The following is a 126,336-nucleotide window of genomic DNA, read 5'->3' as shown; positions in this document are numbered from 1 at the left end:
AGTTAAGACAGTTTAACAATGACACTAACTTTAATTGTTACCTTGTGCTCTAATTAAAAGAAATCAAACTAATAGAATCATCAGTAGAGATTTTTGAACGATCCTGTGAATAATTCACACGAGTGTGAAGTAAAATCCCTCTGAGCCCTGAGTGCTGCAGTCTGCCGTCCTGCTGAGGAGGTCACGGTGTCACTGAGCTGTCAGGTCCCCGATCTGAAGTGGACCTGGTTTAGGGTTTTAGGGTCGTCACTGGACAACAGTTTAAGACAATTTGTCCAAACAGGTGAAATGATGTCGACTCACAGACAGACTGATTGTCATTTGTTTTAAGGTTTGTTTGAAGTGAACATCTGTTTTTTTTTCTGCTCTAGGTGTTGTCTCAGTTTCTTTGAAATGAATCACAGTTTTATTTTATGAATATACTGTAGATAACGTGTGTTTTACACTGTTCCTGGGAAATTTGCATCTATTAGTACAAATATAAATGACAACTTCACACTTAGTTTGATGACAATTTAACCAAACTCCAAATAACTTGACAATAATAAATTTTAATCTTTAAACCTTAAACCCTAAAGGACTGAAATTCACCTGTTGGTAATTTTATAGTTATTTGATGAAGATTTAAATTATTTTGTATCATTGTTAAAAAAGATAAAACCATTGCTTTACCTATGATATGAAATTAGGAGTTTGTGTTGTTTTAAAGCCAGTGAATATGTGACACTCCTTTAAGTTTGAAGAACTTTTTTTTTTTTTTTTTTGACATCTTCTGTGTTTATTTGCTGTGTTGTAAATGTGTTTTTCACAGCTTCAGAGGTACAGAGTGGAGGTGTGGGACAGACCAGCTCAGATCGCAGACTCCTCGCAGCTTAATGGGAAGGCGCTGCGTTAAATTTAGCAGCTCGTGAAATCTAAGACGAGTGCCCTTCTACTGGAAGCTGGTATTATTTTGGAATTTCCCCCAACTTTCACACCCCCCTCCCCCCTTGGTTCTGTAGGGAACACTCAGAAGAACCAGGAGGACATGAGCCTGATGGCAGCAGATTTAAATGCTCCAATGAAAGCGTCACTGTTAACTTGATTTTACATTGTTCCACAGTAAAACATTGCATGTGCAGATGTACAAGAACAAGTTCACACGATAAAAACATATTTACTGTGCAGCATTTCAGCAAAAATGTCACAACTCTAAACCGAACCCAAGAGGCGTGCTGCAAATCTCCCGCAGTTTGTTCATGGTGTGCTTGACCTGTGAGGTGTTAATGTTGAAGTCATCAGCAGCAGCTCAGTTAAAAGACACAAAATCATCACAAAGAGACACAAACAGGGACACTTTCAGTCTGAGGGTCCTATAGGAGAGGTGGGGGCCTCTTACCTGTCTGTGCCCATTTTCTCATCATCCATCTGTGGTTATTTTAAATGAGTGTTTCACATCAGTATGGAGAGGATACAGCGGTGGTGGCATTGTTATAGTTATTTCTAATTTTTCTTGTCATGACAGTGAACAAAAACAAACCGAAGGACTTTGTTCTTTTTTTAAATTTCACTGTTTATATTTGCCTTCATTTTGATTATGTCCTCACTGCCCCCTTCTTTAGGAGAGAGGAACCCATTTCACACTGACGCATTTTAATGTTATATAATTAGCACCATTACAGAAGTGTGGGATATAAGAAATCCACCAAAACCCTGCCACAGCTGTATTGCAGAGTTGTGGCCTTCAATACACTTCTAGCTTATTCTGCTCAAATGGAAAAAATCCTTACCTCCTTCCCATAAACGTTGGGTGATGGACTTGATGATTCATCTTAAAGTAGAACAACTCGTAACAAGCTCAGGGCTCTATCGAAAGGTTTAAAAAGAAGAGAGACTCCAAGTTAAGTGGGCAACTACAAATGACCCTTTTTATTAGTTTTGATGTATTTTTATCTATTGGTGTTTATTTATTATTCTGTTTTATTTGTCTATTATTATATTTGTTTTTATTTTTATTCTCCTTCATTCATTTATAAGTATTTGATTATTTTTAGTTTAAGGGATTTTATCATTATGTTGTAATATGTTGAAAATGCAATAAAGATATTCAAATATATATATATATATATATATATATATATATATATATATATATATATATATATATATATGTGTGTGTGTGTGTGTGTGTGTGTGTGTGTGTGTATGTAGTTCTTTTAAATGTTTATATTTCTTCGATATGTCCTATATGTCTAATTAACTTAAATATTCACTTCAAATATTCCAACTTGGATCAAAACAGTGTTTTATTGTTATGTTTTTAATTCTGTGGCTCGGAGTCAACATGCAGCTTTTTTATTTTTAGTTGATGTTGCTTTTTAAAGAAAGAGCTGAGGTCAGGTCAGGTCACTTCCAGGCCTCCGTGCCACCAGCTTTAATATCTCAGTGAAATCTCTCATTATTTTCTCTTTCACCAGTCCTGCTGAAAAAATTAAGCATATTTCTGAAGTTTACTTTCTTTATTCCACTAAAGCAGTTGTTATAAGAGACTGAAGCTGTCATGAGTTAAACAAAGTTAAACAACAAATACTTTGTTAACACAGAAAAAACTACAATTGCAGCAGTGCAGGTACTCACATGGTTTTGTCATGGGCTTATGGGAAATGATTGTTTGTTAAAGGCTGCCAAAAAACAAATCTTGGATAGACAACAATATTAAAAACTCTTGTTCTTATCTAAACACATGACGCACTGCTGAGAAATCCAGATTTTTAGTTACTAGCAGCTTCGTGACACATGTCAGAGGAAACTTCAATAGAAAAACAAGTATCCACTGCTCCGTCATGTCCTGGTGTTTATTGCTGTTTATTGCTGTGATGTGTCCTGACGCTGTTACACAGACAGTCTGAGTCACTCAGAAATGTCTTTGTTTTTGTCATTCTTGTTGTTAATGACGGCCTCAACACTCCTCCCTAATTTCTCAAAATCCTAATCACACATGTATGAGTGTAATGCATGAGAACCACGTCCTTCACACTCCTCCTCCTCCTCCTCCTCCTCCTCTTCCTCCTACCCCACCAACTTCCATCAGCATTGCACTTACTTTGATACCAGACCAGGTTCAGTGTTTACTGTCTGCACACCAGTGACCTCGGACTCAACTAAATATTAATTTCGACGAATTCAGTGGAGACAAAACTGCTGCAAACATCACTGTGAACCACTGTGAGATTATCATGATGGATATAAGAAATTCCTACTGAGAGGATTCATAGATTAAATATCATTTTTGAAATGCTGCCGTTGTTGTGTCACAGAATGTGGTTTTAAGATATTTAATAGGCGGGGATGTAGCTGTTTAAACTTCAGATCTGTGGTCAATTTGTCAAAATGGAGCCTATTTAAAAATCTCCTCTGATGTTCTCGGAGATGTGAGGTCCCGCTGGAGGGACAGTCATGTTTCATTAACTAGATGACCAGACAGGTGCTGCCTCTGACGTCTCTGTGGTGGTTAAACATGAGATATAATAGGTTTTAGGTTCATGTATCAGGCAATCTTTGGTCTCAGAGTCGAAATCTGTTGCATCCGGAGCACAATATTGTAGAAACTTGCGATACTTGCAATCAAAACTAACAGTTAAGCAATATTTTTAATCAAGGGACAACTGATGAAACCTGGGTTCTTATGGAGTGTGTGTGTGCTCTTACTTGCTGCAGGTTGGTGGTGCCGTGTCATACTAGCAGCAGCTGGTGGATACGGGGCCTGTGGGTACATGGACAGGTGCAGCATGTACAGATCCTGGACTGAACACATCAGAAACGTGCCCTGCAGCGACACTGATGGGGAAAGTTTCTGTTTGTGTAACTTTTCTCCTGTGGCTCTGCAGGAGGAAGAATCCTGGCACTGAAAGCACTGAGGGCTCCACCTCCTCCACCTCCTCCATCTCCTCTGGTTTGGGGGATAGGCATCATTTCCTCCACCATGTCCTGCAAACCGTGACTTTATGTGACTTTTTTTTTTTCCTTTTCTCCACACTCAACAAACACAAACTGCTTCCTCCTTAACAATGAACTTCCACTTCCCATCACTGGCTCTTTTACAGGCACACACTGTGAATATCTAATGAAATGAAATATATTTTCATGAAAATGAATGCAGGCAATTTGCTGCATCATGTATAATTTTCCTGTAAATATCAGTTACCACCATCAGTGATGGTGAAGGTGAAAAAGAAGACTGTGCAGAACGATCATAATGATCGTGCTGCGTCCTCCTGTTCTCAAGTTCTCTGAACTCCGAAGTACAGGAGTCCGACCGTGGGGGGGGGGCTGAGAAAGGCCAAAGGCAAATGTCAAACATGTCTGAGCTAATCTATCAGTGCTCAGTATCAGGTAAGAGAACATGAAGCTGATGTAACATCACTTAACACAAAGCTTATGTAAAATTAGCCTGAGATAAGCTACTGGTGCTAAAACATTAGCTCACAGGATTCAAAACATACAGCCTGAGATCAGCTGCACAATAAAACTGATTTTCATCCTCTCTCCATGTAGCCCGCTTCTTTTTGATTTGAAAACAGGCAGAAGTTGGGAAACAGATAAAAAATCTCTTTTATTGTTAAGCAGACAGAATCATTTTTTCATCCAGATGTTTAGAAGACATGACAGGTGTTTGTAAATGACCTCCTGCGTCTTTCAAACATGACCAGATAATTGTATTTTAAAGAGGATTTAGTTTAGTGGAACTAAAGGCACAAACTGAGGTTAGTACAACGTCTGTAGAAGCAGCTCAGAGAGGAAAATAATCTGCAGTTCTTTAATCAAATCTAACATTTAAAACAATGAAAACTGACCATTGAATGTCACTGTAATAAACAGAGATTCTGCAATTTCACTCCATTCATGCCAGTCATTTACAGGCATCAGCAGAAATCCCATTTTAAAACAGAGGTTAGGAATAAAACCTGGTCAGGTCTGTAGCTCTGCTGAAGCATCAGTCATTTCCCAGCCGGCTGTGTGAACGTATCATCTGTCCTCCGTCCAGATTTCCTCTTTTTTCTGAGTTTGGCTGAAGCTCTTAATCCAAGTTCCGTCTGCTCTGTGCTACAGCAAGTGTTTCATGTTTCATAAGGACCCCCACTGTCCCGCCAGGGACTGATGCTGGATCAGTTTATAGTGTCGAGAACCAGGAAAAGACATTTTCAATAGGCTGTTAATGGGAGGGGTTGTGTTGGATTTGATTTGTATTTACAGTATGTGAATAATAAAATGTGGTTTCACAACAAGATTTTATCATTATTTTATTACCATATCTTAATTATAATTTAAGCTGAACCTGATTATTTTTGAAATTGATTATTCTCATTATTTTCTTGATAGATCCATAAACCATCATCTAATCGTAGCATTTCCAGAATCTTCTTTAGTTTTTTTTCTTGGCTATGATAGGATGAGATTGTAATTCAGAGGGTATTTACTAGACAGAGTATTTATAATTTGGAAGAACAGCCTGTATTCAAACCCAAACCGGGGGGGGGGGGGGCCCTTCAGGTGGCAGCGTCCTTTAGCCAGAAAACCTTTTCTAAGATATCGACCTTATGAAAAAAGGAAGACATTGAAGCGAGTGATTCAGTCTCAGGATACAGTTCATCTTCAGGACACTGGTTTTTCATAATGATAGAAACAATGTCGACAACCTTTCTGTATCTACAAAGCAAGGGTCCAAATTCTTTTCAGTCATGTTACTGATGAATATCAAGATACCTCAGACCTTCAGGAGGCCACTGGAACAACCCTGTGTGAGGTCAGTGTGAGGGCCTCTGACTTACACCCAGTTAGCCTGGAAAATGATTCAGTATTATTCAAAAGTGCTGGGACAGATTTACACCACATCCAGGTGTAAAGCAAGAACTTACTGTGTAGAGTGACTAGATCTATTTCCCTGAATATTTGGGTTCTTACAAATACTTACTAGATGTTCAAGCTTGGAAAAAGGGACCTCTACCAAGAAATAGGGTGAAATGAGACCATTTGTTTGCCCCTGAAGCATCCAGGTCTTTATGAAGGATTTCTATTCTATTCTCTGATTTCTATCCATCTCATAAATGTTTGGCCAAACTCAAAGCCCAAAAGCTTTGAGAATGTGTCCCACACAAACCACAAAATATTAATAAGGTGTCTCACATGAACAGAAGAATCTTATTTTTTTTACAGCAGCAAAAAAAGAACTTGGGTGTAAATATTTGGTTTTTCTACTTGATTACTCACTGATTTGACTGATTTTGCTGTGACTGTATCAGCAGATTAACCAACTGCTCGGTTCAGCTCCTGTGTTTGGTTGAAGTCTGTCTTTGTCAGTTTCTGCTGTTGTTTTTCTTTCGAGTGAAAAACAAACAGACAGTAAATCTTCGGTTCGCTCACCTGTCGGCGACGTCATCATCAAAGCTCAAACGAGGAAACCATGAAACCTCAATCTGAGCTGATCCGCTGCGAGCGGACACGTTGGGACACGCAGAGCAGGCTGCTGGACCTGGATGTGGATTCCAGATGGATCAGGGCTCAGGGGGACTCTCCAAACACAAACACACTAAACACCCCCCCTCTGTTTTATGACACCTGTCCATGACTTTTGCCTTGTGATGTGTTCAGACAAAATTTGAAGGGTCCTGAAAATTCTGGGAAATTTTCCTATAATTTTTTAAAATATTTTTCCCCTATTTACCGCATTCATCTGCTCTATTATATTTCTTTGTAGAAATCATTAAAACTTCTTTACATGCAGGTGTAATGCTGCCAGGATCATTTGTTAAATTACTGTATTTATTCATTTATACATTACAATATTTTCCTTGGTTACCGTTGCTGATGCTGTTCAGTTCTACAAACCTGTAAAAACCTGTATATTCAGCTCAGCTGCTGTTGATACCAGCTCCACTTCCACAAGTCACTTACAAATCAAACTGCAGCCTTTACACCGAGGAAGACCGACTTCTGCTGAAGAGACTGACCGGGCTCTTCGGAGCTTTCTGGATTCATTAATCTACCACAGCAGATTGAGAGCTTGTTAAACTTTTAGCCTGCGGATATTACTCCTGATTCATGCTACCTGCAGACTTTGAAGAGCTCCCCTGCTGCAGTGTAGTTAAGTTAAACAACTTTTACCGCCTGTTAGTGTTGGAGAGAGTCTGAAAGTGTGCAGTGTGTAAAAGGTTTTGGTTCTGGTGAAAAATAACCTTCTTGTGCTCCTTTACAGTTGTTCATTTCTCTTAAAGGCGAAATTCATTTCATTAAATGCTTTGGAAATTTGATGATTCCGTGCATCTCCCTGACAGATGAGTGGAGGTGCGGTTGGACAGGTGTACGTCTCTCTGATCAGGCTGAGTGACGCTGCTACTGTCTGACTGTGAGTTACTACTTCCTGTTGTGTGGAGAGGTGGTTGACCTCTGGACACGCTGTGATGGGCACGACTAACTGCTCTAATAGGATGTAAATGGCATGCTGGGACGCACACACACACACACACACAGCTACACACAGATTGGTTAACCATGCAGTGCCTCTCCCTTTCACTCCCTGTAGTGCTTCCTCTGTTGATGTGGCTGTCACCTAATACTGTATCTGCAAACTGTCTGTTATCAGTCTAACATTGCATAGTCAGTCTTAGATGGCTGTTCGTTGGAGAAGCTCAGGGCTTGGAAATACATGAAACTCTCCTGGTTTAATCATCAGCTTAAAGAGGAAAATCGGGTTCTCGGATAAAGAGTCAAATATTCAAATACTCCTGTGTCTGTAAAAAAGTTGGCTACGACCCTGAACGTTCATTTCAGGTAGAAAACATCCAGTCACAGCAGAAGTTAATCGATACACTTCTCAGAAAACTGATAAAATCTCAGTTTCGCTCAGCACCATCTGAGCTGCAGTGAACACTGTCTTTACAGCTGCAACAGGAGCGAGGGCACTCAGCTACTCATAATGAGCGAGGGGCAATTTCAGCAAAAACCTAAATGAAGTTAACTTAATCCAGCCATCCATTTATCTTATCTTATCATGTATCTTAGTCCAGGTTGCTTTAGTTTAATTGATTGGATTATTAGGAATTTGTATTGTTTACTGCTGATAAGTGCTTTCAAATGCAATTTCATTCATTTCAATTTCAATAATTCTAGGCCATATCATCTGTAATGGTTTTTTGTTGCAGGTCATTCTATGTGGTATTAAACAGTGTTCAGAAGTCGTACGTTTAACCTGCAGAAACCCTGCAAACACTGATATGAGGACAAGTCATATTAGATTGAATGCCAGTCAGTAAACAGGGGAACAAAACTGTGATACAATATAGTGCAAATCACTCTGTGGTAAGTGGCTGCAGCATCTTAGTGCTCACACTTTGTACATGTGAGTCATGTTCCCGTTTGTACACAGGAAACACCACCACACTAAATGTCACTGTAATCCTGCTTTAAATGCTGCAGCTGTATTATAAATGTACAATTTTAAATGCACTGTAGCTGTCACATAATGAGTGTAACTGATCTGAACCCTGGCTCTGATTACTCATGTGTGACTCCTCACTGCTCTGTTTTAAAGGAGATTTTCTACAAAACTATCTTTTCTCAGTCACTGTTCCTGGAAGTTCTCTTGGTTTTCCCCTCTGTTGTGAAACACACAGGAGTTATGAATCACCAGTGAGAAGAGAAGTGATGAGAAATTCACATAAATGTATTGAACTTGGTTCCACAGTTCTTCTCATTCTGTTTTTTTATGTATTTATTTATTTCTGTAATGATCAGCTCTGAGCTGCTCCTCTTCAGTAAACTTCCTCCTTCCCATCCTTCCTCAACCCCCAGTCACTGCCACTTCCTAAACTAAACATATGACTGTAGAGGACTATAGACTCACAGACAGAGGTCACTTTTAAAAGCCAAGAAAAAACAGTGTTAGTATCTGTTTCACCACTGAAACAAGCTGCAGAAAAGAGGAAAAAAAGGTGCAGTGAAGGTAAACAGGAGACGCAATGGATATTTTATATGCATGAACCAAATCATGCAAAAACTTTAAAAACGTAAAGTAGATTACAGGCTCAGCTGAAAGATGTTGCTATGATTTCAGTTTGGTGGGTGAAAATCCTCAGGTGCCACTGTTAAAACAAATAAATCGATAAATAATAAATAATAATGCTCTTCTTCTGATATTTTTTGGCGGTATGCAAACAGCTTTTTGGGGCATTACTGCCACCTTCTGGTGCATGATGGTTAACAACCTTCACTTTCATTAGTTACACACGGAGACGTTCAGTTCACCATTCACCATAAGCATCAGCACGTCCAGTGAACGCTGTCTGTCTGTCAAACGTTCTGCTTTCTGTCTGTTATGTTGCATTTCTCCATCTCGCCCTTTGTAAAGCAGCTGAAATTTCTCTGCACATGTATCACAAAAGGTGATTTCAGCAGAATATGAGTGGTGGAGAGAATCACATTCACTCAGGTAACTCCTCAGATTTTGCACATCAGTCTGTTTACAGGTGTTGGGGATGTGCTGCTGCAGAAAGGAGTAAAGCCTTCGGTGTCCCCAGGGAGACGTAGGAGCTTTGAAGCATTGTGGGTAATGTGCACCAGGTTTTGACAAGAAAGAAGAACAAAAAAGATAATATCTGGTTTGAAACTTTTTTTAAACTGTCCATTGTGTCCAGTGTGTAAATATGAACATATTGTATAATATGATGCATTTTAAAAGATTAAACTATCCAACATAAAAGATTTAGAGTTCCACATAAACAGTTACAACATTAACATGCTCCTCACATGTTAACACATTAATCGATAATAATCCAGTAATATAGAATATATGATTTTTGAAACTCTGATTTACAGTTTAACCTTTTAAAATACACCATCGCACCTATGAGGCCTTGGCTTTGGCTGCGCTGCTATAATGAATAAATGACAATAACAAACAAAACCAGACAAGTTAAATACAGTGAGGTGTGTGTTTAGGTGCTTTGTACTGGACTTTTCACACAATCTCAACAAATTATACATTATCCATACAAGCTCTAACTCTCCGGATTCTGTCTGTGCAAAGCACTGTGGGATCCCCATAACACTGCAACAGCTGTTGACACAGATTTGTTTCAGACTTGTGGTTTTAATTCATTTTTCCAAAAAATAAAATAGATGAATTAAACAAAAAACCTCAATTACTCCAAAGTTTGTGCCTCTGTAAGTTGGTTCAGTGTCTCTTCTGCTCATTCTGACTTTGTGGTTATAATTTAAAGATTTATGACTGAAATTAAAGTGGCTGAAGAACAGTAACCGTTTTATCTTTCCTACATTATTTTCAGGCTTGTGGAGTCTGTTAAGGAGGTAGAACAATCAGCCCCCCCCCCCCCCCCCCCCCCCCCCCCCCTTTCCAAGCTTCACTGTGTTTTGGTCTTGAGAACAGATCAGGTCTTCACTCCTTTCAGGGGTCAAAGGTTAAATCAATTCAACCTGCTCTCTCTATCTGCTCCTGCTATGACAAAGCCATCAGGTCACTTCCTGTAGAGGGGACAAATGTCCAGCTCTCCCTTTCTGTCCCTGGATGTCACCTGACAGTCGGGGTCTGGCCTTGTCGTCAGCTGTTTTTTCAGTCCTCCTCCTCCTCCTCCTCCTCCTGGTGGATGTAAATCAGAGCGAGGCTGCCGTCCTGTTCAAAGACACGCTGGCAAAAGGAACAGTGATTGAAGTGGTGATGGCGCTGATGTGTTTTATGAGCTTCTGACCTGAACAGGAAGGAAGTGGCTGAAAAATGGACTCATCAGTACGTCACTGTCAAAGTCTGTATCTCCATCATCCTGAACTGGTCTTCTACAAAAAAACAAAACTTAAACTTAACTTCACATTAAGTGGACATACCTGAAAAAAATGGATTCAGGCTGTCTCAGTGTTTTCTGTCTCTTCATGTGATCCCAGACTGACTGATGATGCTGAGATCAGGACTCTGAACATATCAGTAAAATGTTCACTGTCTTTGTTATTAGTTTTCTTTTTACACTGTTTTATGATTCTGTTGTGGTAAAGACTCTGGTCTGGTTAAATACAGAGAAAGTTCACAGTGACTTCAGAAAAACGTCTTTTTTTTGCATTGAACCTAAACCAACATATTTCTCTAACTTTAACCAAACCAGACAGGACTCTGTTTTCTTTTACCTGATGCCTATTTAGCCTTTTTCAATCTGTTACTACTATGTCATTATTATTTATTAATTCTTTTATTTTATATTCTTCTCTGACTCAATTTGAAGCCACAGCGTCCAGTCTGCATCTGAGGGATTATACTACACATACCACCAACCACCCTTTACCTCCTCATATTAACCACAAATAAAGCATAAATAACATTTTTACAAAACACAGAGAAGCAGCAACATCTGGAATAAGCTTCCAGATGTCTGCTCCAACCTTTGCATTATATTAAATTTGAGATTTTATTCATATCTTACACTGTAATTCATTTATTTATCCATCTCCTTATTCAGTTTTATTTCATTTAAGCTTTTTGTCTTCATTTATTTATTTCTTTTTAGATAATATTTATTGTACATGTCCTTATATTGCTTTGCTTTTCCTTTATATCTTCTCATGATGCTTTTTATGTAAAACACTCTGAATTCCCTTGTTGGTTTTAAATGTATTGTTTCTGTGATTTCAAGCTGACACAGTTTCTCAACACTTGTTGAGTTGTGTCGTCCATCACAGTGAACATCAAGCCTCAGTTAATTATTGTCAAAGTTACATTATATTTGTCTGGTGATGCATTTGAATGATGAGACAAGTCTGCAATAAATTACAGTAAATTTGACAAATCAGTGCAGACCCGATGTTCACTGTGATGAATTCCAAAGTCGAGCAAGTCTCAAGAATCTGCTGAGAGTTTTTTCCTAAAAGTTAGTCGTGAACATTAAAGACAAACCAACCAGCAACATCTGTCAGGTGGTGCAGAAACTCTCACTCTGTCTGTAGGTTGCATCAGGTTCTTGTTCTGAGTCTCCAGCTCCTGGTTGTAGAAAGTGTTTCAGAGCTGTAAGATTGTTGGTCACAGAATTAATACAAACATGCAGCTCTTATGGTGGGGGTTCGGAGTTGGAGGGTGCAGCTGTTGTAGCAGGATTACCAGGGCAAGCCGATCCCTCACAACCCCCCACCCCCACCACCACCCTCACAGCCACAACACAACACAACACAACCCCTCCTATCCCCTCTATGGACATCAGAGGTACCTGTAATCTCTAACTGTGAAATCTGAAGGTTTAAAATGTGTTTCTGTCTCATTAAGTGCGACTCTATGGTGCGTTCAGGAGCACTTCAGCTGAATTATATAAGTTGATAATTAAAGTTGAACTTGAGATCAGATAAGTGCTTTATTCTTTTTTAATGAACATTTCTGGATTGTGCACAGATTATCACACAGGTAAAATGCCCCACACCCCTCATACTGAAAAGCATGACTCTGACTGAAAGAGCCACTTTGTGGTTGCTTGGTATCATTGTTGTCATTCTGTGTTTAGTTATACTCACTTTGTGTCTATTTGTAATTGTTTTGTGTTTGTTTTTAGTCATCGTGCTTCTCTTTTTGGTCACTTTGCATCTTCTTTAAAATGTTTTTTGTCTCTGTGTGGTTGTTTTACAGTCATTTTGTGTCAAGTCAAACTGATTTTGTGTCTTTTTGTCTTGTTTTGTGTTGCTTTTTGGTTCCTGTTTGGTGGTTTGAGTCTCTTTGAGATAGTTCTGTCTTCCTAATCTTTTAACTGACACAGAGGCCCTGGTCCAGGACCCCTGATACCCTTAGGACCCTGGGCCTGTGCCTGGTAGGCTCTCCAGTAATTCCTCCACAGCTGCCATGTTGTAGAGAACAAAAACAGACCATGACTTCATCTAGAAGGCAACAGTCAGCAGTGAACTGCAGCTGCATCAACATGATACTAATTTCACTCACTGTGGCTGAACACAGAAGCTTCAGCCAGGTTTCTTCACTGCTGCAGATTGTTTTTACATGTAACTCAGCAGTGACATCAGTGAGCGTTTCAGGCTGTGATCCAGCTGACAAGACGTCAGCAGCCACACCAGCATCCAACCTCCAGCCTGATCAGATGATCACTATTTGCCCTTCCCCGTTCCTCAGCGTAGGCTTACAGGAGAGCTGAACCAGCCTCCTCAGGATGATCAGGTTCAAGCAAAGGCCACATACGCACCAGCCAGGTTTCCATCTAAACCTAGCGTGAATTTTCACCAGATTCGGTGCAGCAGGTGGAGCTGATTCTCCAGTCATGTGCCATCAAACGGTCCCAGAAGAAGAGGGTGTCATTTAAACGTCAGCTGAACAAAAACAATGTAGAAAACGTGACATTAATGTTTGTTAGAGTCTCCTCATCGCTCCACACACCTGATGTTTTCATGTCATCACTCACATGCTCCGTGTCCATCTGAATTTATTGATTAAGTCTGTTTCCATTTCACTTTGTCATATTTTGCATTTATCGATTACTTCAACTTCCTTAATATTTAAACACAAATGTGGCATTTTATTTGGAATTTGTCAATGGAGCAATAAAAGCTATTAAATGATAATTGCAGAGCTTAGCTGAAATATTTTTACAATGAAAACTGAGAGATTATAATAAGGTTTCATTATTCATCATACACCACCATCACTCATAGTCAGACCACATTCACTGGTCATATCTTACGTTTAACAGTGATATAACTGTGGGAATATTGTGGAACAAAATGCCAACAGTACCAATGCAGAAACACTTATGTCCATGAATCTTTCCTCTTTGAAGATTGAAACTTGATCCAGATTAACAAATCAATCTTTAAACTGTTTTCTAAGAACCAAATTAGCTGGAGGAGAATTCACAGGATTACTTTAGCCTGATAACTCCCCGTCAGCCCGAGTTAGTTAAGCCACATGTGAACAACAGGCCTTGGGTTCTGTGCTGGGACAGAATCGGATATGAGGGTGACTGCCCAGCTTACATGTCTGCTATAAACTGTTAGTCCCTGGATTTTGTGGGTTCAGGGCTCAGTGTCATTTTCCCGCCTGCCCGTGCCAACATGCTGCAGCATGTAATCAGCCGTGTGTCGAGACCAGCCAGCAGGTATGGAGTCTGAGCCGGCTTTACTGCCCTTACTTCCTCTCAGTATCCATCTTCACACGTCTGGTTTAGCAGTTGATTGATACGGGACACTGGGTCTCTGAAATTAAAGAAGTAATAGCAACATGGTCTGAGCAGTGACACCAAACTGTCTCACATCTGCTGTGGAGTCTGACTCGAAACGACGAAGACTGGAGCCAGAATAAAGACTTCACCATGTTTCAGTGTTGACGTGTAAACACAGAGAGAGCTTCTACATGACAAATATCTACAAGTATTGAAGTGAAAATTACATTATCTGATACAAGATTTCAATACCAAACCTTTCAGGGTTTTACAAAGCTAAACTGCTGAGACCATCAGAAACCAGTGTATTTGTCCTAAAGCCCATAGTGAGCAGCTTATTTTTCTCACAACAGTGGGTTGGAAACAACGAAATAACACACAAAAACATTTACTGTAACATTACTCCCAATGACTGGCTAGAAAAACTAAGAACTTTGTAAATAAAATTTAAAGGTCCCATATTTTACACTTTTCTGTTTTATGATCCATAAGAAGATATTTGTGGTTTGAAGAACCAAAAACCAACTCAGTGTAGTTTTACATCTGAACCTCTCCTCTGATTGGCTGACTGTTTTCTGAATGATCCAATAAAAATATAGCAGATTTCAGGTAAACACTCAGAGAAGCTAATTCCCGCAAATCTGGGTGGTGGGTCCAGGTGGTCGGGGCTTCGGGTATGGCTGAGCGCGTGGTTGTGACATAACAAAGTTGCAGAAGTCCTGACGGTTGGTTTTAAGGCTCAGTTTCTGAATACAGGCTGTGTGCATTTCTCTGTGGACTGAGGCTTTGATACTTTCACAGTATTAATGTAGAACCTAAACCTGCTTTATAATCACAAAGGACATGAGAATCTCACTGTATACAACATGGGACCTTTAAGGCTTTGTAAAACCTTCCAAATCCTCTTTTTTTTGTTTGCTTGTTTGTTTTTTGAGGAAACAAAAAAAAAAAAAATGTCATCTTTGTCTGACCTGCAGATAAACTTTAGTTGGCCACTAGGGGGCAAGAGAAGATGCTGACAATGAGCACAGTGCTGTAATAATAAGCAGGGACAACGTCGTGCACTCTGTCCTGTCATCTCATAAACAGAACAAACAAAGTTTAGTTTTTCCAAAGGACATATTTATTGAAAATGCAAATGTACATTTGTATGATACAAATCCTCTTTAACTCGTCTATCCAGGTGGGTCTGTTTGATATGAATGAACACATAAAAAATTTAATCCACAGAGAAACATACAGCTATAACACACCACCTTATATAGTCTTTGCCTCAGTGTTCAGTCGTCGGGAATAAAACCAGATCGAAGTTCTGGACCCAGTTTGGTTTGTTTGTTCTGCACTTGGGCCGAAATCTCCTCTTTTCGTCCACAAAGTCAGAACAGCTGTGCTCTATCAAACTCCAATAAATAAATAAAGTGCTCCACATACAGCTGGATTGAGATCAGTTGATACACCTCACTAGCACTGATTATTCAAAATATATGTGTAATCAGTAGATATACAGTTTATTGTTTTCTTACTAAAAGTCAAATATCTAAGAATTTGATATTGAAAATCATTTTTAAAAGTTAGGAAATTGAGTTATTTACAAAAACAAGTCACAACAGGAGGAAGTCTGGTCAAATAGGAAAGGATGACAGTGGTGGACTGAACAGAGGTTCCCTCTGAGCGCAGTCACACCTCAGGGCTCGAGTGTCTGCAGCCATAGAAAACTTTTTAAAAATGCATTTTCAACATGTTTGTTAGTCTGTAGCCTGTGCAGCAGAGGAGTGCTCTGTGAAGACGAGCAGAGGAATGAGTTCACACTGAACAGTTCTCCTCCCTGCAGGCTGACAGGGAGGTGGCGGTGCAGCAGCAGATCTGTGCAGCGTAACGTTTGAACACTGTGCTTCAAATCGTCTGTGGTCCAACAACAGACTTTTAAGATGGAGCAAACACAGAACATCTGCAAAATTATTTACCTGTGTGTTCATGAATCATTTTGACATCAAGTAATCATCAGTACTATTGAGACACAACAGAGTAACTTCAGTAAACGGGCTCTCTAAACTCTCTATTTCACAATTTAGGTCAGAAAGAAGAGGACACTCTTCTGCCTTAGAGCTAAAATAGTTTGAGTTTCTCGGGACAGCAGACGAGAAAAAAAGCTGCTTATGTGATAAAATACAAAGAACAAAGTCTAATGACTTCCTTTTGCTCTTATAATTTAATTTACAAATATAGGCATGAAGTTTCGCTCATGGATGGTTGACAGTCAATTTCTTTGATCAAGTAAGATCAATTCCATGACATTTATTATTGGCAGTTTTCTTAGGGAATCAATATTCTGACAAAAATGCCAAGAGATAAATTATCATAATCATTTTGCAGCTGCTGTAAAAATACTCACATACTTGTAAAATAAGAGTAAAGAAAAAGTTACCATGAAAAGTGAACATGCTTCTGTACTGCAGATCATAAACTGAGCCCAATACAGTGTTGGTGCCGTTACCTCTCACCGAAACAGCTGAAGTGAAAGTGTTGAAGTTAAAAGATCTTTTGTCGTCAACACCTTTAGTTTGTCGTAGAATAAAACAAGGAAGCTGTGAAAATAGCAGCTTTCTTGTTTTTTTTCTACAAAGATCCTCTAAAATAACCTAGACAAAAAGACCCAGAGGCACAGTTTGTACACAGGCAAGGCAGGCAACTGCTTGTGGCCCAAGGCTGTTAGGGGCCCCAGAGGGCTGTCAAACTTTACTTCACAGCAGTGTCTCAAAATGTGGCTCCCTACCCCTTAAACAACCTATGGACTATGCGCAATGACATCTCAGTAGGAAGCCCCCCTCAAAGGGCCCCATCTCATTCCCTGGATGATTTGCAATAACATCTCAAAAGCAGTGTTGGCAGCTGTTTTTAGTAAAGCCACACATACATATAAGATAAAAAAAATCAAAAGATAGTTCAATTAAAAGTAAAATTATTTTGAAATTGAAATTTAATTATGTTTTTATTAAGAAAGTTATTAATTGTGTTTTTATTGTTCTAAAATCTATAGTTTGTAAATTCTACTAAAGTGAACATTTGGTATTAAAACTTTTCTTAGATTCCGTGCGTTTTTATTGTATTTATAAAATAATTATGATAAATGCTGATTAGAACAACCACATCTTTTTTTTGCCCTGGGCCCCAACAGACTCTAGAATCACTGCTGTGGGTACCCACTCAGAAGTGTTGATAAATAAGTGAACTGCAGTGATACTTCAAGCAGACTTTGATGAGTCATTCAGACTGTTTAAAGGCAGAAAAGTCCTCATTGTGTTGTTTGGTGTCGTGTTCACCACCAGAGAAAGAAAAGACAGCAGCTGTCTGGCTGGTGGAGGAGGAGAGAAACTGGACAGATGGGAAATGTGGTTCTTTTGGTTGAGAAACGTGAGTATTATTAGCATCACTGGTGTGAATAATAATCAATGGTATATGTTACGTATACCAACAAGATGATTTACTGATGTTAAAATGATACACAAACGATTTTAATACTAACACTGCTGTTGATAAATAATTGAGTAATATTGAATCTTGCAGCCTCAAACATTTTCTCTGGTAAATCTAAATCCTCATAAATGATAAATAAAATCATGTGGTGTCATTAGTCAGCTTGTCACCGTCAGTACGTGCTGCCAGCAGAGGCACCAGAACGACTTCCTGTGAGATCATTTCGGCCCTTACACATCCTACGTCAATCATGCAGTCCTCATCATACTTGTGTGTGTGTGTGTGTGTGTGTGTGTGTGTGTGTGTGTGTGTGTGTGTTCAGGACCACTGGCAGGAGCAGTCAGTGGGTTCCTGGATGGTGTAGCTGACCCAGGTGGCGTTGCTGCTGCAGTAGAGCTGCACCGAGCGCCGCTGCAGCCCCGTCTCCCTGCAGCACTTGCAGAAGCGAGCGTACGTGTTGATGTTGTAGTTGTAGATGCTAGCGGACGGACACTTCCCGTCACATGACACGATGTTCACCTGCAGGACACAGAGGGTCAGTGCAAAAGGACCAGTGGAGTATACTACTTCTATAGTTGATAAAACGTCATTTTGATGTCCCTGTACACTTTTCCTCTACATATTGTTTTTGTATTATTGTCAAGTCTCCACATCCTGACAACGGACAGGAAACATACCGGCCTGTTGCTGCGGCAGTCGTTCTTCCTGATCGTCATCCTCACCGTCACTTTCTGACACGACTTTCCGTCTTCTTTGCCTGTTCACACGACAACAGATCAAAACAAATCAGCTGAAATATCCAGAAAAAAAATCTGATCTGTGCACAGACACAGCAAACACCAGGAAAGAGAAGAGGATGATAGAGAGGAACACAGAGGCTGTCGATCATGCACAAGCTGTGAAGATGTTTTAGTGGATGGACGAGACGGAAGAAACTTTATAGTTAGAAAGTAACAAAGGAGGAAGGTTCCCAGTGGGAGAAAATACAAACAAAGCTTCATTCAAATGAGACAAAACAAATAGAACCACATCATACATTTATCATTCACATGAAATGAAACAAAACAACAGGGTGTGTAAACATGCTCCATTAACACACAGGGACACACAGTGATGCATCAGTGCAGCTGCCATATTGGTGATGAGGAAGCTGTACCTCTGTCTCTCAGGGCAGGTTTATAATTATCAGAACTCACTGAATCTTCACCTGAGTTTCCAGCAGTTTGGTTTGTTATAAATGCCAAACATGTGGGCTTTCATACCTAAATACTTGAAATAGTAATAATAACGTAATAATATTTCTATGATATAGTTGTAATGTGACTCTATGCTACATAGTTTCTAAGCAGCTTAACTCATTATAAGGACAGTCACTTGACCTTATGTTACACTAAAATAATGAGAACTTCTATTCAATATGTAGAATATTGTACAATAACTTCTCACCTGTGAAACGTTTATTCTCAACTGTCTGGTTTTGTCATTTCTTTCATTAGAACAGTAGAATAGAAACAGTCAGAACCTCGGTGTAGTCAGTATGGCAGCAGCAGAGACGCCTCTCACAAGCAGGAAGTAAAATATATGTGTATTTATCTACGCGAGTCATTGGGCATAAAAAACAAATAAACAGACACCAGAGCATAAACTCAAAGCTGCTATGTGGGGCACTTATCCATTTTCCTGTTTATACGTTTACTTAAGTTACATTTTCAGTGCAGTACTTTTACTTGTATCAGAGTATTTTCACAGTGTGGTATTAGTACTTTTACTCAAGTAAAGTATTTGAATACTTCCACTCATATACTAAGGCCTGTGGTGTAAGCATGGTGTATCAGAGCGTAGAACGTATTTTGAAAATTCTTTTGTGAAATGTTGGAATAATTGTTAAGTTTCTCCCTGAGAGTCACAGTTTGAAATTTCTTCTTAAGTTTTTGAACTTTGACTTTTTGTCATAGGAGGACATATTTCCCGACACACCTTCAGAACTGATTTGGTTTCATTTTGATTCAAACTTTGTAAGCCTTCGGCTCTCAACGAAGGCGGACGCATCTTCCCCCTCTCTCCTCTCCCTTTTTTCCCTGCTTTGCTTCTCACGTCTCGTCCTGTCTTGTCTAAACCTTGGAAGCCTCTCTCCTGCTCATGGAATTGGTCAACTGGTCTCTCAACGCAATTGACAGGATCTTCTCAGGATCTTCTGTCTGCCCTGGCAGAACGTACGCCGCTGGCAACATGAGGGACTCCTGGGAGCAGTGGAGGGTCGTGTGCCTGGCGATTCTTTCCGTTGAGGACATCGAAGATCTCTATATATTCGGAACTGTGATATCAGGCTTTCTGCTGATTGGATTAGGCATTGCCCTGGTGTATCGGAAAATTCGGAAGACGGTGACAGCAGTCCAAATCCCCACACTGCCCAACATAATTGATGGAGTGAGTAAAGCTGTAAGCACTCAGACTGTGATTGTGAACCGCAACTTGGGAACCACCTTGGAAGGAGCTATTAATGCTCAGACTGTGGTCATAAATCGCAATATGGGCCACATCTTGGAGAAGCTTTCAGCTTTGCAAAGGAAAATGGATGAAGATGACCAGAATGGACAAACAGAGTAAGCTGTGTCTATTGAAATACGACTGCTCGCCCTAACCCAAACATTCATAATCTAATCTGCGTTCCGGCCCCCTGCTGGAACAACTCCCCCACGAGATCGCTGCAGTGAGACGCTTCTACTCCTAGCCCTCCCTCCCTTCCTCCACGGACACCTGTCGATTGTTGACTCCGTCCGGGACCTGATCAAGGATGTCTCCATGGCAACTTGCTGTGTTATCGCGATGACACCCTGCAAACTGAGGCACTGATTGTGAACTAGACGAAGCGACTCTCCAGGCTTATGCACACACACACATTCACGGACACTTCTCACATGTACATATGCAACTCACCCCAACCCCCAACCCCATCCCACGCCTTCGCCGCTTCCATTGTGTTGTAAAATGTGTTTATATATGCTTATGTTGCCGAGGTTGCCCCCCCCCCACTAGGAGTATAGTTTGGGTTCTGTTTTTTTTTTTTTTTCTCCTCTCCTCTCCACTTGTTTCTCCCCATTTCCTCCCCCCACCTTTTTTAATGGCGCCGCGGACGGCTGCCTCGGTGTTTTGGTGCGCTCATTGCATCAATCACCAGGAAAAATTCCTTGTACGTGAAAACATACTTGGCAATAAAACTGATTCTGATTCTAAATGCTCCGACTGTCAGTCACCAAACACTGTCTACACAGAAAATGTCTCTGACTGTTACTGCAATGCTCAAAATAACTCCTCCCATGTCATCGTGCTGATGAGTCTGTGAGTGAGCCTGTGTGAACCCACTGTGACGTCACCCACTGGTTTGACTCACTGTAGCCACGGCCTAATACGTACCCTGCTGAGACCATAAACAAAAAGTTAACTGAGGTAATAAATCAGTGAGAAGTAGATGTTTTCACATAGACTTCAATACAATCAGACCAGTGCCCCCTGGTGCTCATTAGACAGAATGCAGCTTTAAGGCTCTTCAGCATTGGCTTCACTTTTCAGACCTGGAGTCTACGTTCATCTTTATAAACAGTCCATGGTGCTGATAAAATGCCTCACACAGTAGCTTCAGTTCTCCACACAGCTCCCCCGGGGGGTGGAGCAGCGCTGCAGCTGTGGTGCAGCAGCATGCAGATCCTCTACAGCAGCTACATGATGGGGGAAAAGCCCCCCCCCCCGACACCAGCCCACATCAGTATCTACTGACACATGCAGACGTCTAAGCCCAACTACTGGGCCACTACCAACAGCACATTGTTGACAATCAACAATGCACTGCCCAGACAGTGCTAAATGGGGAAAGAGTTTAGCTGTCATGTACATGTACATGATCCACAGGGAGGGGAGGGCTGGGGTAAATACATGTCTCTGTCCTCTCAAGTGTGGCATCATTCGTTGGCCGATAGGAAGGATCCTGCCTCCTTTGAGGGAGTTTAACAGCTTCATGAAGTGAGAAGAATGTAACATACAAATATAGATTTCACTCTGTGGCCTGTTCTGGTTTTCAGTAAATTTAAATTTGACTGAGACCTGAAATGAGACAGCAGTTGAGAGGACTGTTGTACAGAGGGGAGGGGGGGTTGTAGTCAGACTTTGGGATTTCCTGTGTGTTTTGTCCTTATTGTTTTGGAGGGAGTACATTGTTGAATATCAACAATGGCACTGATAAGCCTTGTTGTTCTGGTACCTCGTTCACAGTTTGTGTTAACTGCGGGAGTCAAGGGGCTAACGGGGAAAGGGAACAGAGGGAATCCAGTACCTGGTGGGATTGGTACATGATGGTAAGCTGCAGCACACAAACCACAAACCCACTCATACGTCACTGGATGCTTTTCAGCGAGAGCTACGTCAGTCATTCGGCGCTTTGAAAAGGTTATCTGTCGCCACGGTTTCCGACTGATGAGGCAGAATTCACTGAAAAGCACACTGACTCTGATCTGAGTCAACAGCAGACAAATGTCATGGAAAACAACAGCTGGGATCCCACATGAGTCACTTCAGACAATATGGTTGAAGACTTTGGACAAACTGAAGGGCAAACATGCTGGAAACATGTTGAGCGGCAGGAGAAGGCGCTCTTCAGTGTCGGCTGCAGCCTACAGCTCTACACTAACTACCAGACTGCTGCTACGCTCAGGTCAGATACTCACAGGTTTTGCAGCATCCGTCCATGAAACTTACGACAGTTCCACCAATCTGAGTGCAGATGAGAGTCAAAATGTTAAGATAGTTTAGACTGAAAATTCTCTTCACGTTCTAAACTCTGCCCATCTTCTACATGTTGCTCTGTTTGAATAAATCTCACAGACCTGAACCTTGAACTTGTCTTGTTATTTTTTTCCAGGTATTTACTCTCTATCCTTGGTTTTCTCCTCATTATGTTTCAAACATGTCATAAATATAGTTTTGCCTGTTTTTATATTTAAACCATTACATGCGCTTTCCTTCCTTCTTTCCTTCTTTTTTTTTAAATTCCTGTGTCCAGGAGTGAATAAAAAATGCAGTGAATTAACATGTAGAAGTATGTGACAAAGTTCAGGGTGACCAACTCTTCATTTTTTTAAGCTATAAACATGTTTGTATATTGTCTACATAATGACTATAATAAGCAGAAACAGAATCATACATTATAAAAAACTCATTGCTCTGCCTCTGAAATATGATGTGTGCAAATTTAGTTACTGTGAAAACCCTGGAAGAGAATAATGATTTAAAAGTCATTTTTATTTGACCTTTATGAATTAATTCAGTTAAATGTGTGACTTTGGTCAAGAGTGTGTGTGTGTGTGTGTGTGTGTTGCTGCATGCTGACCTTCACACACTCTGTTTCGTTGAAGGGGGGGCAGCTGAAGGAGTAGGAGATGAGTGTGGGTCCGGACAGAGTGTCTGTGCAGTCGAACTTCATGCAGTTGGAGACCCAGGATTTCCCCGGCTGAAAACACACCAGCAACATCAACATCTGTGCAACAGCTGCTGTGCACTAATCTGGTTCACCAACAAGGAACAAAACAGTTCAGGGATTGAAAAGAAATGTTGATCAAAGATCATCTTAAATACTAACAGCATTAGATCCCTCACATTTAACAAACCTGTAAAAATCAGCTGCTGATTTGTGTTAGAATAAATAAAGAAAACCCCAGAAACACTGGTCAGGACATGGCATCAGGATACTCTACAAAGTTTACACCATACAGTTAACCTCGGATCACAACGACCTCCTACCTTATAGAGAGCTGTTGTCCCGTTCTCATGTTCATAGAGGCAGGAAATATTCTTACAAACACCACAACACGTCGACTGGTCTTTGGGAGGGATGTAGATCTGATTCTGAAACACCCACAAACTTTCAAGATTAGTTTTGTTAAACTGTGAAAAAAACTGAAAAGAGGAAAAGACAGAAACTGCAGGAAAAAGAGAAAGAGAAGAGGTAACATGGACTTTAGTTAGATTTGTACAGTATGTGTGTGTGTTTGAGTTGTGAGAGTGTTATGAGAGTTAGTGTTAGGAGTCATGGATGTACACAGGCATTTCTGCAGGGTTCAAATTAAATTTATGACTTTTAAAGACATTTTTAATACCACATAAAATAAAATTTATTACTTGTTTCCTGCCCAAGTGTGAAAAATATCACTGAAAACCAGCAGGAAATTCAGATTTATTTACCACAAGTTAATAGCATTTCAAACACACTTATGTCAACTGTATATAAAAATAATAATAATTATCTTGGTGACAATAAATCTATATTCTGTCATCCAGGAAGAGTTTTTCTTATATTGTTTTGTCTCAACTCACATGAACAGTGACTTTCTCTGGTGATTGACAAATCCTTTCAGCTGTATTTACTAGTGATCAATCAATCAACCACCACCACCAGGTTGAATGGTAAAATCTTTATTGTCTGGACAGTAGGTGGTTCTACCTGTGTGCCTGGAGGGTTTGGCGTCTGTGGCTCTTTTCTAAATCCGTGCTTATGAAAAAAGAAAAGCAAGAAGGACGAAAAGAGGAAGAATCAGGTCAAGATGGAGACAAAGAACTAGAACAAGAAAGCGTTGGCGTGTACTGATCCCTTAGTGACTATGTTACTGGTGTGTGTGTGTGTTGTGGTCTTACTGGTTGGCAGTGGGCGGAGCAGTTGATGCTGGACGTGCGCAGCAGGTGGAAGCCGCTCGCCGGGTCGAGGCTGCGGCTGCACTGTCTGCTGTGACACAAGCCGTCGTCTCCGTGCTCCACCAGAGTCTGACCCGGCCGCAGCACGCCGCGCTCGCCAAACACACACACCGCCTCGCGCACTGAACACACACACGGAGGAGAGGTCAGAGGTCACAGCACAAGGGGCTGGAGCAACTGTACTTTTTAAAGGACTTCATGTTGGTTTATGTTTAAAATCTTTTGTTGTTAATGATTTATACCGAATGCATCATTTTGACTCTTTTTCTGGTTGTGTGCCTTTTAACTGTGAAGCACTTTATGTTTTGTAAGATAAACTAAAACGTGCAGCAGCAGCTCCAGGACACAGAGCCTTTCTTGAATTTGAAGCAGCTTCCCTCCCTCCCTCTCTCCCTCCCCAGCAGCGCTCACCACACTTGTATCTTTTGCAGGCACACTGGTTCTGTGGGTCGGACAGGAAGGCCCGGTCCAGCTGGGCGGCCTCTCCCTGCAGAACACAAACAGAACCAGACCTGAGTCACAGAAACTCAGAGAAACACACAGAGAAACATGAACTAAACTAGTGGTATCTTCAAAATGTCAAAGCTTGTTGTCAGCCTTTACATTTTTTATTATATGTAGTTGTTTTATAAATGTGTTTTCACAGCTGATGCACAATGAAACATGAAAATCAGCAAAAAGGTTTTACATTATAAAAACTCACAGACAGTGAGTTCTACAAACATATACACCACATAAAATACAACATGAGATGTCCGAACAGAAAGACTGAGTTTTAAAAGTCGAGACGTACCAGGCCACATTTTGGGGAAGCAATCTTCTCACAGGAACACTCTGACAACAGAAAACATAGACGATCACATTTTAGCTTTATCTTTTAGACAGATTGATAGAGACAGCAGTATCATCATAAAAAAAATGTGCCGATTTAAAACCTATTTAAATCTTCTCCATGCAAAAAAAGGATGTGGATCTCATACTAACTAAATTTGAATCTGTTTAAAAATGTTGCAGACCAATGAAATACAGACTCTGTAGTACAGGTTTGTCCAACATGACCTGAACACATCTTGAACTGTCACTAGTCGTACCACATGTCTGGTTGGGGCAGCAGCGACCTGGACCAGACACCGACACCACGGACATCCCAACAGGACAACTGATCTGAGGACACCGGTAGGGCTCACACACTGTACACACACACACACAAATGCATGTATGTATTCAGAGCTGTTTTATTATTATTGAGAACAGAGGATGTAAGTTTGTGTCAGCCGGACGGAAGTGTTTTTCTGCGTTAAGTCGTTAAAGTGTGTGTGTGCTCTGACCACAGTGGTAGGCGGGGCAGCAGCGGTCGGTGGTGTTGCCGTCGACTGTCAGCACCTCACCGTCCTGGCAGAGAGGAGGCGTCTCCAGACAGGAGGAGCACACTGCAGGAAACACACACTTCATTCATCACACTGGTGACTTTGAGTTAACTGATGATTCACCGACGGCTGAATGTGACACAGGAAACACAGAAGTGTGTGAACTGACTGCAGATATGGGCCAGGCAGCAGCTGCCGTCAGCTCTGGTGGCGATCAGAGTCTGGTCCTCTCTGCAGGTGGGAACGTCCGACTCACAGAGCTCAGGATCGCACTCTGTAACACACAGACACTGATTCATGCAAAAGTTCCCCATTTTGGGACAGTCACTATTTCACTGAGCGTCAGGTAAAAAATCTGCCAGCTACTGGCTCCTCTGAAAATCAATAATTAGCATATTGGCCTGAATATAAGACAACGACGATTGAAACACAATTCCCTATTTTCCTTTCCCTCTTTTTTAAGACAGTAAACACTTTGTCCTTCATCCTGTTGGGAACGTTTCCCTGAACTACCGTTAATCCAAGGAGAAGAGATGCTGCATTCATGATACGTCAGAAAGTCGGAAATTACAAGTTCCGTGACAGAAAAAATTATTTGAACAAATGAACAGATCAGATTTCTTTGCTCAGAAACTCGTCCAGAAATTCAGGTCCTCGATTTACCTGAAGTGAAGTCACAACAACCACAAACATGTCGTCCTCCGTCGTGACTGATAAGGACAGTAATATTAATTATTACTCATTATTACTTATTATTATTAATTATTACTTATTTTATTAATTATTATAATAAAACTATTTAATTACTTTTAACAGGTAATTTATTACTGAATGTTAGATTTACAGTCTGACTACATTAGTGAAGTTGATGTTTGTAATTGATATTAATCCATTATTCTACTCGATCTTCACTGATATTAACATGAATGTCTGGTGATGATGTTACCGTGGGCGTCCATACTGTTTTCCAAGTTGATCATGTGAACACATTTTTTTCGTAATGTTCCTCTCAGAAGTTTCTGAGTTTACTGTTGTCATAAATGCAGCTGAGTCCTCATCACTGAAGCTTTTTCTCTTGTTTGACTTAAACATGAAATACACGACTATGTAGAAACACATCAGTGGACTAACCTCAAACTTTCAGGGTTGACTGTCTCTGAAAGTCTACACTATAAACGGACTGAAAACACTGACTAACTCAGCAATATTAAGGCTCCAAAACAACCCATAACTCCTGATACTTGCTCTGCTAAAAGTTAATATCTATGGGGTGACCTGATAGCCAAGTGGCTGAAGAGGCAGGGCATACTCTTTCCTGCATGTCATGCCCCTACTCTCTGTCCCATTTCTGGTCACTCTCCACTGTTCTCTAAATAAAGACTCACAAATGCCAAAAAAATAACTTCAAAAAAATAATAACAACAACTGATTAGACAGTTATGTGTTATTATTGATTGAATAAAAGATCCCCGACTTTTTCAAACATCATTTCCAGTTTAATTTAACAAAGACAGTGACCAGCGTCTCAGTGTGCAGAGATGTAAACTCACCACACACATAGTCCGGACAGCAGGAGTCCTGTCTGTAGTACGACACCAGCTTCTCCCCATATTTACACTCAGGAGGGAGCAGGTCACACAGGCTCTGGTTACACACTGCAGAGTCACAAATTACATTATCACATCATAATTTTTCACTTCATAAAACACATGAAGACTTGTTGATGCAGATATTTCAAACTGCTCAGGAACCCTCGCGGCCTCACCGCAGACTTTCTGTGGGCAGCAGCTGCTGTCGTCAGCCAGGCTGATGATCACCTCCCCTGCTCGGCGGCACATGGGCACCGCCACGTTGGAGCAGTTGTACTCCACGGGCACAATGGTGTCGTTGTCACAGCGGTACATGCAGCAGGCGTCCTTCGAGGCTTTCCACACCTCACCGTGTGCACGAGGAACGCCAGAGCTGTCGGTGCAGGCTGCAAACACACAACACGCACAAACAGACATGATGCCTTCTCATTGGTTCAAGCTGCATTATTATATAGGGCTTGTACAATTTCAAAATAAGTTTTTAATTCTGCAACACTAGTTTGTGACTTTCGCTTAACTTCTCAATAAAACATTGTGTTAAAAAAGAATAAAAATAGTTAATAGCTGATGAGTTGAATAATTAACGTTTGTAATTTTCAGATTTCCTCAACAATCTCATCCCATCATGATCTAATGCTGTGACTTCCGGTTCCACACCCCCCTGCTCTGTTGTTTGGGCTGTAAAACTGGGGTCTTACCACACTTCTCAGGTGAGATGCAGAGGGCGGAGTACGGCCGGTGGAGGAGCATTCCCTCGGGACACACACAGCCCTCGGTCAGGCCTGAACACTGGTCTGGGTCAGAGTCAAAGTCGTGGTTGGGACAGGACTGAGACGTGCAGGCCGGCAGACAGGCCTGATACCGCAGAGCGTCAGGACACAGGAAGGCTGCCGGAAGAGATGCAAACATGTCGGTGCCTCAAACACATTACTTTACTTTAGAATTTAAAAGATAATGTTACAACTTACCACTGTAAGTACATATTTTGTCATATTAAAAAGAAACTACAATGCATTTAAGTCTGTGCTCATCCACACTGGTACTCAGTTAGGTCAAGTTTCACTCCATGTTTAATAACAACATGTACATTGGGAGGGAGATGTCAATCAAACATCAGAAGAGGGTTCACAGAGTCTTTAATTCTGCTTAAAGCTTTATCTGGTGATTTTGTGTTTTCAGTATTTAGTGATATGACACTTTATAAGTGCTGTCAGCCTCTATTTACATCTCCAGCAGTTTTAAAATACATCGTACATTTGGGTATCAAATAGGGATTTTTCACAGCAGACATTTTAACATGTCAATAGAGGGAAAGCAGGTGAGCCACAGTTTGCAACACAATGGTAAAGGTAGACCAGACCATCTCATTTCAGTTTGGCCTTCACAGTTTACAACGGCTACGAAGGGCCACGCCTTCAATGACCACGTCCTCCGCAGGATGCCATCTATGAAGACAGCTACTGTCACACTGTCATCACCTGTGTTTTTCCTGACCACTGTACACTTTCCTAATTCGGGACAGTGATTAAGGCCGGCAGCAACCTTTACACACAGAGCCATCATTTATCCTGTGCAGTTTGGTTCTGGATTTCACTGCCAGCCTAAGTTTGAATTTCCAGTCATGATAAGAGTTTTGGGCGAGCAGTCTGGAGCTCACAGAGCAGCTGTTTGAATGTTTTACTGACAGTTAGAAACTTACGGCAGTAATCTGGACTCCTCCACTCGATGCAGATATTAAACTTGTGACAGGAAGCCACATAGGCAGCCAAAGCCACACAATGGTTATTGACGTACTCTGCATCTCGTACCCAAACCTCACAAAATGTGCTGGGTGGGACCTGAAAACAAAGAACCATTAGGATAAAATTCATTCAGATACACTCATTATAATAATTATTATTATCACATATAAATGACTATTGTAAGTAAGTGATTCTTTAGAATCTGTGCTCTGCTCTTCTTACGTCTACACATTATTCAGGTGGATGTTATTTAGATTATTTTGTCACGTTACATCTTTTTGCTAGTTTGTATTTTCTAATTTGAGACAGAAATGACGACAGATAAATCAGTAGGATCTTGATAATGGGTTCATATCACATTTAGGTATTTCATGTTTTTTTTATTTTCATCCTGCTGAGAAATAAAACCTGAACCGCAGCTTTACTGGGTTTCAGACAGAGCCTGGGACAGGAACCTGGAGACTAGATCACAGATGGTTTAACGTACAAAGGCGTGGCAGGGGGCGAAGGTGGGGTTCTGCAGCATGAGCAGGCAGCTGGAGCAGTCGCTGGTGGAGCAGTTGAGCTCACGGCGGCGGCTGTGGCTGATGTAGCTGGTGGTGTTGGGAACCTGCCAGCTGTCGATGAAAAGAGCCGGATCCTCGCTAACGCCCACTGTGGTGCCATCGGCTAAAGTCAAGTCGTTGGTTGGGTCTCCGTCACAGAAACCTAATGGGGTCACGAAAACACTAAATTTACTTCATGACATATGAGTCCCTGAATGTGACACATGCATCTTGCTGCTGTAGCTGCTTCATCAGGGTTTCTGCTGTGTTCACTGAATTAGATTTAAGACTTTTTAAAAACTTTATAAAACCATTTAACACCTTTTTCATGGTCATACCAGTCGAGGAATGACAGAAATTATATCACATTCTTGTCAGTGCTTCCCAGTTGTAGAATAATAATAATTTCTAGTAATAAAAATAACCAATTAATGTGTAAAGGTGCTCCCATGTATTTAAAACCTGTTTTAAGATCCAATCTCTTTTCTTTAGCTTTTCTCTTAAAAGTCATCATGAAGACTTGACGCTCACACTCTGTTTTATGCTGTTGTGTTTATTAAGCTTTTATTAATTTACTCATATCCTCTCATATGTCTGTGTTTTTATTTGACTGTTATCATCAATCAAATAATCCCAATATTTAATCTCCCTATACAGCACTTTGGTCAGTGTTTGTTGTTTTTGAATGTGCTCTATGAATAAACTGACTTAACAATGAAATATAGTTTTTAAAACCTTCTAGGACCTTTTATTGAGAAAACTGAACCCAACTCAGTGGTTTCTAAGACTTTTCAAGACCTGCAGGTCCCCTGTTCAGATCAGTGAAGTTTAACTGTCATCACATTTTGAGGCTTTGCCCAATAAAGCTTCTATTGTCGACCGTCCCCATGGAGCACACCTGTCAGCATGACTTTGGTTGGACCTGGTGTCCATATTCCAGTTCTCGCTGAGCTTTTTGAACCAATCGCAAAAAATCCGTCCAAAAGAGGAAACATTTATCTTTCACATAACTGACAAAACTTACAAATAATTGACAGTAACATCATAAAATTCTGGTGTCATCACCCCAGTAAGAGGAAACTGTGCATAATGTTGATACAGCCTGAGAACTAAAGATATTTTTTCTCCTGCAGGAGTGAAACTACTCTTACCACAAAGGCCCTTGGTTGGAAGCTTGTTGCTGGAGCTGTCGGTGTCCATCACCATCATGCCGGTGCTGTGGTACCACTGCAGCTTGAGACCAGCAGGGCTGCGGATCAGGTACATGTTGCCCGTGTCGTAGATCTCAAAGCCGTACTTCTTGAATCGAGGCTTGGCGTACCGTGAATTGACGTAGAGCTGGAGGAAAACGCAAAGAGCATGAAGTCACACGGGAGCTTTTATGTGCTCATCTGACACATAACAAAGAAAAAATCAGGACAAGAAGGGAGCGCTTCTCACCCTCCTCTGCAGCCTGTTGATGATGATGTGGTTGGATTTGTGGGTGATGTTGAGCGCCACCAGACAAAGGTTTGTGAAATTCCAGAGGAACTTGAGAAATGAGAGGAAAATCAGGTAGAAATTGATCAAATCAAATCGAATCAAATCAGTGACTTCTGTTCCCATCGCTGGAAGGACACCTGATAAGTGCAATATCAACTTACCGGTGACTCAGAGTCGGCAGGACACTCCTGAACCAGGACACTGACGGTCTCGTTGGGCAGCTGCGTTACTATGTATGAGGCAGCCTTGTAGATGGCAACGCTGTTCCCATCAAACGTGATTACGTTCAGGTCCGGAAACATTGAGCAGCGACCTGGAACATCAGGGAAAGATGACAGTGAAAGCAGATAAAAGACAATGATCTGCAACTTAGCTTGGTTGCTATCCAAAATGTATTATGTTGATAAATAATTATATCGTAATTATATCACTGCATTTTATGTTTAAGGTGTAAATGATGCTGCCACTACTGCCACTTTTATTTGTTAAATGCTAAGGTACAGGGTCCAGTAAGCAAAGCAGTGAAAGAGTGCCAGAGTACAAAAATGATACTATGAAAATTATTGCATAAGGTGGGAAATATCACAGTATTCAATATTATTGAATATCAGCCCAAACCTATCTGCAACAACCATTGTACAAACACAACGAGAAGATTGTAAACTCATAGATGGAACTTGTTTTTTTTTTTGTTTTTTTAATGTCTGTGTTTTCCTCACATGGACAGTCCCACTGGGGGCAGCACTTGTCTCCGTTGACCAGGATAGCAAAGCCGAGCAGGCCACAGTTCGGGGGTTCAGAGGTGAAGGGACAGCTCTGGGATTTGTTGAACAGGATGAGCTGGTTGTTGACGCAGATGTACTTTGTGCACTCATCAATGATCTTTGCATACGGAGGCTGGACGGAAACAAAATCAAAAAAACTGAAAACCAGGAGTTACACAACAAAAAGGAAACACAGGGATATTTGTAAACAGGAAAGAAAATTTATATTTAGTGTGAAAGGGGCTGATTCAGCTCAAAATAGACATAAACTGTCTAATGAATGTGGAGATTCTTTCTAGACCTCAGGAAAAATATCTGTGATAAAATAATCTAAACTCCAGGATTTCCACTTTTCCTGAGCTTTCAACCATATTCCATGTCCTACTTCAGACACATGGTCATATGCAGTGTCCGTTTGAAGTGGATACTCTGGAAAAATGTTGAAAATGTGTTGACTGTACCTCTGTATAATATTGATAATTGTATCTATTTAAATCAGGAAAAGAAGATGAACCTGAACACTGGCTGCTGCTGTAAACAGTTGTTTGATTAAAGCAGTAGCTGATGCTCTTATTTTGAACTTTAGCTTTCAAAATATTCCTTCATGGATTTTTTTGGTCCACACATAAACAGATAGAAACCAGAAACTTCTAGTAATATGTTTAAATTCTGTGACTGAAAGATTGACGTATAATAACTCACTGTGCACATCCTTGCAGTGGACACAGCCATGGACGTTGTGCTCTCCGCTGGACGTGTGGTCGTTTCCGCTGGTGTGCGAGGAGACGCTGGTGCAGGAGGTGTTGTTGCACCTGGACTGGTGCGATCCACTTTGTCCGGCTCAGGAGTTTGGACTGTGGTGGCAGCTGGGCCTGAAGTCGTAGCGGGAGTCGGTATACCAGGCTCCTGGGTGGAGATGAGGGTCTTAGGTGGAGGTGTTGCTGGTTGGGATGTAGATGGTGACACGTCAGTTTCTTTGGTGGTCATGGTTTTCTCTGTGGTGGTTGTCATGGGGACAGCTGTAGATGCTGTGACCGTTGTAAGAGTAGGAACAGGCACTGGGGCGGTCGTGGTGGTCAGGATGGGAGCTGCTGCGGGTGTTTTGTCACGTTCAGTCGTGCTCGCCGTAGTGACTGACTCAGGAGATGTTGCGACGGTTGCAGATGGCACTCCTGATGTGGTTGTTGCACCGGGGCTTGGTGTGACAGCCGGCGGGCCAGGAGTGGTTGATCTGGTGGTTATTGTTGAGGGCCTTGCTGCTATGGTAACCCTTGCGGTGAATGGCCTGACGGTTGACCTCTCAGTCACTGTGATTCTTGTTGTCACAGGAACTCTGGGAGTCGTCCTGGGGGTGCTTGTCCGTGTCATGGTTGTTGTTGCTGTGGTGGGTGTAGCTCTGGTGGTGGACACCAGCTGGGTGGTGACTTTGTCCAGGAAAGTCGTTGTCCTTGGAGCAGCTGAAGTGGTTGTGTGCAGCGGAGACGGAGATGGAGGCGGAGTGGTTGTAGCTCTTGTTGTCACCTCCACTCGGCCTGTCACTGGGTGTGTCGTCTCTGTAATCGGCAGCGTGACGGGCGTGCTGGTAACAACACCTGGTGGAGCTGTTGTGGAGGACGTGGTGAGGGGTGTCTCAGGAGTACCAGGTGGCGGGGGTGTATCCAGTTTCCTGGTTGTAGTGGCTGCAGTTTGTGCTGTTGAGATTTCAGGAGAGGTTGTAGTTAGGGTAGTGGTGGCTGTGGCAGCAGCTGACGTTGCCGAGGTGACAACCAGCTTTGTTGTTGTCGCTGGAGGATGAGGTACTTCAGTAGTTTTAGTGGAAGTGACCACGTGGATGACGGTTGTGACAGAAGTGACCTCTGGTGTGGTCTTCACAGTGGGGCTGTAGGCTGGGGTGGATGAGGTCTCCTGATGGGTGGGGCGCCATGCCTCAGAGGTCCGTGTGGTGGACACAGGATGGGTGACCCTCTCTGTTGTTGGTGATAGTGATACAGTGGTGGTTTCTGTAGGAGACACTGTCAGCACAATTGGTTTTGTGGTGACAGGAGGACCTGTGGACACGGTGGAGGTTTCTGGTACCTCTGAAGGTCTCGGAGCTGTGGTCTGAGTGGTTCTCTCTGTGGTTGGGACGGCTGCAGACCAGGAGGTTCTCTCAGTATGGGCTGTGGAGGTGGACACAGGAGGAGTCGTTGTGCCTGTAATCTTCTGATCAGCTGTTGTTGTGGGAGCTACAGGTTTTTCAGACACAGTAGTTTCCACTTTCTTTGTTGTTGTCCTCCAGTCTGTAGCAGCTGAGGTGGGAGCAGATGGTGCAGCTGTAGTCGGGGCTACATGGAGTGCGGTTGGCGTTGGTAACTCAGGAGCTGCTGCAGCTGTAGTGGAGGTTGTCAGTTCAGTATGAGTGGTGTACTGAATCTTCTCTGTGGTAACAGGTGGTGTTGTTGTCTCTGGACTTCTGTGTGGTGTTGTTTTACTGGTGGTGAAAGGTGCAACAGGTGTGACTGACTCTGTGGTCTTTGCTGAAGTGGTTGTGGGCAAAGACACACTTCCTGTTTCGAGAGGGGGCGAGGTTGGGAGAGGTGAAGCGGTTGTGAGCGCTGTGCTCAGTAAACCAGGAGGGATGGGTGCAGTTGTTGTTGGGGGTCTCTCTGCTGTTGCAGTCTTTGTACTGGTGTCTGTGTACGCAGTGGTGGCTGTACTGGGAGCAGTCGTTCTGTCTGTAACTACAGACGTCTCTGAGATTGGAGCAGGACCCGGACTAGACGCTGTTACAGTCGGAGTAACTGCTGCTGAATGCGTTGTAGCCTCTGTGGTCTCTTTGGTTGGGTGTACGACAACAGAAGGAGGGGCACTGATGGTGGTTGGCCACACGATGGAGGTGGTGGTCGGTGCTGCGGGTGTACTTGGCAGCAGGAAGTCAGTGGGCTTGGTGGAGGAGGTGAGCCAGAACAGAGCCGTGATGGCAAAAGGTGTGCTGCTGGTCCTAAATGTGCTGGGGCTGAAGGGGCTGGTGGTGGAGCTCAGAGCCGGGGTTGTCCATGCTGTTGTACCTGTCACAGTGGTGGGAGGGGCCTCGGTTACTCTGACGGTAGACAGTGGCTCCACCACCTCTGGCCTGACAGCAGGGGGCGCTGTTGGGGAGGATGGGGGTCCTGCTGTTCTGGAAAGTTCAGGAGCTGCAGAAGGAGAGGTGGGGACTGGTCGGATTGGCTCATCAGGAGCAGGTGGAGCTTTAGTGGAGGTGGTCTGTGTGCTGGCGGCAGGAGCAGTGGTGGTGATTTTAGTGGTAGGACCAGTGTGTGGAGGAGTGGAGGGTTTGGTGGAGGCTGTGGTCTTTAGAGGGGTGGTGGAGGCAGCGGTGGTGGTGGTGGCTGCAGAGGTGACGGGTGAAGAGATCACCTGAGCGGTGGAGGGTGTTACAGGCGGAACAACAATTGGAGCCTTAATGCCTGAAACCAAACAAGACAAAGTGTGAAATGACCATTCAGAAAGGTGATATATGACATTTACAATCATATGTCCCTTATGTCCCTGTATCAAGAGTGATGATATATGTCATTTATAGATATATAAAAATTTTAAATAAAATTTTAATAAAAACCATCGCAGATTATTTTGCCATCTACTTTCAAAACACTCCCTCACTATGTAAGAAATCAGTTCAATAACAGAAGGAAGAAGTCACACTCACAGTCTTCAACATAGACACACCGGCGGGTGACCTCATCCAGGACCATGTGGGGGGGGCAGACAGGAAGGCAGCCCTCCACTCTGCACAGAGAGCAACACATATCTTAAAAAACCCCAGAGCTGACTGTACAATAAAGAACATTACTCTCAGCTTATGGATGATAATGGTTATGATTAAATCAGAGTTTGTGAGATTTGAACGCAGGTCGCTTAAACATCAGTTCTACACTAAATCTGAGACCAGGCCTCTGAGGGAAAAACACAAATACTAATGATATGGTTCATGGAATATTTCTGTTTGCATAAATCTCACTTATCCTGCACAAATTTATGGTAAAATGTCTAAAAGTTATCAAACTTTGAAGAAAACATCATCCAGCACTAATTATTAGACAAACATCCTTGAGAACAATATCTAATAATATCTAATATCTAGTGATCCAGCAGAGACTAACTGTCAACAAACTGCTGGAGCTGTTAGAGTTAAGGAAAAGGTCAAAGGTCTCACTGTGGGATGGTGGCGCAGGCCTCAGCTGACGGGTCGCTGCAGGTCTTGAAGCAGGGGCTGACGCAGGAGTCGTACCTCCACTGACACTGAGGACCTGGTGGTGCTTCTGGGTTGGGCCCTGACGAAAACAAAATTGGCATTTTTGAACAATTAACATATTAGGATGAAAGAAAAAGAAGATACTCAAAGATGCATCACGCTGACATTAAAAAAAGATGATTAATTGTTAAATATCTCATTGATATATAAAGAAATATATATATAATTCTTTAAATGAATATGTGTATATAAATATATATAAAACTGTTGAAGAATTTTACCTTCAGTAGCTTTACAGTTTGCAAAAACACTTTTATCACACATGTCATTATCACTTCTGTTTGTTCCAGTGCTTCATTAATGTTCTACCATGATCACTTTGACAGTTAAACTCATTATGTTTGTACTAAATTACTAATGGAGCCATCTGTGGTTGCTGCAGGGTCAAAACGGTTCCAACATACTTTAAAGTCTCAGTTTAACTGCTGATACACGACTGATATGAAACATCAATCCGCAGGAGAAGTCGTAGAAGAAAAGTAGATCACATTACTAATCTGGACCAGCTGAAAAGGATCCAGAAATGTTTTCACAGCCCAGTAATGTGATGAACTTAGAAAGCCATTAATGTCTGTCTAACGTTCACTGCCGTCAGCAGGAAATCCAATCTGCTATTGACCGCTGCGCCTTTTCCATTAGCTAAAACAAATGCTGAAGTATTTTTAGCATCAGCGATTAGTCTGGCTGCTCTCTGAGCTGAACACGAGGCAAAGGAAAGACTAGTCTTGACCTTTGACACCAGAGAGAAGAGATGAACTGAACTCTGAGAAAAGCTCAAACCCCAACAGGATAATTTGTAAACACACCTTTTACTGACAGTGTCTCTGACCCTCATCAGTAAAACTTTGTCAATCAAACATTGTGTTGACAGGGAAGCAGAGAGAAACACAGCTGAACTGACCAAAGACAAAACAAGTGGAGGCAAGTGGAGGCTCATGATTATGACTTCTGTGCATCATAATAACAACTTCTTGTAATGACAGAAATGTATCACATCAGTTCTAGAAAAAGACATTTTATTTTACCAGTCCTGTATTTTTCAGCTAATGTCCTGGAAACGTTCCTCATGATTTCCTAAAGGTCAGCTGGTAATTGCCAGGATATAGTCCTTCACAGTTTTCTACTAATTATAATTGTGGGAAATTGTGTAAGTGTTACAGTTATTAAGTAAATGCTTGTTAGATTAGAGTTTATAGAAAAACAAACTAGTAAAAAACAGCTCAGAAACTGATGTCAGAATCCATCAGAGTAGTTCAACAGAGGGGAGAAATGATCAGCTGATCGCAGCAGGTTAATTACTGGAGAGCTCCAGTGCATCAGATCAATGTGTTGATCTCATTAAGCTCAGGGCTGTGAATCAGTGTTGACTCATTATTTGAGTCAAGTAGTTTGTGAGAAGGTCAGTATGTTTTTCAAGAAGAATCAATCAGTAATTAACATTTCATATTTTCTGCTGCTCAGCTCATTTTCAGGTTGTGAAAATTAATTATCGATCACGTTGAACTCAAACTTGACGTGTAGTTATTCTTAACTATAGTTTATTGCAAATGGTGAAAGTTAAACTTAATGACACTCCAACCCTGATGTTCGGCGGTGTGATGTGTTCGCCTCAGTGCTGCCGACCTGTCAGGCTGAACAGCGTGGCCTTGCGGAAACTGCTGGTGTGTCTGTATTTGAGCAGGTGGAGACGAAGCAGCGTGGCGTGTAGGAAAAAGCCGGGTTTAGCATGGGACTCCAGCGAGTCGTAGCCGGGGATCCAGGTGTTCTTGTGGAGGATGAAGGTGGCTCCGTCCCAGAATGCCTTGCTCTCCTTCCACTTGGCCAGCCTCACCTGGCCGCTGAGGCTCGCGTACAGGAAGTAGTTTGGTCTGTCGGCCGCCTCGAAGGAAACCCGTGATGTGTCTGTGTGGACAGAAATGAAAATGATTCATCAGAGCGCCAGGAAGCAGGCGAGCGAACACAGGAGGAAACACTGAGAAGAAACACAAGGATTATGGGTTTGATATTATTAAATATGAACATACGATAAATAGACTGTGCTTAAATGTTTCTGTTCAACCTCAACACTTTGCAGTGCCTCATATTCACTCATGCACACACACACTCACATCAATGGTAGCAGGGCTGAAGCAATGGGGTTCAATGTCCTGTGTGTTAGCAAATATTACACATGAATGCATTTCATAATGAAATGGAAAATTGTGTATATATATATATATATATATATATATGTGTGTGTGTGTGTGTGTGTGTGTGTGTGTGTGTGTATATATATATAGTATGTAATGGAACAAAATGTGGCTGAGAAGGATCCAGAGTGCAGCAGTATCTCAGTGAACAGTGAGAGCAGCTCGTTTCAGTCTTGGCTCTCTGACCAGCCTGTAGCTCAGGTTGCTATATTAGCATTTTGTCAGTTGAATCTCTGAACCTCTCTGCCACTGGAAGTCAATGGAGAGCCATCAACTCCATCAGTGTTTTCACTGAGACACTCAAATCAGTCCAAACACTGTGGAACGCAGAGGCAACAGAGGAAGAGGAGAACGCCGGCAGAAAGGAGAGAGAGTTTCTCCCTGAGACTCAGATTTACAGATTAGCTGGAGGAGGCAGAGCAGCCAGGAGACGGGATGAAAATAGGACAAGTGGATGACACTGCTGCTCAGGATTCCTGAGCTCACCTGGACATCAACTCCAAGAACTACTCAATAACCAAACAGTAAGGTATAAAAATGTCAGTTAACCTTTCTCTCTGTAAGCACTGTGGTTAATGGAGTCATGTCAATCATTTTAAACAGAGACTATCCTTATGATAGAACAAACAAAAATTGATGGGTGGGTGTTCAGCACAAAGTGTGTGACTTAGAAACCAGAGGTCACAGTTCTCGTTTTGTCTCCTAACAACAGTGAACACTGGATCATCCTTAACCGTCTTTATTTGCCTCAACTTAACCACAGAGATGGAAGTATTTTCTCATTACAGTGAGAGGATGTGTGGTTTAATAATCCAACAGAAATACAGTCGAGTTGCTGGGAGGCCAAGATACTTTTATCTCTTACTCTCAGCAGCCCCCAGGAAAACAAATCACTGTGGTATCTACACACTGATCAAACTTTCCCAAACTCCACTACACAAGTTTCCTTTCATGCACTGATACTGCATCTACTGTATCCTGCATTAGTGAAGCGGACACTTCTTTTTTTCTACAGTGACACTAAACGACTGTAAAATAAAACTATAAAACCTCTCAACTAATCACAAGGTTCCCACACTCGCTTAGACATCAAATTCAATGATGTTTCCATGATTTTCAAGGTCAACTTAATCAACTTAATGTCAACCTTCTTCAAAGGATTCTTAAGAGGAAAAAAAAAAGATCAACAAGAAATAAACGTAATGATAACAAGATCATAAGGTGGCAATTTCTGCTTTTGGAAAACATTAAACTCCTTTGCCTCTACGTTTGGTAAATGGGTAAGAAATATTCTTCAGACATTTAAAGTCTAAAAAAATGACATATTTGAAGGCAAAATAATATCAATTAGATTTGAGCTGCCTCAGATTTCTAATCCCGATCTTGTCAAGAAGAAGTTCTTCTTTCTTTTTTGGTCGCTATAGCAACATATAACAGATCTCCACCACAATGTTGTCTTCTTCAGTGTCTGTAGTCCCAGAGAGAGAAATCATATCTATGAATTTAGATTCTGGTCTGCATCTAAAAATCAAGAACTTTTAAGGTCATTCATTAGAATGTGAAAGCTGCAAAACAACATAAATTAAATCTTTTCCAAAGCAAAAGTGAAGGAGAAGAGAGAGGAGGGAGAGTGCTGTGCAGAGGAAATGAATATACTAAATAATTGATGAATAATCCCAGAGTCCGTTTTTGTAGTGAAAAGAGCCCTGTGCTGTAAACAAAGTTGAACCCTACAGTGTGCAGAAAGTTAACTCACCATGTGGTCGGGCTCTGCTGAGGCCTGGCGTCATCATGAACTGTGACAGGATGCCGGTGGCAGTGGTGAGGTTGACCTGCTGCAGGAACACTGAGCCGCTGGACCTGCTGGCTGCCAACACTGTGGTCTGATCCCTGAAGGTGATGAGTCTGAAGGGGCCTTTACCCAGAACTACAGACAGGAGACCACATTAGTGTTAAAGCAGTTTTAGCTCATAGACAACAAACCACAGACACTTTATATCTGTCATCATAAGCAGAAGAAAATGAATGGATGGATTAGCCAATTAAATAAATTAAATCTGAAAATAATTTAAGTTAAGAAGAACATTACACTCTAATAAATACTGCAAATGTTGATTAATTACAGATGATCAAGTCTGAATGTTGTTGTGTTTTGGTCTAGTAGCTTCTTCTAGTTCAGTGGAAACACTATCATACCTTTGTTGTAGAATTCACAATCATACGCTGCAGAGAAGAGAAGGCAGTTAATAACAATAATATCAATAAAAAAAACATTGCAATGAACTTCGTAATCAACACAACTCTCTTTTATTTAATAGGGCACATCATAGTTTTTAAAGTTATTGATTTATTATTGTTTCACCTTTTATGAAAACTGATTTCTACAGTCTCTTCAGGTGCAGAGAAATAATGGAGGTTACTTACGGCACAATGAGGGCGAGCGCCAGTCGACAGGAACGCCCTGGTGGCAGCAGCGCTGGGCGTACGCCGCCACGCTCGTGCAGAAACACTCACAGTCACCTCCTCTGTTGCAGGCACACGTGTCTGCCAGGCAGTTCATGTAGAACCAGGTGACGTCCACCTGAACATGAAAACAAAACGCAAGGATGAGTAGGACTTGGATAGAGTTTGCCAGATTATGAACAGATGAGATGGAAAATGAGATGGAAAGTCGTTTATTGACTGTAAAAGACACTTAGATGGTAACGAGAAGTTTGACGTGAGTGTCAGAGCAACATGACAGACCCATCCTGCAGTACAGTTACTCACCACTGGGTGGCAGGCCTGGAAGACCTCACTGAGCAGGACGGCACACTGCCGCTTTGCAAAAGGCTCCCTGAGTGGACTGAGGCTGCAGGGGTGTCTGATATCTGGACTGTTCACACACTGAACACACACACACACACACACACACACACACACAGGCACAGTGGTGTTAAATGACATGTTTTTATTAGAGGTTGAGTAGTAAAGACTGAAAAGTTTAATTTACTGTGATAAGATTTCTGTGTCCCTCACTGTCTGTTTTTCGCAATTTAAGTGAAGAAGAAAAAACCAACAACAACACAGCATGGTTTCAAAAGTGCTATATAAATATAAAGTTTTTCTTATTCATAATCACTGCCATTAGGAATCTCATAATCTAAAATGTCTCCAAGAGTTAACGCTATATTCTCCCAAAACACGGTCATTTTTTTCAACTTAACAGAAAATAGCATTTAATCTGCTGCTGGGTACATATTTCTTTATTTTTAATGTCATATTTGATAAAAACGTCATTTTTTGTGATAAAAATGTTTGTAAGTTAAATTAAGAGTGAAGAGAATTAAGAGATGATCAGATAAAAACAACAGTGAACGTGCTGGAACAGGCAGCTGACATTTTTTAGTTTAGTTTAATATTTTTAGTTGTTTTTAGTTGAAAGATTTTAACAGATGATGATCCAGGTGACACTCACCTCTGCAGCAGTCCAGCTGTTTCCAAACTCCTGTGGTGTTGGGGAATCAATGTTGTCGGGCGTCCGCATCTCGTTGACCGTCTTCAGGTCGAAGTTTCCACACAGCCCACTCAGCTTCCCCTGAACACAACACCAACATCTCTCTTCATATCATAATCTCTTTGCTTTCATATCCTCTTTACCATCATGGTGAACCTCACTGTCTGTCGGTCTTAATCTGTTCAGACTGTGTGAATGAACAGAGCTGATGTGTGTTGTTACAGTACAGCCTCTGACCACCAGCAGCAGCACTGGGCTCACTGGTTTTGTGAATGCTTCTATGACTTCAACGTTCAGGTTTTCTCTGATAGCCACAGCAAATATTTTACAAAACAATCTCAAGGTCCACTTACTTCCTTCTTCCCTACCTTTCAATCACATCACATGGTCTTCATTAGAAGATGGACTTTGCCAGCTCAGATGAGAAGTCGTAAAAGTGCTCATAATGCAAAGTTTGAACATCATAGAGTTTCATGATAACTCAGCATAATCTATCTGCTGATGACAGCCATGTGATACAGTTGAAAGCTCTCAAACAAGTAAGAAGAGCTTGTGAACTGGCGTTTCCAAAGTCAAGCATGAACTATCAAGTTCAACTTCAAATATATTTATCCTCTTCAGGGAGGAGAAGGGCAGACAACAGGGCAGCAGGGCTGATGGTAAATGTAGTCTTAAAATGAAGAAGTACATTTTTAACTGTATATAAATTATCTTTGCCAAAAAAAACACCAGAAAATAAAAACAATAATCTTCTGTTTTTTGTGTTTGTCTTCACACCAAATGCAACCTAACAACACACCCCTACATGCTCTAGAGACAAAGTCACAGAGCCAGCTTCCTACCTGCCAGCGAGGTCCGACCTGGATGTGGACTGTGGTCTTACGGTCCCAGAGGACAGTGACGTCTTCCTCTGGGAAGTGAATCACTGTGACGTATCCTGCTGGCCAGATGAACATCCTCTGCTTCCTGTCGATCACACTGGATGGATTCTACATGAGGAAGTTGAATTTTACAGAAATATTGTCAAAGGTTATTCTAATGGTGACTTAAATATGATAATAAACTCCATATTTCATGCTTATTTCATATAAGTTTATGAGATTATATGACAAGTATGCTGCTGGAAATCAGTATCATTCTTTAAATCTAGAAACTTTATTGACAATGTCTCTTACTGGTTTCCCAGTGTCGTCATCGAATGCTACAAAGGATCTTCCGATGTTGATCAGCAGCGATTTCCTGCAGATGACTCCGCTGTCGAAACAGTCGACGTTCTCAGCTGAGACACTGAGCATCACATCCACGCTGCTCTGTGGAGGAGAGAAAACACGGTCACAGCAAATATATACTGTAAACGACAGCAGTGCTTGTAAAAGAGTAAGAAAAGAGTGAAAGTCTGTTTTAATTAAGGGTTTTACCACCTGCCTTTATGTTTTTTGACTGCATGAACCGACCAGTGTCTAAGATTTAGCGACATCTAGTGGTGAGGTTGCAGACTGCAACTAACAGAATACCGCTCCCTTGTTGCATCGCCGAAACATGGCGGTGCAACATGGCAGGCAGAGTACCTGCTCCCTATTTAGATATAAAGGGCTCATTCTGAGCTGATTAAAACACAATGATTCTTCATTTCAGGTGAATGTAATGAAAACATAATTATGAATATTCCATTTCTGCCAATAGACTCCCCTAAATCCTCCACACTGGTCCTTTAATACCAGAATAATTTTCTGACCTGTCCTGAGTATTTATATATGTATAAGAGTATTTTTCAATAAAAACTGACACATCCCCCCAAAACACCCAAAAAACAAAACTGTAATCCTTAAGTGTACAGGTGAACAGTTAATTGGTTCAAATATGCAAAACCACAGTTTTGGTTCTTTAACCATATATAAATACTTTCAATACCTTTACAAGATAGACTTTGCATGCACCAACATAGTCAAACAGCAGGCCATCAAACGTCCTGTAGTGGCGATCACCGTAAGCCGTGCACATGGATGGACACGGACGAAACACACACTGGAACGTCCCGTGCTGGCAAACACTACAAAGACAGCAAAGCTCGAGTGATTCAGCATCAACTTGTTCCCACTTAGTGCAAGGACATTTTTTTCACATCTAATGGCCTCCTTTTGTCCCAAGCCTCAGGTTTACAGCAGGCAGAAAAGTGGCCAGTGAACTGTCAAAGGCTGAATCACTGCTCATTGCGCTATTAGGCTGTCATCTACATCTACTTCTCTGGCTATGGCTTGAAGAAGAATTGGAAGGATGGGAGAATGACTGAGATCACTGGGAGAGTGTTTCCTTTCACCAGCCATGAACAGTCTGAAGCAGAGGGAATCAAAGAGTCATACAAGGGCCCGCTCTGTTTTCCAGACCTTTTTTATGTCCTGTGATAGCAGAGAATTATGGATATCAGGTGGCCACTTTTGCTGCTCTGACAATCTCAGGTCTCATCGCTTTCAGGCAAGGATCTGACTTTGAAAAATTAGTAACACCGTTGGAGATTTGTCTTAATTCTGACAGATACTGTTGGCAGATGATTGGTGAGAGAAATACAAATTAGTACACCATGGAAAAATGGATGGAGACCCACTGCAGGAAGGAAGGAAAATTGAAGCGTAAGGATCATGTGTAAACAACAGACATGTTTCAATGAACAAAGTTGTGTAATACATTTGATTTTATATGTGCCTTTGTCGCCACAAATGGATGAACGTACCACTGATGGCAGGGGGAGGAGACTCTGTCGCCCGGGTAATACTCCTTTCCTTTCCACAGACAGGGGCAAGCTGCAGGTTCAAAGCACTCATCTCCATGTTTCAGCAAGCTGAGAGCAAACAGACAAATCTGGTTCAGAGTAAAAATGTTTTACAGCTCCGTATTTACTGATGCAGGAAATCAAGCTTGAATGTTGTGGTTTGAGATCAACACATTCTGATAATGCACAAATAAGCTTTAACAGGTTAAATCCTGAAACTGTAATGCCTTAACCTTACAGGATGCATGGGGTCCACAATGTATCCTATTCAAACATCCAAGAGCAAGAATTTAATTCAGTTTGTTCTGTTTGTCTACTGAGAATGGGAACATTTACCAATTTATGGTGCCGATATGCCTAAAAATACATCATTGCAGTAACAAGAGAATTATGGTGTTGATCTGTTTGTGGTGACAATGTGATCCAACCAATGAAATAGGCAAAAACACTGCGTACAGGATGAGAGTTTCAGTTTTTCCTCCTATGGAAACTACTTAAAAATCAAAAAGGAGCTAAACAAAGCAGAGTCACACTGTATTTTCAGAACAGCAGAATGAAGAAGAGATGCATAGACATTGTGACTTCCTAGAGCGTCTCGTGCAACATGTTCACATGTCATCCATGTAACCATGTTTCTGTCACCATAGGAGAAGGAGGTTGAGGTGTGTGAGTATTAAGGCTGTATTTACTATCACAAGAGACTGAAAATTGTCCATCACTATGTCCCAGAGCTCATCTTCAAATTGTTTGTTTTATCTAACCAAAGGAAAAAAACTGTAAATCCTCGTATTAAAGAAGCTGGAACCAGAGAATGACATTTGTGCTTAATAACTGATTTAAATAATTATATTGATCATGAAAATTCCTGCTGATTATTTTTGATTGATTAACAAATGATCAACTAACTGTTTAAGGGGATATATGTAAGTTTGCTCTGCTGCTGAACATGGTTTCTTGCTGGGAGCGGGTGGTGGGAATTGTCGCTTGCTAAGAGCTTCAGCCATTGTTGCATTTACAATCCAAGAGGTTATAACACCCTGAGTAAAGAGCTCTACCTCCTCAGGGCAGAACGGACACTATCGTGACTCCCTGTCTTAAAGTGAAGAGACAGGTTGGCTGGGCCGGGGCTAGCTGGTTAGCATGCTAACTTTGGGCAAAACGAGAGGGTTGTTTTCCACCACTGGAGACAGCTTTCGGTGAGTAAAGGGATGAAGTTTGAACCTGACAAGACTTTACCGTAGAGAAAGTGATATGAGTCATTTCAGGGTTGTTTTTTTAGGGACTGACAAACAAAATCATTTAAGCACAGGGACATCTTTAAACGAACTTCCCACCGACGGACCAACGGTATCCAATACATGTGTAAAGCCAAGCAGAGAAAGAATAGATGAGGTGTTGATTCAAATCATTAACAGGCCCATGATGGAGCCTCATATCTCACAACACTCTAATGCAAAGCTGTGGCCATTATTCAAGAACTATGGTCGAACAGGATGCTATCAAGTTATAACATAATCATCATTTGGAGCTCCTGTGTTCATCTCTAACCCCGATATGAGGCCTGACCTTTGCCAAGAGAATGACAGAGGCAGAGCCAAAGCAGGTTAGCTTCCAGAGCAGAGCGATGCCAGGAAATGAGAGAGAATTTCAAGGGTGGGCAACTGTGGATGAAAAGCGGTAACACTTGTTGGCTACATGAGAAAACCAGACAATTAGGATTCTCAGAGATAGAGAGAGAAACACTCTTTGTCTGGGTCCCTCCATTTTCTTTCCACTCTGCGAGACGAAGCTGATAAGTATCTTGTAATATCCAGGGTTGAGCTATATCCACTGGCGAGGCTGCAGACAATGAAGTGAAATACTGAATGGTCCCGCCGCAAACCTCAGGTTCATCTGAGTAGAGTTACACCCCAGATAAAACGGTGTTAACAGCTTCCTTTATCCCCACGCCAAGCTGTCGTATCAATTACTGTGATCAAAGATTGTAAAAATCATTCTTTTTCCCAACCTATGTGCACATTATGAATAAATCCCCGTAAATACGGCTCTCGTTTTGAATTAAATTTTATCGGACAATGTAAGAGTGACTGAGGTCGATGTAGCTGCATAGTGTTGGCGGCTGGCAGCTGGCGGCGCGGTGGGTTGAATGCAGTCTGTGATGCATCTGGTGCTGTGCCAGGTTATGCAGACCTGCTGGAGATCACAGGTTTAATTACAGTACGCAAGGTAACAAAAGTGGAGGGTGTCATGTTACTGTCACTAGTCTTTAGTGTTTGGCTCATTGGTGATGGTCTGATGAGGCTTTGATTTTGTTATGAACATCAGACCAAACAAATCATTTCCATGTGCTGCTGATTAGGCCAATGAGATAAGTTGTTGAGGGACAGTTTTTAAATTTTCCATGTTGCATGTGCTCCCCATTTCTGCCAAAGAAATCTTGTGGTTCACCTTTTTGTATCACTGATTGGCCTCATCATTTTTAAAGTATTGGTTGTTCTTGGTCGTTACAGATGCAGTAGTAATACAGTGGTTACAGAGATGTGACGGCACCTCTGCTTGACCAATCATGATCATTATTTATGCTCTTTGTGTAGGTTTGTCTCAGTTCTGAAATACAACAAATAAAAACACTCAGTTCTCCCAGGTTTTGTTGTATCACTCAAATCCCAAAATGTTTCCAGAGCTGACTGTTGAGTCATGTCACCTTCTTCACCTCCCAAACTGTATCTGTTGTAACTCAGAGCTTTGAGATTATATTGTGTGTGTCCTTGTTCTGCATTGTATCACTCTATTTGTTTGTAATGTCCCAAATCCCCTCCAGAGGAGTCTACAACCAGGCAGGCAACAGGTTTTTACAGTCATATGTACAAACTGTAACCAAAACCAAATTCCAAAATGCTGCATGGTTCTGCTTTGCACCTGAAGGTCCAGGTTCATACGAGTTCAGCTGGGCTAATTGACACAGAATGAGGAATGAATGAATGGTCTACATTTTGATCATAAACAAAGTGTGCCATTGTGAATGAAAACACAATGGGTTCTTCTGTCAGCAACTCAGCTAATTATTTCCCATTAGAGGTTTTAAGTCCTGCTGCAGATGAATACCTTGCACTTGACTTTGAATTAGGATTTTTTTTTGTTTGTTTTCATGGTAATCATCTAAGTGTTGTATTAATACGGCAGAGGGGCAGCTGCTTATCATCTGCTGTCAGTCTGTTCTGTCTGGGCCACCTGAAGACGTGGTGCTGAAGTGGTTGCAGGCCGACAAATACGAGTGGAAAGGAAGATGGTTCTTGGTGCCAAAGACGTAAAAATAAGAATGACTGTAGGAGACTATAACGAAGTACATATTTAGTACAAATTTGATGTACTTGTACTTCAGTTGAGTATTTGAATTTTTTGCTGCTTTATACTGGTACTCTACTAGAACTCAAGGGAAATACTGTACATGGTGTGTGAGAGGAATTTCACCATTGAATGCTGTGGCAGGAATCTTTACACAACATAAAATATGTGATAATAACTTGGTTCTGCAAATTGTTGCGTAATAGGTTTTCTTTCCTATTATTCATATGCTCCCCCAGGGACCTTTGTTGCACATCACACTCCTCTCTCTCTGACTGACAGCTGTGCTACAGAGACATGCAAAGAGGTCCAGCAATTTTTTACACATTTTCAGTGTTTTAATCTAAGTTTTGATGTCCATAAGAAGATGTAATAGATGTTGTTTTACATCTCCATGCTTCTCTCTGGAGCTCTAGCAAGAACAGGACATTTTCTGTCCATCTCTGAGCCTTTCCTCTGATTGGCCAACTTTGCTGAGTATAACACAACCAGGTGTTGCCACAGGCAACGGATCGTAGCTTTGTACTGTAGTTTGGTAAAACTCATCGGTAAATGCAAATGCAGATGGTCAATCAGCGCTGAAATGAGCTGAACAGATGGTCAAATTCAGAATAAAATGCTCCAACTGGAACTGGCGTGGAGCTGCTGAAGCCTTGGGTCTGGTTCCGGTGCAAACTCCTGGATCATTTGGTGGCATCGGGGTGAGCATCCATGGTGTTGAAGCATCCATGTCCAATGCAGGAGTAGTTCCCCCGTCTCCAGCTCAATCTCCAATGAGCGTCAAGGACAGGGGAGCATGCATGGCCGGCCGCTGGGACAGCAAGAGTGGAGTCTGGCGAATGGATTACCAGCAGAAGGAGCATTCTACCATTCCGCTGCCACCGGACCATGTGGGGTTTTTAATGTGACTGAGACGAGAGACTGCGTTGTTAAGGCGAGTGCATGGCAGGAACGTTTACCGGCGACGGCATGATGGTCTTTGGGGAAAATTAAGGTGGAAATATGCTCTGCCTGGGCAGCAGCTACGGAGACAAAGCTGTCAAGCACCTTATCCTTTTTGTCAGAGCTCTGACTCCAGGTGGAGGTTATCATCCCTTAAATGTGAGTAAGCAAGTTTACAGTCAACAGCCACAATAATCACTGATTTTCAGTCCAAGTATAACAACAGGATAAAACAGGAAACTTAAAACAGGATGCTAAAAGTAATCCAGAGTTATAATCCAGGTTATCTTCTGCTTGTCACTGACTGAACATTAAATACTTATAATAAACCATAATATACCTCCTTTCCTGTATTTGTCTTTCCATAAGTTTTTAATTTCCTTTGAAAAGGTTTTTATTCTTTTAATTTGCCTTTCAAAGTCATTTATGCTGTTTTTCTTTCCTTTTTTAAAGGTCTTGATGCATTATTCTCTTGGAGTTGAACTGAATTAATGCTCTTTGAACTGACTTCCTGTTATGTCACAGATTTATCTGTCAGGGTGTAATGACTATTCTGCATCACTTGCTGCTTGTGTCGTACATAACATACTCAAAGCATTTCAGCAAGGACTGACATAGACAAAGTCCACCTTAAGATCATTGCTCATTCACTTTCATTCAAACAGTGCTGTCTATTCTGAGCCTGATTTCTTACATCTGATTCATACTAAGAGTGAAACTGAACTAAAAGCTGAAAAACAAACCTCTATAAATCACATCATGACTCCTGGCTGATGTCACAGTTAACCTTTAAATCGTCTCCCCATCATTAATGCTGCTGTCATCGGGGAGGGTCCAGCCTGAATGAGATCTCTTTGTGTCCATGTTTACCACAAAATTAGTTCATAAACTGTAATTAAACACCCCGTACTGTGACTGGCATTCTGGATGTCACATTTAGAGTTTGCTGGGTTCTTGTCCCCGTAAAGGTCATCGTGCTTTAAGTGGAGGACGGGATTAAATGAATCACACCCGTGAGGTCCGCAGAGGTGACGCAGGGTTCGGATGATGATGAGGCGTCTCTGTACCTGACTGACCTTTTCTCTGTCTCACTGTGCTTCATGATGTTAGACGATATACTGCACTAACCTGGTGCTATTTATAGACCAGGACTGACAAGAGGAAAGGGGAACTTCAGTCAGGATACACCACTTTTTTTATTTAACTGGATGAATATCATATTCACCTTTATACATTACGACTTTAATTAAAGATATAGCGTCAGTATTTCGTTAACAGGCCATAAAATTAAAATATAACTGTTTAAACCTCCCAGCTTTTCACTGTGGCTATGAAAGATAACAGAGACTACAACCTACAGGCAAACTGGACTTCTTCTCGCTTTTATATGTTTACATTTGCATTTTTACATCAGGGTTAAAAATATCAGTATTGGTCATATTGTCTTATTAATAGACCTGTCAATCAATTTGCAAATCATGGCAACTTCCTGACTTGTGTTTTAATTTCATGTGAGTCTTTTGTTTGCATTTAGATTGAGTACCTGTGTAACCAAATGCCTTTTAAGGTGGATTATTTGATTTTATTATATTATTATTTTATGGGTTCTAAAGATAATATATGTATATTGTATCTTCAACTGTTTAGTTCATTATATTCATATCAAATCATAATATACTATGTAAGTTATTTTTATATATACATAAGATTCTTTCCCTTTTTAGCCACTTAGTTTCACATTTTATCTTGTTGTTTGTTTATTTTCTTCTGAAAGTTCTGCAAGAGAAGGGTTAAGAATAAGAAATTCATTCATAATGTACTGTATTAAGTCTGTATTAGTGACCAAGCTATAGAACAGAAGTCTACTGTTATCTCTCCTGGTCACCTCAGTCAGCTATAAAATCTATACATTGTCATACAGTGTCATAAACTGGGACATGTTTAAACTGACCCCTGCCTGTTCATATTGTAATCAGGATAACTCCTGGTTGATGTTGCAGAATGAAACCACTTAACCCTCTTTTCAGGCCAACAGCCAGAGGGGATTACAGGGATCGGGTGACTGTAATCTACTCCGCGATGTCTGTCCACCTCATCTGTGGGTTTTACTGACTTCTGTCCCCCAGAGATGATCTGGAGTCTGTTTAAAAATATGTCTGTTAGCTGACATGTTTTTCAGAGGAAAACTCCAATTCTGACGCTGAACAGATCAAAAACACAAAAGCCTGAGGAAGCTGAACTTCCACCTTTCATTTTCTGTACACAATATCCAGCTCTCTCTATCTCTAACTCTACAGCTAACATAAGAATCGGACCAGCTGTAAACTGTCCACACATGTGACTGTTGAATGTGTTGAATGTGGTGGTGCCCAGATTCAGCAGATAGGGGGAAATTTTTGTGCCCTCCTCCAGCCTCGGAGGATTATTCCTGGTTTGTGCGCAGTCCCACCTCCTCCTCACCTGAGCTTCAGTGACACTCACAGTTTAGGACTTCACCAAACTACACACATTTCTTAACCTTTACTCATTAAATAAAAAGTCATGCTCTTTCAGCGCATCAACTTAAATCACCTTGATAACCAACAGCGAGCCACGACAACTACAGTCTGCTCTTTGTGGCCCATCAGCAGAGGAGCATTTGCAGATTCAGTACCATGTTAAGTGAGGTGTGAGACCCTTTGAGTTTCTGTAACAACATTCTTCAAACCTGCAGACCTCCAGCCTCTAAGTCCGGTCACAAACAAGTCAACAGCCAACATGTCAGCCCCTGAAAAAGTCGACCTCGAGGCCAGTCAGCGTCGAGGAGGGCTGCACCATGCACAGAAAATGTGTGCACTGTGTGATACATTTGCAGGTTATCACTACAGTGATATGTTATGTTATTAATGATAGAAACTGATGGCTGTATCAGAACAGGAGGGTATTTTCAGAGTAGTAAAAGCAACAGCCAGATTTTAATTTCAAGTCAATTTCATGTTCACTTTTTTAATAACATTATAGTGGAGGTATGTTTGGTAGTGCACTGAAAATTATTTATTATTATTTGCCAGTGATGCATCATTTTTTACATTTCAGTGCACAGCGATGAACTTCTATACTCAACTATTCAGTGATTGACAAAATAACTATAAGACGTCACTCACCCTGGAGGGCAGGTACATCCAGCCACGCAGGGCTCATGTGTTGAGCAGGTGAGGTTGAGCAGGTAGGATTCACAGGTGCGCTCACAGGCCACGCCCCTTCCCGGCAGGAGGCCGTCCTCCCCCTCTGAGCAGTTCTGGTAAAGCTGACCTGCTGGACACAACCTGTCTGCAAGAAGTGAAGGAGGAATCAAGAGTTAGCAAGATGCTACACAGAAGACCTCTCAGTCTTGAGCGTCTTTGAGAAACAATGAATGATCCAGTAATCTGCTGCTTTGTTGTCACTGTTTAAAACAAACACTCCATCCATCCCCATTCTTTCAGTCCTCTTCGGTTTAGCGTTCAACAAATCTTCCCACTGATTTTAAGCTTCATAAAAAACAAGAGGGAATTAAAATCATTTTGGAGTGAGTGACCTACCACTGTCTGTTGTCTGAGACACCAGTTTACCATCCAGACAGAGCCTGCAGGGGAAACAGACCGGCCTTACACGATGAAGGTAAATACAGACATTACATCGACAGCTGATTTAAGAAAATACATGAAATTAAACACAACTTTGTCTAAGAGACAACTCCAGTGTAATTCTATTTTCTGCTGTTTTCCAGTATTGTAATTAGGTTTTCTTTACACTGGCAGCAGACAGTCAATTCTGACATGTTCAGTGACCCCCCTGAACTTTTATCTAGCGTCTGCACTGGGACAAAAATTTAACTTCTGCACAATAAATATCAGGGGTAATTTCCTAAAATTTGCAAAACAGGTTCATACTCCCCAGAGGATTTTCAGTTTGGAAACTGTTTGACTTCCAGGATATTTACACTGGTGACAGGACTAACTTCATGTTTTTAGCTTCACTATAGGTAAAGCTTTGAATAAAGCAAAAGTAGGTAACACTGTACCTTCCAGCTAATTTCCTAGAAACTTTCCTCATAATTTCCCCAAAATTAGGTGGCATTTAGCTTTTACAAGACCTATTAAGCACCAATTCATTATGTTCAAGTTTTTAAGAAAAATGGGAAATGAAGAATCAAAATTAAGAACAAGATTTATTGTTACTCTTTAAAGTTTGTAGGAAATTAGATTGAAAACACTGTTACTCAAAAGTGTGTGTTTTTTGTTTTTTTTAAGTGTGTTTAATTTTAAACTCAAGTTTCAGAAAACTTTATGTGTTTCTCTCCTGATACCAGTGAGTGTTCTGGTTGTAGTTTCTCTTCCACAATAATTCTGCTGTTTCTAACTTTGAACTGAATTGTATAAAGTCATTCAAAAAAGTCTTTAATCATCATTATTAAATAGCATTAAGAGATGGAAAATGAAAAATGTTAAAATTGGCCTTGAAGCTGTACAAGTGTTTTGAGGGTTAAGACTGAAACCGGCAGGAGGATCTTACTGAACACCTGCTGACGTCATGATCACATCTCCCGCCTCGTAATCTGCTCCAAGGAAACTGCAGGGACACTCACTCCTGAAAACACACAACGGGAAACAAAAGCAAAACACACACAAATCCAAGTCAGATTACTGATCCAGTTATGTGAGAATATCAATATAAATGTGACAGAGGCAACAGCTGTTTGTCCAACCATCTTTAGAAACTTTACATCCAAACTTACACATCAGGTTTTGGGTGACGTTAACCAGGTGCTGCTCAGTTTGTTTGTTATTGTGTAAAGAGTTATGTTAAGAGGGCGTTGTGTTACCTTCAGCAGAGTGCTGCAGGTAAGCTGATAGGGGACAGACAAGCAGGCTTTAAAATCAGTGCACCAGGTATCAAATCCATAACCAAACCTCCTTAAAAAAATCTATTGTTTAGACAAAATTCTTATTATAAAAAAGTTTTAAAATTACAGTGCATCGATGTTGTGGTAAACTGTGTTTAGAGGTGGCTGAAAGTCTTTGTAACATATAGGCGAGCGGCACACATCAGCCTCTGTACTACAAATTCTTTCTCACTGGTTATCAGATATCTGTGTCGTCCCCAGCTCGAGTGGGAATGAAAGGGGGGTTTCACGGTGAATTCCTTGATGTAACTCTATCACATGGTAAGTAAGGCACCGCGCTGCACTAGGATGTAAAAACCTGGGACATTTAAGAGGAATTAAGCTGCATGTCTTCTAGGGCAGAGCAGGCTGAAAGGGAGAGCACAATTACTGAGGTGCTCCGGCTCTATAACGTCTGCAGGAAAGATACTGCGCCGTCCACTTAAAGGCTGACCTAAACTTCAGAGCAGATACAAATATCACTTTGAGAGGATTTATTTGGGGGAGTGACTCCAGCCAGTTTGCCATTTAACAGGATTCACAGGCTTCCACAGCCCTGCGGCAGGCAGAGCTGGAGCTGCTCCGATACACAGCAGAGACACCTGGACACTGGTTCCCTCCTGCCTTCTGAACTTAACACCACACTGACGGCTTGGTTGTAGCAAGGATATCGTCTGAATACAGTAAAAGAATATCTTAATCTGATACAAGAGCATGTGTTACAGTGATAATCACTGTGTCTCTCTCCTTGTGTTGCTATGTTGTGTAAATAGAGGCTGACTTTTCTTGATTGGCTTCTGCTTGGAGACCCCGCCTCCTCAACCTTACCTGTGCACACAGGTGTGTGTTCGATGGTTGTAGAAGGAGCCCGGAGGGCAGATGCAGCCCTCCTCACACTCCTCGCCACAGTGCTGTGGGACGGAGAGGGAAGAGCAACGGCGCTGGCAGGACGACACGCAGGTGCCATACTGCATGGTGGCGGGACAGGTGACCGCTGCAGGGAGAGACAATGTCAACGGGAAGATTCAGATTCAGATTTAAACATTACCTCAAAGTCTCACAGTGTCATCTGGCATTTGAACTCCTCTGTCCAAAAAACATCATCTTTAGTGTCTTTATTAGGTTAAACAGCAGCGCAGAGATTTTTCCTGATAAACTGATTCATTGGTGAAACATTAACATTTAAACAACCTAACAGAAATGTGGCAAAATGTTTGTTTCAAGTCCACAACTTTATCGAAGAAAGAAACATCTCACAAACATATCCCTCCCACTAACATGTACAACTCACAACCTCTGTTCTGTCACATTAACATATCTGCATCACTGTCATTGTCTTATCTGTAAATTCTGTCTTATGTAACTGAGCTGCAAAAATTAAGGGAAAAATAATAAAAATCTTTATTATTGTGCTGCTGATTTGCAAAAATATCTCTGTGAGGGTTAAAAGCTAGTTCACATTCGTTTGATAGCTTCATCACACCGATTTGCAGCCTATTCGCTAAATAATCATCTTAAATAAAGCTTGGTAATTAACTTATGTCTGTTACAACAGTCCACATGTGAAGAGACACAGAGTGAACTGTCTGCACTTTGCTCAAATGGAGCCTTGGTACCACAAAGTATCCTAAATTGACAGTTCAGGTGATATCAACTTTCAAATTGAGTTGAAAATATGATCTCTGATTTTGCTAAAGCTTCTTATGAAAGTCGACTGTGAACATAGACAGTGAGCTTAGATTTATTTTTGATCACAAAAAGAAAACAAAGAAAAGCATCGTGGCATTTGGGCGGCCAATCAGATTTCAACGAAGGTCCACTTTTGCAATTTAGAGGTGAATCCTGAGACAAAACACCAAACTTCCTTCGATGAGCTGAGTACTCACCACAGTCGGGTATCTGCGACCGAAAGTCGATGATGACAGAGAATCTGCGGCAGTGGCGAGCATAGTGAGCCAGAGCAGAGCAGAGGCAGGGTGTCCCGCACTTACAGGTATCTGAGCGACACTGCTGGTGGAAAGGTGTCGGACTGAGGTACTCGTGACAGGCGGAGAACAGATCCTGGTTCAGTACGTCACACATCTCGGAGGCGTAGGTCACTGAGCAGGAAAACGAGCAGGTCAACATCACATTACAGGCAAAGCTCTGTCCAACAACCAGGCTGGTATAGATCCTCCATTAAATATCAGTTTCTGATTAGTATCAGTAGAGAGCTTTACTGTTTAATATTAGTCTAAATGATGTTTGAAAAATATATTAATATAAAATCAGATTAGCTGTCGAGCAATGATTCTGTCTCTTCAGCTGCTTCAAAAATCTGATGAAACCAACACATAAAGCAACAAGAAGTTCACTGTGAAGCAGCTGCAGATTAGAGACGAGCTCAGTTTTCATCTAAAAAAAAGCTCGTACTGCACATTGTTCAAGTATTGGCCCTGTAAATAAATGGTCTGTATTTGTTAGGACAGTTATTAAGATCATTTCCTAATTGTTTCTATTTCTTCAATAACAAAATGAATGATCCAAACACTAAAAAGTGTTAAACTGTGGAAAATACAAATTCAGACCAATAGGATTTATTCATTTTCAGGCTCAGTTTGAGCAAACAGAGCTTTAAATTTAAATCTTTGTCTCACACCCTGCAGTCATAATTGAGATGGTTTTCCGTTTCTGCCTGATGTTAATATCCTGGATATTTGGATTATGTTGGGGATATAACTGGAGTGATATTCATAGACACTGAGCCTGAGCATAAAATATGAAACTGTGAATATCTGTCTGTTAACTCACAGTCAAACCCACAGGAACTGCTGAAACAGACAGAGTTAAAGGAGGAGGCGGAACTGACCGGCCTGCTGGTGTGTGTCACAGGGGTCCAGCTGAGGTGTGCTCAGGCTGGGGGAACAGGCTGATGAGACTCTCCAGGTGTTTCCAAACAGCTGAGGAGTGCTCTCTATCATCCCTGATGGAGATCTGCAGGAAGACCGGAGCACAGATTACGACCAGCCTATAACTACAACAACACTTTCAACACTCGTAACTGCACAGTTGCAGTTACTAGTCTATTATTTCACTTCCAGATGCTACTTTTTAAATATTTTTATTTTTAGATAGAACAAATAGCTGGCCAGAATTATTACAAGCAGTCAAACGTATCCAAACAACACAACTCTGGTACCATCCTGTTAACAATGGGGGAATCATAAGTGTGGCAAACTACAAATTCATGACATTTTCAAACTCAATTCTCCAACCAAGTGATTGCAGAAAAATCTTAGTCTACTGATTCTAACAGAATTGAATCAGACTTGTGGCTGTGGCCTTATATTTCCTCTTCATGCCAAAAGAACAACATTGGTTCAGTATCTCTTATCCTCATTCTGGCTTTTTGGTTGCACAATTTCAAGAGCTACCTTTCAAAAGGAGACCAGGGCTATGACTGTAATCAAAGGCTTTTTATTTTGGCTTCATTCATTTTGAGCTTGTGCATGAAAATGGGGGCAACAGGTTAAGACTGGAGTCATACTTGAGTTGCACTTGATCAAATGAATTTACAGAAAGCAACTCTCTGTCAAAGTGAACGCAGAGACAGATCAGCGCAGCCACAGATTTAAAGACATGAAGTCATATTTTAAGGTTTGAAGGGAAAACTGGAGTCCCACTGTTGACCCAGCTTCACACCACAACCATTTCACTTTGAAATAAGAACAGCAGAGGAAAGCAACTACCTCTGTTTCTGACTGACTCTCCTGTTTTTTGTGGTTCTTAAATGTGCCAAGTTTTAATTATCACTACTAAAAAAACTGTTAATCCATAAAATCTCACTACTGCAGCTTTAAAGCAAGTAAAACCAGAACAAAACTTCAAAAACAAAAAGCAAAAAACAAAAAGCAGAGGTCAGTGCTTCGCTCCACAGATGAAGACAAAATATAAACCACAGGATCCTGAACGTTGTCATTTTAACTGTGTCTTCAGGCAAAGTGATTTCCAATTTTCTCTCTAATAGCAAACGCCTCAGTCACTAACTGTGATGTATATCCATTTACAGCTGTTAGACAACATCCGCCCTTTATGGTCGGCCATTACGATACGGTACAGTGGAGCCCCTATTCGGCTAACAGTAAATTCCTTGTTGAAGTGGCGTGTCCAGTTGGGTGCTCATCTGGCTCGCCTAATAGAGCCGATCAGAGAGCGAGGCTTTTGATGCTGAGCCGCCCGACCAGTGTGCATTACAGAGAGAGAGAGCACTACACCATCACCTGCCTCTCTGCCCCTGTAACAGGATTCTGCTCTCTCTCTGGAAGGGGTGGGGTTAACGGAGGGCACGGGAGGGGTTAAAGGTCAGTCGGCACACACTTACAGGAAGTCATCTTGAATGTTGCCGTTGAAGGTGCCGCACAGCCCCACCGTGTCGTCCTTCCACAGCTCGTCGGCCTGCAGGTAGAGACGAAACTCCCTCCAGCTGTACTGCACACGCAGGCCGAACGCCGTCCTCACCTGGAGGAACATGGACGACAGCTCCTGGATGTGGAAGATGTCTGCAGGAGGAGGAGATGAGGTCATGGTAGAGGAGGTTTCGCTAATATAAGCATGTGTCCATTTGCAAAACTACTACACTGTTTACATTCATATTCACAAGTTATCAGTTTTCTTCTTCCCTGCTTTTTCTGACACATTAGTGCGTCTGTTGGCACATTACTGCCACCTGTTGATCAGTGGAACGTCAACAGGACTAGGTTTGTTTGACTGTTTATTGATCACTGTCAGCCATATTAGAGCTGTGTTACATCATGCTAATACAAACCAAACCTCTCCTGCTGTTGCTGCTTCACATTAAAAGCTTTCCACTGGTTTTTGTCGTGAATAATTTATAGGAAATGAAATGTGTTTATCACAGAGTTAGCACTGCTTCATTACCACTGCGACTCTTCAATAAAAATAGGTCTAATCAAAGAGATATGGACAGATTTTGTTTCTTTTGATTATTATTATTATTTTTTATAAGCACTTTTGCAGTTGTGCATGAAAGGGTCTATATAAATAAAGACTGATTAATTGATTGACCGATTGGCTGATTAATTGATCAAATTTAATTCAATTCAATTCAGTTTTATTTGTACAGCGCTAAATCATTATATACATTATCTCAAGGCACTCTACAGGGTCAGGTCGAGACCTTACTTACGCAAATGGAGTCAGGGATGCAAACTAGTTTGTAACAGAGCATAAGTTATTGTTGTTTTTATTCCCTATGGAACCAGAATATCAGATCATTCTCACACAGTTCTACACAAAACATACAAAAGGCTGTCGACTGAATATGGGCATATTCTGAGTGCCGCCGTCATTAAAACACTTATGTGAAAATGGAGCAATACTCAGAGGGAAGGCATTTTGTGCAACACAATGCAGTTACGTATTGGGAAAATTTCTGTTCAGCAGCACAACTGTCACTCAATCCGTGTCTGCCGTGACCCACAGAGGGCTGAAAGAGGCCAGGTGCTGGATGTGAACAATGCTGGGAGGTGATAGGAGATGAGGAGGTTACCGTCAGAATAGGGCAGGGAGATGCGGTACTGCCCGGCCATGAAGACCTCTCCAACGTGACTCAGTGTTATCTCTGTCTTTGGATCCTCGTCAATAACCAGGTTCACTGATTGGATGCAGGCCCCATCCAAATTCTGCAATTGAGGCAAGATGGCTTGATAAAACAAGCTGGCATTTTCCCAAACAGCAGCAATTATGACGCACAACAGGACACACAACGAGAGCAAAATAATGGAAAAGAAACTGAACTAACAAGAGGGAGGAAAGAAAAACAATTTTACTCTCAAATCACCTGCTCCAACACACAATGGACGAAAGAGACCAGAGACAAACACAAAAACTAATATTACCAAGAATTAAGAATAATATAAATTTGTCAGTTCTTACAGCATTACCAGCAGTCAGGCCAAAAGTTTTTATTTGGTTTTGAGTGTGGCACTGGAGTATAAACCACAGAATCATCTAGAACAAAAGGATTCATCCTCTGGGGAGCATCAATGCACTCAGTGAACTAACCACACACCGTAAAAGTACAAATGGGGCTGCAATGTTGTAGACACTGGTGAGGTGATGAAACATGACCCAGCACGGTCAGTTTTAGTAATAGATCCATTATTAGACACCAGAACTAGGAGACACAATTGCACTCTCCTGGAAGCTATCACGGTGTGTTTGCATGGTCTTAATTGTGCAGCTTAGACCATTGTCAGATGACATCACATGAGAATTTTTTTTTGCCAGATGATCCTGTATTGTTTGGCTATGTCCACACTACTGTGTTTTATTTTAAAGTGGCGTTTTTAAAACAAAAACAATCTTGTTGTGATGACCATTTTCGCTCTGTATCAGAAACGATCTCTGTCCGTAAAATCACACCTGAAAATCCCCCCTTGTCAAAACCCTTGTCATTTGGTATCCATGTTGCTCTCCCCACTGGTAGTCGAGGCTGATAAGACCCAATCAGGGAGCGACATTTTTGCTTGTCCAGACTACAACACAACCACAGAGTTTTCAAACTAAAACGGGTCCAGCAGCGTCTTCAAAAGTCTCAGTTTTAGGTGCTCGAACACCCCAGAGTAGTGTGGACGCCAGGTATCCTGGACACACAGTTCTCTGCAGGTTCGTCGCTGTGAGTAACCCTCTTTCAAATTTAAAAAATGTTATTGTATGAACACATTGTACATTTTCAATTTAAAACTTATTAGTGTCACGAAGTGTAAACACAAGTACCACAAAACTGTTCTTCAGTACATCACTATAGTAAGAGTACGATTAGCTCCTCCGCTGTGTCAGTGACAGTAAGCGATCTGACTCCATGAATTGTCTCTTTCATAAGTGGCAGAGCCCCATAGCCGAAAGGTTTTAGCACCCACCTCTCCGGCCCCTCCTCCTTCTACTCTTCCCATCATTCACCTCCTGTTTTTCGCATAACCTTCTCTCTGTCCAAGTCCCCCACCCCTCCTGTCCCTCTCTTCACCTCCCTCTTCACTACAAAGCCGTCCGCAGCTCTGTCAGTCAGGCCAGATAAGGTAATCCTGTTCAGTTGGCTGTTAGAGGTCTCAGGCCTCTGCTCTGATGAGTGGGACATCTTATATCTCGCCTCCTCCCCTCTATCTCCCCCACAGTTTGCTGAGCGGCTCAAAGGCTGCTGGGAAATTGGAGGCTTGGAGAGAGGGGAGAGGAGAAGAAACTCTCGGTCTTTTGTCACTTTTCATGTCCATTATCTGCCCGAGTTTGATCGAGACATTTCCTCGAGGCGTTCGATTGTCGAAGCCGCAGCGTGGCTCATCAACAAATTGACCTGGACTCAGCAGAGATTATTGAGCACTTAAATAACGATGTGATCTACATGACAGACAAATTGCATAAACCTGTAAGCTGAGCCAGCAGTGCAGTTTGATTTGCAGAGGCTCAAGCGGAAGAGTTGTGCGAGAGTTTTCCAAGGTGGAGAAACATTCGGTTCAAAAGCAGAAAAAAAGTCACAACTCTGCAAGAAGGATATTTTTCATGAGATAAAAATAATGCAGATTAAAAGGTAACTCACTGCTCCACAGGGGGCGTTCTGGATGGTGACTGTGAACTTCCCCGAGTTGCGACTCTTGGCGAGGACGTACTGACACGTTGCAGGAAAGGTGTAGATCCGCCCGTCAAAGGACTGGAAGTACATATCACCAGTAACCGAGCACTCGCCTGTGGAGAGAGTGAGACGTTATTTCATTTATTTCCTTCATTCATCAGGAGAAACTTAAAACCTAAAGCCACAGCCTGGCAGCCTTGCTCAAGAGCACTTCAAGAGCAATCAGCAAGTGTGAAGATAATCACAACATACATGAAGTATGTGACTCCACTGAAGCTTCCTGATCCCTGGCCGATGAAAACATCAGATCTTTGTGGAGCAATGAGGAGACTCTAAGCTTCTCCAAATGAACACATGAAACAAACGTAGATGCAATATTTCCATCATGTTTTGAACACGGCCTTCCATCTTTTGATGTTGACTGACGCTCTTTTAATTTCATCATCTCTCCGTGTCGTGCTGTGGTTTAATTTCACATTCACATTTCCTTTTGCTGATTTTCTGGAAATTCCATGATAATTAGTTCTGAACTTGGATGTTTATTTGATGAGTTAGTGAGTTCAGTCTGTACTTGCACTTCTAACCTCATAACAGCCTTCAAGTGTCTTCATTCTTTCTTGCTCCCAAACTGGCAGGTTTTCTCCTTTCTTGCTGCCTTCCTCCTTCCTTGTTTCCTACTTAGGAAGCTACCCTCTTACTTTTCACTTGCCAAGGACATGCACTTCTTTTTGCTCCCTAATCCATCCTCTCTAGAAGCTTCTTCCTCTTTCCTTGGTCCATAACTAGGGAACTTTCTCCTTTCTTGTTCCCTAGCTAAGAAGCCTCCTCCACACTTGCCTTTCTCCCTAACTTATCCTTGTTTTTCTGTTGTTCCTTCCTAGGAAACTTCCTTTCATACTTTCAAACAGCTAATTTTTAGGATATAAGCCGGAAAATATGAGACCCTAAAATTATAGGGTTACTGACATTTTCCTTCCTAGACCTTTGCTATGATGGTTCTCCCTTTGTAGTGTCCTACATAGGAGCCTTCATGCTTTCCTCTGGATGTTAACATGCGTAGAACATTGAAGCTTTCTTTGGTTTGTAATAAAATAATCACCTCACACCACAGGATTTCATTTTCTAGTAAAAAAGTTAACCAGCCAGAGAGGGAAGGCACAAACCTGGGCAGCTGTAGTCGGTGCAGTTCCACACTCCACCCACGCATGTGCTGAAACAGAAAGCAGAGACATCCACAGGTGGCTCTGGAAACATGAAAGGCTGAGCTAATCAGCAGGATCACTGACAGAAACTGGACACACCGAGCCCAGGTGGCCAGATCTGAGAAGATTAAAAGGACTGCATTGAGTCTGCAGGACAATATGATGTTTTTTTATACATGATGATGACATGTAATGCAACATGGACTCACAAGGACTCACAAGCAAGGGCTCATTTAAGGCATGAAAAGCCTTTATGCATCCCTGTAAAAGATTTTTTATGGGACGAGGGAACAGTATTCAAATTGGTAAATAGAGGTGTAATCCAGTTTCTTCATCAGCAGTCTTGTTATAATGGTATGAGAGACGAGAGAGAGGTTAAACGCTGCTCACCAGTTGCTGCATTCCTCCTGCAGCGTTTGTCCGGAGGGGTAAAACATGCCGTGGTATTCACAGGGACAGTCAGAGGGCATCACACAGCCTCCATCCTCATAGATCAGACCTGAGCGGAGCAGAGACACATGTTGGGACGGGCAGAGGATTATTGACTCATATCAGCAGGAGTTAACAACATAGGAAAACAGACAGCGTGGAAGATTCAGGATTTTTCTCTCATGTCCAAGATTAGATACAGACACTGTAAAAAAAAAAGGTGAATTTGAAAGTCCTTTCAAGAGAATTGCCATAGTGTCTGAATAGAAACTCACCATCTGGACAGTAACATCCGTCCAAACAGGCCAGCTTGCTGTCGATGCATGTTCGCTCCAGGTTGCAGGACTCTGGGCAGCAGCTGATGCATTCCCTGTACTCCAGACCAAGAGGACACTGCTTTGCTGGTCACAAAAATTAAACATAACATAAATGTCAAAAACTTCCTGACTGACAGCAGAGATTGCCCCATGCAGCTAACAGGTTTGACACTGGAGTACCAACATGAACTAATATTTAGCTATTTAACGACAGCTCACGGTTCTTTAGCTAAGTTGAGTATGGTTTTTTTGTTTGTTTCTACACACCACTGCAAGAACTGAAAGCCTCTAACAGCTAACAATTATTTAACTAAGATAATGACAGAAATTATAAAAATCATTTCAGTGCATCCAGACACCACAGAAAGAACTGAAATGAAATATAAATACATTTTAGCAGCAGCTAATGGTTATTTAGCTAACGTTAAGTAACATTAAGACAGTCATCTAATTTCTTTAATCATTTTAGCAGATCTCCAGACACCACTAAATGAAACACAGTGATGTAATTAGATTTTGACAATTTTCAAACAAAATATACCTAAATGTTTAAATTTGTGTTATTTCCACAGATTGATTTGAGGCCCTATAGCTAGCTAGCTAGCTATAGTAGCTAGCTAGCTACTAACAGAAAATTAGCTCTGCTGGAGTTGACCCTGTTGACCCTAAGACAAACATCTAATTTCTTTAATCATTTTAGCAGATCTCCAGACACCACTAACAGAAACACGGTGATGTAATTAGATTTTGACCATTTTCACACAAAATATACATAAATGTTTAAGTTTGATTTAAAGCCCTGTAGCTAGCTAGCTAGCAACTGAAAATTAGCTTTGCTGGAGTCAACCCTGTTAGCTAACGTTAGGTAGGCTAGTGCCCACATCTGTTTGTTATCATTTTAGTAATTAATGTGATCATTTAATGGACTCAAAATTGAAGCATTTGTGATATATTCACTGTACTTTTATTTCCTGTGCTTTAGCAAACCTCTGGTCCACTACACCTTCTGTAATTTCCTTTTTTTTTTTTTTTTTTTTTTTTTTTGGTGTGTGTTTTCTTATTTAATTGAATACACTGAATATTCTAACCAGACAAAACACCAGCTAAAATCATTAGATATGGATATGGACACAGATATTGTAATGACGATATATTAAATTATATACATTACATTCCATTAAATTAATTCATTATTTTATTAAATAAGGAATTCATACTCTATTTCCTCTCTTTTCCTTGGGTGTAATGCTCGGTTGAACTGAAACGTTTCAGCCCTCTGTGGTGCACAGGTGAAAACACCTGGAAAAACGTACCACACTGAGGAATGCGCCGCCTCCAGTCGTGCAGTGGGTGGTCGGCGTGGGCACAGGCCCGGGCGTACTCGCTGAACACCTGGCATACCACAGCACCGCTGGGACCCGACCTTCAACAGGGTAACAAACAGAGAAGGACTCTGAGCAGAGCCAGAGTTGTGGCCGCAGAGCCAGGTATGCTGCACTGATGAGACCAATCACTGGTGAATTGTCTGTTAATGAGTAAATCTTCCATGAAGGCTTCAGATGAAAAACTACACCTGAAGAGTTTGTTGTAGTGTGGCTGTATCAGTAATGTTCTCAGTAAATTATCTGATAAGGCAAATTTGTCACAGAAACTGTAGAAACAGAACCAGACTCTTTTCCAAATCTGCCGCCAAGGCTAATGTTACTCACAGACCTTCAGGATCATGGACCTGAGCCACCAAGAGACACAACTGAGAAACTGTAACACAAGTGCCCACAGCCTTCTTTGTGTACAGGCAAAAAAAAAAAAAAATCCAAGAAAACTTATAACACAACTCGAATGAGCACAAAAAATGTGTTAAAAGAAGAGTGATGACCAACAATACCTTACCTGACATACCTGTGGAAAAACAGTCAGCAGGTTTCAAAATAACCAGTGCAGGATGTTATAACTGTTGTTGTAAAGACTGTTTATATAATTATAGCCTAATTAATTTTAAAAATTGGTGAAGGCTATGCTGCTTTCAGCCCTTTCTCAGTGTCTCCAGAGGCTGCCGTGGTGTATTTTTAAATATTCGTTCTTACGTGCAGAGGTCGTTGGAGCAGCTCGCCATGTAGGACAGCGGGCTGACAAAGTCGTGGCAGCTCTCAAATGGCGGATCCAGCAGCATTGCACACACCTCCTCCACTTTCTGCAGCCACAAACACACACAGACAGTTTTTCACTCATCATTCAACATCGTCTTTTCCTACTAAACATTTAAAATCATGAAAAAGAGAGATTCTCCACTTAGTTTACCTAAAATAAATTTCACTGCGTACTTTGCTGTCATCTCAAACCTGTTACTTCTTACCAGCAGGACATGAGCGTCGACTGCAGCACAGGGCGAAGAGAAGCCGGAGGGCACCGTGGGACATCGGGCCTGGTGTGGCTGCGTCTCCACCCAGCTGTTCCCAAACATTTCTATTTCATGAGTCAGCACGCCTGAGAGAGGCAGAAAGTGTTTAAAAAAGGCAGAAGTGTCAAGAACAAGTTGCATTTACTTTACTGTTTTTTAAAGGCACACGATATGTTTTTAGTTGTGCGCTGTGAAAATGAGATTGTAAAGACTTGCAAACTGAAAATGACAGAGCTTATAACAACTCAGTTGACTGGTGCATTCATGGACATGCCAAAAACTGAGAGAGTGGTTCTGCTGGATGGAAACCGTGCATTATGCAAGGAACAGCTTCCTTTTCACAGCATCATGTTTTTTTTTTTGTTGTTTGTCTTCTGCTGAAACTGTGGGTTATGTTGCCACCTGGAAGATAGTTGATGAGGCTAAAGATCATATTCTGATAAATGTTCAGTACATGACCAGTTTTAAAGGAGCTAAAAACCGTCACTGAGACATATTTGTTCTGCGTCTCTAAATACTGGAGTTTATTTTTGTCATCAAACTTACTATGCTTGGACTTCGAGTGCTGCTTAACATTTTTTATTGCTCATGATGTAAAATGTGCCACTGAACGCATCCTCACAATCTGTCTGTGTTTACTGATTGTAATCTGATCCAGCTAGATTCAAGTTTCATGCCCCACGGCCAGATTTGACGAGTGTTAACTTGATGAAGGGACTTGCAGTGACTCTTTCTGCATTTTAGTGACTATATTTCAACATGAAGCAGGTTCGGACTATGTGCTGCGGTGTGGTTGTTGAAGCGCTGCAATGTGTCAAATCAAAATGACAAGAGATGCTTTCACTTGTCCGCCTGACATCCAAGCTCCAAATCACTGCTTAATCAGTGGACTGTCAGGTCACAGGCAGACTGATCGTACCGTAGCTCGTCTTCAGGTCGTCCTGGACGTCTGCGTTGAAGTTACCGCACAGGCCGCAGGTTCTCCCCACAAACTCCGGGCTGAGTTTGATGTAGACGGAGCCGCTGCGTCCCTCCCAGGCCAGCGTGAAGCCGTGCTGCTGCGTCACCAGAACGTACTGCGAGATCCGCTCCAGCTGCAGGTCATGGATGTGATGAGGCAGCTGCAAACTAAAGACAGAGACTGTGAGAACAGACACCTCCACCTTTCAGAGCACATTGCAATCATGTCTGATAAAACACGTCAAGCTGAGATGTTTTGTTGCTGACCTTTGGCCTTTGAAGGTTACGTTGTTGCCGTGCAGCCGGACCTCACCCTCCCATGGCAGGAAGAGGCTGACTGATCGCTGGCAGGTGTAAGGGGCGGAGCCACAGTCTGGATCATTGTGGACCTGCAAACAGCAAGATGCAACATGACAGGTGTCCATTCATTAGGAAGGAAAATAAACTGTGTTGAAAACAGTGCAGTGGGGATTTTTTGTTTGGTCTCTAGGGCTGAACAATTAATCTAAATTAAATATTATGAAACTTCAATATGGGAAAATGCAATATCCAAAAGAAGTGCAATTTTTTATTTTATTTTTTTTTTTTTTGATGAAGATAAAACGCATCACAACAGACCATAAATGAAGCACAGCGGTGCTACAGACATGGCCTGGCCTATAAATCATATTCTCCAGACCTAAAGGAAAATGTTTGTTTGATACATGATCCAACAAAAATCACATTATCATCATTTCTTTTTTTTCTCACTGAAAGTGAAATACAGAAATGACCATACCAACTGAAACCATGACTCATATTGCAATCAAAATCGGAATCTGCCAAAATAATTTTGTTTTGCATATCGTCCAGCCCTAATTTGGAAATAAATTGGAATTCACAAATCCATAAAATCAGACTTATTTTAGTTAAAGAATAACACATTAACCAGGCTTCTTCTTCTTCTTCTTCTTCTTCTTCTTCTTCTTCTTCTTCTTCTTCTTCTTCTTCTTCTTCTTTCTTTCTTTCTTTCTTGTCAGCACATCCCAAAAACAATTTGTCACTATAAAGTTTTGTGTGTATCCTCAGCCTGTTGGATCCTATTCCTCTGTGCCATAGATCTCTATTGTTTCCAAAAACAATTAGAAACACATCAGTGATCCACACTGTTACACTTAATTTGACTCAGTCCCACACACACTGTCCTGCTGCTCACATACTCACTAGACCAGAGCACCAGATGTGGATTAATCCACCGCTGAAAATAGTCCACAACAAATTCAATGAACTGAAAACTTCAGTGCCCAGCAGTTATAGAAAATCATTTAGCTTTTTTTTTTTTTTAATGAAACTAGATATATGTGAGACAGTTTGAAAGTTTTGTCTTCAGCAGGAACCAATGACTGAATCCCACAGACAGGGGAGGGAGAACAGAAAATACTGAGAGATGGTTTAATGCATTTTAGCGTCATCCTTTGAAAACTCTAAAAGTTCTCCTTGTTGCCTTAATTTTTCTTCTTTAATTCATCTGACTGATTTTTCTTCAGTTCTTGAGTTAAAGACAGTTACACTGAGAGACAGTTGTGTTTTATCTGGATTTTTCTGGACCAGCTACTGCACAACTAAAGAAAAGAGAATCAGAGACAGCAGTTTAGCCCCAGCTCTCTCTAAAAGACTGGTTTAAATGCTGAAACTTGACCCTAAAACACTCACACACACACACACACACACACACACACACACACACACACACACACACACACGGACACACACACACGGACACACACACATCCCAGTTTGCCATCTTAAGGCATTCCTGAGCAAAGTGTGGGTTTAACTTCTACAAAAGAAAAAGTCACCTCACTCCCTTCCAACATGTTTAGGTTGTTAGATTTATATCATTGCAGTTTTATATTTTCTTTTTGTTCCTGAAATGCTTGTTGGTCAGTATTGTATCTGTATCAGTATTGTTATTAATACTGATATTGATCTACTGTCAGTAATCATAATGCATATGGTTCTTTTCATGTTCCCTGTTTGGCCTGGTTTTCCCATACACAGCTACAGTATCTGCTGCCTTTTCAGGGGAACAAAGTCCCAGTCTGTTGCAGATGCTTTCAAGGCATAGTGGGTAATTGCAGTATTTAATGGTAATTGACTCTAATAACCAGATAGCTTTCACTAATCTTCAGGGTAAATCTTTTCCTCAGGCTGAGGCTGAAGTCAGAAAGAAGAGTGAGCTTTAGAGCAGGAGTCCAAACTTTCTTCGACTGGAAGCGTCGAACTGAAACCTTCTGGGCGGCTTCTAGTCGGGAGGATTTATTTCTGAACTGACCTGGACAACGATGCTGGCCGGGGTGGTTTCCTCGCAGTCCCTCAGCAGAGTGTATGTGCACCGACCGGGGAAGTAGTAGTAAAGGCCGTCAAAGGTCTCAAAGTTGTACTGACCCCACGTCCGACATGTCATCTCCCTCTCGAAGCCGGGATTTGGGACTGGGCACCAGAAAAAGAAGATTATCAGAGGATTTTCCAACTGTGAGGCTCAATCAAATGAGATGGTCTTGAGTGTTGAGGAAAACATTTTTTTTTACAAGCATTACTAGCAAGCATACTTCAGACAAGATACCTGACACGGAAAACATATACAGCTTACATCTTGTTCAGCCTTTGACTCATCATTGATAAGGGAAAATCACCACTTGTGACAAATGTGCTGATTTGCTTTTTTGATCCATACTAATCCAATGTCAAGATACAATTTCTTAATTAGTTAATTCACTAATGCACATGACAATATTATCCATCTTCTCAGTTCACATTCAGAAAGAAAGCAATTAAGTCTAAAATGTTAAACAATTCATTTAATCCTCCAGACTTTGTAAACTGAATCACCACCGACTAGTGAAATTTTTCATTCAACTGCTGCTTTAATTTCATGTTGTGAAATTAACCACCAATGCCGTTGTTCAAATAACGTTAAAATGGTTGATGATAATTGCTTTTCTCACGTAAAACATTTAAAATGACTGAAATGGTTTGTAAAAGGAAAAACATCAGGTGTGTGGTTCACCTGTCTGACATCTGTGTCCGGTGGCCTGATACAAGCTGCAGTCACATGACTCTGACTGAATGCACTGTCCTCCGTTCAGGCAGGGAAGCACACATGGCTCTGCTGAGAGACAACAAACAAACACAGAATTACACTGCTGCTCATCTGCGACGCTGCAACCGAGGACTGAGTCTCCCTTTCGAGGTTGATTTATTGATACATATTTCACCAATTTCATCATTCAGTATTTCCCCTGAATCTGCTCCGACAGAGGTAAGGCAGTTTTAGATCATCTTATTTGAGCCTACATAATTTGATTAATTGTTTTGTTTTGCCTTGGAGAATTTGCAGGTCACAACTTTAAGCAGAAGTCACCATCTGTCTGCCCCACCCCCACCTATCAGCGCTGCGGGGCCCCAACAAATGTTCCAGCCACTGAACGCACCACCAAGCACCAAACGATGGCTCCTCGTCCTGCTGTAACACCATCTGCTCAGTGGGCTTACAGCTTGTCTGCCCAGTCAGCCACATCCCACACAGGCACAGGTATGATAAAGAGGCTTGTGGTGGTGGTCATTGAGGGGGGGGTTGGTATCGATGAATCAGATAAAAGCTATTTTCCTTCTGTTCACTCTGTTATAGGGGAGTAAAACAGAGGGCTCACTTGTTGCTCTGTTTAAAGCCCCATTAGAAAACTTTCTGGTGCATCAATCAAAAGTGGCATCAGGGATAAATATCTATTTGGGCGCCTTTACCCAGAAATCCTGCAGAGACGTCAGGTTTGTGAAAGCAGGTGAAAGAGATGGTGAGAGCTCATTCACTCACTGGTGCTTTGGATGAGATGATTCTGCATCTGCACACAGTTTGAGGTGACAATTAATGTTGATACCAATCTTATGTCTTTGTATTAACAATGAAGCTATGGACCGATTAGCTGAGCCTAATGTAAAGAAGGGCAGCAAGTCGAGACAGCTAGCTTAGCTCCGCCTCAAAAATATGTACCAACATCTCCAAAGATCAGTAACATGTGGTATCTTGTTTTTAATGTGTTGATGTACAGATTAAACAAAAACAATGTGTGGATGAGCTTCAGACGTGCTGGTAAGGATTTTTTTAAACTTTTGTTCAGAGAGAGGTCTACAAATTAAGCTAAGCTAATAGCTCCCTAGCTCCTCAGACATGAGAGTGGTATCGATCTGTCCATCTAACTCAGCAAGAACATGAAAAAGCACATTTACCAAAATGTTCTTTGGCAAAAGCAGCACTACAGCAGAGAGCAATAAATACCTGGGCAGTTGCCCCCTTTGCCCCCTTTGTCCTCACTGATGGTGAGTCGTGGTCTTAAACCAAATGCCCTCTACACCTGTTTCAACCCCTCCCTTCCCTAAACCCACCTGAAATCCTACGTAGCGACGACCTCAGCGCTTCCTTCGCCTGCCTGGTGAGCAGTGAAGTATTGACTGGACGCTCATCTGGTGAAAAGGCTCCGCTGACTGGTGACGCTGAACCAGGTGATGATTGGTTGGATGATTCTGAGCTGGTTGGGGATTGGTCAGATTGGTTATGCGATGTTAAGCTGTAGGATAAGTGGTGTGATGTTTTTGAGCTAGTTATGGATTGATTAGCTGGTAATGAAGTGGTTGGTGAGTGATTAGGAGATGTTGAGCTGAGTGATGATTTCTTTGATGTTTTTGAGCCAGTTGTTGATTGGCTCAGTGGTGTTTGGCTCGATGACGATTGGCTGGATTTTGTAGTACTGCCTGCTGAATGGCTAGATAAAGTTTTGGGTCGTGTATTGCTAACTGGTGTCTGACTGGCTGGTGCTGTGGTTGCTGAGGAGGTAGCTGATTGGCTGGCTGGTGCTGTGCTCATTCGTGATTGGCTGGGTGGTGTTGTTTTGCTTGGTGACTGGCTGGTTGATACTGTGGTGGTTGGTGATTGGCTGGGGACTCCTTTCTTCCCTGGAGAGTGAATGGATGATGTTGTGCTGCCTGGTGTTTGGCTGACTTTCGCTATGGTTGTTGGTGATTGGCTGGATGGTGCTGGGATGGTCTGTGATTGGTTGGGTGGTGTTGTGTTGCCTGGTGACTGGCTGGATGATACTGTTCTTGATGGTGTTTGACTAGATGGTGCAGTTGCTGCAGATGATTGGTCCGAGCTGAGGGTCCACGAGGGGGTCCTCTCTCTGATGGAGGACGCCAGGCTGGACGTGTGGTTGGACGTGCGGTTGGACGTGGCAGTCCGGCTGACCAGTGAACGACTGGAGGAAGAAGTGTTGGTTTCTGATGCAGCAGCTGCTGTCTGGAGGTCCTTCAAGGAGAGAAACTGTATCAACAGGTGTTTCAGGCAACAATTGCAACCATTCAGTCGAACAGCCATAACCTGATCCTGCCTCACAATGTTTCAGAGCTTCCTCCAACCAAATATATTAGATCCGATCATTTTCATACTGGGCTGAGCCATTTTCAGCAAAATAAAATTAAGTCCTTTTACGCCGTCTGATTCTCTTAATTAATTCCATGAGTTTAACGTAATATTAAGCAAATCTGAAAAACAAGCTCAGCTCTCAGGTGACAGATTAATAAAGATTTGATTAAAATGAAGGACACCCAAAACTTTCACGACTCTGTTTTGTTGGGGCAAAAATTCCTCCCAGAATTACGCAGGTTGTTGCCAAAGCAGAGCCCCGACCGGTGAGGATGGAACTGAGGCAGCACTGGGAAAAGAAGAGGCTGGAGAGAAAAGAGCTGTCATCCGGCTTTCATTAATGACTCCTCTGTGACTTCCAGCACAGCTTTCCCATCCAGGTCGACAACCCCACCCCTCCCCAGCCAACTCCACCACCTCCCCTCTGTGCTTTCCCCTTTCTGGATGATCTTTGTTGTACGAGCTGTGCAGCGAGAAGATTTTTAAAATACTTAAAAATTGAAATCACCCCAGATAAAGTTTACATTTCACCATGCAGAGCTGCAGGAATTAAAAGGTTTTAACAGGCGTCTCAGAATAATAAAACTCCAGGGGAAACACTGAATATCTGGAATATTTTTGGTACAAAAAATGTCACGTTTTAATGCTCACATATTGAGCAGAAAATAAACAGTAACAGCAGCTTTAGTTTAAAAACACTGGTATTAACTCGCTGTTTCTACGCTTTGAGCCTCCCTGGATCCTGAGCTCTCAAACCGAGGCTTTCATCTCAAAGAGCGGGGACAGAGCAGATGGCAAAGGTGAAGGGTGTGTGAGAATTAATTATTAATCACCAATCAGTATTAGCAGAGATATCGAAACTGTGCGGTTCAAACACAAACACAGCACAGTGTGGACCCAGACGTCATGAAGCACTGATTGAATCATGAGTGAGCCACTGTGCGCTCGGAGATCTGACATGAGATAGATCTGCTCTCCATACCTGCGACCTGTGACCTGTGACCTGTGCTGCTAATTGCTTTGTTCCTTTACCAGCCACCATAGTTTGGACCGGATTCTCACGCCTCTCTGAGCCAAAGGAAAGCCAGACAAAAGGAGGGACCACATTCAGGCTGATGGAGGCTGTGATAGAAGAAGAGCGAGACAACAGAGCAGCCACTGTATATCCCTGCTGGGACTCCCTCACATGTCTGTTTCTGAGGAAACAACATGTCGCTGTGGGCAAATTTTATTTTTACACGCTGAAGTAGGCGACCGTGTACATATTGTACACTTTGTGTATCTTTATGTGTCATCGAAGGTTCAGTTTCAGCCAGATCTCATGGGAAATTTCTACTTTTTTTGTACAGAAATCGATGTATTTCAAAGACACCTGACAGGTATAAGATGTTTGGCCTCAACCAGTGAGAATCTTTACAATAAAAACTAAACCATAACTCTCCAAAAAAATACTGTAGGTGTATGAGAAAACTATAATACATTAACATTTCATAAAACCTGTTTAAAACCTGAACCTATAACTACACCATCCCACATAACAGATAATGTTTTCATCCTGTTTATTTAAATTGTAAATATATTTTACTATACATCTACTTCTATACATTCACCATGAGTGACTCTAAATATGCAAATATCAAAATAATTGGAATAAAAGCTCTTGAGGTGATTTTCTTCCTGTGAGTCTGTGTGTTGGTGTGAGCGCTGCAGATTTTTTGGTGATCTCTGGCTGCATGTTTGCCGCCTGAAGCAGCTCCATCAGCATCAGTGATCAATGCAGCTGCCTACCTGCCCTCCCTGGGAAGCGGTGTCCCATTTCTGCTGCTTTATCCTGCTGCTCCCGCTGCTGGGACAGAGAGAACAAGGACAGGTTTGTTCCTGCTGCAGCTTTTCAGCCCCCCCAGACACCGCAAACCCACCACCACCAAGGAACCCACCAAACAACCAAAATAATAATAATAATAAAAATAAAAACACTACCAAACTCAATCAAAGTTACAACTAGGGCTGTAACTGATGATTATTTCAATAATCAATTAATCTGCCAATTAATCAACTGAAGTGTCAGAAATTAGCGACAGAAGTGCTTCACATTTTCCTCAAGCTCAAGTTGACGTATTCAAGTAGCTTGTTTTGTGCTTTATATTTACAAAAACGGGTGAATTTTAGTCAGTTGTGCTTAAAAACATTCCATCAGTTGTTTCAGCCCTTGTTACAACGGTAATGTTATTATTATAAATTCAAATTATCATAAATTATATCCTGTATATACTATACAGTTCTGTGCAAAAACTTTAGCCACTTTAGATTCTTATCCATCACTCAGTAACATCAGGGAGGCGTCTGATTGGTCCAGAATCCACTCTGCAGCAGGACAATGAGCCCAGACGAAATAATTATCTAGACATATGAAGAACAAGAAGTCCTGCAACAGATCGTCCGGGACTCAGAGTCCTGGTCTCAGCATCGTGGAGTCAGACTGGGATCATCAGCAGAACTGTGGCAGGTTCTCCGAGATGCTGGAACAAGCTACCTGCCAAGGATCTGAAATACTGTGCAGGTGTACCAGAGCAGAGGGGGTCACAGAAAACACCGCGTTCACTGCACTTTGTATGAAGTTCACTGACAAATACAACTATTTGAAATTATTTTGAAAGTATTTTACTTTACTTTTAGTGCCTAAAACTTTAGCACAGAACTGTAGATATATAAATATATATATATATATATAATGCAAATATCATCAAACTAAAACATTACAAATTAGATATAGTAATAGAAATAATATATTGCTTTTTTTTAATATAATAACTCACTTATTAAAAGCATCCCAGTTAGAAACGTTCACTCTTTCACCCCAGGAAAGATGAGCTGGAATCACAGAAAACACACAAATAACCTCAAGAAAATAAAGACTGAAACAGTCAGTTTGGCTCCAATAAAAAGAAAATGGATTTAACTGAAAGACAAACCAGATTAAAACAAGTGGCACAGTTTAAACTGCAGAAGAGCCACATGAAGCAAATACTGTCTGTTTCCCTCTTCCACTCAGAAATCCCTTCACCTTCCTGCGGCTCCAGCAGATCACAGTGTGCCCCTCCCCTCGCAGGTGACTCACCTTGATAAACGAGGATAAAATACAAAGAGAAGAAGAGAAGAAGCCTTTTCCAGCCTCGTCTTAAATAGGGATCCATTCGTGTTTCGCGGATCCGCCGCAGTCAGTCGGGTTTGGACAGCATCACCCGGTGAAAAGCCTCCGGCTGGACCCCCGCCGCTCCCCGCTCTGCTCCATCCGGCTCAGCCCGAGCGGCCCGGCGCGCCTCAAGAGCCGCTTCACCTGCTCATTAACATAAAATATGCGCGGGTGGGCGGGGCCGAGCGCACGCAAACACGCAGGTGCTCCGCTGACGGCGGCCCCTGCTGAGTCCAGCCGGTCTCTTTTTGCAGATGAGATCTGATTCGGTGATAAAACTCCATCCTTCCATTCATTCATTTGTTCAGGTTAGTTTAGTTCATAGTTGAGTCCAAACCCACTGAGAGGATCCATCAGTGCACTCACAGTATTTCAGCCTGTTTTCAGAGCAAATCCATTTGTATTTCTATTTTTCTGAAATCATGATTTTCATTATTCTGGTGCAGCGACTCGCTTCATTCGTGCTGTTTAAAGATACAGTCAGTGAATTAAAAGCAGGTTGAAATAGTCACAGTGCACTAACATTTATTAAGAAAATAATCTATAGAATATTCTACAGCAGTGGTTCTCAAAGTGGGGTCCGGGGACTCCCAGGAGTCCTCAAGGGGGTTTATTTTCACTATAAATCCATCCATACGTAACGCAGTGACAGAATGTGTAACTATTTAGGTCGTGGTTTCAAACACTTTCTGTACTAAAACATCTAAGAGCAAATATCACATTAGTCCGGGGTCTTTGATATGAACAAGTTTGGAACCATTAATGTTACAGCTGATAATACTTTTATTACTTTAACTTTAGCTAATTTTTTAAATGCAAAACTTTCACTTGCACTTATACATATACATACACATATTTTCATATTTCACTTTTTATGGAGTGGATGAGTATTTCTTCCACCACTGAAATTTTTCTGAAAGAGTTTTAGGGTAAAAAGCTGATTTTGCAAAGTGCATTTTTCTCTGAATCTTCTCTCCTTGTTCATCAGCAACAAACCTGGTTCACGTGTTTATGATGTTCTGAGACTGAAGCACAGCACAGGAGCCCTTTCACTCCATTAAACATAATGAATGTAAAAATTATATTTTCTACAATGAAGTATGGTGCAATTTGCATCTTATTAGAAATGAAATAAATGTACTGAATTAGAAATAAAAAATGAGGGGTGGAAAATTAATTGACAGATTTAAATTAAGAGAAAAAGAGTCACCTGACTTTTCCCCACCGCCACCTGCAGGCCAAAATGTGCTTTGCAAACTAGAAATACACACAATAAATCTCTTAGATTAACATCAGACATTAGCCCCAGTTTGTACGATACTCATCATGTAGAACATATGCACTGTTGACTTGATGAACAATTGAATCTCTCCCATTAGTGGGATTTTGTTTTTTTATATTATTTTTTTATTACTTTTACAATATTTTCCAGAATGTGGTGGTCTAGAGCGAAACCCTTACTTTGGTTTCCTTTCTCTAACGTGGCCCCTCCTCTGGTCACTGTTCAGGCCGTGACGACCTGACCTGAACCCGAACACATAACCCTCAATACGAGACAGGAAACACAAAACTCAGGAGCAAAACCTTCACTTTTGCTGGGGTGACCCCAGAGTCACCGGCTGCACAGACGTGTATTTGCATGTGAAAGTCCGGTTTTCGGCAGAAGAAACACTTCCTGTGTCTATCTGTCGGTCTGCTGTCTGGGTGAAAAGGCCTTTGACTGACTGAACCCCTCAGAGACCTCAACAGGCTTTGTGTGGCCCAGCCTGGAGGTGTCTGCTTTCATAAATGGAAGCAGGACCATGGGAGGAGGAGAGGGGGGCAGAATGGAGGTTTTTAGGAGTTTAAGGAAGAACTATATAAAAAAAAAGAAAGTGAAATTTCTTTGCAGTGTCTTGATTTTACCTCCACCCACCGCTCCTCCTGCTCCTTGTCTGCACAGACATGAAAGCATCTTTTTGAAGCATACAAGATTTTCACCCCATCTCTCTCTCTCTCTCTCTCTCTCACTCACACACACACACACACACACACCACCACACACATGCACTGTACTGGAAACCTGGCGCCTGCTTTGTGCCCTGCAGACTGCTCATTAAAGCTCCCATGAAATGACTGATTGTTTTCTGTAGATTTATGTTTTTCTGTATGAAGTCAGATGGTGCAGCAGGACCGACGGACAAATCTGTCCTAAAACATTCGTCAGGGGACCGTGTGGACATTAAAACTGCTTTTGCTTCCTTCAGTCATTCCTCCTGTTCATTCTGGCCATTAGAAGATCCCTCCCTAAAGCTGTGGACAAAATCCAAACACCTAAAAATGCAAATGCAAAAATGTTGATCTGAAGTCAATATGAGGTTCCAGCAGCCTGAGTTAAACCAAATCAAGAGGCTATCATCCAATTTTAGTCCTGCTTTTAATGTGAAATTCACTGTTTTTGTTGCTATACTTCCTCTGCAGCTACACAGGGAAACATAAAGAGGACATTTAATACTAAAAGGACTGTAACTCTGGGAAACACCCACCTGCTTTGCCTTGGTTGGACTCAAGAATTGATTTCTGTCAATCACTTTATGGCTGATTAAGAAAAACCTGCTTCATATGTTCATATGGACACTAAGCACTGCTGTTAAAACCGTGAACCAAACCTTTAAAGAATGAGTGCACCTCATTATGTTCTGACCTCCCTGATTCCTACATGATGATCTAAATCTCACCTGCAGCTTTGTGAGACAAGACGTTTTGAGCTAAACGTTAACTCTGAATGCAAACTACAGCTGAGGCTGATGGGAAATTCTGACCTGATGATGGCGCTACTTTATATCAATAAGAAACACGTCTCTGTACAACAGCACCACAAACTACATCCTCCACAATGATCATACAGTTGAAAAACCTCAGTTTCAACAAAAACTGAACATGGAGGAGGATTTATTGCAGGACTGTTGTATTTGACTGCTTTAGTTTGAGTTTGGTCTTCAAACGTTCTTCTCAACCCGTGTAAAAAAAAGCCAAATTTGCTTCTGTCTGGAGTAAAATCAGCCCAAGGAAAAAGACACACTGAACACAAAAAGGTTACAAGTTACATCTTTAACTCGTTGCTAATATGCATCCAATCCTCATGAACCACGGCGGACCATCGTCTATACAAACTGTACATGGAGATAACAGCAAAACAAAATCAGGTGCAAAGGAAAACATTCGTAGTGTGGAATTACTAAAATATTGGACACTGTTCACATTAACTCCTGCGCCTGCACACAAGCAACTAAAACATAAAAAAAGGCAACAAAGAAATCAAACATTCAAAGATCAAGGAGCCAACACTTCAGCCTGATTATGTTCTTACTTAGGAGTTTACAGTGTTGTGTTTGTGTGCACGCAGGAGCATGAGAAAAAAAAAAAAAAGTACAACAATGGTACGCTAATCTGTGAGGAAGCTAAGAGTTTTCGATTAAACTCAAGTGCATTAAGATAAGACTGTTCGCTGTTCGGTAATTTCCTCCTGTGTTTGTCTCCCGTTCAGCTTCACTGTCAGTTTGAGTTCACCTCTCAGAAAACAGCAGTGAGACCAAACTTGTGAAAACTGCAGTGACATTCAGCAAATCTGCTCAGACAATTTGAGATAACAGGAGGAAAAACAGTAAGAATAAAAAGCACACAAACTTCAATTGTCTGACATGAAACGCTTGTGCGTGTAGCCTTGAAATCAGTAGCGGTGATGTTTCATTTAGACTCAAATGTGGAATCATAAAAAGGTCATGATGGCATGATTAAAGTCCCAAAGAAATAGCAGAGTCTTGATCAAGATAAATGAGCTAAAATGAATAAATGTGAGCAGTAATGTCCCATCTCAGCTCCTGTACATCTGCGTTCATTTAGTCAAAAGGCAACTTCTCACACACACTAAAGATGGTGTATCACAACTTGAAAAAAGGTTAAAATTTCTAACTATCTACACATCAGGGAATTCAAAAATGCATTAATATATACACAAAGAGTTTTGTTCAAGAATGATAAATCCACCCTCAGAAGGGTCTGACACGTTTGAAAGAAGACGACTGTCAGAAAACATTGAAATATGTGAAGAATGTAAAGAGTGTGGCCACTTACAGACCCAAACTTAAAATATCTTTTATAGGTTTGTTCATCTGTTGTTTCTTTTTAGAGTGTTGGGCAACAAACAGGGGAGACTATTAGCCAAATAGATAATGTATTGTTGAATAAAACCCCATCATTACATGTAAATTAAATTCATACAAACAAACTGAGCCTCTGAGCTTTGTTCCTTTACTTTGACAAACTTCCACTTGTTTTACTTTTATGTTTTTAGCCTTATGATAAAACACCTCCTGGGTCAAACAGCAGATTAACACATGGTTAACACGCCTCATCACCTCTGTTCAGTGTGTGTGTGTGTGTGTGTGTGTGTGTGTGTGAGCGAGAGAGAACCCGGGGATCTTTGGATAGAGTCCTGCACGCTGCCTGGCGTGCTGCGTTATCTGGGCCGGTGGTTGGCGAGCAGGAAGTCCTTATCTTTGCAAGTGAGGCAGAGCTTGAGGTTCCTGAGAGAGCCGCCGGCAGAGTAAAACGCCCAGATGCCCATCAGGAACAAGATGACGTAGGTGGGAACAAGGCTGGCGACGTACTCTGGGTTCTGGAAGGTCTGCAGGGGAAGAGGGGGAATGGAAATCAACACAAAATGGGAATATACATCCATACGCTGCCCATAGTTTTTGCTTGTCCTCTGATTTCCTTGTCGGTTTTACATCACTGTAGGTATCCAAAATTTAATATCTCGATACAGTCAGGCTCAGATATAATAATAATATAATTATACTGTTGTACTTTATGTTTAAAGTGTTTTTTCCACAACACAAAATTATATGATTATCATTATTTTATATTACTAGTATTTTTTGTTTCAGGTGTTTTTTAATAAGATGTAATTATTGCATGTTATTAGGGCTGTCAGCATTAACGCGTTAATTATGATGAGATTAAGGACCAAGCATAATGTGTTTTTTTTGTTGTTTTTCTTAAATCGTTTTAAAAATAATTATATTTTTGTATTTTGTGTTTCAGATGTTTTTTTATAATAAATAATTGTATCATTGTATTTTCTGTTTCAGGCATTTTTTTTATAATATGTTATAATATTATTGTGTTTCATGTTTCAGGTATAACTGATGCTGCCACTAAACAGCAGTATATTATGAAAAATATTGCATATAGCAGGGAATATCTCAATATTCAATATTACTGAATATCAGCTCAGGCCTACTGGAGATCAGAGCCCGACAAACACGGGATTTTTAAGGCTGATGCAGATTTTGAAATTTGAGCATTTGAAAAGAAATAAAAACAAAACATGATAAAAATTTCACCCAATATATAATATAAAAACACAAAACCTAAGACAAAGATTTTTTGTAGGAATATTAAATAGTTAAGTTAACAGTTAAGTTCTTAACGTGAACTTCAGCGCCCATCCAAACCTCACCCCACTGTGCTCCACCATCAGCAACACTCACCAGACAGGACACCACGAGGTGACTGATGACGACAGCAGCCACCGCCCACCAGCGCTGCTTCTCACAGGCATCAAAAAAGACGACGCCCCAGAACATGTGAAGCAGGATGATGGCCATGGTCATGAAGGCTGAAACAAGAAGAGTGTTACCGCTCCAGCTCAAAAATCAAAATCAAATTCACATTATTGTCTCAACCTGTTTTGTTCAATTAATTCAGTTAGTGCCTTTTACCAACCGCAGAAAATAGTGGCAGATCATTTTACATAAATTTTGTACAGAGCAATAATGATGATAAAAGTAAAAAAAACAAAAAAACATTTTTAATTTGAATGTCTAAAGATAATGAGCAGCACACTGGGGGAACTGGTACCTGAGGACAGGAAGTAGTGCTGTGAGTCTCCATGGATCCCGACAGTTCCCGGCCCCACAGAGTCAGCCAGGATGTTCACCACTGAGAACGCTCCACTCATGAAGCCGAAGCCGAGGCCGGACACTGAAGAAGGAAGCAGGTAACTTGTAATTGGCCCGCCCAATACTTGTAACCAATCAACAGATCAACAGATCTTTCTCTCCAGTATGCACAGTATATCCTGAACTCAGTTGTGATATCTCAATAAAGCCCAGTTATAATAATAATAATAATAATAATAATAATAATAATAATAATAATAATAATAATATTATTAAGTAATGGTATATAAAAAAAATAATGTCCATATATTTTTTCGAAATTATTGGTGTTTTTTTTTTGCATCCAATATTATCAAAAATGTTGCATATGGCAGGAGACATTGCGATATTTGATATAATTGAATAATTTGGCCCAAGTCTACTTGATGCTTTACTTTACACTGGAGTCCAACTGATAAATTGGCCGGCATCAGTGGAAATATCAACCAATATGCAACAGAAATTGCAGCACAAAGCCAAAGATGTATTTAATCTAATTTAGTCTCCTTTACATAACCTGTCCACCAGAGAGCACTGAGTTTGCTTTTCAAATGGAAATCACTGTACAGTTCTTAAGTAATCAAATCCAAAGGATCCCTAACAGAAATGCTTGTTTATGTTTATCTTAAAAAACACTTCTTAGCCAATGTCACTTTTTTTCCCACCTCTAAATATCAATAACAAAGCTGTCAAGAGACGATGGACTATCCATGGTTCTTCTAATTTTGTCTTGTGGGAATAAAAATGTGATCATCGAGCAGATGTAATTTTGGATTCATATTTTTTCCAGGGCTGCATGCAAACAGTCAGTGATGAATAACAGCAGGTGGTGATATGAAGCGCAGACCACAGACCGCATGTGTGTGGTGCTGACTAACTGTACCGTAGGCCAGCTGCCGTATGGAGATGGGCATGGTTTCCTCTTGACTGAGAGTGAGGAGGCCTTCATTCGCTTTCCTGCAGGAAAACACACACAAACACACACATCAGCGCCGAGTTGATGCGCCCAGGTTCCTAGTTTCACTGTGACGCTGTGAACAAGAACACGAATAATAAAAATCTATGTCAGTGAGTGGAAGATGATATGAGCCATGACAATGAGCCGTTAACTGAAAAAGACGAAAGGTGGGAAACTGGCGCAAACTGGGACAGCTCGACACCAGAGAAGGTGAACACGGTGAGAACTACAAGTCAGGCTATGGGTGGGCAATCTGGCCAAAAGATCATATCTTTTTAGGTATAATCCACGTAATCCACAATTCCCATAGAGAGTATTCCCATAGATTTAACTCATATGATCATTTCATAAGTTATGCATATGGTTGCCTGGAAACAAATCCTTTCACTTCAACTCAAGGCCAACTCACAAGTCTCTGCATTCCCTTTCTGCTCTGCTCTTTTATTCTGAAAGTCCTGTCTGGAAGTTGTGATTTGTATCTTTCCCCCACACACTTGCTGCTATTCTTCCTCCATAAAGTCTTCTGTTTACAGATTATGTCACAACCAAATCACACTTTTTGCTCAGTTCATATGGAGTATTCATTTGGACAGTGCTGTTATTTATTTATGGGGTGCTATATGTAAGTATTTTAATTTGAAATTTCAGTCACCGCCCTGGCTCGTCCCCACTTATATTACTCTGCCACATTAATGTGAAAGACGGACAAATGGACAGATGAACTAATTATTATTTATTACTGTTTTAATGCAAAGGCTTAGTCAGTGACCTGATCAACAATGGAGGAGGATCTGGTCTCAAAGTGAAAGCAAAAGCCTGTATTTGATAATATTGTGGCTTTAAACCCAATGCTAAAAGGGAACCTGACTAATGAAGCAATCTGCAAAATGTCCAATGAAGGTGGCAGCATCTGGAGGGGAAGATCTAAAGATCTAACATTAGATCAAAGTAAACGCTCCACAGACATTAAGCTGTGAAAATAATAAACTAACAATCAACATAATGGTGAAAAGGTAGAGGACCAAATGAGAAGTTTCAGGATGAATACAACGGGACAGATGCTGTCAGTGTTACAGCGGAGTGTGTGTTATGTGTAAAACCATCAGACAGCTGTGAACAACGTGACAGTGACTTACTTCAGCAGCTTGTAGTAAGCGAAGCGGAAGGCTTCCTGCAGCAGGACGGACAGAACCACGCCAAAGACGAGCAGACCTTTCTGCTGCGCCACACTGTCCTTATTACTGATCTGAACCGAGATGAACCAGACCAGAGAGGCCAGCAGGAGAGACACCAGCCAGAAAAACGCTCTGGAAAAAGAAAAAAACATTTAACTATGATTTCAAAGCTTAGTAACAGACAGGTATGGAGTTTATTTAATTATGGCAGCTGACAGGATTCCTCATTGGGTTTGATTTCAATGCAATTCTTTCAATTCTATGTAAATGTGCAGATGTTGCCTAATGTCTGTATTAACTTATATATGTTTTATTAAGCCTGAACACCTTCTTATGCACCGTAATTCTGATTAATATTGATTCCGTACATATTAGTAGTAGTATTTTTTTATAGCCGTTTTTGTTGTATATATATTATTGCTTCATTATAAAAATGATTGCTTTATTTATAGCTGCAATTATTAGCCAATTAATCGATTAGTCAATAATGGAAAAATGAAATGGCATTTTGGTGCCCGATTATTTGTAGGAGTCATTTTTCATACAAAAAAAAAAAAAAGATAAAAATTCACCAATTCCAGCTTCTTGGTTGTTAATTTTTGCTGTTTTTCTTTATCGTATGTGATGGTCAATTGAATATCTTTGGGTTTTGTACTGTCAGACAAACAAAGGAACTTTGAGGGAAACTGTGATGGGTACATGTCACTATTTTAGACTTTAAAAATACCATTGTTTCACATTTTATAGACAAAACAGCTAATTGATAATGAAAGCAATCAATTTACGTTAGTTGATGACTTTGCCTTAGGCAAGATTTGATTGGCTTCATCAAAATAAATTCTCCATCTAATTAAGACACATTGCAGAATAATATCCTGTTGAGTTAATTATAAATTACTATCATGAAAATATAAAATAGTACATTTGAAACTCTTCCTTTTGGTTTCTAAAACACAGGACAAGTGATTCACAGAGCATTTGCTAAAAAAAAAAATAAAAAATAAAAAAAGAAGTTAAATTTCATTTCATTTGGACTTTAACACTGTCTTTGGTCAGAAAGCTGAGCTCAAGGATGACTCTGAACATGTCTTCACTTATTCACCACATTCATTAAAAGTGGTTTAACACCTGCAGAGGACCTGGTTCATCTTTTTCAAGATGGAACATGAATTTAAAGAAATGTAAGATATAAGTAGTAGTAGTAGTATTGAGGGAATGTAGTCAACTAAAAGCAACTTAAAAGTCTGACTTTTAAATCTTTCTTACTCTAGCATTGTTCTGTTATTGTCCTCTGAACATAACACGCTGCCTTTGAGTCTTACTGTCATTTCTGTTAATCTGCTGTGTTTTTACCTGCTGGTTCTAAAAGCTTGTTTGTTGTTCTTACCCTCTAGTCTCAGGTGAAGGTGTGAGAGCCTGAACACCTCAGCAACCACAAGGAAGTTAGCAAGCTAATGCTGAGGTCTGTTAGCTAGCGAGCTAGCTCCGCGAAAAACGGGGTTTTATCCACATTAAACACGAAGGTTGTGTCTTTACCACGCTGCTGCGGTGAAGACTAGTTTACTCTCATTTCGTCTGAATGGATATGAATTAAAACTCTCACCCTGCTATGAGGAAAATGACCCTCAGCGGCTCCCGGGCGATGGTAAACAGGAACAGAGCGATGGCCGGGCCGAAGGCGATGAAGGTGCAGCCGAAAAACACCGACGCCGTCATCTCGTCTCTTCGTGGGGAAACCGGCGCCTTGTCTCACTCCCTGTACGGGCGATTCACAGATAGTTGACTTTAAATTTAACAAAATCGCGGCCTCCTGTTGTCGCTGTACTTCCGCTTCCACCACTGCTGAGCGTCTCCTCATGTGACCAGAGGCCCGACTTCTTCTTCTCCTCTGCGGGTGTCGGCAGCGGGCTCCCTCCGCGGCGCAGTGCTGCCCCCAGTGGCTCCACCCCTAACAACAACACATTACATTTTCAATAATCTGCAGATTATTTGCTCAATTAATCCATTTTCTTTTGTCTATAAAATGCCAAAAAAAAGATTAAAATATGTCTCAACATCCCACTTTCACTCTGTCAGATTTATATAGTAAGGTTTTTTATTTTCCAGTTGTTTCCATGTAATCTGATGCAGTGACACCAAATCAATACCTGAAATTATTGCTACTGAAGCCACATATGACACACCTTTTCATATTGGATTTTACTACCTTCTCTATATTCTTATAGCCTTTTTTTCTAATTTAAAATGTGTAATAACATGTCCCAAAGAGAACACCACCCCCTGTATTGTATGTTAGTACTTAGTCTAATTATTAATAATATTTCTTTCATAAATACCTTTCATCTTTCATCATGTCATGTGACATAGAGGTTCAAAATCTACTGTGTAGCTACATGTTCCAGACAGGAAACAACCCCAAATACATTTCATTTACATTCATGCTGCTAATCTCCCCTTCTACCACCTCCAGAAAGGTCACAGCTCATCGTCATGTTCATGAAACCAGTTAGAGACGATTTTTGTTTTAGGACATAGAGCATTATTCTGCTGGATGTCAGATATTCCCAAACCAATCTTTTCCCTAAACGATAATCCAACTTTTTTTCAAGAACAAAAACCCACCAGCACAACTTAAGCAGCATTTGACAACCTTTGCAAGAAATACACAACATCAGTCTTTATTCTGCCCTAAACTCTAAAAGTAAAGGGACAAAAAGGAAACGTATTACCTTTTCATGATATATCAAATTATGGCCATGAAAGTCACAAAAACACCACATGATTTATTTCTTTTGTCATTTATACAAACTGCCAACAATGTGGACTCACATGATACACACAAATGAATGATGCCGACGCTGAACCTCACAACAGAACAACACACAGATGTTTAAGCCTCTGTCTCGAACATCTTCTTCCTGCCGTCCATCCCGGCCTTGTCTTCGATGTTCTTCCTCCAGTCGCCCGTTTGCTTCTCCTGAGAGAAACACAGTCTGATTCAGATCACTGATGATAAAAGGTTAAGACTCTCTTGCTCGCTGTGTTTAATCTTAAAGTTTCTGTGTTGTTATATTTTTAGGACACTGAGAATATGAAACATCCCCTATTGTATAACGTGAGATGTTAAAACCACACATATCTCTTCTTATGGATATAAACACTTCACAAAACATGGGACCTTTAAAATAAGTCCCTCAGTGTTTAATATGAAGTCTGAAGCACCCACCTCCTCTTTCACATCCTTCTTGACCTGTTTCAGGTTGGCTCTCAGGTCCATGGACACTTTGTGTTTGGAGCCCAGCAGAGCAGCCAGCATGGCGTCGGCCGACATTCGCACCTTCTTCAGGGCCGGCTTCTTAAACCTCCCCTTCAGATCCTGAACCATCAGCTTCAGGTCGTCGATCTGGCAGAGAAAACGCTGACTGAGGTCACTCAACTCTTGAAGACACATATAAACTTGTTTGCAAAAAAAGCTTGAATATTTTTATTGTGCATTGTTTTTGTGGACAATGACAGAGGTGGGATCATTCGTTTAAGATCGTACCTCCTTGTCGGACTTTTTCATTTTGATCTCCATGTCGTATCGCTCCTCATCCACCAAATCAATCTGCTTGTGAAGTGTCCGGCACAGCTCCTGGTGTTGTGATACACAGGAAATGAGGAAGACAAAGAGTGAGCCTTCATATGTCTGACAGAAACAAACACGGCCGTTGTACCAGGGAATCACCTCTCTCCACATTTTATATTTTCTGTCACCTCCTGCTCGCTCCTGTGAAAGTTCCTGTTTGTACAAAGCCAGACAGGTTTTAGGTGCTGACCCAAACACGTGGCCAACATCCACCAATATTCACAACTGTCTTACTGTGTGTTTTTAACGTAGAAAATGGCTCCACATTTTAAATTTGCACAGACTTTTTAATATTAAAATGACAAATTTAGAGGACTTTGCAGTGACAGGAGACAAAAAAGACCATACTTTCAAATTAAAGCTGTATTAACTGACTTTTCACCTCGTTTTGCTTCTTTTGTCTTTGTTTGTTTGTTTGGTCAGTTAGAGGCAGCAAAATAAGCTATAAACACAACACTGACATATTAACACAATGAAAGCTGACATGGGACGTCCAGTACTGATGGTCCTTTTAGCTTTGGTTTCTGGTTTGGCCTCTATGAACTCCTAAGAAAAATATCTGGCTCTTTGGCCACTAGATGTTCCACTTGTATCAGAAGTCAGTCGCTGCCTGGTGCACGAGACCAAACCAAAACAACGAGGCAGTGACCTGAAACATGCAAAAAAACAAAACTTCATAGAGTTTTAAATTAGTTAGTTTTAAATAAACAATTTTTAATGCAACTTCATTTCAAAACTGTAGTGTGTGATCTGCTACCTCAGGTTTGGATTATTTATTTATGGGTTTATTTTATATTATAATTCAAATTATCATATGGAAATACAAATTTAAAATAATTCATTAATTTAAAAAGAGAGATATACAACTGATTATCAATGTAATCAATAATGATAATAATATTGTTGATTACTGAATAATTGTTTTTGTTATTTTTCAGGCAAACATGAAAAACATCCTCTGATTCCAGTTTCTATCAAATTAGGAATTGATGCATTGCTTTATTGTATTTGATAGAAAACTGAATAAAATGGGTCAAATTAAAGATGTGATCTGAAAACATCAGTTTTAAGTTTTTTCAATATTTTAGGACATTTTACAGATAAAACAATTAACTGAGAAAATAATCAGCAGATCGATTGATAATGAAAATAGTCAATATTATTAGTTGCAGCCCTACACATTCAAACTGAGCAAACCTCAGATGTGAGTTTCTGGGTTTTTATTTCTCTCATGGTAATGACAACTGAGCAGTAAGAGGACAATGTTCAGAGAAGTTATCTGAGTGTTTCTGGGCTCCACCCAGCGTCCAGGTGGTGGACGTTTACCTGGAGCTCCTGCATGCAGCCTGGGATGGAGAAGGCCGGGCAGTTCTCCTCCATGTACTTCATCTTCTCCTTCTCAGCCTCTCGCGCCTCCTCCTCCAGCATCGCCTCACCGATCTGCAGCAGCAAGCTCTGAGAGAAAGAGGAGTTCACGTCTTCACACCGCCACAGACACAACTAGGCTCACACTAAAGGGTGATGATGCTGTGATCAGGTATTTTACGTGTGTGTGTCCTTTTTTCATTCAGTGTTGGATCATGTTTTTTCTTTCATTTTCTCTTGATCCTTGTTCAGTCTTTAAATATTCAGTATCATCAAATCAAATATAAACTAATATTTGACTTTATTTAATGTTTCCTTTATGATACAGCTGCCTCAGGCTACAGCAGCATTTCATTAAAATACACTAAAATTAGCAAAGTAATTTAAAGACCACACTTGTTTTATGGTTTCCTATGATATCTTGTATAGTGTGCTGAGTTTTTGTCAACAACAAGTCAACAAGTCACTGATAGAGGCACAAACTGACCACAAACAGATTCAAAACAACCACAGGGAGACACAAAATGACCACAAAGCACATAGCCAATTTCAGTCTGGGGAACTTATACAATAAGGGTGGGGGGCCTTTTACATGTCTGTGCTCAGGGGCCCATTTTTGGTTGTTGCAAGAGGACAGAAGCTCCTTTTTCACTGTCTCAGGATTTTATGTTATTTTCAGATGTGTCTTTAAAACTTTGAATTTTATCACAGCACAGAAATACACAGGAGTAAAAGTCTAAAATATAATTATTATTATTATTACTCCATTAAACTCTAAATCTCTCTGAATTAACTCATTAGATTTCATTTGTGTGCACTGGAAAAATGTGTGAGCTGCTTCTCTTCCTTATTTTAGTGTTATGATGTTTTCATATTTTAACACAAAACACTTTTAGATCAGCGCTATGTTGAATTTATGATGGTGATAATATTTACTTCACAGCAGATTGTAGAACAACATAAAAAGTACGCATTTAAATCTAAAAAAAACTTCAGGACTTAACACCATCTTACTCTACCTTGAGCTGATTCCTCCGGCTCGTCGACATCTTTTTCCTAAAAAGAAAAAAAAAACCAAACAAGGAGGAAAATGATGAGAGTATTTCTATGAGTTTTGCAGATTGAGAAAGTTTCCTCAGTGAGATCAGGACTTACTCTGCCATCCTGACTGCAGCTGAATCCTGCCTGTGGCCAAGAGACAAGAAGAGAGATGAAATACCACAGCTTTCTGGTCTCTTTATAGATGTTGGCTCAGTGTGTGTGTGTGTGTGTGTGTGTGTGTGTGTGTGTGTGTGTGTGTGTGTGTGTGTGTGTGTGTGTGTGTGTGATGGACCAGCACCAGTTGCTGGATGGCAGCAGCTGAGCCTGAAACAAACGCTTCAGGAATTTTCTTCTGGAAGAATCTTTAGACAATGTGGGACCATGACAAGGACTCAGTGTTTCAGGGTTGTGAACTAAATATTCTCTACTGTTTATTTACAACAAGTCCCATGAAATGACCAAAACCAGTGACTTGATCAGACCAACAAGTAATGTGTGTGTATCCACTTTCTGATATGGTTTACTGGCTTTATTAGAGTTAATAATAGTTAATTAATCATTAACTCATGCTTGATAGATCTTTTACAAGCCATTATTAGAAACAACTTTTGGGTTGCCAGGTTGTGGAAAATCCTCCTCTCCAATGGACTGTTTGACCCGTTATCTTTTAGAAAAGTGCTGTAGGACATCTGGACCAAAATCCATATTATTATAAATTGATTATTAACATTTTCAACTGCAGATTTATTATGGTATAACCATTTATTAACTTTACAAACAGAGTCTTATTATAGTTAATCCGCATAAGAAAAAACTGAAAGAAAAAAACGTTTTCATTCCGTTGTTTGAATAAAGACTAGTTAGACAGTTAAAGACAGTTATTCTAATTAAAGTCTTATTACTTTCTAAACTTAAAATAAATCTAGTAAATGATTCGTAAACCATTAATAAATCCATTCATTACAGGCTGTGAACCCTTTGTAAGTGGCGCCTTATCAGGAAGTGGCAGCCTACTGATATGTCTTATTCCTCTGAGCCATAAAGCTCCACTGTTACCAAAAAATATTAAAAACACATCGGTGAGCCACCCTGTTGCACAGGGTGACATGTTCCATCATTATGAACACACACACACACACACACACACACACACACACACACACACACACACACTCTATTTTGACTCTGCCCCACACACACACTGTGTCCTGCTGTTTCAAATATTCGCGAGATCACCAAACATGGAGTCATCCGCTGCTGAAAATAGTCCCCAGGTAAATATCATCCTGTTTAAGTAATGTTTTCTAAAAACTACAGTTCCCAGCTTTTTTAAGGAAACTACAGAGTCTTTATAAAAAGTTGAACTAGATATCTGTGACCTGTTAAGATGAACATCTTCAGCAGGCACCGGTGGACTTGATGCTCAGCGATACAGAGTATATACTAGAGTATAATAATCTAGGAAGGCTACTGCTTCAACATGATTTGTACTGGAGCTTCACATTAATTTCTCTTGCTAATTTTAAAAGGAATTTGTAGCATCTCCTTTCCTGGAACTTGGTGGTTGTCCTGATATCATGAATTTATTCACTTTGCATGAATTGTATATGTTTTTTTGTTGTCCATAGTGGTTGGAAATTATTTGAATTTTCCATATTGCTCACATTTATAATTGTGTTCTGTGTGTATAGTTTTGTTTTTGGTTGTTAAACGATGGGATTTCATGTTTGGAAGAGAGAGTCCCAGAGGTTTTCTGGTGAGGCAGGTCCGAGGACGCCTCTAACAACAGGTAGCTGCTCAGTACACCTGTTGATAATAACTTGATTATTACTCATTGATGGTGAAAAGTAAAAAGCATCCAACCATGAAACTGAAGGACAGCTTCACAGCTGAAACAACTGTGCATTTTTCTCCCTGTGTGTGAAAATGAAAAAGCAGATATATTCACAATTTATGGTGTTTTCATGATATTTCTATGAATTTAAATGTCTGGGTCACCTGAGTAAAACCTTCAGAGGAAACTGTAAATTACGATCACACTGTTCCGAGTCTGATGTTTATAATGAACAATAAAAACCAACCAACACTGAATCTGCTACTGAGACAATTAAAGCTCAGTTCCCTTAACAGCAGAGGGTATTTCTGCTGTCCTTGTTTTCCTCTGAGTCAGCTCAGCTGTAGTCTGTAACAGCTGACTGCTCTCTTCATCTGTCTGCCTGTTTCCGACGTGCTGTTCCACAGACAGTAATGAATATTCAGCAGTGATGGAAAAAAGCTATTCAAATTCACAGATAAATAAAAATACTTCAGGAAAAAGTGGAAGTCGCAAATCTTGTTACAACTTAGATAATAATTGGATATGAATTGTTATCAAGTTTCAAATGTGAAAGCAATAAATAAAGTTTTGGTCCATTTTAAAAAATGTAAATATTAAATCAATGTGTCACCAGTTAAAGTACAATTAAAAACAGCTGATAAAAAGAGATTGTTTAAAAATCTATTGTTTACAAACTGAAACCATCTACCTTCAGATTTCTATTAGAAATGTTTTATTTGTAACATTGAGCTACAAAGTCAGTCTGTAACTATAAATAAAATCTAAATATCTAATCTAAAACATTCATGGAGAAATCTGTGGATTATCCTGGGAGCTTGTAAAAGGTGATGGTCCTGGTTTATAGAAATTTTATTAAAATCTGATGGTCAAAATGAGAAACATGCAGATTCAGGTTAAAATAAAAATACAATAAGAATCACAGAACATACCTTTATTATGGAATTTGTACGTAATGTTAACAGTGGGACTGGATGTGTGGCTTGAGAACCAGAAAAGGCTCCCAGCAGCTGTCAGCTCTAAACTGGGAGGATTTATTGCTCCAACTAGTTCCCATCATATTCAGCTGCTCAAACAGGCTGGGAGGAACGGAGGGACACGCACACGTAAACACACAAACATGCTCCTCCAGTGAAGTTTTTTCAGTGTATAAACAGCGGCGCTCTCCTCACTGTGTTTCTGCCCTCGCCCCTTCCTGGTCACCGACTTCCGCAATTATCACAGGTGTTTGTTTGTTCACATGTTTAATTTTCTTATGTTGTTATTCATATTACTCTGGCAAAGATTGTGGAGTCAGGGCCGAGATGTCTGGTATTCTGCCTCATGGACACACAGGAAAGAGGAAACCAGCAAATATAAAGTCCGGAAAAAGACAAACATTAGCTACACAAAGGCTAAAGCTAAAGCTGGAAATCACAGAGAACCCTCAGATCAGGATACTCCACAGACAATATAAGGGGCACTGACTGTATTTTATTAAAATATCCATTAAGTGTCATAGTGATAAATGAAAATGTGGAATGTAGGAACTAAATTCCTCTTTTTAAATTGAACCCCCTACAGTAAGAGCCACTGTGCAAATGATCAACTAATAGAACAGAGAAACATACTCTGGAAGTATAGACTTTCTTGCAAAGTCTTGCTTGTCATAGTCTAAAAATGTCAAAGACGTCCTTTCATCAGTCCGGCTGTTGAAGTTATATCGCTGAAATTACTTTGAGCCACTGGAGGAAATGAGTTGCCTTGCTAACCCCATAATCTACAGCAGCTGTGTAGCGTAACCCCCTTAACAGGTCTCATCCAGATATTGAATTGGATATAAAGTTTTAGATTTGAAACATTCATTTTGGTGTAAAAAATTACATAAACATTTTATGGCCGCACAGCGTCAGAGCCCTAGTCATTATTACAGAACACTGCACATTTTTAGGTTCTCCTTTTGGTTTCTAACTTCAGAGGAGAGAGCTGCACGTTCACAAATACTGACCAAACTGTTCTGGGGCACAGGAAGAAGAAATGTGAATTCTTAAAAGGGTTGGATTCTCCTTCAAAAGCACAAACCATGACTGTAATATAATGTTTCTATCCTCAAAGCATCTGGTGCAGAAAAAGAACAGACTAAAATCATAAATGTTGAAGGTGTTATAGAAGCCTATTGGGGATTTGATTCAATGATCACGTTAACTTGACAAGGAAAATGTAAATGTAATTTTTACCTCATGTATCCGTTCTGGGATCACACTGGACTTGAGTTAACGAATAAGAGCAAAGCAGGAGAAGCAGTCAACAGGTTCCAGTTGAACGTATTTAATGTTTTACAGTCAGTTGGATGTGAGTGGTTACAGATGAGTGGTTATATTTCTACAAATGAAAGAAAGTGAACATACAGGTCAAAGTCTATTATATTATCTTGAATAAAGCAACAAACAATTCTAAATCAAAATCAGTTCTTCAATACATTCTGACTTCAAATATACAATCAGGTGAGAACAAACCAAGGAGATTAGATGTTCCACTTAACGACAAAATAAACATGACTTGAAGAAGTATAATGAAATAAATCATACTCACTCAACGTTTGATTTGCAACACTTGAAGCCGCTGTATGATTTATGATACACTGATAATTGAGGTATGCATGTTGGAGCTGCTTTCTAAAATAATCAAGTTCCATTAGGAAGCTGCTGAACCTGCCAGAATTCTCTGTAAAGTAAACGTGGGTCTGGTAAAACCCAGATGAGGGTCAGCAGCTCTGCATTAAAACTGTTCTGCCTTGTTTCCCATGTTGCATTCATGACAGAGCAACCAATATACAGGATAATGTAAAACCAGTTGCATGTTAACTGTTTAAAACTCCACTCACAGTCAGATATTATCCTTTGCCACTGTCTATGGGATGGTGAGAAATCTGTGAACAACAGTTTGAAAAATAAAAGAATGAAGACAAAAAGAATATAGTTTTTAAAAATTTTTTGAATTAGGCAGAATAAAAACAAAAAGGCAAAGAATTAATATGTTATATGCATTGTGCACATTGACTGCACTCAGATAAACTCCTCTAATCATCCAGTTAATTAAGAGACATAGTTTAAATTTAACAAAATTAAAGACTTTTTATTATAATCAGGACTCAAAGCACTTTTGATGTTTTTATTTCCTGTTTACAATTGTCTGTATTGACATTGCACATCTTGTCAGACTTTGATAAGACATTTAGTGTTAAATTGTATGAGACCTCTGGATCGCTGCCATCACTGGTTAACACAAACTGTACAATAATCTATTGTTCACTTTCAGCAACAACTTTTTATGTAAAATCCCAGCATCGTTTACATCTTAGTCCTTTTCACTTAAGAGCAAAGCACCTGTGCACCTGTGCAAGCCAGATTCAAAATGGCTGAATTATGGCTCCAGTCTGGCATATAAGCAATATAATCCTCTATGGCAGTGTCAGCCTGTAAGGAGGATGAGTGCCCCCTTGACATTAGCATACAATAAGTCCAGTGTTGTAATATCTCTGGTTTGAGATGTGACGTATGGAGTGAATGAAAGCAGAGAAGAGCACAGGGAGGCAGGGTTGACCTCTCCAGAGATGAGGAGGAGGAGGAGAGCCTGTGGGTGCAGTTTTTATGGTGGATTGGACGACGTCACCAGCTGTCTCGGTGTGGGCAGAGCGAGGGATGTATTATAATACATCCAATGTAATACATCCAGAGGTATTATATTATTATATGATATATTATTATAATACATCCAGATGTATTATAATACATCCAATGTAATACATCCAGAGGTATTATATTATTATATAATATATTATTATAATACATCCAGATGTATTATAATACATCCAATGTAATACATCCAGAGGTATTATATTATTATATGATATATTATTATAATACATCCAGATGTATTATAATACATCCAATATAATACATCCAGAGGTATTATATTATTATATAATATATTATTATAATACATCCATGGGGGCAGAGCGAGGGATGTTTACTGCTATTACCTCAGCATGTGATGAATTCCCTTGTTAGGTAGGAAGGCCTCATGGTAACTGCTGGCAAATCAATGTCACTTAATTGTAACATCAGAGCTAGTTTTCTCCCTGTGTCTCCTCTGCTGTGTCTCAAATCTGACACCTCAGTCAGTGCACTCACTACACTACACACTACATTCAATTCATTCATTCATTCATTCATTCATTCATGTTTTACATCTGTATTTTATGTATGAATGGAGATGAGCTGGTGTGCAAACAAAACCGGAAAAATTTAGTTTTAAAAACCGACTCTGTGCTCATACTAAATGATCTTATTTATTTATTTTATCGAATGACCGGAAATTCTAAATGTAGTCTTGTCATGAGGACTTTTATTGTGAATTGGCTGACCGGAAGTGAAGCTGCCTCATTGAGAGGAACTTGACAGTGGTGTGAAGATGGCGGCGCACGGTCGCCCTCAGCTGCTGCTGCTGCCGCTGTTACCGTTCGTGTGTCTCTGCGGCTTCGGCTCCGTCCTCGGCCTGAAGGCTGCCAGCGGACCGGCCGAGCCTCCCAACCCGCCCGTCCTCAGAGCCGTCGATCCCCCGGTCAAGGATGCACCTGCAGCCGCCGCCGCCGCCGCCGCCGCCGGGGCCTCGCAGCCTCGAAGGGCGACCGGTTGGAAGCTGTCGGAGGAGGAGGCCTGCCGGGAAGACCTGACCCGCCTCTGCCCCAAACACACCTGGACCAACAACCTGGCCGTGCTGGAATGCCTGCAGGACCGCAGAGAGGTAGGTGTCCGCTGGCGGAGCTCCCCGGTCCCGGGAGGCGACGGGCATCTGCTGGGTGTGTCGCCCCGGTGGGTTAGACCCACACCGGCTGTCAGCATGGCACTGATGCAGAGGTGGACAGCTGAGGCAGGGGAGAACATCCACACCTGCATCACCTGCATCACCTGCATCAGTGTGTAACCTCCGAGTCTCCATGCACATGCACACACACACACACACACACACCCACACACACACACACACACAACAGATAAATGTAGGGAAACGGATATTTGTGTTTTTCTCCTGATTTTACACTTGTCTGACAACTCTGTCTACAAAAAATACATTATTATTAAATTACGCAATGATGGACTTTTAAGTGCAAACATAGACTAGCTATATGTATATACAGCAAAACATAAATGCAGGTCTGGAAAAGTCTCATAGTTATTAAAAAGTCAGTAAAATTTAATTGATTTCAGAATGTTTTTCTTGCTGGATGTAGACTCTAACTTAACCTCTGGCCATGGATCTCATAGAACCATAATTTGCCTTTTTAATTGATTAATCCATCCATCAATTTTCTGCCACCTATCAGGGCCCAGACATGGATGGATTATGAGACACGTCCTACACAGGACCCCAGTCTGAAAGGTTGTTTGGACATAGAGACAAAAATGTGATAGAAATGTCAATAAATAAATGTCCTTAATAAATAATAAGGCCTTAACTGTTTTTTTCCTTCAGTCTTCTACAGATGAAGGTACTGAATATAATTATATTCAGTATTAAAAAGGTTTTTTGAATTGAATTTAGTGATTGGTGCAGAAAGCATGAATACCAATAAAGCACATTTGTCAGTAGTAATATGCACTTATACTCCCCCACATTTATCTTACAGTTACTTTGCAGAATATGGTTTTACATCTCACTACAATATGATGCATCACTGGAGTTGAACAGTCACAGTCAAGTCACATTTTTTTAATGACAGATATTTTTTGCATATTTCTCATGTAAGATAAACAGCCTGTCAGAGTTATAGACCTGTTTTACTGCTGAGTTTACGGATGTCACTGATGTAGAAAATGAAAAACCCGAACAGGAAAAAAAATGTCTTACTTTCAGATGTTGTCGGCTGTCAGTCCATGTATTATATTTCATTATTTATTTAGTTAACTGTTTAATTTGATTTCCTGTGCATTGCATTTCTCCTCTTCACGTCCTCTGCACTCTGCCAGGAAAAAAAAGATTGTGGTGGAGAAATACTGAATTGTTCAGAGCTGATTCATTGATCTCTCAGTGGACAGAAAATAAATCAACAGTTTTGAGAATCAATTATTCATCTGAGCAATTTATCAAGGAAGAAAAACTTCACTTCTCGCTTCTCACATGTGAGGATTTGTTGTTTTTTCTCTGTTTTGTAGAGCTGGAAAATGAATGTCTTTTTGGGTTATGTGTCACTTTGGTCACTTTGTCACTGCTGTCTGTCTCAGTGTCACTTTCTGTGACATTTTATAAACTAAATTGACTTATATAAATAATAAATAGATTAATCTATAATAGAAATAATCCTGCAGGCCTAGAGTAATTTATGTATGTTTTTGAGTATTTTCCTTTTTTCCGTTGGACAAAAATACACAATGTACAGTTCAGGAGCTGAGTCAGTGAAGTAATGATCAACCTGAGTGAGGTGCGAAGCGGTGTGTGTGTGTGTGTGTGTGTGTGTGTGTGTGTGTGTGTGTGTGTGTGTGTGTGTGTGTGTGTGTGTGTGTGTGTGCAGTCATTCAGCTGTCAGGTGACTCACAGGGTGAAGTTAAACCACAGATTCAGTTTGTGTTTCTTTGTGATGAAAAATCCAAACAAATATTTTTTGCATTCTTCACATTCTCTTTCCAGATTTGCCGCCTACATGCACAGATTAATTTTGGATTCTTAGTTTGGCAAATCACAAAGTCACTTTATGTTCACAGGAGAAGAAGCACTGTAATGCAACCAGAGCTGAAACGATTTGTCCATTAATGGATTAGATCGACAGAAAATTAATTGGCGACTATTTGCGTCGTGTGGTTTTGGTGTCCACTCGTTCAGTTTATGTGTCCAGCCGGGGAAACTCTCTCTGTGCAGAGATGAGAGTGCAGCAGATGGATAACTTGGTTTATCACGCTGATATATGTGATAGGTAATTACTGCTGATCCGTATTCTTCATACACTGTTTGTTTACAGCCTTTAATAGATTTTCCACTCTGTTCTTTTGCTCTCTTCATCTGTTCTGTGCAGTAGAAGAGGAAAATCTTTTCCTTAAGTCAAAATACAATTAGAGCTCTGTAAAAATACTCTGTTATAAGTAGAGATGCATTGATTAGCAGATATATTAATAACGTTTTTGAAGAATTCACTAATTTCAGTTTCTCAGTTGTTAATTTTTGCTGTTTTCTTATGTGATAAGAAAGAGAGAGTGCCTCTCTCTGAAATATTAGAGATGACATTGACAGATTAAACAGTTTGGTCTTTTATTTGGCTTTTTGCTTTGTTTTGTTAGACATGGGATCATTTTATCTCCTCAGTTATTTATGAGAAACCATCTGAGAGGTTTAGAGGGAATCACTAACAACTCAGAAACATGAGGAGACACTGACTGTTTGTAAGAGGTCACAGCCTGAAAGGGCTGGAGCTACTGGTTTAATTTTTCAACAGTGTGTTGTATTTTATAAACCCATCACATTTTTTATGTGAAACAATCATTAACTGCAGCTGCAAATGCTCAAGGGTTTTTTGTCAACCTTTCTCTGGTTCCAGTGTTTCCACTGTGAAAATTTGTAGCTTTGCTTTTTCTGTCTCTTTATGTTGTGGACTGTTGTTTGGGTACTTTTGGCATTTGTGACGACCATTTTTCACTATGTTCTGACATTTTAAAGCCGAAACAATTAATCAATTGCTTGATAAAACAATGAAAATAAGCTTTAGTTCAACTTATATTCATATAATTTGTTGTTTCCTTTCGTTTTTTTCTCCTTTAAGAGTTTTGGTCTCTGATCTATAGAGAAAAACATCAGATGTGTTTATGACAACACTGTTGACCCAGTTTTTCTGTCCTGTTTTCTCTCACACACATTCACACATAAATACACACACTGACATCATTAATTACTCGTCAATCTTCAAAAACAACCACACAGAAAATTTCCATCAACTTTGTTTCACTTAGTTTGTGAAACTAATGCAGCTAAATAAACAAACCTTTTGAGGGTGAAAATGTCCATCCCAGTTTCTGCAAGTCCAAAGACATCTTCAAATATCTGGTTTCTTTCTATCAACAGCCTAAAACCCCAAATTATTCAGTTTAGATGGTTATAAAACAGCAAAAAGCAGAAAATCTCAACATGTCAGAAGCTTCTTTTTTGGCCATTTTTGCTTGAAAATGATTTAAATGATTATCATTATAAAAAATAGTTGCAGATTGTTATTCTGTGATGAACTAATTGATTAATCAGCCAGTCACTGCAGCTGTACACACATGTATGGCTGTTGTTTAGATTAGTGTAAGTTAAATATATCTTTAAATGTATATATGGTATATTGGTGTTGGCATACAGGTCTGTTAATAAGTAAAAACAAACTCCAGCACCATGTTCCCACACATCCTGGAAAACAGTCACCCAGTTTTCCAGTCATGGAAAACACATGGAAAAACAAAGAAAAGGTAAAATATCCTGGAAAATCTTATGTTGTCCTGAAAAATAATTTCTCCTATTTAGCTTCAGCTGAGAATAAACCAGCCCATCTGTCAGAGTTTCCTCCAGCTGAGAGGGATAAGTTACGTTCAAGATCATACTCGGGTTCTAACTGTGTTTGCGGACGAGGCTTTGTTGAACAGGCTGTTAGTAAACGTTGTTTTCTCCCCAGCTTGTTCCAAACAGTTGAATAATGTTGGATTTGTTGGTTTGGTTCAGTTGCTATAGTTGGCGCTCTTGTTAGCTTGTTTTTACCTGTGAAGGTTTAAAGTCCGTGATCCGACCCCTGGCTCGGAGCAGTGACGTCATTGCTGAGCGTCGGTGTGAGTCAAACTCCAGGTAAATATTGGCTAACGGGACTTTTTGACCTTGCTAGCATTGTCCCTTCAGACACACTGCTGAATTGTTGAGGTAGATTGGATCATAACATGAGTCGCAGGGGTCGTGATTGACCCATATCTCAAAGACTCGCACTCGGATCCGGATCCGGACCGAACGGCAAGTCGATCCGGCCCCAGCCCACACCTTATATTAGGATACAATGAAGTGTATGTTTACTACATCAAAAAAAAAAAAAATATATATATATATATATATATATATTATTATCAATAAATTGTTCATTTTGTAAAATATAACATATTTTAGATTTTTACGGCGATTCTGGCCCGAGGTTGAGATGTAACCATGGCAACGATGACAGCCGGCGCACGTATGACGCAACACTGACGCGCCTCAGTTATCAGGCTTCATGTCAACATTAGCAAGTCAGCTAAGGGCTAAAAGATAATTCATGTGCTTTTCACTACCTTTGACCTTATCTGGAAATCAGATTTGGACCTTTGAATATCAAGTTTGAGAACCCCTGCTCTAGAGCCTTACTAGAAGAGGAGCTAAAGTGTGATAAACTGATAACAGTCTTTGAGTCCAACTTTGAATCTTACATTTAATAACTAGTTTTGTCAGTGGGCAAAATTGTAGGATATAATTTTTTATTGGTGCTCAGGCAGCAGTGGTTATTTAATACTAGCATGGCTCTCAGTAGACAGCAGACCTCCGCCAAGGGCAAACATTTTCTTCCACATAGCACCTGCCGAGCGTAGAGCACAAAGGGCCTAACAAAATAAACAAAAAACCTGCAGGTGTGTTGCAGTATTTTATGATCAATTTGTGATAATGTAAGAGATGGTTTCATAGTGAAGTTACAGCCACTGACTGCATGTGTTTAATCGGACTTCCACAGAGAGGAACATGTTAGTGTCTGTTATAGCAGAGAGACCGTCACTGAACACGTCCTGGAAAAAGATCTCTCGAAAAGAGTGGGAACCCTGCGTCACCCTCCATTATCCACCATGCTGACGTCAACAAACGTGCGCACACACACACACACACACACACACACACACACACACACATACGCACCCCCCCGGCCCTGAGCGATTCCCTCTTTATGGAGATAATTACATCGCTTCAACTCAATAACAGCTGTGGCCTCCTGAAGAGGTAAATGACTCTTATAAATCTGCCTCTTCTTCAGAGAAAGACACACCCCTGACACACACACCAACACAAAATCAGCCCAGCAGCAGCAAAGCAGTGCAGCGTTGGAGAGTTTATTTATGGTGGTCTAAGCCCTGAAATCTGACACTTGAGAGACGTCTGGGAAAAAAAAACAAAAAACAGCACCACGATTAGAAACTAAGTGCTACACAGGAAGTCACTTTGCCACAGCACAAACAGGCCTGTGGCCACAATCTCAGGTGTGGTCAGCCTGTCACTTCACTCACTGGCTCTGGATTGACGGTGTGTAAAGATGCTGATGTTGTGGAGCAGTTTCAGCCTGCGGTCGGCCTCACAGGGAGGGGGCTGTTTTCTCTCCGTGCAGCTTTTTACTGGATTGTGCCAACACTTCGCTTTTGTGGAGTGTGATTGTGTTATTTGGACTGAGTCACTTTGTTCAGCCGCTCTTGCTTTCAATCACAATATCATCGTCTCTGTTCATTTGCCGAGATGAAAACAGCTGCTGGCTCCTGCTGGAACCGAGGCTGATGAGAGACTGAACCAAAACAGTAAATGTGGTGGAAAAACTTTGAGCTAAAAGAGGCTAAAAAGCTGCTTGGAGCTGCAGAGTTGGTCACGATTTTCTGAAACTCCTCTCACATGACACAGTTATTTGAATAGTTTTTATTCCCAGAAGAAAAGAGCTGGTACGGCCTGGTGCTGCAGACCACCACGGCAGTTTGTAGCAGCGTCGCAGTGAAGCGACAATAAACCCTCTGTCAGCTCACATGTACAGAGGTTAGTCTCACACTGTAAACTTCTAGGAGCCAGACATTTGGATTTGAGTGTATCATATTCCCAGTGAGATGATGTTCCCAGTGATATAACTCCACCCCTTACCCCTCCACCCATTAGCGTCTGTCACCACTTCAGCTGGATCAGTCTAGTTGATTAATCTGCTCTTGTTTCAAAAGCCTTTGATGTGAATGGAGCAGCTCCTCTTTAATTAATAACTCATTGTCTTGCTAATGAGTAGTTTTTAATCTAGGAGGCCACTGAGGGTCTGTTTCCTCATTACACTTGTTCCTCTGTCTCGGAAACATTTAGTGGAAGTGACAGTTTAAAGTCAGAAGAAGGAGCTTTGTCTTTGTTCCCGTGGGAAGAGCAGAGTTAACACGAAGAGCTTTCATATCTTTGCACTGCAGAGTGACGTGAAGCCGTAACAGCTTCTCCTGCTGCGTTTGCTCTGATAGTCGAGGATGCTGTGGGGGAGTCAGTGGAGAGCATCTGCTGCTTTGTATGAAAGCGCTGCCATTTGAAGAGAAAATGTACCTCGGTGTGATACTGGTACCGTCCTCCTGATGGTTTGTGGTTAGTTTTGTCTTTTCCAGTTCAACTAAAAAAAACAGTCCAGGAAATTCACTTATTTGCCAGTTCCACCTAAAAAAAGAGGGAGATTCTTCAAGGATACAATTAGAGATGATCTATTTACGTATGTATCTACTTATATAAAATGTTGATGTGTTTTAGGAGGTTAGCTAGCTTACATAGTGGGGTTGACATGTAAAACGCCCCCACTCCTCAATTATAGGAGCAAGACTCCAAACTGAAACATGCACAAGTCATTTAGTGTCTCTTGCTGCTCATTTTTTGTCTGGTCGCATTTGTCTTACCTCTTTCTAGTTGTTTTGTGTCTCTTTTTTTGTCATTTTCTGTCAATTCATGCTCATTTTGTGTCTTTTTGGCTCGACTGCAACAGCGGGGCCGTCCCTATGAACATGAATGTCGCTGACTGACTGACCGACTGATGAAGTAACATCATTGGTCAGCCGGCCGAGTGTTGGAGTTTACTCATTGGCCGTTGCTCTTTCAAAATAAATTGGTGAGAACAGTTTGTGTTACAGCAGCAAACAGAGCTGATGTGGTCACTCGGTCCTAAAGGGTCTAAATTACTCTATTCATGGCAAATCAAGACCTGAGGTCCGTGCAGCGGTGCGGTGGGGGTTGGTGGAGGGTTGATAACATACTTTAATGTGTGCACTCATGTGCACCCTGAATGACAGGCAAACAGAAACAGTAAAAACTTTATGGATTTTTTTCACAGCCCAACATTATTATGTATGAATCTGTCCATCAGATTTATTTCTTTAATCATCATCCCTGTGGATCGTCCCGGCCAACTTTAACCTGTTCGTAGGTGCATTTTTTCATTTTTATCAGATTCGGCATAACCACCTGCTGACTCCATCTTTAATCTTCTCATCTGACTCATAGAAAGAAAGCAAAGACACATATTTCCTAAAATACAACAGATTGAACTATTCCTGTAATACCTGATGTCAGTATGGCTGAAATGTCAGACGTGTGTGCTGATCTGATAAGCCCGAGCACAACTCAGACAGTGTGTTTGTGTGTGTGTGTGTGTGTGTGTGTGTGTGTGTGTGTGTGTGTGTGTGTGTGTTTGTGTGTGTGTTTGTGTGTGTGTTTGTGTGTGTGTGTGCGCACTCATGCATGTTTGAATTCACCAGAGGAAAACAAGGTTTGACGTCTTTCTCTCTTTGTGTCTCTGCAGGACACTGACATTGCTCCTGACTGTAACCATGTAAGTATTCCCTCCAAAACACACACACACACACACACACACACACACACACACACACACACGCTCACTAAACACTATGTCATTATAAGATAACTCAGTGGACAGAGACGGGGGATGGGAGAGAGCCGTCGTATCAGAATGTGTTTAACATGTAAATGTTTTTCTGGGTTTGTTGGTTTGAAGGTTGAAGGTTAGACCAGGTTAGAGGATGACATTTGTGGTTTTGAGTGAAATATCTCAACAGCTACTGACTGCATTGTCATGAAGTCTGGCTCACACATTCATCTCCCCCTCAGGATGAATTGTAATAATGTTGCAGCACTAATAATTAATTCCCATCAGCCTCAGCTGATACAACTTTGAGTTTATTGCCACGTAGAAAATGTAATCATGCTAATATGCAAAACTAAAATGTTGAGCAAGGTAAACGTCATCCCTTCTAAGCATTATCTCTGATGTTAACATTTGGCCTCACAGAGCCACATGTCTGTAGACTCTGAGTCTCGTTACATCTCATCCATTAACAGTGTTAGAGGTCAATAATTAACAGACGAGATTAACCTTTTATATTTAACACAGATTCTCACACATAAATCCGTTTACCTTTATAGGATAGTGTAACAGGATTTAGCATTACACAAACTCAGAGTACAGAACTGTGCAGTGGTGTTTTTAGATGGGAAAACATGGTGGTGCAACAACCACAGATGCAAAACCAGAAATTTACACGTTTTCCACACAGTGACTTCTTCAGCTTACTGTTCTGATGCTTTGTTTGTGCTGTCAGTGTGGTAGCCATGTTTGCTCTGCAGAGAAAGTCTGCAGAATTTTACTGTGTTGTCTCAATGGCTCCAAATGTAATATATGTGCATATATTGAATTCCCAGATATGAATATATATGCAAATATAAAATAAAAGCACATATGTAAAAACTATTTGTGAAAACCTGTTTGACTTTGGGAGCCACCACATCCCCACAAACTGTCTCCCCAGCCAAGTGCAGTATAAACACCATTTTAAAACATTTCCTCAGCCTCTGACCTTAAACTGAATAATGATGCACAACAGCAGCTCCTGGGGATTTTTTTTTATTTCTTGCATTCATCCAGAATTATATGAATTTCTGAGTTACACAGTAAAACTCCTCCACGGGCCCCAAATGACCTTTTAAACCTCTTACATCCTGATTTTCTCCTTTAAATCTCCCCTTTTAAGAAATAACAAAGAAAACTTTATTGCTGCAGATTCCCATCTTTTGGAAATATGACTCATAATAATAATAATAATAATAATAATAATAATATGCACCATTACTCACATTTCCTTCAATTGAGAATTACATATGTGGAATCTATGAAAACGTGACTATAATTTCAAAATAAAATTGTCATGCAACAACAGCTCACCATTAGTGCTTCTGTTGAATAAATGTATTTTCTATTTCACAGCGATAATCCCTCATCTCCCTTCACCTGTTGCTCTCTGTTGACTAAAGTGTAAAAAAGATCCTCAGCTTGCCGCCGTAGCTGACGACCTTCACCAACTTCCACCATCGTACTTCCATCACCCTCTAACGTTGTGCCTGGAGTTTGCTGTGGAGCGAGAGGCTCCTAAAGCTGCCTCAGTGTCTCTGGAAGATAAACCCACAGTGTTCAGAGTTCACGGCAGTTAACTACAGACAGGTTTATGAAATGCCACAAGGTTAATGGACACTTGGACTGTCTTTATTACAGCACTGGAGATGCACTGGGTGCAATTAGCATGTCCCACACACACACCCACACACACACACACACACACACTCTTGCTTTGTCTTGCTGTTATTTTCTGGGCGGTGTGACTGTCAGTAGCTGTTATCTGTGGCTGCTGCAGCTGGAGCCTCGCTGACAGCAAAACAACCGTCAGTGTTAATAAAATGACAGAAAGAAAGACGAGAATCTGGAGACAAAAGACACAAAGCTTCCTTACATAACTGAAGAAATCCACAGTCACAGTTAGTTTTAGGCCATTTGCTTTATCTGTTTACCACTTTTCAAAATGACCTTAACAATTAAACATATTTGGAACAAAACAAAGATATAAAATCAGGGAAGTGAATATAGTTAATTAGAAACCAACAGATACAGACAAATAGAAAGTAGAGGGAAGCAGCCTTTAGCTAAAACCTGTTAGGAAGACGTTTAAAAGAACAAAGATTTCCTCAGAGCCTCTGAGCCCTGGCAGCAAAGCACCGTCACCTCTGGTCTTTAAGCTGGCAACAGGCCCTGGACTGAGGACCTGAGGGAACACGAGGCCCCGTTAATATGTCTTTAAGCTTGGGGCCTGTCTATGAAGTGCTTTAAAAGTAATCAATAAAATATCAGCGTGGAGGGAAGCTGGGGAGGACCTGGGGTGATATGATCGAATTTCCTGGTTTGAGTTAAAAGCCTGTAGCTGCAGCAGTTTGGACAGCATGGAGGCGGTTAAGAGGTTTTGATTCAGGCTGGTAAAAAGAGCGCAGCAGTAATCCAAGTGGGACGAGATAAAAGCTTGTACAATAGTTTCAGTGTCTTTAAATTGAAAGGACAACAACAAAATGATCTGTCTTTGTCTCTGTCCCTCCGCCGCAGCAGAGACACACAAAGAGGAGTTTCTGTGCTGAAACAGGCTGTAACTTCGGAAGATTTGATTCACTCACACTGTTGAACTGTTGTTCAAACTTTAAAAATGTGAACCTGTCTTTTAATCATGGGTGATGTTTTTTTTATATAGGTTTGATCTCATTTTATAAATCTTTTAGATGGGGTAACAATGTGGCAGGACATTGCCGCTGGTCAATACTAAAGAATTCAGTTTTATCTGAATTTAGCTGCAGAAATTTTCTAGCTGTTAAGATGATGTCAACATCCAGCTGTTAACATCATCTCTGCAGCGCTGCGATAATGGATTCATTCACTACAAACCCAAAGATGTTGAGTTTACTGTCAAAGAAAACATAGAAAACTGGAAACTCGGAAACCTTTTGCTCAAAAAATGAATCAATTATCAAAATTGGGACCAGGTGATTCTCAGTGCTGGTCGGCTTCTGGCCGCCAGGGGAAATACTGTCACATCATAGTGGGGGTCAGTAGAGGCCAAACAAATAAAGACATGTTCTAAATCTCCTTCTCTCTACCAGCTTCTGTGGAACTACAAACTCAATCTGACCACGGATCCTAAGTTTGAGTCGGTGGCCACGGAGGTCTGCAAGAGCACCATCGCAGAGGTCAGTCTGCCCCACAGGAGCCTCAGGGTTCCTGTCCGGGGGGGTGGCTCTGTACGACTCGGCCTGTGTGTGTGTGTGTGTGTGTGTGTGTGTGTGTGTGTGTGTGTGTGTGTGTGTGTGTGTGTTGTCCTGCTGGAGAATGAATGTGGGACTGATCAGACGCCTCCCTCATGGTGTTGAGTAGTTGATAAGAATCTAAACTTTGAAAGTGCCGAAAACTTTTGCACTTTGTACATCGCTTTAATTTTTTTATCTTTGAACAATGACGAACAGTTTAACTTTGTCCAGAGGGAAGTTTTCTCTGTGTCAGTGAACCTCAGTCGTCCCTGCGCCGTCCTCTGACCTGCCACATGTTCGATACCTTCAGATAAAGGAGTGTAACGAGGAGGAGCGAGGGAGGGGCTACCTGGTGTCCTGCCTGGTGGATCACCGTGGCAACATCAGCGAGTACCAGTGCAACCAGTACGTCACCAAGATGACCAGCATCATCTTCAGCGACTACCGACTGATCTGTGGCTTCATGGACAAATGCAAAGAGGACATCAACACCCTGCGCTGTGGCAGCATCAACGTGGGACACAAGGTGAGAAGCGTCGGTGGAGGATTTTTTTTTCCTCTCTTTGATTTGGAAAAATAGTAAAATTTTCCATAATGTTTCATTATTTACATTAAGAGAAAAGAAAAATAGACATTCAAATGCAACATATTTATACAATTAACCTGACGTCAGATGATTAGTTACACAGAACCATCTGGGAAGGTTTCGTTAGAAACTGTTTGGAAACAAGCAGGTGTATTCAAAAATACGTGGCAGGTGATTGGATGAACCATGTCTACAGGCAAACTTCAGCCAATCAGATTCAGCATCCTTCCCTACCAGTGAAGTTAGTAAATCAAGCTCTTGCCAATTAGTCTTCAGTGCCGTTTGTTTTTCAGTTCTGATGTAACTGATGTTGCAGCAGCATCAACACCAACCTCTTTATGACCACTGTGGTTCCCTGCAAGCCAATAATTTGGAGCCTGGAGCCTCTCAGAGGCCTCATGAGGTCACAGTGCAGTCAAAGAAAAAAAAATGTTTTAATTAATCAATTAACTAAATTTTTGTTGATTTAAATTACACAAAATTAGTTTGGTCCACTTGCTTTTTCTGGATCTTCAACTGCATCACATTGGAACAAACTCAGTGATGAGTGGTGGTACAGAAAAGGCTGATTTTTTTTCTTTGTCGAACAACTGTTTCAAATGTTAAAAATGAACATTTACACTCAGCATTAAATGAGATTAGTGGAAATTAATACACATAAAAGACTTATTATACTATTATTTATTTATTATACATCCACTTATACAAGAAATAATTCTACTGTGTAGCTAAGGGACCAAGAGGAATTTGTGTAACTCATGTAACATCCAGAGCCTCTATATGATGTGACTGTTAACATTTTGTGTTTGAAAGTCAGAGAGCTCAGTTAAAAGATAAAGGATAACAAAAAGAGACACAAATAGTCTATTTAGTTGTTTATAGTCCGTCTATGTAGGAGAGGTGGGGGCATATTACTTTTCTTACCTGTCTTTTCTCATCTCTGTCCATGCCTCTGCAACACTGATTTCCTCCCTTGTTCCTCCCTTTCTCTCCTCATCCTCCTCTCCTCCTCATCTTTGGCCTTCTTCCGTTCCTCGTCAGGACGTGCACTCTCAGGGCGAAGTGATCGCCTGCCTGGAGAAGGCGTTGGTGAGGGAGGCGGAGCAGCAGGATCACGTTCGCCCAATCAAAGAAGAGTGTCAGAAGTCGATCCTGCGGGTGGCGGAGCTGTCGTCAGACGACTTCCACCTCGACCGACACCTGTACTTCTCCTGCCGCGAGGACCGAGAGAGATTCTGCCAGAACGTGAGGAAGCTTCTCTGATTTTACACTTTGACAGAATAATACAATCACACTGACATGACACATCACAGGGGTTCAAAATCACTATCATTCATTGACGTCCTGCTTTCGAAGCAAATTAGGATTTATTAATAGAATAATGTACTTTATTGATCAGCACAGTCTGCACACAGCTGCATCCAAGGTACAAACAAAATAATACAATAGAACACAGAACAGACACAAACACACAAAGATGTGATTGTACAGAAAAATTACTCAGAATATCAAATATGTGTTTACAAATCAGTATGAAGGTCAAATCTTTTTATATTTCCCTGTCACATTAACCTTCCTGCAACACAAGGTGAAGTGCACAGTTTCTGATCAACCTTAGCATCACTTGAGAGTGTGTGATAGCCAGTTAGCAAACTATTAGAAAAATCAAATAGGTGATAAAAAGTGATAGATAAATCATCTGACCTCTGCCGGTCCAAATATTTGTGGTAAAAACTGAAAGAAAATTAAAGAAGAGACCTAAAAATCACCATGTTCTGTGTGAATGTTCTGCTGAAACAAACAAGAAAAGAAAAGCAAACATTTTCCTGGAATGTGGGAAATAAAAGGCTGAACATACAAAAACCACTGGTGCTTCAACTCTCATCTCAGTGTCTCTGCCTTTTGTTCTCCACAGACTCAGGCAGGAGAAGGAAAAGTCTACAAGTGTCTGTTCAATCACAAGTTTGAAGAGGCCATGTCAGAAAAGGTACGACCACTTAAACATCTCACACCTGGGGGCAAACCGAGGAGGGCGGGGGGATTCTTGTGGTCTCCTGAACGACTGTGGTGAACTTGTTCGGTCACTAACACTAGCCTCTTTGTCCTCTCCTGCGCCTCCAAAGTGCCGTGATGCTCTCACAACCCGTCAGAAGCTGATCTCTCAGGACTACAAGGTCAGTTACTCTCTGGCTAAAGCCTGTAAGCTGGACCTGAGGAGGCACCGCTGCAGCCTGGACACCAACCTGCCGCGGGCCCGCGAGGCTCGGCTGTCGTACCTGCTGCTGTGCCTGGAGGCCTCCGTCCACCGCGGTGAGCTGGGGAGGGGGTCAGGTGTTATTCACACCTCTGTTTCCTGACTAATCATTACCCCAGTGCTGCAATACAAATACAGCTCCAGTGTGCACCTCCCTGTCATCAGGGCTTCAGGTGTCAGTAATAATATGATCTTGTGCTGTGCAGGTCGTCCGGTCAGCGGGGAGTGTCAGGGCGAGATGCTGGACTACCGGCGGATGCTGATGGAGGATTTCTCTCTGAGTCCGGAGATCGTGCTTCACTGCCGGACGGAGATTGAGGCCCACTGCTCCGGTCTGCACCGTAAAGGCCGCACGCTGCACTGCCTGATGAGAATCGGACGCGGCGATCGCAGCACCGCCGTCGACAGCGTCTGCCAGAGCGCAGTAAGATCACAGGGCTCGCTGCCACTGTCAGAGCTCTTACCTCTGAAATCGAGGCTCACTGCTCTGACTCTGGCATAGTCTGCAAAAAATCAAACATACACATATTTAATTTCATTTGAGAATGAAATAAAATATGTGTAAAATACCAACTAAAGTTTTATAAATAATCATGTCAATGAGGCAGTATCTTTAATCAAAATAAATAACAGACTGTATATCAGTGGGGGTTTGATAGGTTGTATATCAATAAGATATAAATAAAACTGAGCTGCTGACATTTAATTTCTTTCTAAACTTTGTCTCCGCTGCAGCTGCAGACTCTGATCCAGTCTGCGGACCCTGGAGCCGACTACCGGATCGACCGTGCGCTTAATGAGGCCTGCGAGTCTGTGATCCAGACCGCCTGCAAACACATCCGCACCGGAGACCCAATGTGAGCTGGTTATACACACGCACACACGCACACACACACACACACACACAAACAATGTGCATTTACTATTACTACCTTTTGTCAAATAATCTCAACTTTAAATGATTCATTTGTTTTGTTACTCCAGGTCTTTGGGGAAAAAGGCAATAAAAAAAAAAAATCATTTACAAAGGTTGATTGTTTTGTCTTTCCTGCTTTAGACTCTAACATTAGTCATAATTTGTGGTTTAAAGGAGACAGCAGCTGCTAGGAAGCTCACTGACTCATAATGGACAAATTCCCAAACGTCCATTAGCTTCACCGCTTATCCTCCAGAGCAGAGGCGGAGCTGGAGCTGGTCCCAGCTGAGACCGGGCAAGAGGCCACCGGCCAATCACACGACTGACAGAGACAGCTGTCACAATTTAGAGTCAGAGAATCATCCTAAACTTCATGTCTGTCACTTATCTGGATCCAGGCATGGATGGGTTATGAGACAATGAGCCCCCTGATGTAGACAAGTAAAAGGCCCCCCACCCCTTCTACATAGGACCCCCAGACTGAGAATGTGGTTTATGTCTCTTTGTTTTCTATGTCCAATAAAAGGTATTAAATAATAATATGTGGCATTAGAAAGGTCTTATTTTTAGTTTGGTGAACACTGAGGAAACCATGTTTGTTTTTGATGAACATGAGTTTAACAAATCATTAATTAATTTTGTTTGGCCTAATAGACACAGGTTCATCTGATCTGGTGTGTGTGTGTGTGTGTGTGTGTGTGTGTGTGTGTGTGTGTGTGTGTGTGTGTGCGCAGGATCCTGTCGTGCCTGATGGAGCATCTGTACACGGAGAAGATGGTGGAGGACTGTGAACACCGACTGCTGGAGCTGCAGTATTTCATATCCAGAGACTGGAAGTGAGTCTGCTCTGAATCAGGACGAGTCAGTGAATCCGAACCCATCAGCTGTTTACTACTGTTTAGCTGCTTCAGTAACTTCAGTCAGTTTTCATTTTACGTTTTATACAAACAGATCTTAACAGTAGTAACAACAACAATACTAACATCATATAACGCTGAAACATCAAAGTTCATTGACAAAAGACTCTGCATAAACATGGAGAAAGATCGAACGCTGCTTTTATGATTAAAGGTAAGAAATGATGAAGTCAATGTGGCTCCTGCATCACAAGTCGTACTTATTGAAACTCTGTCGTGATAACTGAGTTGAAGCAGTTGTACATTCTCCATCTGGATCAGATCATTGTTATAAGGACCTTATAATGTTGCTCATCACCAGGACCAGGGGATTTCCAAATTTTATATCGCTCCAGCCCAAATATCACGATATACGATTTTATCATGGTGGTATTGTTGTGTTTTATATTTCATTAGTGTTTTAAAATAACACATTATTCTATTATTGGTTGATTATTTTATGTTCCTCTGTCTCCCAGACTGGATCCCATCCTGTATAAGAAGTGTCAGGGCGACGCCGCCCGGCTCTGCCACACCCACGGCTGGAACGAGACCAGTGAGCTGATGCCGCCGGGCGCCGTCTTCTCCTGCCTGTACCGCCACGCCTACCGCACCGAGGAGCAGGGACGTCGGGTACGATGACGCCAGAAACACACACACTGTGACTCCTGGTGCTGGATCACTTTACATGTGGAGCCACGTGGAGGTTGTGATGCGTGTGTACACTCAGGTGTACGAGGCTGGTGTGTTTGATCAGCAGGTGTAACTGTGATGTTTTTAAATTTAACAGGTAAACCCAGGTGAGCAGGTAAGTGGAGCCAAGTCAATCAGCAGTGATCCTGGTGAAGGGTTAAATTGTTGATGGCACTGACTTAATTAGTGACAGGCCGGGATGATTGGATGCTGGTTTGTTATTGTCTGTTTAAAAACACAGGAGCTGAACCACTGAAATTGAAATCACACATTTAGTTTTGTTGGAAATCAGAGTTAACATTAAAGGGGAACCTGGAGGGGGCGGGAAACTGCCATTTTTATTTTCTCATGGCTAATGAGCTGCTGTCTGTGCATAATTATTGTGCGTGGATTTGGTGTCAAACGTTTATGCATTTCCTTAATTATTTAAATATTATTTTTAATTTTTTCAATTGTTGGAGAAAACAAACCGTGAAGCAGTTTCTCTCTGGTTGCTGGGCAACAGTGATTCTCACTATTTTCTTAATTTTTACAAAGCCAATGATCAATTGATTAATCAAGACAGTAATCAGAGGATTGATCCATATGAATAAAATATCATTACCTGCAACCTGATATAAAAGTGTTAAATAATTAGCTTTGCCTCAACCAACTGCAGCAGTTAAATACACTGAGTACTTTTACTTGTGATACTTGAAGTTTTTTCCTGATTATACTTAGTAATAGTGTGTGTGTGTGTGTGTGTGTGCGTGTGTGTGTGTGTGCATGCGTGCAGCTGTCTCGGGACTGTAAAGTGGAGGTCCAGAGGATTCTCCACCAGAGGGCGCTGGATGTGAAGTTGGACCCTGAGCTTCAGAAACGCTGCATGACCGACCTCGGCAAGTGGTGCAGCGAGAAGACAGACACTGGACAGGTGAGACACGCAGCGCTGTGACCACAGCTCATCTCTGCTGCTACAGTTTTGTTTTTGTTTTTTTTTAATCAAAACTTTTCTTTGAATCCAAATTTAGATAAGAAACCAAACACTGACACATTTTAAAGAAAACTGAAGGGGGATTTGCATGTTTTATCCATTTAGATACAAGTCATGTAAACTGCAGTGTGTGTGTGTGTGTTTGCGTGTGTGTGTGTGTGTGTGTGTGTGTGTGTGTGTGTCCGTCCAGGAGCTGGAGTGTCTGCAGGATCATTTGGAGGACCTGGTTTCTGCCTGCAGGGAAGTCGTGGGCAACCTGACAGAGCTGGAGTCAGAGGTCAGAGTTCAGCACTATTAGAAACCAGGAGAAACTGGTCATCACTCATTATATTAGTATAAGTGTGAGATATGAGGATCATCATGACCTGTTATCGTGGTTGATGGTTGAGGATTGAGTTCCTGTTAATTGTTTTTTCTTTGGTATTTCTGTTTTGTCTTTGTTGTGTTGCTCTGATGTGTTGATTGTATTAAAAACATAATTTTTCCTACAGTATGAACCTGTTTATTGATTGTGTAGTTCCTCTGATGTGAGGCGTTGAAATGTTCCTTTGTCTCTGTTTCTCTCTGACTTGTGGCTGCAGGACATCCAGATCGATGCTCTGCTCATCAGAGCCTGTGAGCCAGTCATCCAGGCCCACTGCCATGTGAGCACGCACACACACACACACACACACACACACACACACACACACACACACACACACACACACACACACACACACACACACACTCTTCTACATTTATACAGTCGTATGCAACAGTCAGTGTGTCCTTCAACCTTTTAATCACTCAGAACTAACTTTTTAGGCCATCTCTGGTCAGGAATTGTCAGCTGATGACTTCTCCAGATCTGATAAATTCTTACTCATAATAACACTCGACGACCAATGAGCTGCTCCGAGCCAGCTGAGGATCTGAAGTGAAGCTATCTGATGCTACAAAGCAGGAGATTAAAAAAAAAGATGTCAGACAGCCTCTAGCTTTAAATTTCCACTGACCAAACATCCATTTAGTGGGGTTGTAATAAACTAGAGCTTCAGATTTCAGGTGTGTTTAGGTTTATTTCCTTGAATGATGTGTAAATAATAATGTTAAGTATTGTTAATCTGTGTGTGTGTGTGTGTGTGTGTGTGTGTGGTGTGTGTGTGTGTGTGTGTGTGTGTGTGTGTGTGTGTGTGTGTGTTGTAGGACGTAGCTGATAACCAGATCGATACAGGTGATCTGATGGAGTGTCTGGTTCAGAATAAACACCAGAAAGAGATGAACGACAAGTGTTCAGTCGGCGTGACACACTTCCAGCTGGTCAGTTATCAGGACAGTACACGTTTCTCTGTCTCTCTATACTCTGTATCTTACTCTGTCTCTTTCCAGTTTGGCTGTGAGGACTTTTATAAACTAACAATCAAACGGTTTCATATTCACTTTGGGAGATAACAAATCCCAATGATCTCTCTGAGTCTCTGAAGACTTTTGTTACCCTTACCGAAGACGCCTCAGGTCCTTACCAACACAGTCTCTTAAAAAAATCAGAGCAGACTCCAGTGAAGTTTAGAGTGAATCACAAGTGATTCTTTTTATTTCCACCGCTTTTCTACAACAGTATAAATTTAGAGTTGTGCAGCCTTGGCAGAGATGTCGTTCTGTGTCTTTCTGGCATTCACATGTGGTCGATTTTTCCTGTAATGATGACTTCACAGTTTTTCAAATCTGTCTCAAAACAATATTCAGGTGCCCACTTGAGGGCAGTTTTTTTTTTTTATTGCTCCTCATTCCTTCTGTTCAAACATCTTCTAATGTGTTTCCAGTGTAAATATTGGGAGACAGAATCTACAGCTCTAACGTGTAAACATGTATTAAAAGTTAAAATGAGGCTTCAGCCACCTGAGTTAAACAAATGAAGGTGATATCCTCCAAAGTTAAAGTCTTTTCAGGGTGAAATTCTCTCTGTTTGTTACTCTACCTCCACTGCAGCTCAACAGGGAAACACAAATTTAAGATGTTTTTAAATTCAGTTTGATTTAATCAAGCAAAAACCTGCTTCACATCTGCACCTGGTCCTTGTTTTAGGATGGATTTGAATAACTGTGAGATTACAGTTGAAGTTTGTGTTGTTTTTTTTGTGTTGAAATAACAGAATTTTTTATCTCATCCACAACAAATGGCTTAACATTAGAGTTTGTTCTAAATCAGAAACAGATCTCTCACATTAACAGTGTCTTACTCCCCTCATATTCATAAGAGTGTGAAACTTTAATGGCTCCATCTGTGATGCTCAGTTGTTACAGGATGCAGCAGGACAGAGGAGAATAAAATCCAGATGATCACTCCGCTGTTTCTCTGTTAGTGATGATATTTCTCTCTCCCTCCCTGCGTCAACTTTCAGATCCAAATGAAGGATTTCCGCTTCTCCTACAAGTTCAAGATGTCCTGTAAGGAGGACGTTCTGCGCCTGTGTCCAAACATCAAGAAGAAGTGAGTCCAGTTTCCATGGAAACAACCTGAACACTGGAAACTTAAATTTGATATGTAGCTTTTTTTCTTTGTAAAACACTGAAGTGTTTGGTGCCTCCAGTGGATCTGATGGACGGATGTAATTCACAGGGTGGATGTCGTCATCTGTCTGAGCACCACAGTGAGGAACGACACGCTGCAGGACGCGAGGGAGCAGAGGGTCTCTCTGAAATGTCGTAAACAGCTGCGGGTGGAGGAGCTGGAGATGGTACGCACACACACACACACACACACACACACACACACACAAACATCACCTAACCCGTTTCTCACTCAGGGTGTTTATACAGGGGAATTTTTGGGATAATTATCCTTTATCCTGTGAATGTAAATTTCACACACTACACTTTATACATGTGCAAAACACCTGAACCTGCAGCACTGACAAATCCACACATGGCTTCACGTCTTGTAGCCGGAGATAAATATCCTGTTAACAAACACAAACAGGAGCTCAGATCAGTGAGTAGAGTCTTTTTTCAGTGTATCCCGCTCATAAATGTGATCTCTGGCGTCACTATGAAATCAACCAGAGTCAGTGAACCATCCAACAAGGGTTATAAATACAGGCGGCTGGGACGTCCCGACAGAACAGGATCTAAATGTCAGTAAATTTATTCACTATGTGAATAATTGTTGGTGTTATTGATTATTTTCTCTTATTGTTTGTCCAGCACAACAGTGACAAAGGTGTAAAATGGACTGTATGTGAAGGTTTTAAAAAGTCGGTCCTTTTGTTTTGATGTGGTGACACCACTGTGAAGCCTCTGTGCAACGTGACACCATGAAACTGTGGAATCGCTTTTGTTTTCATGTGTAAGATGAAACTTTCTCCTGTTCTCTCCTCAGTCGGAGGATATTCGGTTGGAACCGGAGCTGTATGATCCCTGTAAATCTGACATCAGTCGACTCTGTCCCAACGTCAACTTTGGTAACGCTCAGGTAAGAAACAGTAGAAATTTTAGAAACATTGGAAACATTAGAAACTTTAAAAACATTAGAAACTTTAGAACCTTTGAAAACTTGAGAAACTTTAGAAACTTTGGAAACATTAGAGCAAAATCTGAGATACTTTCCTTCTCTCCTCTCCTCATTCCCTTTCTCCTCTCTCCTCCTCTCCCTCCTCCCTCTTTTATCCTTTCCCTCCTCTGCTCCTGACCTTCTGCCCTTGTTCCTCTCTTCCTCTTTTTCTCTGACCTTTTCCCCCCTCTCCTCTCCCTCCTCTCCTTTGCTCCTCCCTGCACCTCCTCAGATGATCGAGTGCCTGAAGGAGCAGAAGAAGCAGCTCAGTCAGCGCTGCCACCAGCGGATCTTCAGACTGCAGGAGGTGGAGATGAGCGACCCCGAGCTTGACTACCAGCTGATGAGAGTCTGCAAACAGATGATCAAGGTGAGGAGGAGGAGGAGGAGGAGGAGGAGGAGGAGGAGGAAGGAGAAAGCTTTGGGATTTGTACTTCTGATATAAATACCACTTGTTTTAGATTTCAGTTCCCAATATTTGATATGTTTGGTGACATAATCAGTAGAACATAAAACACTCAATTCCTGGTGCAGAGTCCTAGAATTTAGTTTTTTGGTTTCATACAGCTCAGGTCTCATATTTCCAGTTTTTATCATCATTCCTATTGGTAATCTTCATATATTGTTCTCATAAAATGAATTGCTGGGATCTGGAAAACAGAGATGTAACTTGAAGTTCCTCTGCAGACTTGTTGTCAACTCTAAAAATGCTCAGCTATGATTAATAATTAGTTTAACATAGTTCTCCCACATAAAAGGTGAAAAAAATGGAAAACTGGGGCTGTACATCTTACTTCCTCATTGAGAAATCTGGATGAGGCCTTAGGCCCCGCCCACCAGTGCTGCTTGTGCTAGGTTGACAGGTGAGAGAGCAGAGAGTATCGGGATGGTTAGCCTAAATTGGCGACTAGCAGCCGTATCAGAACGGTGAGCGCAGTTAGCATCTTTTATTTGTTTATGTTGTTTGTTAGCTTGTAACTGCCAGTGGCTGACACAGTGTTAGTGGTTGTGCTAATGCTAACTCTAGCTCTTTGTACTGACAAGGTTTCAGGTGTATATAGCCCCGCCCCCCGTCCCCACAAGTTGACAGGATTGGTTCTTTAAGTTCTATGACATATGAACCGCTGACTGTCTGAATCTGTTTTTATGAGACTGTCACTGGTTCACTGCAGTTTAAGGTGGAAACACTCAGTCATGGTGTCGACTGATCATTTCACTCATCGTGTGTCTTGTATTTTATAAACCCTGAGGTTAGTTAACATGCAGGACAGAAAATAACAGAAGAATTAGCAGGTAAGCATTAAAAGTAAAAGTACTGGTTCTACAGAAAACTGGGCCTTGACTGAACCATTATTACATGTTACATAATGGATAATAAGGAGGCATCAGCAGCATTTTACTGTTGTAGCTGTAGCTGTAGTTTAGATAATCTGGCTGCTCATGTTCCCAGACCTCAGCAGCTGTAATGAAGTGAAATCACAAACTCTGTCCTGCAGCGGTTCTGCACCGAGGCCGACGCCAGAAACGTTCTCCAGTGTCTGAAGCAGAACAAAAACAGCGAGCTGATGGATCCCAAGTGTAAACAGATGATCACCAAGAGACAGATCACACAGAACACAGGTACACACATAGAAACACACATACACACACACACACACTCTGAACTCAACTGAACCCGAATCCACATTTACCTCACTGACACTCCTCCGTCCTCCTCCTCTTCCTCCTCCAGACTACAGGTTGAACCCGGTGCTGAGGAAGGCTTGTCGAGCCGACATCCCAAAGTTCTGCCAGTCGATCCTGAACAAGGCGAGCGAGGACAGCGAGCTGGAGGGTCAGGTCATCGCCTGCCTCAAACTCAAATACGCTGACCAGGTGAGACCGCGACCACATCACAGCCAGCTTCATAAAGCCTCTGGTGGAGACGAGAGCAGGCAGTGAAACCTACCAACCTGCAAATAAAAGGATGAAGTGGTGAAGGGATAAAAAAGGCACCAATAAAATTTATACATAATAAAATGGGATAAAGGCCTAGTTAATGCTAAAGGAGACAAGGGTTTAGAAATTTTAATTAAAATAATTATTACTTGCAGTTCTATAGAGACGTGTTGGTTTTAAAATTGCAGGTACATTGTTTCTACTCTACAGGAAGCCATATTTGATCTTTTTCAGACATTCCTGAATTCGTGTCTTGATACTTTTGAAATATGGTTCGTCTCTTGGTGCTGGGGGGAAAAAACTGTAACATGCTGGTGATTCTTACTGCTGTGTTAAACTGCGCGTTTTGTGGCTGGGGTTTGGTGCAGCGGTTGTCTCCAGACTGTGAGGACCAGATCAGAGTGATTCTCCAGGAGTCAGCGCTGGACTACAGACTGGACCCACAGCTGCAGATGCACTGCTCAGAGGAGGTGAACACTTCTCTTTGTTTTGGATCTCTGGCATCAAACCAGCTCTTTATTTTCCAGACTTTATTCAGCCTTATTTTCCAGAATGCTCCTTCTGTTTGTTGGATAACGTGGTTTTTATATGATGTGGTACTGTCCGACAGTCCACCTGTTATTGAGTATCTTAAGCAAAACTATCTCATATTCACAGCCTGTTTTATTACTCTGTGAAACTTCTGCAGTTTATTTATCAGTTAATGAAAACTTTTGGCTGCATCAATGGTTAAAATGTTGATTGTCATTATTCCAGTTATAAAACTAATGAAAAAAAATCTGTTGCAAGAATATTTGTCTTAATTTTTGCTTTCCTCACTGTCATTATTTTTCTGTTGTTCTTTCTTCTTCACTCCTCCTCCTCTCCTCCTGCAGATCTCCAGGCTGTGTGTGGAGGAGGCAGCAGCTCAGGAGCAGACCGGTCAGGTGGAGGAGTGTCTGAAAGTCAACCTGCTGAAAATCAAACAGGAGGCCTGTAAAAAGGTAAAAAAAAAAACAAACTGAAAGTATTGTGGAGTTTGAATTTGTTGAAAATCCTCAGAGAATGTGGTCGGGGGGAAATGATTTGAGCTCGAGCTGCAGATCTATTTTTAAAAATCTCTCAAAATCTCAAAATGTCTAAAGTCTTGATGCACAAATGGTTTCAGGTCATGTTCGTACACTGATCTTATTTACTAAAGCTTGAGTCAGTAGCAAATTTTATTCACTGTGCATCATATTAATGTGACAGTGCAGCTACTGCACCAACAGGGACTAAAGTTCCTCCCTTGCTTGTGTGTTCAGGTGCGTCTGGACTGTAGGAAAAAAGTATTCAGGATCAACAAGGCTGTGATTTGTTTCTAAAGTCAGTGTAAAGTTTGTAAAGAGCAATGAGACTTTGTTGGAAGCAGTTTAAAGTGTGTTAACATTTATTCTCTCTTTGCGAGTGCCTGTCTTGACTCAAGGGTGAAACAGTCCAAATTTATTGTGCTCATTTATTTTCACTTGGACAAACTGCAGCATTGCAGAGTCTCCTATGAGATCAAAGACTGTACAGACACAGCAAACAGAAATAAGATGGTGCTGACTTTTGTGTTTTATATGTGGTTTTGAAATTTTTGCCCTTTGCTCTTTTCTCCTCCTTTAGTTCCTTCAGTGAATGTTGGTCTGTAACATTATTTTGCTCCCATGTGGCTCAGACTCCCGTGATGAACAGATTCAATTTGGTTTAACAACAGTTTCACGACCAGTAATCCACCCTAGACTCAAACCATTGTCAGTGTGTGTGTTAGGCGCCAACTACATTAAGTGTTGGTGTTTGTTGTCGTCTGTGCAGGAGGTCCTGAACATGCTGAAGGAGAGTAAGGCGGACATCTTTGTGGACCCGGTCCTTCACACAGCCTGCGCTCTGGACCTCAAACACCACTGTGCTGCCATCACACCCGGCCGAGGACGACGTGGGTGCTTTCAGCTTATCTTTCACATTTTTATGTTGAATTTGTGCAGAAGTTTCCCAGGTTCATAAAGCTGCATCAGTTCAAGGAGTCAGAGGAAATACATAACATCTCATCAACCTGTGACTATCAACCACATTACAGCAGTTGAAGAGGTTAAAATACCTTCCAGTGTGTTTGAACCAAGTGGCAACCCACTGTGACGTCACCCACTGGCCGTCGCCATCTTGGTTTTTTGAAACCAGAGGAAACCATATTTGGAAGAGAAGGTGGAGCTGAGGAGGAGAGAGTGACCTGTCTGATTGTCTGGCAGGTCGCTGTGCATGGTACAGTCTGTCAATCACATGGTAGCCCCGCCCTAATGCATCCTCTGCTTTATGGTCTATTTTCCTCTAAATGGACCATAATTTAAAAAGTGAACATCATGTTATATTGAAGAAGACTTGAAACTAGAGACCGAGACCACAAACTCATCAGGAAAACATTCACTGAGGTAAAAATCAAGTGAGAAGTAGAGACATTTTCCCATAGACTTCAATACAATCAGACTTCTTTTTACAACCAGTGGAGTCGCCCCCTGATGGTCACTAGATAAAATGCAGCTTTGAGGCTCTTCAGCACTGGATTCACTCTTCAAACCCGGAGTCTAGGTCCATTTTTTTAACAGTCTATGGTTTGAACGTCTTCATTTGTTGCTCCCTGTCTTGCAGAGATGTCGTGTCTGATGGAGGCGTTACAGGATAAGAGAGTTCGTCTGCAGCCTGAATGTAAGAAAAGACTTCAAGACCGCATCGACATGTGGGGCTACGCTGCCAAGGTAAACACCTACAGGAGGCATTTCCACCTTTCACACAGCCTCAGAGCAGCTGTGGGTGGGTTTCAGTCTGTCAGTAATCACAACGTACATTTATCATGATGAAAATTAGCTCCAGATGAAAACAGATCAGTGTGGAGTGATGAGTTTGTCAAATTAATACATGAAACCATTATGTTTTTTTACCTTTTTTAGATGGATGAAATTCATACATTTGACTGGAAACCCACCTTATAACTGATACTTTACTCAATCTACTCTCAATCTGCAGCTTCCTAAGTTTTACAGATCTTCATAGTGAGTTTCAGCACATTGTTCGTGTGTCCAGACCATAACTTCCCCGTCCTGGTTCAAAAGCCACTGCACACTCCCAGCTCAGGGACAAACAGCAGACAGACACAGTCAGACAGCAGCTGGTGAACATAGTGAAGCGTTTAGCAGCTGAAGAGCCAGATGTTTCCCTCCAGAGTTGGTGGAGACCAAACACAGATGATGTTACTCTACAACTACTAGATGTGTGAATAAGCAACTTTCTTATTGCCTTTCTTGTGAAGACGATCAGTCTGGTTACCGGACTGATGACAAACAGGTTGACCACTGTGCTGATTTCCTGCTCTGTACGAAGCTCTTTGACTCTTAACCTTTCCCTCCGGCCTGTAGGTGGCGCCAGCAGAGGGCTTCTCAGACCTGGCAGTGCAGGTGATGACGTCGCCCTCCAAGAACTACATCCTGTTCATGATCGCACTGAGCGTGTGCGTCCTCTTCCTGGTGGGGCTGCTGTGCGGTCGGATCACCAAGCGCGTGACGAGAGAACTGAAGGACCGGTAGAGGACGATTGCTCTGGCGCTTCAGAAAAGACTGACTCCTCGCACCTTCCTGTACCTTCCTCCTCCTCCTCCTCCTCCTCCCGCTCTTCTTCTGCCCCCCCCCCTCAGATGCCCAGTCTGTAACCAGCCAACCTGCACAGTGCCAACACCAGTGCCCACATCTGGACCTCCTCCTTGGTTTGAAACTGTTTGGCTGCTGCTGAATATTTGCATCAAATGCAAAATGTTTCCCAACTCTCATGAAAATCTTTAATCTCCACATGTTAAGAGATGATTGTCTGATCAGAGCCTTTTTTTCCTTGGTGATAATATTTCCCTCCCAGCAAATCTGCTTGTCCCAAGGTTCCCGTCTGGGGTCGGACATGAGGTCGTCTTTTAAGTTTCTAAATAAGCGCTGTTCATGATGTGACTGAGGGCTGCTTCTGACGTTAGGATTGCTTTCCACCCACTAGGTCCTAATGCTTTTTGTGGTATTTAATGGAGACTGGAGCATGTAGAGCAACAGGAAGTGGTTTCTGTCTAAGGGACTGCGGCTGCCTGACTCGCACACGGGGCAACTCGAAATCTTGTGGGGAACTTTGGGGGTTGAACTCTTGAGATATTCTTGTTGCTTTGAAACATCTTCCCATCAATCATGAAGTCCCGTCCTCCTCAGTCCTGTACAGGATCCCGTCCAGTTCACCAGGTACGACTCTTCACTCACTACTGAAAACCCCCTCTGACTGAAAATGAAGGTCAAGCTGGTCTCCATTATCAGGAATGTTTTGTGCACATTTTTTTTTAAAAAGAATTCATTTAAATGCTAATTAAATCGTTGCACTTTTTTTTATTTTTTATGCCTTATTTATTGACGATTAGTGACTGATTCTGATTTCATTGTGCATGGTTGAACATCTCTGTCGTCCAGCTTAGCTTCCCCGCTGAGGTGATTCAGTGAAGTCCACAGTGAGACACTGCAGTACAGCTCTGACTGTTGTGAGGCTGGAAAGTTCAGATTACAGCACTGGAGGCCAAAAAGGGTAATTCCTCCTTAAGTTTTGGATTGTAATATTTTTACCAACTTTTACCATGACCTGTGTCGTTAATCTGCCTGTAATGAACAGAGAGGCTTCATTCTCCCTGGTTTTCTTTGTTTAAACGCTGTGTTGACGTCGATGTTCGTCACTTCCTCTCTCACACATGAGACTCTGTAAAAACAGCTGCTTCTCTCTGCACAGGGAGGAACTTTTTTTTTTTTTTAAACAAAATTCCAATAATTTATGTATCAATGACGTACCACAGGTTTGACCACACTATTAAATCTGCACTGAACTGCTAACCCATCAAAAGGCCCCAGGCCTCGATTACTCTGCAGGCCTTCGGTCCCAGTTCTCCAATTTGTTCAACACAACTAAAAAGACACACAAAACAACCACAAAGGGACACAACGCAACTACAGAGAGTCAATGTGACTGTAAAGAGCCACAAAACAACTACAGAGACCCATCATGATGACAAGGAGGCGCAAAGCAACCGCAGAGAGACACAAAACAACTGCATAGCAACAAGAACTACAGGCAAACACAAAACAACTAAAAAGACGTGCAAAACAACAACACCAAAAACAATACAGAGACAAAGTATGACGACAAAGAGGCGCAAAGTAGCCACAGAGACACACAAAACAACCACACAGCAGCAAAAACAACTACAGAAAGACACAAAAAGACGCGCGAAACAACCACAATGACACACAAAACTACAGAGACCCATCATGACGATAAAGAGGCACAAAGCAACTGCAGAAAGACGTTAAACGACTTCAGAGAAAACCAAAATGATCACAGAGATGAAAACCAACCACAGCAGTCGTTTTGTGTCTCTTGCAGCTCACTCCTCTGTGGGAGGGGGCTCATTTAAAACGCCTGTATCCAGGGGCCCAACGTCTCATGATCTGTCCATGCTGAGAGATGTTTGGAGCTACAAACAGCAGCTATGTATTTACAATATTTCATTTATTTTTAATATTAGAGTATTGAAATCGTTTAGATATTTATTTGCTGTTCAGAGTTTTGGCTGCAGTGAAACAGACGTCATTTGAGAAATGGATTAAATAGAAATATTAAAGACAGACAAATGTCACATAATTTGTTTGGCTTTGTGCTGATCACAACTAAATCCTGTGGATCAGTTGTGAAAACCAGATAGAAAAGTCCTCTCAGTATTTTACAGACATTCAAGCCATAACACATCGTGCTTTTGCAGGCAAATTACTTTCACTCTAATTGTAAAGAGATGCAAACATTATTTTCCATTTTTTTCTAATTGATGAATATTTCATTTTGCACTTTAACTTGACATACGTCAGCTGATTGGACAACGAGCCTCATTCATCACATTCATCAATTTGTGAAAAGATTTACACTAATTGTCTTTTTACACACGTTTTGCAGCTTTCTGTTGTACGTTACCGTGTGAATGATACAGACGGGGTGAGATGAAGTGTGCAGCATATACACACTATTTTCTCTTATTGCAAAAGTTATTGAACCTTAAGTTGCAAATAATGTGGAGACATTGAAGGATTTTTGCCTGTGAAAAGAAATGTCCTACCTGAAGGCCGAGTCGATCAACTGTCCCATAGAAACCACCCGGTCGCTGCTTCGAGCTTTTCTAAACGACCTTCGAGTTTCTGTGTGTGTGTCTGCTGATGTTGAATCAGAGAGATTTAACAGGAAATGAAGACGGCGCTCATAACCAGTTTTGTACGGAAGTCTCTGTGTGAACAAACTTTATCAGTGTGCAGTTTTTTTCTTGTTTTTTTTTTTTTTTTGGATTATGCCATGTAATATGAAGATGTAACAGAATTATCATTGTGAGATTTGATTTTGCTGTACAGATAAAATTTGTCAATTTAATAAAAATTGTCTGCAGATTTTCAGATTTCTGCCTCAACCTGAGTCCATTTTAATACTGAATATAATATCCTGTACTCTGAGACAGTCCGGGCCGGGGACATTATGTTTTCAGGTTGTCCGTGCAACATTCATTTGGACTCAAGGATGAACTGACTAGATTTTGGTTTTCAAAGGTCAAAGGTCGCTATGACCTCACAGAGCATGTTTTTGATCATAGCTCAAAAATTCATACACTAATGACGACACAATTAAACTCAAATGTCTATAAGGATAAAATGGTCAAAGGTCAACTTCACTGTGATGTCATAATGTTCTGCAAACACTCTTCTGGCCATTATTCAGTGATGTAGCTCAGGATGAGGAGATTGTGACCAGGCAGGAATTCTAATATTGTAAAATAAAATAAATAAAATAATTTCACATTTTTCTCAGCCTATAGTAACGTTCAGAAAAAAAACAACAATGGAGGCTGGAAAAAGTCAAACTAAAACCAGCTGAAAACAGATCAGATACAGTCTGAGGTAAAGCATCAGTTTATCCCTGTAACACAAACTGTATGTACAGAGTTTAATCTCAGGTAACTCAGTACAACAGCTCTACATTAAACTGCATCTCTCTTATGTTTTTAGTCTCTTGAGATCTACATTTCTGTTTCAAAAGTCCTTAACACAATGGCAGCACAATTATGTTACACAAACACAAAAAGAATGTGAAAAAATAAGAACTGGGAAGAAACTGAAAATGTTCCATAAAAGGTGTTAAAAGTGTATTAAGAACACACGAGGCTGTGTT

The 126,336-nt window shown here is 41.2% G+C and overlaps 4 protein-coding genes and 2 long non-coding RNA genes across 10 annotated transcripts; 2 read left to right on the top strand and 4 right to left on the bottom strand.

The window, feature by feature from the left end:
• Positions 1-15,280: 15,280 nt before the first annotated feature.
• On the bottom strand, positions 15,281-75,685 carry otog (otogelin). 2 transcript variants are annotated; one of them, XM_071489543.1, is made up of 56 exons: positions 75,321-75,685; positions 75,019-75,073; positions 73,991-74,048; positions 71,170-72,085; positions 69,797-69,898; positions 69,062-69,219; positions 67,015-67,136; positions 66,707-66,915; positions 65,743-65,873; positions 65,474-65,580; positions 64,703-64,812; positions 63,348-63,473; positions 63,034-63,142; positions 62,605-62,651; positions 61,409-61,554; positions 59,366-59,498; positions 58,178-58,355; positions 56,666-56,790; positions 55,704-55,916; positions 54,646-54,811; positions 53,448-53,522; positions 52,475-52,518; positions 52,058-52,223; positions 44,589-44,696; positions 43,772-43,910; positions 43,036-43,170; positions 42,703-42,849; positions 41,822-41,941; positions 41,134-41,250; positions 40,789-40,945; positions 40,561-40,587; positions 40,121-40,291; positions 37,799-38,077; positions 36,077-36,194; positions 35,570-35,649; positions 32,584-35,327; positions 31,837-32,014; positions 31,279-31,430; positions 31,076-31,165; positions 30,787-30,973; positions 29,578-29,798; positions 29,048-29,186; positions 28,047-28,235; positions 27,525-27,734; positions 27,310-27,414; positions 25,929-26,033; positions 25,721-25,822; positions 25,484-25,582; positions 25,186-25,226; positions 24,804-24,879; positions 24,336-24,514; positions 23,445-23,549; positions 23,035-23,154; positions 22,373-22,418; positions 18,332-18,411; positions 15,281-18,173 (listed from the first exon to the last, which is right to left on the bottom strand). In XM_071489543.1, the coding sequence occupies exons 1-56, from the start codon at positions 75,394-75,396 to the stop codon at positions 17,973-17,975; spliced, it is 10,539 nt and encodes a 3,512-aa protein (XP_071345644.1). In that variant the 5' UTR covers positions 75,397-75,685; the 3' UTR covers positions 15,281-17,972. The 2 variants fall into 2 exon arrangements, with proteins under 2 accessions (XP_071345644.1, XP_071345645.1); XM_071489544.1 differs by having other exon boundaries at positions 69,797-69,895.
• On the top strand, positions 66,801-74,997 carry LOC139628154 (uncharacterized). 2 transcript variants are annotated; one of them, XR_011692702.1, is made up of 4 exons: positions 66,801-66,930; positions 67,030-67,164; positions 70,127-70,321; positions 73,238-74,997. It is a non-coding gene; the product is annotated as an uncharacterized lncRNA (long non-coding RNA). The 2 variants fall into 2 exon arrangements; XR_011692703.1 differs by lacking the exon at positions 73,238-74,997 and adding an exon at positions 71,902-72,022.
• Positions 75,686-78,470: 2,785 nt separating the features above from the next.
• Positions 78,471-85,388, bottom strand: aph1b (APH1B gamma secretase subunit). The gene is made up of 6 exons (XM_071489545.1): positions 85,116-85,388; positions 83,474-83,644; positions 82,263-82,336; positions 81,300-81,422; positions 80,930-81,057; positions 78,471-80,061 (listed from the first exon to the last, which is right to left on the bottom strand). The coding sequence occupies exons 1-6, from the start codon at positions 85,226-85,228 to the stop codon at positions 79,894-79,896; spliced, it is 777 nt and encodes a 258-aa protein (XP_071345646.1). The 5' UTR covers positions 85,229-85,388; the 3' UTR covers positions 78,471-79,893.
• Positions 85,389-86,275: 887 nt separating this feature from the next.
• LOC139627716 (troponin I, fast skeletal muscle-like) lies at positions 86,276-89,730 on the bottom strand. Its single transcript, XM_071488745.1, has 6 exons — positions 89,661-89,730; positions 89,525-89,561; positions 88,467-88,595; positions 87,057-87,146; positions 86,739-86,915; positions 86,276-86,489 (listed from the first exon to the last, which is right to left on the bottom strand). The coding sequence occupies exons 1-6, from the start codon at positions 89,666-89,668 to the stop codon at positions 86,403-86,405; spliced, it is 528 nt and encodes a 175-aa protein (XP_071344846.1). The 5' UTR covers positions 89,669-89,730; the 3' UTR covers positions 86,276-86,402.
• Positions 89,731-95,746: 6,016 nt separating this feature from the next.
• Positions 95,747-100,273, bottom strand: LOC139628151 (uncharacterized). Its single transcript, XR_011692701.1, has 4 exons — positions 100,138-100,273; positions 99,389-99,469; positions 97,270-97,381; positions 95,747-96,354 (listed from the first exon to the last, which is right to left on the bottom strand). It is a non-coding gene; the product is annotated as an uncharacterized lncRNA (long non-coding RNA).
• LOC139628150 (Golgi apparatus protein 1) lies at positions 95,784-125,569 on the top strand. 3 transcript variants are annotated; one of them, XM_071489540.1, is made up of 27 exons: positions 95,784-96,165; positions 103,955-103,984; positions 107,143-107,229; positions 107,597-107,812; positions 108,914-109,117; positions 109,788-109,859; positions 109,996-110,182; positions 110,333-110,550; positions 110,862-110,983; positions 111,777-111,878; positions 112,418-112,571; positions 112,729-112,746; positions 113,407-113,544; positions 113,795-113,881; positions 114,186-114,248; positions 114,793-114,906; positions 115,988-116,076; positions 116,206-116,323; positions 116,965-117,057; positions 117,368-117,505; positions 118,632-118,755; positions 118,868-119,010; positions 119,442-119,543; positions 119,949-120,056; positions 120,889-121,009; positions 121,717-121,823; positions 122,481-125,569. In XM_071489540.1, exons 1-27 carry the CDS (start codon positions 95,833-95,835, stop codon positions 122,646-122,648), a joined length of 3,456 nt encoding a protein of 1,151 aa, XP_071345641.1. In that variant the 5' UTR covers positions 95,784-95,832; the 3' UTR covers positions 122,649-125,569. The 3 variants fall into 3 exon arrangements, with proteins under 3 accessions (XP_071345641.1, XP_071345642.1, XP_071345643.1); XM_071489542.1 differs by lacking the exon at positions 95,784-96,165 and adding an exon at positions 100,146-100,221; XM_071489541.1 differs by lacking the exon at positions 112,729-112,746.
• Positions 125,570-126,336: the final 767 nt, after the last annotated feature.

Source organism: Trachinotus anak, unplaced genomic scaffold (assembly GCF_046630095.1).
Source record: "Trachinotus anak isolate AG129_WGS33_773 ecotype Australia unplaced genomic scaffold, CSIRO_AGI_Tana_v1 ptg000011l, whole genome shotgun sequence".
Classification (NCBI taxonomy): Eukaryota; Metazoa; Chordata; class Actinopteri; order Carangiformes; family Carangidae; genus Trachinotus; species Trachinotus anak.
The sequence above is the reverse complement of the archived record's forward strand: the minus strand, read 5'-3'. Positions and strand labels throughout refer to the sequence as shown.

Excerpts from the sequence above, each read along its gene's own strand:
- LOC139628150 (XM_071489540.1), top strand. The coding sequence starts at position 95,833 with ATGGCGGCGCACGGTCGCCCTCAGCTGCTGCTGCTGCCGCTGTTACCG. Across the intron at positions 107,230-107,596 it reads GCAAGAGCACCATCGCAGAG|ATAAAGGAGTGTAACGAGGA; the intron begins GTCAGTCTGCCC and ends CGATACCTTCAG. Across the intron at positions 121,824-122,480 it reads TGTGGGGCTACGCTGCCAAG|GTGGCGCCAGCAGAGGGCTT; the intron begins GTAAACACCTAC and ends TCCGGCCTGTAG.
- otog (XM_071489543.1), bottom strand. The coding sequence starts at position 75,396 with ATGGATCCCTATTTAAGACGAGGCTGGAAAAGGCTTCTTCTCTTCTTC. Across the intron at positions 22,419-23,034 it reads ACGAAACAGAGTGTGTGAAG|ATTGGTGGAACTGTCGTAAG; the intron begins GTCAGCATGCAG and ends ATCTGCACTCAG. Across the intron at positions 18,412-22,372 it reads GGACGGATGCTGCAAAACCT|GCAAAGAAGACGGAAAGTCG; the intron begins GTGAGTATCTGA and ends TCGTGTGAACAG.
- aph1b (XM_071489545.1), bottom strand. The coding sequence starts at position 85,228 with ATGACGGCGTCGGTGTTTTTCGGCTGCACCTTCATCGCCTTCGGCCCG. Across the intron at positions 82,337-83,473 it reads GCTTACTACAAGCTGCTGAA|GAAAGCGAATGAAGGCCTCC; the intron begins GTAAGTCACTGT and ends GTTTTCCTGCAG. Across the intron at positions 80,062-80,929 it reads ACCTCGTGGTGTCCTGTCTG|ACCTTCCAGAACCCAGAGTA; the intron begins GTGAGTGTTGCT and ends CTTCCCCTGCAG.
- LOC139627716 (XM_071488745.1), bottom strand. Across the intron at positions 87,147-88,466 it reads GCTGCATGCAGGAGCTCCAG|GAGCTGTGCCGGACACTTCA; the intron begins GTAAACGTCCAC and ends TCACAACACCAG. Across the intron at positions 86,490-86,738 it reads AGAAGGATGTGAAAGAGGAG|GAGAAGCAAACGGGCGACTG; the intron begins GTGGGTGCTTCA and ends TGTTTCTCTCAG.